The sequence below is a fragment of the Lathamus discolor genome, chromosome 18, assembly GCF_037157495.1.
Source record: "Lathamus discolor isolate bLatDis1 chromosome 18, bLatDis1.hap1, whole genome shotgun sequence".
Lineage (NCBI taxonomy): Eukaryota > Metazoa > Chordata > Aves > Psittaciformes > Psittacidae > Lathamus > Lathamus discolor.
Genome location: NC_088901.1, coordinates 3,909,223 through 4,030,612, shown reverse-complemented (window position 1 = coordinate 4,030,612; position 121,390 = coordinate 3,909,223). Strand labels below are relative to the sequence as shown.

General features: G+C 50.9%; 2 protein-coding genes and 3 non-coding genes across 11 annotated transcripts; all 5 read left to right on the top strand.

The window, feature by feature from the left end:
* Window positions 1–3,840: 3,840 nt before the first annotated feature.
* Window positions 3,841–67,574, top strand: PUM1 (pumilio RNA binding family member 1). Of its 7 annotated transcripts, none has more exons than XM_065697442.1 (22): window positions 3,841–3,962; window positions 7,910–8,283; window positions 18,890–18,958; window positions 26,325–26,430; window positions 28,539–28,717; window positions 30,672–30,838; window positions 32,059–32,329; window positions 36,235–36,328; window positions 37,643–37,759; window positions 43,342–43,493; window positions 45,309–45,447; window positions 46,951–47,094; window positions 48,418–48,714; window positions 50,653–50,889; window positions 54,402–54,669; window positions 55,208–55,337; window positions 56,460–56,588; window positions 57,896–58,033; window positions 59,623–59,748; window positions 60,747–60,868; window positions 62,776–62,968; window positions 65,713–67,574. In XM_065697442.1, exons 2-22 carry the CDS (start codon window positions 7,921–7,923, stop codon window positions 65,842–65,844), a joined length of 3,573 nt encoding a protein of 1,190 aa, XP_065553514.1. In that variant the 5' UTR covers window positions 3,841–3,962; window positions 7,910–7,920; the 3' UTR covers window positions 65,845–67,574. The 7 variants fall into 7 exon arrangements, with proteins under 7 accessions (XP_065553514.1, XP_065553509.1, XP_065553510.1 ...); XM_065697437.1 differs by having other exon boundaries at window positions 56,460–56,594; XM_065697438.1 differs by having other exon boundaries at window positions 26,322–26,430.
* LOC136023525 (small nucleolar RNA SNORD103/SNORD85) lies at window positions 41,128–41,211 on the top strand. Its single transcript, XR_010616627.1, has one exon. It is a non-coding gene; the product is annotated as a small nucleolar RNA SNORD103/SNORD85 (small nucleolar RNA).
* LOC136023527 (small nucleolar RNA SNORD103/SNORD85) lies at window positions 47,167–47,257 on the top strand. Its single transcript, XR_010616629.1, has one exon. It is a non-coding gene; the product is annotated as a small nucleolar RNA SNORD103/SNORD85 (small nucleolar RNA).
* LOC136023526 (small nucleolar RNA SNORD103/SNORD85) lies at window positions 63,267–63,343 on the top strand. The gene has a single exon (XR_010616628.1). It is a non-coding gene; the product is annotated as a small nucleolar RNA SNORD103/SNORD85 (small nucleolar RNA).
* Window positions 67,575–70,514: 2,940 nt separating the features above from the next.
* SDC3 (syndecan 3) lies at window positions 70,515–111,163 on the top strand. The gene is made up of 5 exons (XM_065697592.1): window positions 70,515–70,673; window positions 100,311–100,428; window positions 101,194–101,813; window positions 103,530–103,800; window positions 104,906–111,163. Exons 1-5 carry the CDS (start codon window positions 70,581–70,583, stop codon window positions 105,070–105,072), a joined length of 1,269 nt encoding a protein of 422 aa, XP_065553664.1. The 5' UTR covers window positions 70,515–70,580; the 3' UTR covers window positions 105,073–111,163.
* The last annotated feature ends 10,227 nt before the right edge of the window (window positions 111,164–121,390 follow it).

Genomic DNA, 121,390 nt, shown 5'->3' with positions numbered 1-121,390 from the left:
GGGCTGGGTCTACCCTGGGGCAGAGGGATGAGGGAGATGTGGATTTGAGACCCCCATGTCCCCTCCTGCACAAGCTGGAAGGAGCCTGCAGCAGATCTGGTGCTTGAAATGCTTTTGCCTTTCTTCTCTCTCACATCCTGAGTAATTTTGCCTGAATCCAGGGTGCTACAGGAGGGTTCGCTGAGCAAGAAAGGGCAAAGGGTGAGAGTGGAGCCTCACTGCTCCCACCTTGCCCCGGCAATGCAACCAAACCACCCAGAGCAAGAGGCACCAGTGCCAGGAACAACACAGGAGTCCCATGGCAACAGGGCAGGGACAGGAGCTCAGGAATGGTGTAACACATCTGGCACATGTCCCATTTGCAGGAACAAAATGGAGCTTCTGCTGCCCAGGCAGCTGCCCACAGTGGCTCCATCCCATCCTTGAGCCCTTTCTGAGGCTCTGGAGCTAAAAGGCAGCTAGCTGATTGAGAGCTGGCTCTGCTGCAGGACCAGAGCATGATGCTCTTTGCTCCAGCAAAGGCATTTCAGGGTTCCTCCAGCCGTGTCATTGGTCTGCTGCTGGGCAATGCAATTTCAGGACAGCGTCCTTTAGGGTTGCCACCACACATCCTGCCTGGCAGGGCCACTGGAGAACCATCCATCCTTGTTAAGGAAATACAACGGGGGTGGGAATAAGGCCTGGGATGTGTCCCTTAATCAATTTACAACCAAAAGCTTCTTTCCAAGCACGAAAACAGCATTGTCCCCATTCACCCACCGCATCCTACCGGCCTTGCTCTCGTTCCTGCTCCCATTCCCTTGGAACCAGCCGTATTTATGTCGGCACACCTAGGACCAGGCAGCCGGATCTATGGATCAACTTGAGTCCCTGAAAAGCGTCTCTATGCCTTTGTCTGAGGTTGTGAAAGCGGCTTTTTTACTCCTTAACATCTGTGACTCGCCAGGGTCCCTCGGCTGCGGGAGGGAGCCGGCGCTTCTGCACAGGGTAAATTAATCCTTTGTTGCTCCTCAGTCATTTCTTCGCCTGGGTTGGGATGGAAGAAAATCAACTCGTTTTTCTTCCTGCCCTTCCTGTTTACAGTGACACAGGGATTCTTCATAGGATAGCAGGGAGAGGTGCTCGGACTCTATAATGACATCGCAGCCTTGGCCAGGCAGCGGACAGTGGCTGTAAGGAGGGACCGGCCTGGTCCAGGGGATAAGGGGTTTGCAGTGAAGCCCCCAGACCTCACCATGGCTGTGGGTTGTGGTGCAATGCCCACACTCACCATGGCTGGGGCTGTTTTGGGTGTCTATCATTTTTGTTTTGAAGCATTTCCCCCACTGCTCTGAAAATAAGATGATGGGTGCAAAACCAAAGTGATGGGAGTGATGTACCCTCCATTTGCTGGGACCTGGGGGAAAGGCATGGGTTTATGTACCGAGCATCCTCCCCAAAGGATGCACCAGCTGCAAACCAAGAGGAGGAAAGAATCAGGCTTATCCTGAGGTGAGACCCAAACTCCAGCTCAGTCCCATAGCTACACGGCTGCAGGTCCCCATGTGCCATTTCCCTGTCTCTTTCTTCCTAAACTGAGTAAACTGACTCGCATACGTGGGTTTTAACCACGAACACTTCAACCACAGGAGGACTCCTTCCCTCCCCCTCTCATTATACCGGTATAAATGTAATTATCCCCGGTGTAATTAACAGGAACCCTGTTTCTGGTGTCAGCAGCAGCCTGGGTGCGTGCTGCAACCCGCTGCGGTGTAGCTGTTATCTCTGGCTCACAGCAGAGGGTCAGCACTGCTTGGGGACTCCTGTGCTACCACCAGCATGATAACTGGGGACCAGGAAGCCCCACCAGCAAGGTGGGGTGCTGAGGTTGCCAGTTTGCAAGCACAGCACTCTAAAACATGGCCAGGAGAGACAAGCAGGGACCTGCCCGTCTTCCCCTGGGCTCCGCAAGTGAAGACATGGTGTGAGAAACAGCTCCCGACCTCTCATGCTTCACAGCTGGAATATTTGTCACCGGGGAGTCCACACTGATGCCTTGTAGGAGCCTGGGATGTTCAGGGAGGAGAGGGGTGTGTGGGCAGATTTATCTGCTCCAGTGCCAAGATGACACAGTTCCACTCTTCACATCTCTGCTATGCCAAAAGGTTGGCTTTGCTCACACCGGTGGTGATTTAGGGATGTTGCGTGGTCCACCATGGCATGGCAGAGGCAGGTTTAGGGCTCTACCAGCTGGCAGGTGGAGAACTGATCCAGCCTCACATGTCTGATGGGCTGACTGCATCCCTGAAGCCATTCGCTCGGAGCGGGGCAGCGCAGCTCAGTAGAATAAGCTGCGTCTTCTTTAGGGATGCACTCTAGGAGAGCCTGCTGACGTTGTTATCCTGGTGAAGAGCCTGGAGGCAGCCAGGCCGCGCTAACAGGAGCTACTTGTTGCACAGGATCCATGCTGCAGCCATTGTGGGGTGCTCAGGGCATGGTGGGGCCGTGCCAAGGGCCACACGCCCATTTGGACAACATGGTCCCAGCAGAGCAGTTTATCACAGCGAGGTTCTGCCAGGTCAAATAAGCCACGTCAGCACTCGCTGAAGAAAGCTTTGGGTGCTGTACAAGCTATAAGCTAACTCCTTATCCTGATGGACCCCATCACGCCTGGCCTGGGGTGCTCAGCACCCCTCAGGCTGCAGCCACAAGCTGCGTGTCCTTAGGAGTTGGGAGTCGGCTGCTTCCACACAGCTTCGGTGCTGTGGGTGCCTGGAAGAGACACAGAGACACCCATCACCCTTTGGGGGAGAAGATGGATGCAAGCCACAGAGCCAGCTCTCAGCAGGATCCAGCCCTGCTTGTGCTTAGCGACTGTGATAAACCGAGGTAACTTCTTGCACCTCAAACCACAACCTGACTGCGGTGCCCACAGCAGCTCAGGATAAAGGGAAACCTCTCGCCATGTCCTGTGTGGTTTGTGGGACCCCGTTTGAAACACTGCAGCCGCGGCGCTGGGCTTGTTTTCCCTGTGTGCATGCAAGGGCATGTCCCGAGCGCTTCCCTGCACCAGCACCTTCCTCCTGTTTCCATGTGTGGGTCACTCGCCTGGCCGAGAGGGAGAGGAAGCATCGCATGTAAGCACCGAGCGCACATGTTAAGTGTCCCCCCCGACCCCAAACCACGGGAGCCCAGCACCTCTATGGAGGAGGCTGCACAAAACCAAGCGCGGCCGCTCCCGACCGAGCTGCCCCTTTAACATGGAGGTGTTAGCGCAGAAACTACGGCTCCCAGGGTGCAGCGCTGTGTTTTAGTGCCCAGGCCGGACCCGGAGCAGCGCACGCTGGGGTCTGTAGTTTCCTTACGGCCCTGGCTGTGTGGGGAAGGGGAGTGGAAGGGTTTAGGGGGGGAAGACACCCCAAAACCGTGCTTGGCTGCTGGTGCTGGGCTGGGAAAGGCGTGAGGGGAGCGCGACCCGCTCTTTGCGCCTCTGCATGGCGGGCACCCGGGGGTGCTGCTGTGTGGGGCAGGGCGCTGGACCGGGCTTGACCTCCACCCAGCGCCGGCCTAGGGGTGCGAGGTGCCCGGGAGCGGGGAGAGGGCTCCAGCGCAGCCCCGCGGGCCAGGCAGCGCGGAGCTAGGGCCGGGCTGAGCCCTACGGCCACACCGCGGCCGCGGAGGGAGCTGGGGCCGCGGAGGGAGCTGGGGCCGCGGAGCCGCGGCCTGGCCCCAACCCGCGCGGGTGAAGGGCCGCGGAGGAGGGCGCCTGTCCCGGCGCTGGGGGACCCGGGCCCGGGGTGTGCGGAGGGGCCGGCGGGCAGGGCCGGGCCGGCATCGCTTGGAGCGGCCTCGCCTTCCCGGCGTGCAGCGCGGCGCCCGTCCCCGCCGGGCCGCCATGTTGTCGGAGTGAAAGGCAGGGGGAGAGGCAGGCGGCGAGCGGCCTGGGTGGGGCCGAGATCCGTCTTCATCCTACCGCTCCGCCCGTGAGTATCGGCACCGGACCGGGCCCCCGCCGCGCCGCGCACCCCAGCGGAGCCGCCGGTGGGGCCATATTGGTGTGGGGGGGAGGCGGAGCGGCGGTAGGCCGCCCCGAAGGCGAGCGGCGGCGGGGCGCTGTGTCTGGCGCTCCCGCCCGGCTCCTTGTCGGCGCTCGGGGGCCGGGGCCTGGCCCCTATTGTTACCGGCAAAGGGGGGCGCGGCGGGCCCCTGCCTCCCGAGCTCGGCTCCCGGCCGCTCTCCGCCGCTCCCCGCTCGGCACGGACCGGGGTGTTATTGTGGGGGGGAAACACGGGCCCATGCCGGCGCCCCCCGCCTGCGTCCCCCCCCCGGGCCCGGCCCTCGGCGGGGCTCCCCTGGGGCTCCCCCTTCTGCCGGGGGGCGCTGGGCCCCGCTCGCCGGGAAAGGCCGGGGCTTTGTTACCCGGAGGCCCGGCCCGCTGGGGTGTGTGTGTGGGGGGGTGCGGTGGGTTCTCCCCTCCCCTGTCTTAATGGGGGGGTCTGCGGGGGTTGGTGTCCCTTGGGGGGGGGCGAGGGACGGTCCCTCGGGAAGAGGGGGAGAGGAGGATGCAGACAATACTTCGGGTGTGCTGATGACCCGAGGGGGGGTTGTGTTTGTGTGGGGGTTTTTTTATCCCTTCCCCTTGTTTTTATCTCGTTTTCATGTAATAACAGCGTTTGGCTCTTTTTAATTGCAGGCTTGTAATTTTAAGAGTCTGTCTCTTGCCCCAGCCTGAGAAACAATCTGGGCTTTATATATATATATCTCTATATATTTGTAGTCAGTGTTTAATAACTTTGTTCTCAGCAGAGATTTTATTAGGCAGATCGTGAGTAAGGAATTTCCTTTATTAAGACTGAGGGAGGTGGGGTATGGGGCGGGGGGGGGGAGCATTTATCACCGAAGGGTTTCATGGTGCTTTCAAGCACCTCCGTCGGTGGCTGTGTGACCAGTGTCCTGCAGCGTGTCCCCGGGCTTGGAAGGAAAACACAAGGTTTAATGCTCAAAGTTCTCTCCTAGGCCCACACAGCGCTGGAACAATGGCTCTGCTTTACCATCCAGCCCAACTTTCCCGAATAACCCACCCAGCCCCAGCTCCCTTCTCGTTCGTGATCGAACTTTTGGAAACAGGCCTCTTGTGCTGGCTTGATTTTGGGATATTGCCTTAGTTTTAGAGGGATATTGAACAGGAGCAGGGAAGAGCCGAGCGTGGAGCTGTGCTCTGCGTGGATTAAAGCTGCTTTACTTAAGGCCATGCTTCAAACTTGCTTGGAGATGGTTCCGGAGTTTTTGTTGCTTGTGGAACATCCCATAAGCTAAAGTATTTTGCCTGTAATGCTAACACAGAGCGGTTTATTTACATGCTGTGTTTTTATCGAGGGAAAAGGAAAATCGCAGTCTTGGACGCTTGGTAGCGGGGTGGAAACCTTTGTTTGGAAATACAAAACCTCCCAGCAGCTGGTTTAGGTTGGAAAAGTTTATTCTGTGTTTTGAGGAAGAGTTTGGGACTGGAAAGGCTCCTCGGAGCCATTAGCAGCTGTGGGTTAGCCAATGACTGCGTGTTGTGTAGGTGACTGTACATGCTTGTGATGCTCTGTGTGCTTTGAATGACAGGATTCAGCTGTCCGCTGCATTTACCACGGCATTTCTATAAAAACCCGGCTTGGAACTAAACTTGAACTGCCCCCAAAGCTCCTTTCCCCTTCGCTCCCTTTCAAAATGTCGCCTGTGCCAAGTTTTCCTCTCGCCTTTGGAGCTGCCTTGTCTGGATCAGACGAAAGAGGAAGTGTCTGGGAGCAGGAGGCACTGGTGCGGAGCTGCACGGTGCCTCCACTGAGCCTTTCAACGGTCTCACCCCCCCAGTCATTGTAGTAACACAGTTATTACCGATCTGAGTGTAAATGAAAGCAGAAACCACTTTGTGCTGGTGAGCAGGAGGTTCTTTGGGAGGAAAACAAGGTTGTGGTTGTGCTGCCTGCCTCTCACAACTTTATTTGCTGTGGTATTCCCCCTGGAAAAGGGGCCTTGGCACAATGTGCAGATACGTGAAACTCCTTGCGGATTCATAGTATCTTCCTATGGTTTCTAAGACTGCCCAGAGACAGCTTGCAACCTCTTTACACAGAGGCTGCTCGGGTTTCATTGTCAGCAGTTCATACACGCCCCAACCGGGTGATATGTGAATTTCTTCCCACTAATTACTTACTTGGAGTTTTTCTTCTTGCATGCAGGTGCTTTATTCCTTCATTTTGTGGTACCAGAGGGTTTTGATAATGATTATTAAAGGGAAACTAAGGGGAAAATGCCATTAAATTTGAGTATTGTGTTCTTAAAAACAGGGTTTAGTAATATCAGGTGTTGTCACAGTGGCTTATGAAGTGGTTGGGAAAGACAGGAGGAGTTAGTTCTGTTGGAGGCTGCTGGTATGTAAGTTGTGAAGGTCTTTGTATAAGAAACCTCCTGGAGTTGTATGGCAGCTGTGTGTAGGGGCACTTATATCTCATCTCTGCAGTTCTTTGAGTTGTTTTCTTGTGACTATTAACACCCTTCTCAATGTGTGGGACAAACCTGACAAAGTTTGAGCCAAGATGGGACTTGGGTTGTTGTTTCTTTTTGGTGTCGACTTTCTTTCTCCACTGTTAGAAGATTGTTCTTGGAAGTTGCCTGTAGTAGTTGAGTGTTGTTCACAACGACTCTGATGAGCAGAGAGCAAACAGAGGCGCCTTTCAAGCCATCAGGATCAGAGCCAGGGTTTGCAGCCACCAAGGTACAACGGTAATGTGTTGTGTTGTACAGAACACCCCCTTCCCCAGTGTCATCCTTAATAACTCCTGTGTGAGATCTTTGGGGTTGTGTTTTGGTGACTGAAGCCATAAACTAGTGATGATCTTAAACCAGTTCTGACTACGGCATGGCTTAGACCCAGGTTTGGTTTGTGTGTGTGTGCTCTGCGCTGCCTGGGTGTTGCATAACAGATGAAAACACTTCTCTGTTCACACGTGCAATGTCTTCATTGCTCTCAGGATCAGCTGATAACATCTTAAATAACAAAATTCCACGGTTTTGTGCTGCTGGGATGTCATCAGAATATTGGGGGGATAGTAAACTAGGGAGGTGCTGGGAGCCCACCTGTCTTCCTGCGCACAGATGATGTGGGGTGTATGCAAGGTGTTTGGGGTGATTTCAGTGTTGGAGGGTTTCTGTGACATGTCCAGCTTTCCCCTAGTGCCAGTGGAACTGGCATTGTTGGCTGCTCTGGAAGGTTCTGCAGGATCCCGGGCACTGGGAGGTTACCTGCTCTGTCTCCAGGGAATCTTGTACCAAATAGGCCGGTGTGTTTTACCGTCTCATGACCCAAGCCAGCGGCTGAGTGTGCAGGAAGGGTGCATGTTGTGCTTGGGGCTAACTGTAGAAGTAGAAATCCAGGGGTTTAAGTTTGCATTTAAAAGGCATGCCTTGATGTTTTGCGTGATTGAGCAAGCACATGGTGATATTGGGGCTCGTGTATTGACTGAGGATCTGGCCTGTAATGTGTCACATGGAAACAAACACAGCAGGCTCTGAGGGTGGGATTCGTGTTCCACCAGGGAGCCATGGCACTCTGGTGGGTGTTGTGTCCATAGCACACACTGACATTCTGATTTCAGTGTAGTGGGCACCTTACACAAACCTTGTGTGTGCTGATAAAGCTTTGGAGCACAAAATATGGGTTTTTTTTTTTTGGCTGGCTTGCATTGTTAGGTGATATTTTAGTTGCTAGGTTAATGGAGCAAAGAATATGTTACAAGGAGTTGGGTTTGGCGTCGTGATATTTCCCTGCCAGTCACGAGCTGGGTGTGTGATTGAAGCTGTAAAGCTGAAGCTGTAAGGATTTCATGTTATCTTTTCCTTCCCTCTTTCCCTCCATCTCCCCCCCATCCATCCCCTTCCATAGGTGCTGGTGGAATGAGCGTTGCGTGTGTTTTGAAGAGAAAAGCAGTACTGTGGCAGGACTCATTCAGCCCCCACCTGAAGCAGCACACTCAAGATACAGCTAATCCCAACATGCCTGTTGTACTGACATCTGGAACAGGGTCCCAGGCTCAGCCACAGCCAGCTGCAAATCAGGCCCTTGCAGCAGGGACACACTCCAGTCCTGTTCCTGGATCAATTGGAGTTGCTGGTCGCTCCCAGGACGACGCCATGGTGGATTACTTCTTCCAGAGGCAGCATGGTGAGCAGCTTGGGGGAGGAGGAAGTGGTGGAGGCGGCTATAATAACAGCAAACATCGCTGGCCTACTGGGGATAACATTCATGCAGAACATCAGGTAAAAACCAAGTTCCCTGTTTCCAAACTCAACCTGTGAATGCATCGGGCTTGTGATAGATGCTTTTAATGATGCTTAAGCTGGTTGTTGGGTGGTTGGAATGGCAACAGTTGTGCTTTTTTGTTTTCTCTTTCCAGGATTGTGGTGCCTTGGTAGCTATAAGCTGAAACATTTTGGCTTTGGAGGGTGTTGAAAGCCCAAACCACTCTGTGACAGTCAAATGCATGTTTGCAAAGTTTCTCATTCCCTTTATTGATTTGATTTTTTTTCCAATGTGTGAACCAGTGTAGCAGTGCCTGCTGCTGCTGTTCAAATCTGTTGCTGTAGTTAAATAATTCTTATGTAATGGCATTACAAAACTGCCAATGCATGGAGGTTGGGCTTTTACCATTCCCAATATTGAAAAACACAGCTCTGGAAGTCACTGGTAATGTGTTTTCCTGGGTTTCTTTGCTTGTTTGTTTTGGGTTTGGGTTTTTTCTTATTGTAATTGGAAGGGGAAGGTGCTATTCATGTGCTTAGCTGAACTGAGAACTGCCTTAGGAGTGTCAGGAAACAGCTTTTTAGGCACACAGTTACCTTCTTACAGCAACTTAATGTCTTTAAAGGGGTAGTGGGCTGGCCTGTGCCTCTGTAGTACTGTTTACTAGAAGTCTGCTTAGCAGTTGCATTGTCAGATGTGCTGTGAGTTAAATGAGTGCATGACTCACTCTGGCTTTCTGTCTGTGACCTGTGAGTAACTCCTCAGATGAGATGTGCTCCCTCTTCTAAGGGAGCACAGCTTAAGTGGAAGCACATTTTCACACGGAATCATTCCCACAAGCAGGAGAGCAGCAGACACAAAGCTGCTGCAACCTGCACATGAGTATCTCCTGCCTCTAGTATTTCAAGTAGAAGGGAACAGGCTCTCGCTCCCCTGTTGCACTGCCCGGGGGGAAGTGTTGCCATCCAGACCTTTGAAAAGCAAAGTTGCAGTGAGTTTTGCAACTTTGGTAGTGTTGGTGTGTGCATCAACAAAGAAGGAAATCCAGGTTCATTTTTGTCTGGAAGAAAAAAGCATATGAAATCCTGCAATATGAACTAAGCAGCCAGAAGAATATTGTTCTTATTCCCTCATGTGGAAACAAAGGATATAATGAAGTTATTTCAATGCAGTTATTTCCTTTAAAGTGAGGAGGTGTAATTTTCCTGTTAACTGGCCAAGTTTTCAGTCACTAAATGTGAAAGTTACTGCAAGAGAGAATGATGGAGGAGATCTAAATGTGGTACTTTCTGGTTTTCCCCCATGTGTTTTGTGATCTGAAGCTCAAAATAAATACAGTTAACAGTAGGACCTTGTTTGTTTTGCTTCCTGGTGGTTTGCACGTTGGCTGTAATGTCTTTGTCACTCAGTCCTGGTGTTTAGTTTAAAGCCAAGAGGTGAGAAAACATTATGGATGTCTGTTTGGTCTTGATTTCTGATGGATACACTTCCATTGCTGTACTCTTGATTTTAGACTTGCAAAGATAATGCAGTGAGGGCCCTTGTTGCCTTGAAGACTGGTTCAGAAACTCAGTAGCTAAAAGATAATGGGAAGTCAGAAAAAACCTAATTATAGGGTAATACAGGTTAATGTCTGCCTGGAGCTTGGGAGTTGTAATTAAAGATAGAGGGATGCTTTAGTTGTTGAATCCTAGTTTCTTCTTCGTTATAGTTGTAGACAGGCATCTCTCTGTCTGGTGATAATGCTCCAGTGAGTTTTACCAAATGATAGTATTTCATCATGTGTTACTGTATAGCTACAAGTGCTGTGAGTCAGAACTTATTTACTGTGTCCTTGATTTCATTTCTCATTGGGCTGGCTGTTCTCATTTGTACTTGGAGGAGCTGCTCTGAGGATGGAGCTGTGCATGGCTGTAATAGGGATGACTTAAGAAACTGAAGTTACTCTGCTCCCAAAGAAGTAGATTGTATCTTGTTGTGAACAGCAGAAAAATGCTCATTCTTTTTCTATTTTCCCTTTACCAGAAGGTGAGGGGAGGCAAGTTTCAATATAAAACTCAGCAATTAAAGATGCTGCTGTCACTCTGCGTCTTTAGGTATCAAAGTTACCCCATCCACACAAATAGCATACATTATAAATTCCTCTTTGTTCTTGCAGACACTGAAGTAATGGTGGAATCAGACTTTATTTTTCCCAACTGAAATCTCTGAGCTCCTAAACAAAATAACTGTAGACAGGCTGAGAGAGTGGGGCTGGTTCAGCCTGGAGAAGAGAAGGCTTCTTAAGGGGAGAACTTAGAGCAGCTCCAGTGCCTAAAGGGGCTGCAGGAAACCTGGAGAGGGGCTTTGGGCAAGGGCCTGTAGGGACAGGCCAAGGGGAATGGCTTGAACCTGCCAGAGGGGAGACTGAGCTGAGCTCTTAGGCAGAAGCTCTTCCCTGTGAGGGTGCTGAGGCGCTGGCACAGGGTGCCCAGAGAAGCTGTGGCTGCCCCATCCCTGGCAGTGTTCAAGGCCAGGTTGGACACAGGGGCTTGGAGCAAGCTGCTCTAGCGGAAGGTGTCCCTGCCTGTGGCAGGGGTTGGAGCTGGATGAGCTTTAAGGACCCTTCCAATACAAACCATTCCATGGTTCTATGATTCTGTGAAAGCTTGCATATCTCTTTCCAAATCCAAACAGCCATCTATGGCTCCTGAGGGGAAGAAAAAGCTGGTCAAGGTGTTGAGCTGGGAGAAGTTACCAACACTGAGCAGGGGTTTAGGGAAGTTGGCTGGGATTTCTGGGATAGGGCTGGTGGAGGCATGTGTGTGCTTGAATTGGAGCGAAGGGACCGTCTCTGTGGTGTGGTCCCTTCTGAATTGCAGTGAGTGGCTGTGCTCAGACTGTCTGGATTGCACTGAGAGTAGTATGGGAGCTGTTTAGTAGAAGCAAATGATTTTAGGCATTTGCTTGCTCTGAGAACATGTTTAGTAATCAGAGACAATAGAACTCCACAGGGATCATCTTGTTGAATGTGGGGAATTTTTCACATGTAGTTGGTGAAGAATAGTGAGAGCAGCAGGGCTGGGACTGGGGTTTATGCTCAGTTTTGCCTTAAGGCAGTGTGACCATGGAACTTCTTAACTGCGAACTTGAATTCAAGTGGAGACAGGAGGTAAATCTCCTGGCCTGTCTAGAGCACAGCTACTCAAACAATGCTGCTGTGGAAGTGTCTGGGTTTGATGTTTGACTGTGTTAGTGCCTGTTGGCAGGCACTGTGACTGCCTTAACGTCATGGCAAGGGCCTCTAAAAAGAACCTGGAGGCTAAGAGAGGAGGAGCTCTGGTGTTTGTGCTTGGAAGTGAAACACAGAATTGTAGAATAGAGTTGGAAAGCACCTTAAGATTATCCAGTTCCAGCCCCCTGCCATGGGCAGGGATACTTTATCCTAGACCATGTGTAATGGATGGGAACCTAGGTGAGAGTTGATTCCCTCTCATGGCTGAAAGGCAGAACAAAGGATGCTGTTTGCCACAGCGTAGGCAGAGTATATATGTTTGTGTTCATGGTGAGTGTCAGAAAGAGGCAGGAAAACATAGGTGTGCAGCTGTTCTATGACCTTTATACTTGGCTGCACTGGGGTGCCTGGCCAGTGCTCTCAGAAGTGGACAACAGTGAGATGATGAGAAACTGCACGGGCCCATGAGCAAACAGAGATCTGGCACAAAGCCGGTTGTTTTGATAAGGGTACAAAAGCAGAACCCTCTTGTGGCCATGGCAGAAGCCTCACCTATGGGTGGAGGCACCTCACAGGAGCTTTCCCAGTTACCTGAGACTCCTGGCTTTGGCTGCAGTGGGGCTTCCCAGCTGGAAGTGTGGGCCTGGAGGATGATTCAGTGGTAGCTGGTGATATATTTCTTCTTAATCTCCATTCTCTCTACACAGTAATGATTTAATGCATTGTTTACTTTCTTCCGTACTTTGCTTATATACCTGTATCTCTGATTTGCTTCATTGTACTTATTCACGATATATATAGAGATGTTTACCTAATTCACATTAGTGTGATTGCTTTAGTGTGCTTTATTGGCTTTACTGTGCTTGTTTAATAAACTCTGCATATTCTACAGCTAGTGTATGGTCACTTGGTGGTGTACCGTGTCTGTCAGCAGAACACCATGTCACCAGGATCTGTCCAGCCTGGCCTTGAACACTGCCAGGGATGGGGCAGCCACGGCTTCTCTGGGCACCCTGTGCCAGCACCTCAGCACCCTCACAGGGAAGAACTCCCTGAGATCTAACCTGAACTTGCCCTGTTTAAGTTTAAACCCATTACCCCTTGTCCTATCCTGTTTGAGTGACAGTTGACTCTTCAGGACAGAGACTTCCTGATCTGCCTCTGGGAAGCATTTGGTGTTTGAGGGCTGCTGGGATCCAGGTAACCTGGCTTGGGGTCTCCTGGAGTTGAAGGCACAGAGTCCTTCATGTACACCATGTGTTAGCACACTGGGCTCTGGAAGGCAGCTTTCTGAGGTGTGTTTCATTAAATGTCTTGAGTTCTCATGGATACTTCCTCCTATCACAGTGTCAGGGCTTTTCTTAATGCTGACACTGAAAGGGCTGTGCTAACTCAATACACAGATGATTTACAACATAACTCTCCTGAATGAAATATCTCATTTGGCTGATCTGTTTCACGGAGATTTCCCCATAGTAAAGGGGTGTCTTGGAGAAGGGGAATTGGAATATTTCATTTGGTCTTTTGCTTTATATTGCCCTTTGAAAATCCTTCCTGAGCTAGAAGGAGCATGAGTAGGTTGGTGAAGTTGGATATTTACGGTTGGGTATTGAAAAATCCTTCTAATAGTACAGAGGAGAAGAACCACCCTGAAATCTTCAGAAAGGTAGTGTAAGAACTTGCTTCCTCAGAATCCCTAGGTTTCCCTGTCTCTGACAGGCAGTGGGAAGTTACCTGGCTCTAGTTGGGATTACACAAGTGCCCTGGTGTGCTGGCTCTGGGGTGCATCTGTGGTGTATCATAGGATGAGAGTCAAGCAATCACAGAATGGTTTGGGTTGGAAGGGGCCTTAAAGCTCATCCAGTTCCAACCCCCTGCCACCAGCAGGAGCATCTTCCACTAGAGCAGCTTGCTCCAAGCCCCTGTGTCCAACCTGGCTTTGAGCTCTCGCTCCCCTCTGGGTGCTTGCTCAGGAAGAGCAAAGCTATTTTCACACTATTGAATTTACAGATTTCAGTGCTTCAAGAAGAATTCAAGTGTTTCAGTTTATACCTTGTGCCCAATTGTGTTTTGGATAGAGCTTCATTAGAACACAGCTCCTGCCTGTTATCTTCCTCTCCTCTCTCCAGCTGTGCTTTTCCCTTTTCAGCTTTTCCATGTTTTGCTGCATCGGTGTTGACCTCTCTGTGCTTCCGCAGGGCAGGTTGTGATAAAAGGAGTGTCTTTGTAAATAGGTGAAGGCACACTCCATCCAGGGTAACCTTGTCCTCAAATCTGGTCCAATTGATCTCAGCTGCTGATGGAAATCTCCTTAAGGAGCTGTTCCAGAGCACTGAATGCGGTGGTGCCTGTATCTGAGAACTTGCTTTGATGTGTTTGCTGAGACACTTTCGAATTGTCTTCTCTGACTGATGATCTCTGCTCTGTGATGAACTGCTTTTGTGTGCCAATGTCATGAGATGCTGCTCTCCCTCTGCCAAGTGATCTCCTCTCAGCTATCACGTTTCTTCTCTTCCTTTAAGGGTAACTTCTGTTCTAGGGCAGTTGATTTTCTTGGGAGCATCTGCCCATGTTACTTGCCCTGTACAGAAGTTGGGCTTCAGACCTTGATTCTGTATTGGGTGACACTTGACTATTATCAAACCCTCAAATGAGCCCTTTGCACCATTGCCAGCATGGCCTGAGGCCACTTCCATTTTCCTGTGACAGAGGTACTAAATGGGATCTGGCCTTTCCCTTCCTTACACCTTTGTTCCTCCGAATTTAAACCTTGGTAGATCAGAGTGGGGGGTGGGAGTGAAAGGAAAAGCCCTCCCAGTGGTCAGGTGAGTCAGATCTTAGTGTAGCCCTGAGTGCTTGCACAAAAACTCGATCCAGACATGCACCTGGGAAGCAGAAAGTGGCTTTCCCAAGGTATTACCAGCTCCAGCAGGACAAAACTAAGGTTGCTGCTTCCATAATCTGATATTCTGGAATTTTGCACCCCAGTACATGCCTGAGACATCTCTGGGGTACCTAAATCACACATTCATGTATCATGGATACGCAGAGTGGTTTGGGTTGAATGGGACCTTAAAGCTCATCCAGTTCAAACCCCTGCACAGGCAGAGGGACACCTTCTACTAGAGCAATTTGCTCCAAGCCCCTGTGTCCAACCTGGCCTTGAGCACTGCCAGGGATGGGGCAGCCACAGCTTCTCTGAAGCCCTTCCCTCTGTGAATAGAACCTGAGGAAACCCATAATCAATGTGAGAGGCTTCCTTGGGTTGATTCCTGTACCCTGCATCGCTCATCACCTTGGCCAGACGCCACAGCCATCATGAGCTAGGGGTAAGTTCAATAGCTTTTTGCTTCCGATGCTAATGGGAGTAGCAATTCTAATGGTGAATCTTCTGCTACAAAAATAGTAGTTAAACCACCTCATCCCATCTACTACTTGTACTTTCGCACTCTTCCTTTACCCACCATTGTTACGGGAGAAGACTAGAAATAGTGCTGTAATCAGTCAATGGAACAAAGTATCTGAACCCTGGTCTAGTCGGTGGTTCTGAGCCTGTTGTTGACAGTCTGTAATGCTTGTTTTCACTTGGTAAATACTATTTTCCTCTCCTAGATACTATATCTGTGTGTGTGTATGTGTTCTCAGATGTGTTTTAACCAAGGAGCTGTGAGCCCTTCAGAGCAGACAGGCGCCGGCAGCTCCCGTGGCTGAGTAGGAGGCATTTGTTTCCTTCTCCAGTTTGGAAACCTTTAGTTAATTGAGAAAGCTTCAAACTTGGGAGTACATCAGTCAAGTGCCACTAAATATTTAGGGTGTTCAACCAACTATATATGTATATATATGTATATAATTTTTTTCTCCCCTCCATTCTAAGCAGCCTTAGCAGCCTGAATGTTCTGGATGTTTCTTGTTCTTCCTGGATCAGTACATGACTACACCAGGATTCTTGGTGCAGTAATGGTGACTTCTGTTGAGGAATGTTTTACTCATTCAGCCTGGAGAAGAGAGGGCTCCTTAAGGGGAGACCTCAGAGCAGCTCCAGTGTCTAAAGGGGCAGGGACTCCAGGAAACGTGGAGAGGGGCTTTGGACAAGGGCCTATAGGGACAGGACAAGGGGAATGGCTTTAACCTGCCAGAGGGGAGACTGAGCTGAGCTCTTAGGCAGAAGCTCTTCCCTGTGAGGGTGCTGAGGCGCTGGCACAGGGTGCCCAGAGAAGCTGTGGCTGCCCCATCCCTGGCAGTGCTCAAGGCCAGGTTGGACACAGGGGCTTGGAGCAAGCTGCTCCAGTGGAAGGTGTTCCTGCTTGTGGCAGGGGGTTGGAATCTCTTATCTCTTGTCTTCTCACAGAAACAAATGCTGTTCTGAGATATCGTGATATTTTGATCTGTCCCGACAAGTGTCACAGTAACAGCATTTCCCTCATTACTCTGTAGGAGTAGGACGATGGCGTGGTCCCATCACTCTTGTGCAGAGCTCGGATAGTGGGAGGGCTCCAGGAGCACATCCAGCGCCAGTGAAGCCCAAGAAAGGAGCCCTTCCATGGATTGGTGCTCCCAGTACCTGGCCCTTTTGTTTGCTGGGATGGCAGATAAGTTCAGGGTGCTCAGAATTCCTTCTGGTAGGATCTGTGAGGTACCTGGAGTTGGTTTGCTTGGCTGGCAGGGTGGCAGCCTGCAGTCTGCCCTGTAATTCACTGTAGATCAAAGAAACCTTGAAAGCAGCCATCTACGTGTTCCAGCTTCCCCAGATCCTGTCTTTGCAGTGCCTGGCCCACCTTGGGTTTAGTAGATGCTGTCCTGGAGGTTTTGCCTCCTGGTCAGAAGTGGAATTGGGAGAGGGGGAGGATAAGTGCTCCAGTGGAAGGGAGAGTGGGGCTGGATAGATCCTGGCATAAGGAAGTGCTGGGGGAGGAGAGGGTCAGCCCTTGTGAGGCAGTAGGGAGAGGTGAAGCAGGGACACTGGAGAGCCAGGCCTTCCAGAAGCATCCTCTGGTTTGCTTTGCTTGCCTTCTTTAATATAAGTGGCTTTATAGCAATAGGTTAAACCCTCTTCAGTCACTGTTACCACTAATACATGCAGATGTTGGATCTGTTTAATGTTGTTCAACATTGAGAAAGAAAATAGAAATCAGAAAGCCTCAGGCTTCCCGCTGCACTTGTCAAGACATTTCCTTCCCATCAGCAGCTGGAGGATTTCTCAGCTGGTTCTTCCTCAGCTGCTTGTGCTCCAGAGCACTTTCTGGTCTGTCTGTTTGGGTTTATTCCTGTGTATTTGGCTGGGGTTTTGCTCTGTTTACTTCCACCTGTCCTTTTTCTTGCTGGGAAACATCACTTGGCATAAAGAGGAAGAGAAGATCCCTTGTGATGAAGAGTGAAGGCTGCTCTGTGATAGCTTTGCTGTGTGTCTGTGTAGGTTTATATCAATCCTGCATCAGGGAGGAGTCCTCAGTGCACAGGGCTGATGTGTGATCCCCAAAAGACCTCAAAATGTGCTATGGTATTGCACTGTGAAGTTACAGATAAAGGTCATATTAGCAACCATATTTGCTTAATATAAGGTGCAGTATTAACCTGATTGTTGACATTAATATTTACTTAAAATTACAATTCAGCTCCATTGCTGGGAGCTCTCAAGTGGGAAAAGCTGCTTGGATTATTCCAAAAGAAAGGTAAATGTACTGTTGCTCTCATGTTAGGTCCTTCACATCCCTGTTTAGTAATTGTAAGGACAGTTTGAGGCCCTGGTTGCTGTTAATGTACCTGACTGCAGGATTCCTTTTGACAAGTGCCATTCAGCCCTGTGGGCCCTGTTGGTGCCTGGGTTAAGATGAACAGAACTTTGCAGTGCCACGTGTCCCATCGGGTGCTCAGATTTGTTGCTGCTTCCTGGGGACACATGGGGGCTGTCACCAGCTTCCCTGCTCGTCCTTTGCTCTGTTACAGCTTTCGGGCACTGGGGACATCAGCCCCCAAGGGGTGGTTTGTTAAAGGGGTGTAGTTGGTCTGTATAAGTTGTTGCCTCAACTCTCACCATCTCTCATGGGTAATTCAGATCTCAGGCAGAAGCTGTTCCCTGGGAGGGTGCTGAGGCACAGGCACAGGGTGCCCAGAGAAGCTGTGGCTGCCCCATCCCTGGCAGTGCTCAAGGCCAGGTTGGACACAGGGGCTTGGAGCAAGCTGCTCCAGTGGAAGGGGTCCCTGCCCGTGGCAGAGGTTGGAGGTGGATGAGCTCTAAGCTTCCTTCCAGCACAAACCATCCTGTGATTCTATGATTCTGTGTTATTTTTTGTCTGCTTTTGATAGTGACTGGGTAAAGTATATTTGTGAAGATGGATGCAGCTCATTTCTACTGTATATTGTGTAACAGGGAGGTCAGGATGGCAATTTGCCATCAAAGGACAGCTTGTTTAAGGACAGCTTCCTTCAGACTCTGAGGAGAGGAGTGGAAATACCAGTGTTCTGTTAGGTGTGCAGTTATACAACTGAAGTGCACTTTGCTTTCATCTTTATCCTCCTTTTTGCCCTTTACCACTCTTCTTATCTCGGTCTCTCTGTCACCCCTGTAGCAATCAGTTATCTAAACCAGTTCTGGGGGGTTTTGTCCTATAAACCCACCACTGGTTGTTCCTGGGCTCCTTCATGCCATGAGTCCAGTGTTGGCAGAAGTAAACCCTGTGTACAGGTCATCATCCCCTGTGAAGGGCCTGTGAGGGGCTGCAGTGACCAGAGGTTGTGGATGCCTCATACCTAATGTTCTATAAACTATCACCCCTGCTCTAGCAGAGAGGTGCATCAGATCTGCTGGGTTGCAGGGATTGTGTAAGCATTGAGTAGGAGGTGTGTAGTATTGCTCTCTGTGTGTGGATGGTGTAGTAAGCACGGCCTCGATACGGGGGTGTTATCTGAGGAGGGCAATAGCTTGGGCTGGGTCCTGGCATGTGGTTGAACGTCTGTGCTTTGTCCTCAGGTCCGGAGTTGGGCTTTTTCCCTTTCATATCGATGTAACCTGACTAGAAATCTACCTGGTTTATACAAGAGCCTTTGTGATTTCTCACCTGAAAGGATGCTGACTTGCTTGCTTATGCTTTGACTCCCTCCCCTGAAATCTTTACTGTTCAACATTAATCTTTGCATTAAACTTTATCAAAGGCTTTAGATTTTGTGTATCTTGTAAGTAATTGCTGGTTTTTCCTTTTGTTGTGTATGTATAAATCTAACACTATATACCTTATAGCTAGGAGTCCTAAAGGTAAGTCATCTGTTAGAGCTCAATAACCTTGTCCTGTGCTGCAATATGGAATGTAACTCTTCATCTGTGTCAGAAGAATTGCTGGGAACTCTGATTATCACTGAGCCAAACCCTAAATCCAGCATTTCCTCATGGGCTTTGCTTCCCCTTCTCTAAATAGGTACGTTCCATGGATGAACTGAATCATGATTTTCAAGCGCTTGCTCTGGAAGGACGGGCTATGGGAGAGGTAAGTGAAAGGCCTATAGAAAAAAACAATGGATTTTGAGGGGGGGAAGAGGGAAATAAATCACACTTGGAGAGGCTGCTGGAATGCTGCTGAATGTGAGAGGTCTCTGTTGTGCCTGTGAAGCTCTGTGTGTGTGTGTGTGTGTGTGTGTGTGTGTGTGTGTGTGCGCTTTAACAAACAAGACCCTGCCAGGCTGGGCTGCATCTTGGGAGGAGGAACAGCTAAGCCCTCCACCTGCTGTATCATCAAACAGCAAGCCAGTGGTCGTAAGAGAACAGTTAGAAACATGGCTTGTGACGAGTGGTACAATACTTGCAGCGTGTTTATTTTGGGATGCAGTGAGCTCACACCCTATCACACTGCTGTTAGGTGGCTGCTGTTGTCTGCTGCCCTGTTTCTACTCCCAGCCACCTTTTGGCTCTTGGCACCAAGCACAGGGCTGTGTTTAACGGTGGGACACACTGAGCAACGGAATCAAGGGCTGCAGAAGTGCCAAGTGCTTTGGACAGGTCAGAGGCCTGAGCAGGAGTTGTCAGATCATGGCCTTTCAGTTCTTACTGCACAAACCCAGGCAGGGTTATTGTAACCTCCCTTTGCAATAAGGAGGTGGCAGGTCTGGGGGAGATGGCCGCTGCTTTTCTTTGAAAAGTGAGAATTTACCTGTTTTTAGGGTGACTTGAACAGCCCATTACTGCATTGGCTATGCTGTAAACTCTTTATTCCTTTTCCCTTTATAGGCAGTCCCTTTGTAGGCTTGTGGATGAGAAAGTGCTGTCTTGGAGGAGGATGTTAATGTACAGCAGGTCAGCTCGAGAGAGGCTGTGGGTTTGGACAGCCTTCCACTTTGCATTCCTGTCTGCGGAGTTCAGACCAGTTTCTCTCCCCCATATTGAGTCCATCCTATCTCTTAATTATGAGCTAAGTTAATAAAAACTAATCCCTAGAACTCCAAAATTATTGGAGAATACAGGAAACCAGGACTGTTGTGTGGTGGGATTCATAAGAAGGTGCCCTCTCTCAGGTGAAAGACCTCAGGGTGCTTGCAGCTTAGCTGCTCTCCTTTCTTCCTTCTCTGGAAGATCTTTACACTGAGCTGCATGTTAACTTGACAGTTCTTGATAGGAAAATGTGTTTCTCCAGGTTATCTTAACCTATATTGAGACACTTGACTTCAGAGTAGATGAAAGTGATTTACAGAGGAGAAAACATGCCATTAAAAACCTGTCTAAAGCTGCTGAGCGCCGAGATGCCTCCATGTGAAGCGTGCCAATGGAATGGTGGGGGTGGGAATGTTCACTCCGTGCTATTTTTTAACACCTCGCTTGGGCAAGAAGTTCATGTTCTGATATAGAGCGTCCAGGCTCTTTGAAGCCTGGTGAGGGTAAGCGCAGCACTTGTTCAAGGTTCAACGTGTTAGGTCACGTTGGCTTCACTGCCTGAAGGCACTCCAGAACATCAAATCATGGAATCAACATGGTAGGAAAAAGACCTTTAAGATCATCAAGTCCAACCTTTGGAGGATGTGAGGTTTGTCTTCCAGTGCTGATTCATCTTCCCCACCTTTTTCTTGTACCTGTGATGCAGAAGGTTTGGAGATGGCATCCTTCTGGCACGGAATGCGTGTGGTTTTCCAGGAAAGGTGACATCTCACCTTCTCGTCTTCACAACTTCTTGTTTCTCTCGTATTTCTTCCTCAGTCTCACAGTTTCCTTTCTTTATCCATTGAATTTTCTCTGTATTTCCCAAGGTATTTCACCATAGATTCAGCTGGCTGATCTTAGGAGCTGTGTAAACAGAGATTCCCACAGGATATAGACCATGTTCTTCAACTGCAGGCTTTGATTTTGTGCAGCATGCCCTGCCTGTTGTTTAGATGCTTTAGCAAGGCACTAAGGAGGTGATTTCCACCCCTTCTCCTCCTCTTCCTGGAATGTGAAGGAAACTCGTGGAGAAAGCTGCTAAGAAAACATTTAAGCCTGAAATAAATGAGGAAAAGAGGGAATTTGATTTGTTTCTTTATTTCGTGTCTTCTGAACATGTAGGAAGTGTCAGTAATTCCGTACTTTGAGGTGATAGTGGAAAACCTGGAGGGGAAAGATGAGGAAAAGAGTGCTTCATCATTTAGTGTGTCCTTTAATCTTCTCCTTTTCTTGCTTCTTAGTAGTCATTGTAGTGATATAAGGAGTCTGTGCCTCTGAAGGCATAAGAGCTTTGTTTTAAAGGGGGCTGTCAACTAAATCTCTTACCTGCAGTTCGACTGCAGGGTGGGTAATATTTGGTGATGAACAGATAGTCTAATCTGGGAAAACAAAGAATAGCTGAAACCCCCCCTTTAATCTGTGCCCTGTTTCCAGTTTCACAATCCCATCAGCCAGCGACAGACCCCCCCCCCCCCCAAATTCCTTTGTGCCTGGAAGTGTGATACTTTTAAGTGTGAGATTAAAAGAGCAGCCACAGAAACCCTTTTGCCCAGCTCTAAAATGGAAGAGATTTGGGCCACTGATAGTGGACAAGGTCAATGATGTTGAGAACAGCTTTGTGAAAGGGGTGCCTGTCCTTGTTTGTTCTCCCCTCCTTTGAGTGCTCTGTGCAGGTTGAAGCTCTAATGGAGGAAGTCATTGTGTGGCCTCACTACAAGCCACACCAGGATAATGCAGTCTGGTTCTGTTCCTTCTCAGCAGATGTTGAACTGAGAAGCAGTAAAAAGGAATGGTGTAGAGTACAGTTAGTGAAGGAGGAGGATCTTGCCTCAGAAGTTGGATTTGGGGCCTGGTTGGTTTTGCTGCTTTAGCACATGGACCAGAGTGTGTGTCCATGCTGCTTGTGGGGTCTTGGTGCTACAGTAATGATTTATCTGAGACTTACCATGGTCTGTGCAAGTTCTCTCTTTTGTGGCCTTCAAGACAGGGGAAGTGGGTATCATAGAATCCCAGACTGGTGTGGAAGCTTATACACTTCCAACCCCTGCCCCAGGCAGGGACCTCTTCCACTGGAGCAGCTTGCTCCAAGCGCCTGTGTCCAACCTGGCCTTGAACACGGCCAAGGATGGGGCAGCCACAGCTTCTCTGGGCACCCTGTGCCAGTGCCTCAGCACCCTCACAGGGAAGAGCTTGTGCCTAAGAGCTCATCTCAGTCTCCCCTCGGGCAGGTTCAAGCCATTCCCCTTGGCCTGTCCCTACAGGCCCTTGTCCCTACAGGCCCTTGTCCCAAGCCCCTCTCCAGGTTTCCTGCAGCCCCTTCAGGCACTGGAGCTGTTCTAAGGTCTCCCCTTCAGGAGCCTTCTCTTGTCCAGGCTGCCCCAGCCCAGCTCTCTCAGCCTGGCTCCAGAGCAGAGCTGCTCCAGCCCTTGCAGCATCTCCGTGGCCTATTCTGGTCTCTGGGCATCTGCTCTTCTTCACATAAATCCTTTTATCTGCATCTTTGCAACACTGAACCTTGGTGCAATATCTCTGGGGGCTCATGGCCAGTGCAGAGGCTGGGAGAGGTGTTTGTCATCAGTGAGTTACAGCATTTTGAACTGCAGCAACATTCTTGGTTTGATGGTGGCTGATGCTGTGAGATAAGCCTGGGTCTGCAATACAGGAGCAGCTGTAACTTAACCCAGGAGGGTGGGAGGAGGAGGAGAACAGAGAGACAGGAGGCAGCTGGTAGGTACTTCCCTCCAAACATGGAAGGTATTGGACCCAACATTTTGCAGTATGAATATCAGGGGTAATGGTGAACATCGCCCTGCACTTGAAATGCTGTAAGGAATATTTCCCACTTCATCTGCTGAGCATTTCTCACTCTACTGCTGTCCCCTGTGGGTTTTAGTGCACATGAGGAGGTTCTGGGCTCAAGCACACACTGAAGCTGGGTCATGGGGAGCTTCTCGTTGACCAACACCCCCAAGTCCTTCTCAGACTGCTCTATCCAGTTTCCCCAGCCTGTGTCTGTGCTGGGGATTGCCTGACCCAGGGGCAGGATGCTGCTCCTTGGTTGCTGTCAGAGCCTCCACCAGCCAGTTGAACTCCCTGAGCCGGCAGAAGCCGCCCTTGGGGTTGCCTCTCCATTGCTCATGGTGTGCTCAGCCTCCCTGTCTTGTTTTTTACATGCATGGCAGCATATTCTGGGGGGCAGATAACATCTCAGTGTTTGTTGACCTGCAGCACTGCCCAAATCTGATCTGTAAATGCATGCTCCTCCTCCTACCTATTGCTGCAAATGAATGGAGTTCTTCAGTGGCACAGATGGCTCCTCTTATCTTCATGGTTGCCTTGTCTGGAGGGGATCAGTTCACTTCATTTGTCTAATTCCTAATCCCATCACGGTGGGATCTACAAGCACAGGCTCTGTACTTGTGGGTTGTAGAATTGCCTTTGTGGATGTGCAAGTCAGCCTCTCCTCCCCACTCTGGTGTATTGAATATTGGCCTAACTCTGTAAGTCCTTTCTAAGAGGGCTCAGAAGGATTATTTTCATACTAGATAGGGTCAATTTTAATAATGACAATGAAACTGGTCCAGTTCCAAACTGCTGCATGTTCCTTTGATTTCCCACCTGAAGAACTGGAGAAGATTCACTTCAAATACCATTTTTTCCCTTCCTCTATTAGAGCTGACAACTTTCCCTGAGGAAAACTTCATCTCCTGTGCAGGAGTCAGTAATAATTCAGATGGTTGCTGCTTGCTAACCCTCTGGTTTGGGTTGGAGCAGAAGTTGACAGCATAAGGGCTCCACTGCCATCTGTTAATACTGGCATTTGGTTTTCCCCTTCCCCAGTATCTAAATACAGCTGGAACCTGTGTGGAAAAGAAACACTTCTCTTTCTGCTGATGTTACAGAGCTTCCAGTTGGGAGCTTTATGCTTCTGGGATGGAAAAGATTAAACTGGAGGCAACGGAGTTGTTGTTTGTGCAGTTCAGGGTGTGTGTGCACAGAACAGGGAGTAGTTGAGATTTTTCTAGTCCTGGTCTGTGATTCACTGCAAAACCATAGGAAGGTGTCTGGGGGCAGTTCCTCAGGATCCTGCTGGTAAGTGGATGTGTTTTCCCCCTTAAGAAAAGGGCTGGGTGAATCAAAACCAGACTGAATGAGTTTCAAGGCACCCTCCAGCTTGAGGAGATGGTCTTTTGTGGTAGTGACCTCATTTGGATGGTCAGGAAAATAGAAGAATTTATTGAAATGAGCCACCAGAATACAAAGAACAGCTCACTCTTTGTATTCCACTTCTAACACAACTTGTTGCTGTGCTTTGGATGCACATATTCAGGTGAGGTGTTGGATCTTCTTATCTCCCAGGTACTCCTCATTTGTGCAGCTTTACATGAGCTGGGTCTGAACCTGGTGCCTCCTGTCTATGGATGTCCCTTTCCACACCTTGAGTATCTAATGTAGCTATAATTGAGATTTGCAAGCGTTGTGGGAGATGCAGCACCCCTGTGTTGGCAGTCCTGGTTTAGCTATCCCTGTTCTTAGGTGGCCAGGGGTGCTTGTGGGTGTGTTGTGTCAGGTCTTGCAACTGGGAAAGCACAATCCCACAGTACAGCATAGGCTGGGATCTGCCTGGCTGCAAGCAGCAACATGTAAAGCTCAGTAAGAGTTGCCAGTGTGCAGCTGTGGTAAGGAAAGCCAACAGGATGCTGGGGAATGTCGATAAAGGCATCACCAGCAGAGAGAAAGATGTCATTGTCCTGCTTTACTTAGTGCTTGTCAGGCCACACCTGCAATACTGTGTTCAGTTTTGGTCCTGCTCTACAAAGATGTGGACAGGCTGGAGAAGGTCCAGAAAAGAGCCCCAAAGATGATCCAAGGCCAGGTCTTTGCTTCCTCCCAGCTTTTCATGCCCCTCCTCACTGCAGAGTCTGAAACTGAGAAAGCCCTTGGTTGGAGTAAATATTCCTTAACAACGTTGGTGCGTTATCAGTGTTGTTCTCAGGCTAAAGTTGAAACCACAGCACTGCACCAGCTACTAAGGAGAAAAATGGCTGCTACAGCTGAACCCAGGACAGTGGTTTTGGGGTTTTTCTGATGCTTTTAGGTTTTGAAAGGAATTCTGCTCTTCAGGCTTAGGCCTAGAATTGATGCTGCTTTCTTTGTACTGCCTGTGTTCTGTGTAACCTGGCCTTAAACCCAAACCTGAACCTCGGGTTTAATCCTGTACATACAGACCCGCTTTGTGATATGTTTCTGAGTAAACAGATCGTCCTTACATTAACAAGTATAGGGTGAGCACAACTCTCCTGATGTGTGCCTTCAACCAGAGCTCTTGGATCACATCTGCTTGCTTTGTCTTCATCCAGCAGCCTGTTTACTCTGGTTGCCGTAGCCTCAGCTGTGCAGGTGAGCTGCTGGAGGCAATGAGTCTCATTCTGTGATCATTTCAGACAGACACAAGGAGTTGTTAATCTTCCAGTTCCTTTAGTTTTAGTCCAGTGTCAGGCAAGGCTAGTTCATTTGGTTCATGTGCTGTGGCTGTGCTGCTATTCCCTGTTGGAATTGCACACATCTCATTCAGCACTTCATCTGAAGATCGTGTGCTTGACATCTGAGGTAGTTGAGGAGGGCTCGGAATTCCCTTTGCTGTATGTAGGTACCACACAGCACGTGCTGCCTCGGTGAAGCTGGTGTTTTAGAAACACATCTCAACAGGTTATGTTGTTCTTTGTGCCATCTTCTGGGGTTCAGAACCATTTTCCTTGGATTCATCCAAGCCAGAGTGACTTTGTCTTGTTCTCAGTAAGAGCATCTCCCTGTTTGCTTTACATCCCATAGGAACAGCACAGGCTGCGGCCCAGAATTGTTCATCCTTTGTGCTTACAACCAAGCTTCCCAGCATGGAGAGCTCTCAGCAGACATTGAACAGGAGAGAAGTGAGAGCTCTTGGCGCCTCTTGAGCTATTCTGTGTTCTCAGTATTTGACAGCAAGAATCAGTGCTGGAAACGTTGGCAATTGAGGCACATCCCAGCTCAGGTGGAAGGCAAAATGTCCTGGTCTTGGCCAAGATAGAATGAAGGGGGTTAAGCCACGACACATGAGAATTCTTTGATCAGAACAGGGTCTTCTTCCAGCTGATACTTGCAAGTAGCTCTCAAGTATGGGGAGTATGGACAGTGTCAATGGTATGTGTGTGCTTCCATGTGTGGGCTTCATAAAGCATTTGAGAATGCAAGAAGGATGTGGGGATGCAAGTGGTACCTCAGTGCTGGGTGGCTCCCGAGGAGGTTATCCGTGTTTTGATGCTGAAGCATGTCTCAGTTGGTGTTGAATGATTGATCCATGTTCCCAAGGGAGACGCTTATGGTTTCTGTTTGCATTTCCTACTTCTTTTAATCATGCTTTGTTTTGTTTTGTGTTCTTTTTTGTTGTGTTTCTTTAATTGCAGCAGCTGTTGCCGGGTAAAAAGTTTTGGGAATCTGATGATTCCAGCAAAGATGGACCAAAAGGGATATTTCTGGGAGATCAGTGGAGAGACAGTGCTTGGGGAACATCAGGTAGCTCCATTATTTACTTGATTTAGTTGGGGTTGAACACAGATGGGCAACTCAGCTTTCAAAGACACCTGCTTTATGTCCTAGAAACCCCCACATTGGTTTGTGATTAAAACATATCCATAGGTATTAAAAGATTGGTTCATGTGAATATGTGCACCCTGTTACCTGCTTCAAAGCTTTAGATTACCCTTAACATTTCAATTTCAACTTTCTGATGTATTTTCTGCCTTGGGATGAACTTCAAACAAAGGTGTTAGAGAACAAGATGAGTAAAAAAACTTCAAGAACAAGTAACTAGAATCCCCAAACCCCCTAATTTTGTAAATACTAAACCAACCAAACCCCCAAACCACTCGGGTTAAAGAAGTGATGCTTTGAATTAGGCGGAAGGTTTGGGGATAGTGATCAGGGTAGGGTTTATCACTTGCACTTAGATGGTCTGTGACCAGGAGGTAAAGCCTCTCACCATGTGCTCAGCTGAGGCTGATCGCAGCCTCCACACAGGCGGGTGGAGATCTGGGGGAGGTGACTCCTACACTGCCTGATCCCACATCTCCATGAGTCAAAACCTTTGGTCTCATCTCTTCCCTTGTTTATTCACAATTAATCCTGTGCACTTCAACAGCCTCCATTGCTGAGCCATGGCCCACACTGGTGAGTCGGGGAAGTCAGAGTTTCCCTTTTGGCTCATCTCAGCTGGAGAGAAGAGCCAGAAGCTCAGCAGTTCCTCAAGGTCCCTGCCCCAAAGCGAGGAGCACAACATGGAGGTGGCTGTGGAAGTGGCCCTGGCCAGAGGATGAGTTTGTTCCAGGAACAGTGGAACTAATCTTAGAACCATGGAATGGTTTGAGTTGGAAGGGACCTTAAAGCTCATCCTTCTCCAACCCCCTGCCACAGGCAGGGTTCCACTAGAGAAGGTTGCTCCAAGCCCCTGTGTCCAGCCTGGCCTTGAGCACTGCCAGGGATGCGGCAGCCACAGCTTCTCTGGGCACCCTGTGCCAGTGCCTCAGCACCCTCACAGGGAAGAGCTTCTGCCTAAGAGCTCAGCTCAGTCTCCCCTCTGGCAGGTTAAAGCCATTCCCGTTGTCCTGTCCCTACAGGCCCTTGTCCAAAGCCCCTCTCCAGGTTTCCTGTATCCCCTTTAGGCACTGGAGCTGCTCTGAGGTCTCCCCTTAAGGAGCCTTCTTTTCTCCAGACTATTGAAACCTGGGTTTTTGTAAGAAAAAAACCACTGTTCCTGGTGCTCTAAGTGGTTATACAGCAGCACAATGAAAATTGCTGGAGAACTGGCCTGTTAAAACCAGCTTTTCTCTTTTCTTGGTTAGCTTTATCCCCCAAAAGTCTCCCTTAGTCCATTTTAGATGCTTATGCTGGCTTGAGGGACAGGGCAGGGAAACGTAGCCAGGACCAATAACAGCATAGAATTACTTCTCCACAGCTTATGCCTGCTTTATAAGGCAGCTCAGTATCAATACCATTGCATGTCCCTTCCACCATCCTCTGGCAACAACTGTATCTGCTGCCTTTTATTTTTGCTTCTGAGCATTGCCAGCCCCTGCAGGCAGGAGCAGAGCTGCTCCCCTTCCTTGCTGGATGCAGGGTCCCTTCCCTTGCCCAGCCAGTTCTTCCAGAGGACTTGGAAGGGGTGCTAAATGGGGCTGATGCAGGAGGACAGGGCATGAAGAAGAAATGAAGTTCTCATCTAGGAGATATGGTCATGACATGAATAGGGTACTTCATCTGAGCAAGAGAGCTGGGGTAACAGTAGGCTGATGTTTGAAATGACAAATCAAAACTGATTGTTTTTTCATTGTACCAATACAAGAGTTGTACTAAAACTAAACCCTACAGCTTCCTGGTTTTAACTACAACCTTTACTTAGAGACTTAAGTCTCTGAAATGCTCTGATTTTAGACTCTGAATGTAGGTTTCCGGGTTCTAGTAGTTAAAAAACAACCAGTCATCCTGCTTTGTCTTACGGACATGATCAGGGTCAAAACATTGGCACTTCATAGTGCAGTTCAGACCCTAGAGAGTAATTGTTTGATGACTTGCCTCCTGTAAATAGTTGGATCTATTTATAAGTATTATCCATGTTTTTGTTCCAGATCACTCTGTTTCCCAACCAATTATGGTGCAGAGAAGACCTGGTCAGGGGTTTCATGTGAATAGTGAAGTCAACTCAGTGCTTTCACCACGGTCAGAGAGTGGAGGACTTGGAGTTAGCATGGTGGAGTATGTGTTGAGCTCATCTCCTGGAGATTCCTGCCTAAGGAAAGGAGGATTTGTAAGTGTGCTGACATCTGAGTTCCCGTTATGTTCCTTTCTCCATTTGCTGCTTGGTTTGATTGGTTGTTAATCCATCCCTAAAGGCAGATACTCCTTCTTTAATTTGCTCTTGTTTAGCTCCTTCTCTTAAACCAGGCAGGTTTTACCCATTGCTATTGACTTGAGATGCAGGGTTGGAATGGGTGAGAGGAATGTGAAGGTTCCTGATGCTCCCTGGTTCTTCGTATCACCCGACCAGCAGTGACCCCCGACCTGAGCTCATGGTGGGAGGAGTGTGCACATCTGCCTGTGGTTCTGAATGAACGTGTGGCTGCTTTGTTGCTGGTGAAGAACAAAAAGCTCCATGTAATGATGCTAGAAACATAACGTAGCTACAGAAGCCACTCCAAGTGGGAATGCTTTAAAGGGCATAATATTTCCCATGGAGAAGTGGTTGTAGTCAGTGTGCTTCATGGGGTGGGGAAAGGAGGCACAACCAGGCCCCATCCCTGTGGTGGGGAAGTAGGGGCTGCATCACCACCTCCTCTGCCACTGCTCAGTCAGGGGTTGTCACAAAGCACAAAAGCAGAGTAGGTTTGTTGCTGTTGGACTGCTCATCTCTTCAGGGAGCTGATTTGTGGTTTCCTTCATCCATCCTCTTTATCTTGTCCCTCATTACTGGGTGCTCGCTCGATAACCTTGTTGAACCCTGAGCCTAAGAGAGATGGGGTTTGAGAAATGGACAAACAGTGGAAGGAGCCAATTTATCATCGGAATTGGGGCTTAGAGAAGTGTCTGCTCCATCACACTGATGGTCAGGTCACCAGTTCTGCAACCAGGGGTCTCCCCAGGGAAATATCCCATTGTGAGGGGGAGAACTGGGCTCCACATCTGTAGTTACAATTGGCGTTGCCAAGTCTGCCCTTAAACAAGCATGGGTTGATTTTCTTTAAGAAGCATCATCAGAAAATAATAACTTTTAAACCAATCCTTTTTTTCCTAAATATTGGAGGAAAAAATGCCCCCTCCAATTTAAGAAGATGGAAAAAGGATTCAAATACAGGGTTCTGCTGCCCTGTTACATACAGAGCAGTTTGCCCTCACATGGAGGGTTTAATGTCTGTGTGACAGCACCAAAGCCATTCTGATAAATATGTTTATATGCCCCTTGCTGGTTTTTATTATAAATTATGTTCATTTTCCTCTCCCTTTTGTTTTCACAACTCTGCCCCTGGCATAATCCCCCTTGATTCTTCTCCCAAATGAAAGAAAATACAGACGTTAAGGGCAGAAGAGCTGCAGATGTAAAATCACCCATGTTCAACAGCACAGAAATCCCTTCTTATTTTCTCCTTTATTTTCCTTTCCATTCCTTTCCCCCCCTCCAACACGTGCTTTAGGGTACTACGAACCAGTGACCAACCTAATGATTGATTTGAATGCTCTTAAATCAGCCCTAACTTGGAATTCACTGTGCAAATCACAGTGCTGAGGTGATCCCATTCTGCTCCTACACATGGGCTTCTCCAGCCACTGAAACAGTAAATTTGAGAGGCTCTAGGTCCTTTTGTACCCTTTCACTACCTGCTGTCATGTTGAGAAGTCCCTGGGTTAAACTGGAAGTGCCCAAATCCCATCTAGAAAGAGGGTTTGTTGAAGTGTTCTTTAACATTCTTTTAGGGTGGGATTTTTGAACATTTAGAAGCAGACTTGCTTCTGACTTGCTAAAGTCAGGCTGACTTGCTAAATGGAAGAAACTAAATGGGTAAAACCTGAAAGAGTGAGAGCTCATTCCCTTCTTTCTTCCATTATATTGGACTATTTTGCCTTTTTCCCATTTTCATTTGTAGGAACTAGTGTTTGCAAGTGACTTGTTGGATGGTGACACGTTCTTTTGACTTGTTACAAGCTCAGAATGAAAGTAGAATTGATGTGAAAATGAAGCTTATTCAAATACTGTCTCTTTTGCCCAGGGGCCAAGGGATGCAGAGAGTGATGAGAATGACAAAGGGGATAAGAAGAACAAGGGCACATTTGATGGCGATAAATTAGGAGATCTGAAGGAGGAGGGGGATGTGATGGATAAAACCAATGGTTTGCCTGTGCAGAATGGGATCGACGCAGATGTCAAAGACTTCAGGTACGTGCACCGTTAGGTAGTAGTTAATCAGTTGTGGTTCACCCTCAACTGATAACTAAGCACCATGTAACTGCTCACTCGCTCCTCCCTGGTGAGATGGGGAGAGGATCAGAAGGGTAAAAGAGAAAACTCCTGGGTTGAGATCAAGGCAGTTTAACAGATGCACACATGCAAAGCAAAGCAAGGAATTCCTTTACTACTTCCCATCCCATGCAGGGCTTCAGCCATCTCCCGGACAGCAGGGCTCCAGCGTTAAGGTCCCTCCCAACCCAAACCGTTCCCTGGTTCTATGATTCTAACTCTGCTTCCAGCACAAATCCCAAGCAAAGCTCCATACCAGCTACTGGGAAGAAAATGAACTCTTCCCCAGCCAAACTCAGCACACACACACTTAATATTCCTTGAAAGATTTTTCCATGCTGTGGTCAAAAAGCCTTGGAGTCATTGACACAGGGTCATAAAGATGTCCTAATATGCCCAGGGAAGCACTGGGAAGGTGGAGGATAACATCTGTGAGCTCTAGTTCTGTCTGTTGTAATCTTGTTTTAGTTTCACACCTTTCCTTAATTACTGTATGTGGGATTCCTATGGAACTGTCAGCTGAAGAGGTTGACTATGCTTATGTACTAGTCCAAGTAATAGCTGAGGTTATGGCTTGTTTGTTGTAGCTCTCAAGGGGTTAAAGCCTTCTGAAATGGTGGCTCTTGCTGTAATAAGTGCATTTGTATTTCTTGCTCACTTACCCACTCACTCACATTGACATGTAGGAAAACTGTAAAAGCAGAGCAAGTGTTGCGGAGTGCAACCTGCTGGTGTCTGCCTCGGGATGAACCAGTTCCCACTGGAGCCCAAGGCTTGTGTTAGGTCATTTTGAGAGGTTTCAAATGGGATACAGCACCTGAGCGCTACATAGTTCAGAATTCCCAAAGAGCTTTGGCATTCCTGAAATCCTGTCTTGTAATGGCAGGCTCTCAAGTGAGGAGTAGAAAGAACCTGTCTGGATTTACATTTGTACTGCACCAGCTCTTGGAGCTGGGGGACTGGGGGTTTGGTTTGTTTAAAGACATAAATTCTCATGTAGAACTCATTTAGGGAACTCTTTCAGTGTCCTTTTATTTCCCCTCACCTTTATCATGCTGTCTGCAGGCAGATGTGGTGAGTGCATGTGTCTCACTGTGAATCAGTGCTGTGTGATTAAATGGATGGATCTCTCCTTGCAGCCGCACACCTGGGAATTGCCAGAACTCTGCTAGTGAGGTCGATCTGCTGGGCCCAAACCAGAACGGATCAGAGGGTTTAGCCCAGCTGGCAAGTACTAACGGTGCCAAGCCGGTGGAGGACTTCTCCAATATTGAGTCCCAGAGTGTCCCTCTGGATCCCATGGAGCACGTTGGCATGGAGCCTCTTCAGTTTGATTATTCAGGCACTCAAGTTCCTGTGGACTCAGCCGCAGCCACCGTGGGGCTCTTCGACTACAATTCCCAGCAGCAGGTAATGTGTTGGCCATTGGTCCAATCCTGCTGCAGTCCTCAGGAAAGTCAGGGAGCCATGGGATGGGTTGGGTTAGGAGGGGCCTTAAAGATCATGTAGTTCTAACCTCCCTGCCGTGGGCAGGGACACCTTCCATCGTCATGGGGTCAGCACCAGCTCAGGCTCTTCTCTTGGGGAGAGGGTGGAGGAAGATTTGGGATGGCTTCATTGTCTCTCTGCTATCTGTAGAGTGCGGCCTGTGTCCTCGTAGGGAGCACGAGACAGGAGATCTCAGCATGGCCACTGAGCTGCAGACTTCAGGACGCATAGGAAGCAGCAGTTACCAGCAGTGCTTGTCTGTGTATTAATCATTTTTACCTTGAGTAAGTTTGCCTTGGAGAAGAGCTTTAAATGAGTCAAAACTGCTTAACAAAACCCAGACCCACCCTCGAGCCCTTAAAGTGACTTAAAGGTCAAACAGCAGCTCAGGCCTGGTGTCGCAGCCCTGCTGTGGGATCTCTGCAGTACCAATCCAGAGCCAACCAAGGAGTAATGGATTTCAACTGCTCGTACTTGAGCAGGGTTTAAAACCTAAGGCCAGAGTCCAATACTACGGAGCTTTATCTCAGCCCAGTGTGTTTGACCTTTCTCCCACGCAGGCGGCCGCAGCTTCTCATCCCAGAGCAGTAACCCAAGTCCTGGCTTTGCTCTTGGCTTGGCTTGAATGCTGGGCCTAGATCCAATGATCCGCTCAATCCGCTCCTATTCCTGCTAGTATGGGCAGCAATCATCAACTTCTATTGCTTTCCTATTGTAACTCTGATATCTCTCAAAGAAGAGCAAGACCCTTTGTCACAGCTGAGGGCAGAAGGACATAACTAGCCCTGCCTTCCCTAAAATACCCAGTCCTTTTTAGCATAACAGCCTGTTGGCATTCCCTAGTGAGGAAAGCCCGTTGCCAAGTGTGTGCTGAAGGCCCAGCTCAGAGTAATCAGAGCCTTTAAAACAATGGGAATACCTATGTTAGAGCCTGGTGGGTTGGTTTATTATCCAGCATATTTAGGAGGGGAATGGTGGACATTATTTGAATGATTAAACTAAATAGCTGCTGAAGAGTTCATAAAGAGCTGATTCTAAGGCTTTGTCTTCCTTTGGTGTGGGACCTTGTGAGAATTAACACCCAACAATGATACATGGGTAGTTATTTCTATGTTAGAGCTCAACAAGGGAACTTCTTTGGAAAGAACTGTTAGATATGGGAAAGGAACTGCAGGACTGGGAAGCCTGAAATGTGCGTTTTGTCCATAGTTTTTAGTTCCGTGAAGGCTCATTGACAACTTCAAGTGGGTTTTATTTGTTCCTTCCAGCTTTATAAAGTTAGGATTTAAAATCAGAACATCTTGCACATAGCTGGTGGGAATAGAAACTGTCAGAGGAAGGCTGGCCTGGGAAGTGGGCCCATGTGTCCGGAGGGATTGCAGGATGGAGCTCTGGGTCTGGTGGGGTTTGGTTTTCTTTGCATGAAGAAGACGGCAGTAGCCACATAGAGCTGATGTGACCTCCATGTAATCATGGAATCACAAAGTGGTTTGAGTCAGAAGGGACCTGCCATGGGCAGGGACACCTTCCACTGGAGCAGCTTGCTCCAAGCCCCTGTGTCCAACCTGGCCTTGAGCACTGCCAGGGATGGGGCAGCCACAGCTTCTCTGGGCACCCTGTGCCAGCGCCTCAGCACCCTCACAGGGAAGAGCTTCTGCCTAAGAGCTCAGCTCAGTCTCCCCTCGGGCAGGTTCAAGCCATTCCCCTTGGCCTGTCCCTACAGGCCCTTGTCCAAAGCCCCCCTCCAGGTTTCCTGCAGCCCCTTCAGGCACTGGAGCTGCTCTAAGGTCTCCCCTTCAGGAGCCTTCTCTTCTCCAGGCTGACCCAGCCCAGCTCTCTCAGCCTGTCCTCCTGAGAAGTAAAATCCAACTTTCTGCTGGGTGGAGCTGAAGTTCTCTCTGGTCTCTTTGAATGGTGAGGTTTGGTTCAGTGGAGGTCTATGCTGTGGGCACAGCACCCTGCCCACCCCATCCCTGTGTTGTGCTAAGCTCCTCCCCACGTCACGTTGGCAATAAGCAGGCTGGGCTATTTCAGAGCTGTTCTTTTGAAGTCTCAGCCTTGTTGCAATAGCTCCTTACACCTACAGTAACTGCACTCAACAGGCTGTTGTAAGCATAAGCGCTGTAGTAAAGAGAAGGCTTCATCGTTCTGCCTGATGTGACCTCCCAGTGCACATCTGTGTAAACCTGGTGTATCTTGGCTCCTAGATGTGCCCATTTTCTTCGTACACGACATCCAATATGCTGCCAGTTACAGCCTGGATGACAGCAATCTCTCTCTTTCGGCAGTCCAGGTTTTTCGTATGCAGATGTCAGAAGGAAATACGTCCTGAACAAAAGGATCTCCTCTGTAGAAGTGCCTTTCCCAGGCTGTTGGGAAGTGTCACACGCTTTGAAGGGATTACACGCAAGTGCAGCTAAAAGCAATAGTAAGAAGGGAAGGTCTTAACCATGTGTAATCTGATTAGAGATGTCAGATGTCCCTATTTCAGGAGAAACTGGCTTACAGAAGTGTCATCCACAAATGTTCCCATAACTATAACACAGTCTCCGTGTTCTGGTTTTTTGGAATTCCCTGGATTGACCCCCCCATGTGCTGTAAGTGATGCTTTGTTTGCAGTGTCCCAGCCTGGTTTGTGTTGGAAGGGACCTTAAAGCTCATCCAGTTCCAACCCCTGCCACGGGCAGGGACACCTTCCGCTAGAGCAGCTTGCTCCAAGCCCCTGTGTCCAACCTGGCCTTGAACACTGCCAGGGATGGGGCAGCCACAGCTGAGTGGGGAGAAACATTGCTTCTGGATAGCTCTGGAGTAGTTATTCCACTTGTGGGTCCTTAATGTTTGAATTAGAGTTGAGCCATCCTCTGCTGATGGATTAAATTGGGCAGTGTTCCCTTTGGTAGAAGGAAAGCTGGGAAGCGAGTTTGTAGTAAGGACCTGGATGAATGAAGAACACAAAAAATCCAAACCTAAGCAAAAATGCTTGGAAGACTGATGTAATCCTCTCCTTTTGTTCTTGGGAATGACTGTTCTCAGGAACACTGCCCATTGCAGAGAGCTGTGGGCTGGCAAACTTGGGTATCCTTTGGATGACTTACCCACAAACTCCGCAGGTCTGGTTTCTGTCTGTGCTCAGATAATTTACACTCCTTGCATGGAAGGCTACCAGGAAAAGGAGCATTCTGGCCAAGGGGTTGTGAGCTCCCGAGGCTGTTGTCCCACCCAATGGCTCTGTGGGTGGCTCTGGATTCATCATGAGTGTATCATCTCCCACACTTTGCTCTGATGGCTTCTTCATGTTCAAGGCCAGGTTGGACGGGGCTTAGAGCAACAGTCTCTAGTGAAAGGTGTCCCTGCCCGTGGCAGGGATTGGAGCTGGATGAGCTTTAAGGTCCATTCCAGCCCAAACCAGTCTGGGATTCTGAGTCCCACCATCTGGAAGAGTCAACCAGGTTGTCTGCTGCTGTGACTGTGATTTCACTGTGCTTGGTGTTCATCAAGATCTCGTGGTCTACTAGTGGCAGCTACAAGTGATCCATAGGCTGCAGTTAGGGGTTGCGTGTTTTAATTGGGGAATAAAAGGGTTTTCAGGCAATGTTCGGAGAACAGCAGAGAAAACCCTGGCTGGGGTTTAGCTGTACTTCAGAAGTACATTGTTTTCCAGGGGGACTATCATGGGCAATTGATCGCAAGTGTTTGGTGTTTTTCAGTTCCTACTGAAATGTTTTCCTTTCAAGAGGAGTGTCTGTAGTTATGAAAACAAATTGAGTGTAAAGGAGTTGCTTTAAAAGGAAGAGTAAAGGACCATATTTGTGCTTCTGTCCCTTCAGTTGTTCCAAAGACCGAACGCACTTGCTGTTCAGCAGCTGACAGCAGCGCAGCAGCAGCAGTATGCCTTGGCAGCTGCCCATCAGCCTCACATAGGTAAGTCTTGCATGTAATACATTTTACTTGCATGTAATTTACTTGCATGTAATGCATTTTACTGGGCTTTAATCAGCAGAACGCATTGGGAAAAGACCAGGGAAAAAGGATGGGTGGGTTTTGGACAGTCCTCACTATGTTTTGTGACTGGCAATCGACGCACAAGCAGAAGTGCATTGTTTGAAGCTCCACTTGAAGAGTTCTGGAGGTAGTTCTTACCTGCTTTAAAAGCTCCAGAGTATTTGTGTCTGGCAGGAGTGACACTTACCCTTGTTGAAGGGGCTGCTCAGGAAGGAGGGTGCTCTGAAATCCGTCCCGTGAGTAAGAGATGAGTTGGGGTGAGCACAGCAATGCACAACTCCATGTGCATCTGTACGCACATCCTGTGGCTCAGCAGCCTGGGCCGTGTTTAACTTAAAGATGTAATTCATGCAAAACACATGGTTGATATTACTAAAGGAGTATAGATTAGGAATAAAGCACATAACCCTGTAGTAGGGCTATTCCTGGATGATTAAACTATCGTAGGGTTAAATGTTTTTAGCACAATAAGCAGTTCAAGTTGTTGTTCTTTCTACTCAAAAGCCCAGTACAAATGGGTTGGGGCTCTCCCACTCTGCACAGTGTACTTGTTTGCTTTTCAGGGGTAGACCTGAATCAAACTGGTTTAGCTTTTTACCTTGCTCCCCTTCACCTTCACCTCCCCTCCACGCCCTCCTCCCGCCCCACTGGGATTTCTCTAATGATTAAACTGTTGCCTTGCAGGGGAAGGTAATGCCTACACTGCAGGGATCTTTCCCTGCCATGCCTGTATGATCCTGAGCTCCTTTCCAGCTATTTCATTGAAGTATTGGGATTGTGAAGTCCATTCTCCCTCTTGTCCTCTCCCTACAGGCCCTTGTCCAAAGCCCCTCTCCAGGTTTCCTGGAGCCCCTTTAGGCACTGGAGCTGCTCTCAGGTCTCCCCTTCAGGAGCCTTCTCTTGTCCAGGCTGCCCCAGCCCAGCTCTCTCAGCCTGGCTCCAGAGCAGAGCTGCTCCAGCCCTCGCAGCATCTCCATGGCCTCCTTTGGACTCACTTGAATTTTACCACTTCAGCTTTCCTGAATGGCCATTGCATCACTGGAATTGGGTTTCTTTAATGTAAATGGTACCCTCCACAGATTGCTCTATTCAGGCTCTGGTGTTGCTCATTCACTATAGAAATCAACCTGTAACAAACACTTAACATCCTAAAGCAACCCAGGGTTCTGTGTTCACCGGGCAGAGGTGTTTTGGCAGGGCTGCACTTCTAGTGAAGTTTGTTTCCACTGACAGGTATGTTTTCAGCAGGTTTAGCTCCTGCTGCCTTTGTCCCCAACCCGTACATCATCAGCGCCGCGCCGCCGGGAACTGACCCCTATGCCGCTGGACTCGCAGCCGCTGCCACGTTAGGTGAGATGCTCCCAATTGTCCATTTATTCCTTGCCTGTGCCAGAGCTGCTCTGGAGTGCGTGGTTGTGAAATGAACTATTAGTACATTGTCATTTCCATGGAGAGATAATGGTTTATCAGTGAGTTGAAACAGGATTTGTCTTGGAAACGCTGGTTTCTGTCGCTTACATGTGGTAATTGTTGTATAACACTTGCTGTGGGCTCTATCTCTGCTGAGGATAAACAACCAGAGCAAAGCCAGAATGAAGCACTGTGCAGACATCAATGTTGCTGCATGTTTGGGGTTTTTCGGTGACTGACAGGACTGAGAGATACCTTTGCAAACAGATTTATTAAACACTAGAAAGATGAGGATGTGTTTTCCTGCCAGGGAGGTTGTATCTCATTGCTGTTTAACTTGATTTACTGCATTGCATCCTGCAAATGGGATCTTTTCCCTTTTGCAAGAGGCTGTCAAAAATTCATGGGGTTTAGGTCCTCAAGGTAAAAACATCCTGTATCCACTGCAAGGCTCACACTATGAATATGCAGTTTGCCAGATGCAAGCAGCGATGGTGGCTCTTGTCTTCATGCAAGATCTTTCTCCCCAGCATTCATATATCAGTTTCCAAACTCTTTCCAACTGTGAGAGCCAAAATCCTTGTATCTTGAGATGACAGCTCAGGAAAACAGCTTATCAGGCAGTGTGAAGAACACACTGTACATTGAACTTGTGCTGCGGATCCCATAAAGTTCTTGCCTGAGCCTTGAGGACAAAGGAAGAGTGTGCTTTCAGAAGACCAGCTTTATCACCACACTTTGCTGTCCTGGAGCCACTGGGGAGGAAAACTGCACCTGAAGTGAAACCTGTTTAGTTCCAAGCAGAGGTGGTTTCCAGCAAAGCCTGCATGTTGTTGGCCACATTCCATTTGCAACTCCTAGACTCACTGTGGGGTGGGTTGTACCAAATCAAAGCCATAAACCATTGGATGTCGCTCTGCAAATGAGCACTGGGGTTTGATACATGAGTTTTTGGGGTGTTGAAGAGCAGCTGCTCTTCACTACTGAGCTCTTAAGCTTTGAGCCAGCATCAGGTCAAGCTCCGAAATGGGATTTCAGCAACTGTTACCCACTTGGATGGCTTTTTTAATGCATCATATGGATGGATGTAAAGAATGAAGATTATAATTGAAAGCTGTGGGATTTGGACTTTTTGGCTGCTGTGAGCTCTGTGTGCTGATTGCATAATAACAATGCAGGATTAACGTTAGGTAACAACATGTTGTTGGCAAACAAATGACACTGTGATTAAATGGAGGAAAGCCAAGAGCTAGAGTACAAGGATATTGCTAACAGTCCAGGAGTTGATAAACTAGCATGTGATGATGAATGTGTGGTAGTGAATGAATGACCTGAACTCTCAATGGCAAATATGAGTAGGAGCTTCAGCCAGGATTTAGCAGGGGAGAGGTGCTGGAGCACAAGCAGTTCCAGTCCCTGTCAGAAGAGGGGCTGTGTAAGTGCTTACTATAGAAGGAGGATTCTGGTTGGCCTCTTTGCATCAGCTCAGTGCTTCTAAAGGCAGTGCTCATTCGGAAGCAGTGCTGGAGTTCAGCAGAGCAGGAGGTCAGTGTCTTGATTTCATAGAAAGACATGTGGAACTGTTGCCAGATTTCCAGGAAACAGGAAGTCTGTTTGCCACAGCCTGTTTTCTTCTCCTTTTTCTCAGCAGTATTGAAGCTGCAGCTGCCTGAGTATCTGCAACTAGGAAATAACGCACCCCAGGATACCTAAAGCATCCCAAAATTTGGCATCAGGGTCTCTATTTGAACCGTTTCTAGACTTTATGACTCCAGAAAGCCAAACAAAAGGATGTGTAACACACTGCAGTGTACTTACAGTGTTACACCATGGAGAAATAGGAGTTACTTCATCCATCTCACTGGGCTTTGGACCCTGACAGCTCGAAATGGCAACGTAACAGAGTCGGGGTTGATGTTTGCTTTAGGATAAGCATCTTTTCTGTCTGAACTTGAGCAGTTCGAAAAGTCTTCATCTGTGATGAGTGCAACACTGAAGTGACAGGGGACAATTCAGATGGTGAGAATTATGTATGGAGTCAAATGCCTCCCTGATGTGTATGGGAGGGTAAAATTGGGAAGACCTGGAGAAGTTTATGAGATGGAAGGAATGAGTTTAGAGTTGTTGGTAGTTTATTGCTCCACTCTTAGAGCAGAGGGGAAACTTGTGTGTGTTTTATGGCAGAGATAATTCTGTCGTTAAGATTCTGCCATTACAGCAGCTTTTTCATGACTCTTGAGTGTCAGCCCTGTGACAATGTGACAGTGCTCTTTTTCTTCCAACAATAGTAGCATTTTAAAGAAGGGATCTTAATGCAGAGGGAAGGGGTCCCTAGGCTCAAGAAGAAATCACTTGTGAGTTTAAAGCATGAGGAAGATGACTGCTGCCTTCAGAAAGTGGTGTGGAATTGCCTTCTATCAGTTGAGAGAGATGTCACTCAGATAAAGAAAGCCTGGCTTTTGTAAGACAAGCTGGAGATGCTGGTTTCCTCTGAGATATGGGACAGGTAGCAAAGTATTTCTGTGCTTTGTGGAGATGCTGGATTAAGCTGCATGCAGGAAAAAGCAGTGCTCATGGACTCAGGGGAATGGGTTTGGATGCATCTGTGCTGTGGTTCTCAGCCTAGGGCTCTGAGGAGCCTCTTCCACTCTGCTGACCTAGTTCAGAGCTGGGGACCAGTATGGATGCCTGCACACATCACTGGGGGCTGGGGTTTGGGACAGCAGATCCAGCTGGCTTTTCCCCATTGCCTTGGGCACAGCATTGTGCAAAGGTACCTGTGCTCTGCATCGGCGCTGGACACAGGGCTTGCTTGCATGAGGCTGCATTGGAGCCATTGGAGATGGGCTGGTCCTCATCCCCATCCCTAAAAATCCACTACTCCATTAGTACCCTCTGATGCTGTACTGGTAATTCTGAAGCAGTCACAAGTCACTAATAGTAGATACAGTTTGAAGCTGTGTGTTTTCAGACGCGAGGTTCTCAAAGCTCTTTGACATGGTGGTCCCCAACCCCTGAGTGTTGGCTGGAGGGGCAGGTATGGCTTGAGCTTAGAGACTTGAGTGCCAAAGCTGAGATGAAAAGCAGAGGATTTGTTACAAACACACTTACCCATGGATTTGCTAATGTTTCTCGCAAGGACTATTTGTGGGTGTCTGTGCCTGATGCGTGAGACGTAGTAGTGGGAATCTTTGATTTCAAAGGCACCAAAAAGGCTTTTATTTGCTCATGTGTGCCTGTCTTTACTAAGTGTAAAAGCAGGTGCAAGATCTCCTGAAGTCAAGCAACACTCTGGGTGTTTGGGTAAGTCTGGCAATGATGACACACTTGCCCTCACTGAGAACACTGTTCAATAATGAGCCTCTCCATGTGCGCAAATGAGCTGAGCCAGACTTACAGCTCTTTTAAGCCCAGCTGCCTGCAGACTTCAAAGCCTCTGTGTCTTTTCTTCTTTCAAGCACACCTAAGGCTTTTGCAGATCCGAGCAGCAGCCTCTTACTAGGGGAAAAAAAAATCCCATTCAGACTGTGCTTGTTTGATAATTAGAACTGAGATTAAAATAAGCCAGAGAGATGCCCGAATTTTGCCCAGATAAAGGTTGTTGCAGCAACATCCTGGCAGCCTGAGGGCAAACACAGGGTTATTACTTGCATAAAATGGAGCAGTTGCAACGAGTGCAGAAGCACCTGAGCAGTTGGTGTCTGATCTGCATTGACTAACTCTAAACAGGTTCCATGCCACCCATGAGCCATGTGGCTGTAGGTGCTCAGGTCAGGTTAGGCACTGCCATGGTGGGGATGGTTCATTTCCTGCAGCTTTTATCCATTTTAGCTGCATAATTCCCAGGTTGGAAGGTAAGAAACAAGTGGCTGTTGCTGCAAGACAAATCTGAGTGGGACAGGCAAGTTGCTGGCTGTTCCTGATGGTGCCCAGTAAACCCAGCCAGGGTGGGTGCTGTGTCAGAGATTTAGTGTGAGATACAAATCCAGCTGCTCAGAGGTATTGCTGAAGTGCCTGCAGTTAGGCAAGGGGCTACTTGTGGCATCTCCCACATCACTGTGTGTACATGGAGCTGGGCATGGTCAGCGATGATGCTTACAAAATCCTAAATACGAGGGAAGTATAATGGATAAAAACGACTCTCCTTTTATTATTTTGTTATTACACTTTTGAAATGGGAATTTAACAGGGTCCCAGCCTGGTTTGGGTTGGAAGGGACCTTGAAGCTCATCCAGCTCCAACCCCTGCCACGGGCAGGGACCCCTTCCACTGGAGCAGCTTTCTCCAAGCCCCTGTGTCCAACCTGGCCTTGAGCACTGCCAGGGATGGGGCAGCCACAGCTTCTGTGGGCACCCTGTGCCAGCGCCTCAGCACCCTCGCAGGGAAGAACTTGTGCCTGCGAGCTCATCTCAGTCTTGCCTCTGTCAGTTTTAAGCCTCTTGTCTTACTGCTATGGGCCTTTGCAGTGTCTCTGAGACACAGCAGTACTGAAATGGCTCTGTTAGAACTCAAATACCAACTGTCTCTCTTAAAATAAAAGCTATTTTTATTCCATATATGAACAAGTCTGTGGTTTGAATCCACTGAAGTCCTGTTTATTCTTCAGTGTGAAATATGACTATGGCACTCTGCCTTAAACACGATGTGGTGTAAGTTACTGCTGCTGTGGGGAAGGAGCCCATGGGTTGGTTTGAAAAGCCAAGGAAATACTTCTCCATTTCTGCTGCCCATTCCCAGTGATACAGAACAGACATATTAAAAGAATGTTGTTGGATTCACATATGTGTTATCTGGGGGGGAGGGACTCCACCACTGAGCACAGAGTGCTCACTGCTTCCTCCAGCTAGAATTACTCCAGGCTGCTATGAGGGTGTGTGCTGTGCTGAGACATGATGAAAAGCACTGAATCTTCAATGGTTCAGGCTTTTCCTGGTGCTCTCTGGGATGATTTCCTTTTTTCTAAGCCTCTGAAGTTTGAGGATGGATGTGAAAAGACGCAGGATCACACAGCCTCCTTGATGGTGGCTTGCAGATGCCAAGTGGGTCTGAGTGGCTGGAGAAACAACGTTTTAAACACTTGGAACTGATGCTCTCCAGGGGCGTTCTTAATTTATTGGGGAGTTAAATGATGGATGTTACTGAGCTGTGTATGGCAGCTGAGATAGAAGAGACTTGAGTATCTCTGTACTTTCCTCCCTCTTTGCTTAGAGAGGGTTGTTCTTCCACTATAAAACTAGGGCTCAACAACAAACGCAGGGTTCTACAAGATCGCTACTACCAGAATCTGACCTCATCCAAAAAGGTAAAGGCATGTAAAGATGGAATTTCAGGTCTGACTTCTGAGCTCTTCAAAAATGAAGATTACAATTGCCAGAATCCCTCTGTGTGTGCCAAGGGTTTAAGGCAGATCGCCTGGAAATGGGCTTTGTTAAACCAGACATGAGGAGCAGGTATCTTGGTGACTGTTTGCTGTGTAACTCCTGTCACGCTGCAGAAGCTCACCTGTGTCCTTGGTGTTTCAGGCCCAGCAGTTGTTCCTCACCAGTACTATGGAGTTACTCCCTGGGGAGTGTATCCTGCCAGCCTCTTCCAGCAGCAAGCAGCTGCTGCCGCTGCTGCCACCAACTCAGCCAGCCAGCAAACAACCCAGCAAACCCAGCAGGGCCAGCAGCAGGTAAGGGCCAGTGTGCTTGGAACATCACATCATGAACACAGCAGTTGGAAAGAGCCCTCATCTTTCAGTGACAGCTCCTGACCCTCAGTTCATAGAGTCACAGAGTGAGTGAGGTTGAAGGGAGCTTAAAGCTCATCCAGCTCCAACCCCTGCCATGGGCAGGGACCCCTTCCACTGGAGCAGCTTGCTCCAAGCCCCTGTGTCCAACCTGGCCTTGAGCACTGCCAGGAATGGGGCAGCCACAGCTTCTCTGGGCACCCTGTGCCAGCGCCTCAGCACCCTCACAGGGAAGAGCTTGTGCCTAAGAGCTCATCTCAGTCTCCCCTCGGGCAGGTTCAAGCCATTCCCCTTGGCCTGTCCCTACAGGCCCTTGTCCAAAGCCCCTCTCCATGTTTCCAGGTTTAAAAGAAAACAAATCCAAGCTCTCAGACTAAACTAATGGTTGCTAAACCAAGTGATTAAGTGCTGGAAGGATGAGAGGTGTCCCACTGCCCTTGCTTTGGTTATGAATCCCTTGGACACACAATGGGACATGCTTTGCTTTTCTCCTTTCAGAAAAAGCGGGACCTATAGGATGGGTGTCAGGAGCCAAACTCAGGCTCCTCTTTCCCAGCCAGCTCTGACATGGCCCCAGCTTGTCTGGTATTTTTAAGCTCTGGTCCTTGCCTGACATTGGTTTTCGGCAGTTTTGCTGGCCTCTGTCCCACAGTACTTCCTGCTTAGAGACCAAATGGGTTCGTTACCCTTCCGAAGAGCGAGGTGGCTCCTTTCCCATAGTAACACAGACCGTCCATCCTGGTCCTTGTAGTACAGTTATAGAAGAGAGCACTTGGCAGCGGAATTTTATTAGCTTCTGCTTCAAAAACTAAAGCCAAACCCAGGGTTGGGTTGTATTATGAGGCCTTTTTGGATCGTACAAGCAGTGATGTTTCACACCAACAATTGTGGACCACGGATCAGGAGGAGAACACTTTGCTCCTGACAGTGTAATCATACATCTCCCCGTGTGGCAGGTCACAGACAGGAGTGTGTGGCACAGAGCTCCTGCACACAGGTGAACCAGCACTGAGAGTGTACGACCGGCACTTAGGCTTTGACATTCAGATGGGAACCTCTCCCCATGAGGAGGGTGTGTGCTAAGAGAGCTTCTGCAAAGCAGCAGCAGACTCTTGCATCACCACTTTGAGCCAAAGGCTTTTGCGAGCCCAGCCTGTCACAGGTAATTACAGGAAAGGTCACTTTGCCATCTTCCCCTCAGAGCAGCCTGTGCTTACACCCCAAGAGCTGCATATAAAAGTCAGTGTGTGATCTTTGGTCATTATTTCCAGTGATGAGCAAGTTCATGTCACTGAGTCGCTATTTTCTATGGGGACTGGCAGCTTGGAACAACCCCTGTCACCAGCCCCAGTTCCCACACTGGGCTTCTTGAGGGTTCTGCTCAAATGGGGGTTTCAGTGGCAGAGACCAGCCATTACTGGGGATGGGGCTGATGGCTTGGTTTCTAACAGGGATGAGTATTGAAGATGGATTAAGAAATGATGCAGCAGATGATGAAGCATGTCCAGATTACATGCAGTAAGCCTGAGGGGGGTCTGTTACTTCGACTGGGTCTTAGCACTTACCATGGTGGTAGTGTCAAGGCTGGTGGTGGCAAAGGCAGCTCTGCCCTGAGTAAAGGGAGGGCTTGTCAGGCACTCATTGTTCAAGAACTTCAGCTGCATCCCTGCTCACACTCCTGCAAGTCTCTGGTGGTTGCAGCTTGCTCCTGGGTCCCAAAGCAACCACATTGATGTGATGTTCCTCTGTCTCCTGCAGGTTCTCCGTGGAGGAGCCAGTCAGCGCCCACTGACCCCTAACCAGAACCAGCAGGGACAGCAGACTGACCCACTGGTGGCTGCTGCAGCCGTCAACTCTGCCCTTGCCTTTGGGCAGGGGCTGGCAGCAGGGATGCCAGGTAGGGCTCTGGGGAGCTGCATGTCACCAGTGCCAGGGCAGGGCTGAGGAAGCTGTGTCTTTGTCTCTGGGGGTGTCCCATTCACCTGGCATTCAGCAGCATCCTGGGTTTATTAGGATTTGGTATTAATTTCTGGCTTTACAAAGCATTTTCAAGAGGCTTTTAAATGTAAACCCCACAGTCTGGCAGTAAAGGTAAATCAGGGTTTGGGTGTCTGGGTTACAGATGTTATCAGCTGCATTGCTGGAGGTGCATTTGTAGTTTGTGTACTCAGTTGCCTATGGAAAACTGCCTTCAAGTTTTCTTGTGGGTCATGTTAGCTTATGGGATCTTTAGTTTAAAACCTCAGAGCTATCTTAGTCCTGTTCATTAGCCTCCTTTTTCCATCCCTGCCAAGTGTTTGACTTTAGCAGGATAGGGCCTTTCCCTGCATGATTTCTTCAAGGCAAATACTGGTGGCTTAAACACAAAGAAAGAAAACAAAGAAAAGGAAGGAGGGTTTATTCTCATTTATAATTCTGTAAGAGAAAAGCTGCTGTGTGACTTCTGCCTCTGCTCCATGGGGCATACTTTTGACATTCCTTTATATGGAATATTATTGTAATGGCAAAGGGTACAGGCAAGTATGTCCAGCTGGTCAGATGGGACAGAACAGGATTATTTTGACCTCAGGAAGGGTCCCAAGGTTGTTACATGGGGGGGTTTTATGGTTTAAGGAGGATGTTGCTGTATTAGGTTATGAAGTGAAATGTCAGACTCTAGACATGTTTCCAGGCAATCTGCAGAGCTCCTTAAAGCTTCATTACTGGGGTTTAGGGGGGTTTATTTGCAAAGCAAATATTCACAGAGAGCATTCTCTTTGTGGCCTCACCTTAGAGAAGCACTTTACTTCATTCTGAAGGATTTATTTAGCTGTAGAATCATGATAGAATCCCAGACTGGTTTGAGTTGGAAGGGACCTTATAGATCATTCCAGTTCTGACCCCCTTCCATGGGCAGGGAGAATTAGATGGCAAGGTACCTAAATACCTGTATGCTGCTGAAAGTCTGTTGTTTTGTGTACAACCAGCACATTTGATTTAGGAGGTTATATTTATCTATATTAATGTGGTACACACCTTCAGGAATCCCTAACTTGTGTGTACACTGAACAGCTTCACTGGGAGAGCTGGAAGTGCAGCCTGTTGATGTACGTGAGGAGTTCCAGTGCTTTGGTATTATAAGACATTTTCTTACGTGTATGACTGAATTGACACTGAGGGTAATGCTAGTGTAGTAGGTTTAAGGAGAAAAAAACCCTCTTTTCTACCTGAAAATCTTACTAATATGAAGTTGTAGACTGTTAATACAGTTCATTCCTCTGCAGGAGAAGTGGAGCTGCCTTTTTCCAGGCAGATTTTCCTTTCACAGTCCTGTTGCAGCACGCTCATCTGAAGGTGATGGATCTGCCCTGAGCTGTGTTGCTTGTCACCTTACCTCTGCCCCTGTAATTTGCTTCTTCAGGTTACCCAGTGCTGGCTCCTGCTGCTTACTATGACCAAACGGGTGCTCTGGTGGTGAATGCAGGGGCCAGGAATGGGCTGGGGGCCCCCGTCCGCCTGGTGGCCCCCGCGCCTGTCATCATCAGCTCCTCTGCAGCTCAGGCAGGTGAGTCCCAGTTCTAGCAGCTGGAATTCTGCTCCATCCCTGGTGGAGGGGGACCTGAACCCTTTGGGCTCTGCTGGCGATGATGACACACTTGCCCTCACTGAGATCCCTTGTGGGGATCGTTGGTGAGAACATCTCTGTGCTCACTCTGGGCTGAGCCTCCAGAGCAGCCTCACACGGGCAGCATCACATAACACTTTTGTTTTGCAGTTTCATGACAGCTCTTTCATCAAATCACAGCCTGGTTTGGGTTGGAAAGGGCTGTAGAGCTCATCCAGCTCCAACCCCTGCCATGGGCTTGCTCCAAGCTCCTGTGTCCAACCTGACCTTGAACACTGCCAAGGATAGGGCAGCCACAGCTTCTCTGGGCACCCTGTGCCAGTGCCTCAGCACCCTCACAGGGAACAGCTTCTGCCTAAGAGCTCATCTCAGTCTCCCCTCGGGCAGGTTCAAGCCATTCCCCTTGTCCTGTCCCTACAGGCCCTTGTCCCAAGCCCCTCTCCAGGTTTCCTGTAGCCCCTTTAGGCACTGGAGCTGCTCTAAGGTCTCCCCTTAAGGAGCCTTCTCTTCTCCAGGCTGACCCAGCCCACCTCTCTCAGCCTGGCTCCATAGGACTTTGTCTGCTGGCATCTAGTTTCCCACGTAATAAAAGCTTTTAGCCTCTGTAGAGCTCCCAAATGACCACCTTGCGTAAGATGTTACAAGCCTGGCCTTTGCCAGGAGCTGGGTCGGGTTTTATTAGGGTTCTTTGGGAGTTCAAGGCTTTAAAAGGCTTTTTTTCAGGCAGAATCTGTACGTGTAAGCAGTCTTTGCCAGGGTTAGTAACAGATTATGAAATGGGCCTTTTAATTGTTTCCTTGTAGCTCTTGTTTATTTTGCTTTTTCTTTTACTTTAGAACTGGCTGAAACCCAAAAGTCCTGGAGTTTGATGTTCCTGGCCCTGCAGGGTTGTGTTTCAGGCACTAAAGGGCAATTTTGCTTCTTTCAAAACTTGTGTTTCTTAACTGGATATTGCCCAGTGTGTGCCTGTGTTGATTTGTACCTTAGATCTTGGGAGAGAGGGAATGGTTTTGTGTCGTTCATTCACGCAGCTCTAATAATACAGGCAATTATAATAAGGAGGCACTATTGGTATTCAGTAGCTCTGTGCAAGACTTGTGCAGCTCAGGTATGAAGTGAAGACACTTTGTGCAGAGTTTGTAAAAGGGACATTTTCATCCGGAAAGGAAAAGGTTTCTAGTAAATACAAGGAAACTGCTGTGTTTTAACTGCTAAAACTGGTGTGGAAATGCATTTCTACAGTCTCTGCTTCTTCCTTTGCAGCGGTTGCAGCAGCTGCAGCTTCAGCCAACGGGGCAGCGGGCGGCCTGGCAGGAACCACAAACGGACCATTCCGCCCTCTGGGAACTCAGCAGCCCCAACCCCAGCCCCAGCAGCAGCCCACCAACAACCTGGCATCCAGCTCCTTCTATGGCAACAACTCGCTGAGCAGCAATTCCCAGAGCAGCTCGCTCTTTTCTCAGGGCTCTGCCCAACCTGCCAACACTTCCCTGGGCTTCGGCAGCAGCAGCTCTCTTGGTGCCACTTTGGGCTCTGCGCTGGGAGGATTTGGGACAGCAGGTAAGAGCAGAGGGGTCTTCTTGGGGAAGAAAGAGGTGTAGATAGCTTTACATGCAGTGAGGGGCTGTGCAAGCTGCTCAGCCATTCATAGAACTCCAGACTGGTTTGTGTTGGAAGGGACCTTAAAGCTCATCCAGCTCGGGCAGGGACCCCTTCCACTAAGAGCAGCTTGCTCCAAGCCCCTTTGTCCAACCTGGCCTTGAACACTGCCAGGGTTAGGGCAGCCACAGCTTCTCTGGGCACCCTGTGCCAGCGCCTCAGCACCCTCACAGGGAAGAGCTTCTGCCTAAGAGCTCATCTCAGTCTCCCCTCGGGCAGGTTCAAGCCATTCCCCTTGGCCTGTCCCTACAGGCCCTTGTTCCAAGCCCCTCTCCAGGTTTCCTGGAGCTCCTTTAGGCACTGGTGCTGCTCTAAGGTCTCCGCTTAAGGAGCCTTCTCGTGTCCAGGCTGACCCAGCCCAGCTCTCTCAACCTGGAGGTTAAATGGAAATGGAGGTTAAATCCATGTAGGTTAAATGGTGATTTTCCCTTGGCAATACTTTGGCTTTCAAAATGTGCAGCGCTTGCTGGTGAAACTGCTTTTAGTAGATGATACAATCCGAAGTACCAAACTTGTTTGGTTATACACGTGATCAGTCATCCCCTTGTTGCTACAGATTAAGTTTTAAAACAGGTTTGGATGTCCTTGCCTTTACCTGCTGTGCTTGGTGGAGGCACTGGGCTAACAGGCATTGGCTCGGGAGCAGTATCCACCTATGTGCAAACTCTTCTTACCTCAGGATAATGGCTGAGTATCTTCTCATGACTTCAAAAAAGCTGACCTGAGGTGCTTTCCATGCTTTATTCTGGGTTTTTTTTATCATACACCAAGTAAAGGTCATTTACTGTGGTTGCAAGAAATGCTCCACACATTTTCTTTTGATTCCTTTGTTATAGGCAGTTGGAGACAAAGATTTTTCTCAGAATAAAGCCAAAGCAGAAAGATGTCTGTGGGTTGGGTATTTTTTATTCCTTAGGTTTGTGTTTTCTGAAGTACAACAATTGTTTTAATTACTGCTTAGGCTCAGAGGTAGTAATTATCCTGAACTTTCCTGCTTTCATCAGTGTAAGGGCAAGTTAAAACATGCCTTTTGAGCTTGCTCCATTCAAAAAGGCTGAGGCACATCCTGTCACTGCATCAAATCCCAGTGTTAAACACAAGTTAGTCTGGATATTTGTTTTAAGCCTGAGATTTGGAGCCATCTTAGCTTCAGGGAAACAGGATTCACCTTTCCTGTTTCAGTTTAACTCATTGAATTCAGTTACGAGTTTGCTCAATGGCAAGATGCACAAACGTGTTTTCCCTCAATCAGTGAATAGAAATGTGAGGTTCTGGCTTCTAAAGCTTGTGTGCAGCTGTGAAAGATGCTTGCTTCATTAAAGGTAACAGTGTCACTATTTATTAAGCAAGACTTTAATGCAAAATTGATTTTTTTCTCCTCAATTTGACAGCACATTTAAAGAGTTTGTATTTGAGTATTGAGACAACTCTTCAAAACCCATTGGGTTTGTGTGTTCAATCGACTTCCGATTCCCGTCTCAATGAAGCTGGTGCAAACAGGAGCTGGTCTCTGATGTAGTGAATATGAGGATTCCAAGCAAACATACATGAAGCTGTACATGGTCTTGAATAAATAGGAATAGATCAAATCTCATTTTGGATTTGGTTTAGCTCTAATGGCCAAAGAGTAAAGCCGGGATTCAGACTGATTTTTAACTCAGTGATTTCTGCTTGGTCATAAACTGTGGATTTAATGAATGCATTTCACTGAGGCACATGCAGCACCTGTAGGAAAACAGCCTGGTGCTATATGGCTGCTCATGGGTGCCCTTGTTGGGCTCTCTGGCTGTCTCAGCAGCTTGTTGACATCACCCAACTTGACTCTTTTCCTCTTTCCAGTTGCTAACTCCAACACGGGCAGTGGCTCCCGCCGAGACTCCCTTACAGGGAGCAGTGACCTGTACAAGAGGACATCCAGCAGTTTGACACCTATAGGACACAGTTTTTATAATGGCCTTGGGTTTTCCTCCTCTCCTGGACCTGTGGGAATGCCTCTGCCCAGCCAAGGACCTGGCCACTCGCAGACTCCACCACCTTCCTTATCCTCACATGGATCATCTTCAAGTTTAAACCTGGGTAAGAGCCACAGTGCAGCACTGCAGGTTGCTGCTGTGCTCTAGGTGTGACCACCCCTACACTGCTCTGTAGGTGAGATACCTGCTGCAGAGGGGCTGCTCCTACTCCTGTAGCAGGGTCTCTGCTTGTGTAGGAGGAGGTGAAACACTGAAGCAGGAGCTGTAGCATCCGTGGTATAGAATCATAAATCATTTAAGCTGGGAAAGGCACTTAATATCATCAAGTTACATTTTTGACTCTTGCAGCAGTTCAGCTGTAGACAGGAAGGTTTCATAAAATCACAGAGTGGTTTAGGTTGAAAGCGACCCTAAAGCTTATCCAGTTCCAGCCCTCTTGTCCTGTCCCTACAGGCCCTTGTCCAAAGTCCCTCTCCAGGTTTCTTGTAGCCCCTTTAGGCTGCTCTAAAGTCACCCCGTAAGGAGCCTTCTCTTTTCCAGGCTGAACAAGCCCAGCTCTCTCAGCCTATCTTTAGGCTTCATGAGGTTTGCATGGTCTCACCTCTCTTTTAGTTCCCTGTTTGCTCATCCCTAAATTACAGGTAACATTCCGAAGTGTTTGAATACCAGACTTTTTCTTGCACAGATCTTGGTAACAGCACTTACTGTGTGTTGCCCTGGATTAAAATAGAGAATAGATACAGAATAAAATAAGGCTGATCCTTAAACTTGTCAGATGGTTTAAAATGTCCGTTAAGTTTTAAATAAGGAATGAACTTAGAAGGCAGATTCTTCTTCTGACCACAAGATGCAATCTTATTTGGAGCAGCACAGAGCTCTTGGCTGAGGATTTTGTGTGGTTGTGTTTGAAGATCTCCCATCAATGGGGCCTTATCAAAAAGCACATTAGTACATGGGAGAGACTTCCTTAAGTCTGGCAAGATGCATTGTTGTATGCAGGCTGCATCTTCTGGAAGAGCTTCTAGTTGACCCAGAGCTCTTACCTGTAATAAAACAGATAAAGCAGATGTTAAAGAACAAAGTAGTGCTCACCTGAACTTCCTCAAGTGTTCATTTCCAGGCATTGTAAGCAAATGAGGTAGGTTATTCCTTGGTCTGCACCAGTACTTCCTCAGAAATCTCTTTGGTTTTATCATGTATATGTCTGGATTTAACAAAACTTGGTTATCAGAATAGTGTTCCATGCATGTGTGCACTCGTAAAGTGCTGTTTATCATGTTTATTACATGCCTGTGTGATAAATTGAATGCTGGCTAAAGGTTAGCATGGAGCAGTAATAAATATGATCTTAAGATCAAGTTTAGATTTACCATCTCCCCTTGTTCAGAACTTTAATGGAATTGGAAGGGGTTTGGCTTTATTTATGCAGCTGTACAGGCCTGAAGCTGACAGTTAAATAGCTGCAATAAATTAATGCTGAAGGCTAAGCAGACTCCAAATCAGGCCCTAGAAAGAGTTTGTTGCCCCTGCAGGCAGATAGAAGAATGAATCTTCAAAAGTGCTCAGGGAAGGGACAGATCTGTTTGAGAACAAACTGGAAGGAGAGAGTTCCCATTGACATGGATGGGTTGTGCCCCAGAAGTCATTGTGGGCCTTCCCATTGTGAGCTGCTCTGAGGTTTCTGGCCTTTGGTGCTTAACTGGTGGGTTTCAGAAGAGCTTGATTTGGGAAACCCGTCCCCATTGCGGTCCCTTCATTCCCAGGATGATGTTCAGCATCTCCACTGGGAGACGTGGGAAGAAAACTGGAGTAATTTGTGGTTTGCTTTGAATCTCCAAAAAGATCAGAAGGTATTTCTTGGAAAACGTCTGATGGAGACGTTTTCTGTACAAACTGTGCTTTCCCTCTCAACTCCGAGATAATTCATGGGTGACAGCAGTGTGAGGGCTGAACTCCTTCCTCTTGACAGCTCTTTGCTGGTGATCGGGGACTCGTTTTCCATTGCTGTGACTCTGACTTGCTCCAGGCTTGCAAAAAACAAGTAGTAATTCTGATCTCCTGGAATGCCATGGATAACATAGGTACACCATTGCTCAGCTTGTCCCTGTTGGTTTTCTTCTACCTGTGCAGTGATTTACTGTTCCTTTGCATATCCTTGTGAGGAATATCACTTGGTCACTTTCTGGAGTTCTTGCTCAGTCAGGTAGATAGAGAAGGTGATGGCCACACCACTGGTAAGGCAGTGTGAGACAGATGTGAACAAGGAGCTCTCAAGTCTCCTTCTCCTTGAGAAGAAAGGGCAGGTTTGGCACCAGCCCCATAGAAGTCAGAACATGCTCACCCAACTCAGAGGCAGTAGAACATAATTAGGCTGTTATCAGATACTTAATTCTCAGGTAGTGTTACCTGCATGGGAGCTTCCTCCAGGTGCTGCTGGAGCTGCAGAGTGCAGCTCACTCAGCTTTTCCTTTCTGTAGTAGTGATTTCAGGCACGGTTGTGTGTGCAGCTGCAGGAGAAGGTCGGTTCCCTTTCAGACATCCCCACCAACATTTGCCCTGAAGGTCTCCCCTCCTTTGCCAGGACTTCCCAGCTTTGCCCTTTGTTCCAGTTGGCCTCTCAGCTGGCAGATTCCCATGGGATAACAGCAGTTTCCTTGGGAGGACTTTGTCCCACCTAGAACATTCGTACTCGCTGGAGGCACCTTGTGGTCTCTGACCAGCAGAGGGATCCCGAGCCCTGCAGGAAAGGAAGAGTCCTCTGCTATAGCTTGGAATTCTGAAAGCTGATATGCAAGGAAGTGGTGTTTCGGGGTTTAAGCTGGTTCCTATCAGTGCACACAATGCGCTGACTACATTGTGAATCATTGCCTGTTCCCGCATCCCTGCTGTTGGGTAACCGGGTGGATTTTTAATGGGGTGAACATCTTCAGGCCATTTGTGAAAGCACAGATTTAAAAAGTATTTATTTATTGCTTTTAGGTCATTGTTATTTGCCTGTATTTAATAATGATTTGGGGGTTTATTGCCTTCTTGCAGCCTTTTTTTTGCCTAATTTCATCTTAATTCTGACTCCTATCCCCAGAGTGCTTCTTATACTAGAATCACAGACTGATTTGGATTGGAAAGGACCTTAAGATGATCCAGTTCCAACTCCGTGCCATGGGCAGGGACACCTCACACTAGACCATGCCACCCAAAGCACTGTTAAGCCTGGCCTTGAACATTGCCAGGGATGGGGCAGCCACAGCTTCTCTGGGCACCCTGTGCCAGTGCCTCAGCACCCTCACAGGGAAGAACTTCCTCATATCCAACCTGAATTTCCCGTTTCAGTTTAAACCTGTTCCCCCTTGTCCTGTCACTACAGTCCCTGATGAAGAGATATCAGTCCTTGGCACAGCAGCAGGGTAGGTGTGGAAAAACCTGAGGATGAAGGAAAAGGGAACTGGAAACAAGAAGTGAGGGAAAGCTGCCAGCACTGGCCTTGACATTTGTCTGGTTTAGACACCAGAAGCCGTTCCAGTCTGTTCCTTACTGAAACCTGTAGCTGTTCCTAACTGAACACTGAGGATCAGTGCTGGACCACATCCCCATCCAATTGATGTGGTTTCCTTGCAGGAGGGCTCACAAACGGCAGCGGCCGCTACATCTCAGCTGCTCCTGGAGCTGAAGCCAAGTACCGCAGCGCCAGCAGTGCCTCCAGCCTCTTCAGCCCCAGCAGCACGCTCTTCCCTTCCTCCCGCCTGCGCTATGGGATGTCGGATGTGATGCCCTCTGGCCGGAGCAGGCTCCTTGAGGACTTCCGCAATAACCGCTACCCAAACTTACAGCTGAGGGAGATCGCCGGGCACATCATGGAGTTCTCCCAAGATCAGCACGGATCCAGGTGGGCTTAAAAACCTCATGCTGTGGGGGAGGCTTTTGGGAAAGCTGCTCTTTGAGTCAGCATCGTTTGCAGTTTGCATCCCGTCCTGAAGGAATGAGGCAGAACGGGGAAAAGGAGGTGTGAAGAGCCAAGTGGTGGAACACTCTGAGCCTTCTTTAGAAAGACTGCCTGGGTACCAGTGGTGATAGTAGGAGTTCCTCCTCTGAAGAGGAGCTTGCTTGCTGTGCAGTTTGCTAGCTAGTCCCACTGGCGTAGCTTAACTTATTAGGAAGAGCTTTCTGGACACAAGACCTTGAGGCACTACTCTATTGAGATCCGCTTTGCTTGGAGTGAGGAGTTTTTTGGGGTACCAGCAATGACGTGTGGCCACAGACCTTATGGCTGCCACCACGCTCAGGTCTCAGATTGCTGGATAAGGTGACTGCGTCTAAGATTTGCTTTGCAGGAGCTTAGTGTGTGAGGCTCTTGGAAGGCTTTGGATTAATGGCTGTGTTGAGAGTGTATGTGCCAGCAGCATCACACCAGCCCTGTTTTCCAGGTTTATTCAGCTGAAACTGGAGCGTGCAACCCCAGCAGAACGTCAGCTCGTGTTCAATGAGATCCTCCAGGCAGCCTATCAGTTGATGGTCGATGTGTTTGGGAATTATGTCATCCAGAAGTTCTTTGAAGTAAGTCCGTGTTCCCTTACAAGTCTTACTCTGCCGCATGTTGTCCCGAGGTATTGGATGAGCTCATAGAAACCCTGATTTTTGGCTAAATCAGTGGGTATCTGTCAGCACTGCTGTCATCTCCTCCCCCTGGGCTGTTGCATCATTCCTGTTGGGGACTGAGATGTGGGACTTGCAGAGGTTCAGCTGAAAAGAAACACTTTGCTTTGAGATGCAGGAGGTGTAGGAAGAAATAGCCACATACCCAGGAGATATAGGTCCACCAAAGCATTCACGGATGCTGTGCTGAGCTGTCAGTATTCGTGTTTAGGAGCGAAAGAGAAACTTTCCCAGTGAACAGCATCCGCTGGAATGAAGCGTGGTGCTGTCACACCAGGAGGTTGGGCAGACACACATCTCTCCTCCTTCAAACAGGGCTGTTCCTTCCCCACCAAACCCTTGTAGTTCTTCTGTACAGTAGTTTTGTATCGACCCTGTCAAGGGTTAGAGCGCTGGCACTTGTCACCCCCGTGGCTCCAGCACCTTTGACTCTGGAGTTCATTTCACATGTTGGTCATGTCTGACAGACATAGAACAGACACCTGGCTTGTGTCTCTTCACATCAATTGAGGTGTCGTGGGTGTTCTCCTTCTTTTCCATAGGCACAGTGTTTCTAGTTTATCACTGCAGTGTGACAGCAGGGGAGGGCTGCTGTGACACTTGGCCACTTCAGGGTTTTCATACACTCACAGGTTTGGGTTGAAGGGACCTTAAAGCTCATCCAGCTCCAACCACTGCCACGGGCAGGGACCCCTTCCACTGGAGCAGCTTGCTCCAAGCCCCTGTGTCCAACCTGGCCTTGAGCACTGCCAGGGATGGGGCAGCCACAGCTTCTCTGGGCACCCTGTGCCAGCACCTCAGCACCCTCCCAGGGAAGAGCTTCTGCCTAAGAGCTCATCTCTGCCTCCCCTCTGGCAGGTTCAAGCCATTCCCCTTGGCCTGTCCCTATAGGCCCTTGTCCAAAGCCCCTCTCCAGGTTTCCTGTAGCCCCTTAAGGCACTGGAGCTGCTCCAAGGTCTCCCCTTAAGGAGCCTTCTCGTCTCCAAGTTCTGTGCTTGTAGTGATTGGTTTTCATCTCCCCAGTTTGGCAGCCTGGAACAGAAGTTAGCTTTGGCAGAACGTATCCGTGGGCATGTTCTGTCCCTGGCTCTGCAGATGTACGGCTGTAGGGTGATCCAGAAGGCCCTGGAGTTTATTCCGCCAGACCAGCAGGTAATTGTAAGTCTCAATTTTAACTTTCTTCTTGATGTTTAACGTTCCTTGCCCTTTGGTACCTGACCTGCAACCTCCTGTTTCCTCTTGTGGCTGGTGTTCTTTTGGTTTGGTTTATGGCATGGTTGTCCTGTTCCCTGTGCATGAGAAGTACGTGACACCACTCTTGGGTCTTGTTGCCATCTCCTTGTTCTGCTTAACTGGCAGTGGTGTTGGTTGTCTGTTAATTCCCTGCAATCAGATTATGTATGTAGGGGAAACTGAGAATGACAGTGAATTAAAGGATATTTTTAAATCCCTTGATGGAAGAAGCAGTGCCAGGGTTTTGCCTTTAATATACACTGAGATATCACTGCTTTGATATGTGGGTCAATACTCTGCTTTCCTGCAGTGAGTAATTCCTCCTCATACAGGGGTTCCTGTGGAGCCTGGCCTGGTGTTACAGAGATGTGGGTGATAGCCAGAGTCCCACTCATAGCTCATTAATAAAGCAGTTCCTCAAGGGTTTTATGAGCAATGAATTAAGATGAGAAACACACAGGGCAAGCCAGCTAATAAAGGTGTTGGGAATCATGATGCAGGAATCTCAATGTAGGTTATTACACTGAAAACTGAACGAGGCTTCAGGAACGCTCATTCCCTGTAGGCTGAGCCGGAGCGAAGCTGCTGCTGCAGCAGCAGGGTGGTGGCCAGGGTTTGCCATTGGCTTCCTCCAGAATGGTGGTTTTGAGGCCTCCGTGTTCCTGGGTTTGTGCCAGCTGCAAACCTGAACTCAGCCGTTTTTGAACTACCCAAAGCTGTCATTCTCTGTTTTCTGATGGTGAAGGTTTTGGCCTGCACGTGTGGTCCATTGGTCACAGCTAAACTTCATCTGCTCATTCCTTCATTAACTCGCAGTACTAACTGGCTGTGTAAAATACTAGCAAGTTCTTACCCATTGTAATTACACATGAAGCTGACACACAAAGAAGTTCATGAAGTTTGGACATTTGAGAGCTTTCTCCTGGAGGGGAGCAGAGGAGGGAATGGGGAATGAACAGTAGCATTGTGGATCATGAGATTTGGATGCTTGTAAGAGGACACTCATGTTTAGTGAAAGAAGGGCTTTATCTTCCCATTCATCATAGTCTTGATGGTTTCTGGAGCACAGCGGGCTTCACCTCAACACCTGGAGAACTTCCAGTTGGAAATCCATGGTGCATCTTTCATCCCTTTCATATTCATGACCCCATTCAGCAGTGCAAACTTTGCATTTCTCAGCCATGAGCCCTGCTGGTGCTTTCTGTTTGTCTTTCTCTCCCCAATAGAACGAGATGGTTCGGGAGTTGGATGGCCACGTCCTCAAGTGTGTGAAGGACCAGAACGGTAATCACGTGGTGCAGAAGTGTATTGAGTGTGTGCAGCCTCAGTCCCTGCAGTTCATCATCGACGCCTTTAAGGGACAGGTAAGGCCTTGACCTCTCATCTTTGTATCCTTATGTGTTGCTTTGAATAGTGTGAGAGTGGCTGTAGGTTGTTCAACCCTTATGCATTTCAGCAGGTATCAGTCGGAAGGTTAATGCAGCAGCATTAGGGAACCTGAAATCTCTTGGTTGCGTCTCTGTTACCATTTTTGTGCAGGTATATCACAGGAAAGCATCCTTGCAAAACCCTGATTGCCTGGAAAATCAGGTATTTCTGACTGATGGAGGGGAAAGCAAATCTCTTGCTAATCCATCTTCATAGTGAAGGTGGTGAGCAGGGTTTAGTGATAGGAATAGCTGACTCCCAGCATGATCGCCGGCTGTGAGGATGCCTTAGAGGGCTGCTGCTTCCCGAGGGTCTGTGCTGAGAGGAGAAACAGGAATTGCATCTAGAAAGGGCAGTTTCTTGCACTTCATTTTCATGTTTTTTCTTGTATCCTCTCCTGAATTGATGTCCTGGCTCTTAGTTGTGCAGCTGGCTTTATTCTGCTCATAGTCAGCTTCTCTTCCATTACAAAAGCACTGGTTTGGGTGTTTCCAACTTCAGCTTAATTGGCTTTGGAGGGGCATTTTGAAGTATTGAGGGTTTTGCCCCTGGGATGTGAGGATAGCCCAGGGTTATTATAGCAGGAACCAGCTTTATTCATTTGGCTGCTGCTGAAACAGCAGGGAAAGTGGGGACTTGCTTGGCTGTGTCAGAACAAGCAGGATTCCAGCTGGAAACTTGCTCAGCAGATTTGCTGGTTAAGAGTTTAGCTTTGCACCTTCCACTAGGGAACTGGGCAAAGCCAAAATACCTCTGGGAGCTTGGCTGGTGGCACTGGTGCTTCTTTGACCAGTTGTCCCAGTTTCATCTGAACTTGCATATAGGAGGTTAAACCCATCACCTCAAGACTCTTCCTGCAGTTTAATTGCACAAGTCCTGTTTTCCTGCACAGTTTACTCAATAGTTATTAAACATGTGTAGGATGTCAATTTAACTTCAGTGCTTGGATTTGCTGCTTTCAGTCATTTTAAGCAGCCAAATGGGACTTCGTGCAGCAGTAATAAAATGTGTCATGTTCTTAGCAACAGCTTTGGTAATCCGTTAGAAATGAGAACGAAGGCTCTTTGTTGTCTCTTCTCTAAGCACAGTTAAAGCTTTTAAACAAATCCACAGAGTTGAGGGAAATCCTTTGCCGAGCATCTTTAACTTGTCTGGTTCAGACCATTTCTTGCACAGCTTCAGCTACGTCGCTGGCAAAGTGTGCTGGGTTTACTCTTCTGAAGCGGTGTTTAATAAGGCCTGGTTATCCTGGTGTTCCTTGTATTAATAAGGAGGCTTTAGCACTTGTTTTCCTCTTTGATGAAAGGACAAGCTGCAGCACAGGTAGGGATGTGATCACCAGGTAGCCCTGTGGCAGTGGGGCTTAGATGCTTCCAGTTAATGCTATCCAGAGCTGCAAACTGGCATTACCTCCAATTCCTGGGAAAACCTGCCATGTGTTCACTTAATTCCAGAAGGTTTCTAGGATTCCCAAAGACTAACAGCAGTCTTGCTGCCTGTGCTTGCCTGTCCTTGTTGAACACAGGTTTTTGCCTTGTCGACACATCCATATGGCTGCCGTGTGATCCAGAGGATCCTCGAGCACTGTCTTCCTGAGCAGACCCTTCCCATCCTGGAGGAACTTCACCAACACACCGAGCAGCTCGTTCAGGTCAGTGTGGGAAAGGGGAATGCAGGTGCTGTGAGGTGTTTCTCAGGTACTGCTTTGTATTAGGAAAGCTCCCTGGCAGCCTGTTTTGGGACTGGTGCTGGACACACTGGTGGGAACACAGGGATGGTGTCCCTGAGGAGGAATGGGAAGGAAGAGCCAGACAAGAAATGCATCATTGTTAATTGTTTTGGCTAAGTGCAAGTATCCAACAGGTATCAAAGTTGTAGTTACTTTCCTTATTGAAAAGGAGCTCAAGTACTGAGTGGGTGCCTGTCCTAATGCTTCACTCCAGGCATTACCGTGCAGGTAAGATCAAAGAGGAGTAAGAGAAGAAAGTGCCTTAAATTATGGGGGCTCTTAAATTATGTTGGTTTTATGCAGACCCCCTTCCTGTCTGTCTTTCCTCTTCTGAGGACTTGTTTTGCACAGATCCAGGTATTGGGGCACAGTGGATATAACAGCAAATGAGCCTGTCCCATATGCAACCTGTGTATTTAGCACATGGAAACCTGTGTATTTAGCAGATGCAAAATGGGAAGAGGTTGGGCATGGAGGGGAAGCATCAGGTCATGCCTCTGGTACTGTCAACTGGGAAAACACTTTGTGATCTGAATACGCACACATTCACAATGTGAACATGCATGAGAACAATCCCCCATAGCTAGAACCATGGCACAGGCCTCCAAGGATGTGTGATTTGATGTGTCTGAGCCTGGAGAAAGCAAAGAAACTTGCAATAAGCAGAGTATTGACATTTCATGCTGAAGGACATTGTTTTGATGCTGTGATTTGTACACAGATGTAGCCTTTTACCCCCTGCTGAAGCTCTAGCATGCACATTGCTGTAGAAGTAGAAAGTATTGACGTGATTTGTACAGTAGATACTTAAAAGTAGTGTTTAGTTCAAGCTTGTAAGTCTTAATGCACAGTGGGAACTAGTTTGATATTAATGGTTCCTGTCCACGTTTTGTCACACGCTTCTGCTGTCTCCCAAACAGGATCAGTATGGGAACTATGTTATCCAGCATGTACTAGAACATGGTCGGCCCGAGGATAAGAGCAAGATTGTAGCAGAAATTAGAGGCAACGTGCTGGTGTTGAGTCAACATAAATTTGCTAGGTATGAATTTGTTCCTTAATGTCTCCACGCCCTGTGGGAGCATGGACACATGCTGGAGTTGCCCAAGAGTTAGGGGTGGGGTGCAGGGAGGTGAAAGGAGGTGAAAAGAGCTTTTTGCTCAACAACAGAATGCTATTTATAACCGCTTATAAAGCGGGATGGGTGACCAGCGAGGTAAGTTTTCCTTGTCGTGAAGGAGGATGGAGACGTGGAGGAGCAGCTCTAATCCAGTCCCGGAATGTGACCATGACTTTTGCTGTGTGTTGGCTTAATTTTGGTTTGATGGTTTTGAAGTGGTCATTATCCCTTGGTTAGTAACATGCCATAAGAGCATTTCACTGCTCCTGGGATGCTTGATCAAGCCACATGGAAATTCAGGAAATCCATGTAGCCACAATTCTCTTTTCACCTCACTTTTCATGGAAGAAGCTGGGCTTTTTTACTTGCCAAGTCTTGCAGTCCCTTTGGAAACACATGCAATGTGATGCCCTCGTAGGGAAGCTGCAGCAGTCTGGGTTTGTTGGTCCAGATACTACAGAGCTACATGTGGGGAGAAGCAAAATCCACCTTAGTGGATGTCAAGGCAAAGTTGTACTTCCCACCTTCGTAAATTCCTTTCGTCTGTGTTTCTGGCCTTTGGACCGTGAAGGCTGAGCTTCTCAAAGGCTCAGCATTCCCCCCTTTTTATGATTAGTGAAATAGAGCTTTAATACTTGCAGACACAAGGGAAGTGTGACATTAAGAATTAGAAGAGAGTGCTCTTAATGTTGTTGTTCAGATTCCTCTCTTCCTGACTTGCCTTGCTCTTTTAATTCCTAAACTTCTTTCCACGTGGAGCATTAACCTAGTGTAAGGTGTCCCCTGAGCTGAGCACTAGCTGAGGCAAACGACTTGGTGATTTTGTGATTCCAGGAATGTGGAAGATAAGACTAGAAAACTCCTCATCCTCTTTCATGTATCCTGTTTAACCTGGCTCCCTGGAGAGCAGAGTCCAGTCATCTAATATATTAAGGAATTTTGGGAGTTCTCTGCCTTTGCTAAGATCTTAAGTTCCTGAATAAGCATTTCCCTGTTGTTTTGACCTTGGGACTCTGTTCCTGTTGAGGTCCAGCACTGAGAAAACCAAACAAAGAACAGCTCATCCGCTTCTCTGATGGGTGTGTTGAGAACAGACGCTGATCTCAAACATAGCATCACTCAGAGTTGTACAAATTAGGGTGAAATAAAACCTGAACCAGTCCTTTATCCAAATTCCCACTTGGATCCCAAGCTCCTTGGACTGCTTTTCTGTTCCACGTTGCTGAACTACTGTGCCAGCACATAGAATCATAGAATCAGCCAGGTTGGAAAAGACCTTTAAACTCATCAAGTCCAACCATTGCCCAGCACTGCCAAGGCCACCACTAACCCATGGCACTGAGGCCTCATCTCCATGGTGTGTGAGCACTTGCAGGGACGGTGGCTCCAGCCCTGCCCTGGGCAGCCTGTTCCAATGCCTGAGCACCCTCTGGGGCAGGAATTGTTCCTCAGCTCCATCTAAACCTGCCCTGGTGCAGCTTGAGGCCGTTTCCTCTTGTCCCATCCCTTGTTCCTTGGGAGCAGAGCCCAGCCCCCTTCCTGGCTCCATCCTCCTGTCAGGCAGTTGTAGGGAGCAATAAGGTACCCCTGAGCCTTCTCTGCTCCAGACTAAACCCCCCTAAGGTCCCTCAGCCGTTCCCCATCACACTTGTGCTCCAGGCCCTGCACCAGCTCCACTGCCCTTCTCTGGACCTGTTCTAGCATCACTCTCTTGTAGTGAGGAGTCCCAAATTGTCTGCCCTTGCTAGTAGGAAGAGATCTCTTTGGGGTTGGAGGAGAAGCCCAGTGGAGACATTGCATGCCCACAGATTGTCCTTCTTCTGTTACAGCAATGTGGTGGAGAAGTGCGTCACTCACGCCTCCCGCACGGAGCGTGCCATGTTGATCGATGAGGTGTGCACTATGAACGACGGCCCTCACAGTGCCTTATACACCATGATGAAAGATCAGTACGCCAACTACGTGGTGCAGAAGATGATTGATGTGGCAGAGCCAGCTCAGCGGAAGATTGTCATGCACAAGGTAAGCAGCTGCCATCAATGGAGAAGGATGTAGAGGGCTCCTCAGGATTGCTTTTGCCATTAGCATTTCCTAACGATGGCTGTTTCAAAGCTGGATATGTATGATCTATATACTTTGGGTAGGAGCTGAAAGATGAAAATGTGAAATAATGAGATGCCATTTGGACTTAAAACAAGCTGGTTGCTTCTAGCAGTCTCTGCTGACCTAGTAACCTACTTCCGCACTAGCAAATGCTGCTAAAAACCATCAGTATTCACTGCAGCAGCACTGTTGGAGCCTGGCAAGGGGCCTCCAAAGGTCTGGTGATGGCAACATGCTTGTCCTCACTGAGGACAGTGTTCATGGATGAGAGCAGCTCGGTGCAGCTGAGCCAGACCTGTGCACACCCACAGCACGAGCCTTCTCCCTTCATGTCCTTGTCGTTCGGCCCTGTTAGGGTGGTTGGGTAGCTGTGACACTGCGCTGCTGTGCTGCTGCTGTGCCTGCAGCCCCTGATCAAATCCTTATTGCTCAGGTTTGAATATGGTTCTGATGAGAGACTTCATAGGATCCCAGACTGGTCTAGTTCCAACCCCTGCCACAGACAGGACATCTTCCACTAGAGCAGGTTGTTCCAAGCTCCTGTGTCTAACCTGGCCTTGAACACATCCACATGCTACAAGGTTTGAAGCATGATAGTTTCAGGGTTTCATACTTGTCAAAGAAGAAGACATTTTGGACTGAAACAGGCATTGCTGCTGGTCCTGCCTCCCAGGGCTGTTCTCCTGCTGCCCCGGGGCAAGAAGTGCTAGAAATCAGGTGATAGCTTCATTTTCCTGCTTTTAAGGGTCACATTTGTGGGTCTTTGTGCTTGTAATGAATGGGAGAAGCCAGGCTTTTGGATGGGAGAAGCCAGGCTTTTGGATGTGCGGTGGAACTGAGCTGATTTTCTGCAGTCATGTGTTTGGGTGTGTTACTCTGTACAGAACAGCAGCTACAGCCAGACCTCTTGTTAGAAATGAAACACTAACCCTGGCTTGGGAAACCCACATTTATGTATTTATCAAAGGAACAACCGTGAGAAGTGTCAGGTATTCGCATCCCGGTGAAATCAAGTGTGTTTAAGAATCCTTGAGGAAAACAGAGCAAGTGATTTCCGTATAAAGAAGTGGGTATTATCTGCGTGAGGGAGCTGATTTTTCCCTGCGCAAGGCAGTTAATCAGTGGATAAACACCACACTTGCAGCTAAAACAATCTTCAGGGAGGTTAATTCTTCAGTTTAGGAATCATTCAGAGTCGTTCTTTGAAACCAAAATCTGTGTTAGTCCAAAAGAAATTATAATGAAAATACGTGGCAAGAATGACCTGTGGCTTTGGTGATCTATATATAGAGGTGTGTATATTAAAAGAGTAACATAGAGATGATCTTTACTGACATGTTCTTCCCTGTCAAGCAAAGTCTTTTGAATAAAATGCTAATCAGATTATCAGTGTGGCTGTCAGAAATAGAACTGGGATGACAGCTGAATAGGACTGAGTGCAAATGAAGAGCTCAGCCACGAGCTGAGTGGAAACCTAGGAAAAGTGAGTGTACCCCGGAATCCCAGCCTGGGTTGGGTTGGAAAGGACCTTAAAGCTCATCCAGTTCCACCCCCATCAGCTGTTGCTTTTGGGTGGTGAAAATGTCTGCTTGCACAAAGCAGGAGTTTGTGGTGGTGTTAAAGACATCTCTTAAAGTGTAAAAGTCATTTTAACAGTTCTGTCAGTTAAAAAAAGTCTCAGAAATGAAGAGGAACAAAGAAGGAATGATCTGACCTGGGGAGCTTTCCTCTTTCTGACCTCAGAGCAGCAGTCAGACCTTGGAAATGGGATGTGGCAGTGGCCAGAGCATCAATTTCTGACTGTTACAAGGTGGATCCTTAGAGTGAAATAGGAATTTAAACAGCTAGAAGCTGAGTCAGTGAAATAGGCTGAAGTTGGGGGGGGATCTGCTGGGGGGAGTGTTCTGTTTGGTCCTGGCTTAGGCAGGTAATGGCGCTGTGCTGCCCGAGGAGCGCATCCTGTTCCGGCTGTTTCCTCATCATCCCATCTGCAGCTGTGAAGCGGAGCTGGTACGGGGCAGAGTGAAAACTCCCCTGTAAATGTATTCCTGAGGGACAAGCTGGTGGTGTGTGGTATTTCTCATCTAGTGAGGAAAATGAATTGTTCTGATGTCTCGTTCCTCTGAAACTGTCCAGGAGAACCTCAGCAGCATGATAAAGGGAGAGCTTACAGCAGTTCCAGTGCCTAAAGGGGCTCCAGAAAACCTGGAGAGGGGCTTTGGACAAGGGCCTGTAGGGACAGGCCAAGGGGAATGGCTTGAACCTGCCCGAGGGGAGACTGAGATGAGCTCTTAGGCAGAAGCTCTTCCCTGTGAGGGTGCTGAGGCGCTGGCACAGGGTGCCCAGAGAAGCTGTGGCTGCCCCATCCCTGGCAGTGTTCAAGGCCAGGCTGGACACAGGGGCTTGGAGCAAGCTGCTCCAGTGGAAGGGGTCCCTGCCCGTGGCAGGGGTTGGAGCTGGAGGAGCTTTAAGGTCCTGTCCAACACAAACCAGGCTGGGATTTTATGACTTTAGTTAATGTGATTACAGCAAACAGCACGTTAGTATTGCAGGCACTGTGGTCTGTTGGTCGCTTGACCAAGCAGCACCCGGAGCTCACCCAGGATTTCCATGACCATAATTCAGGTCCTTTAAGCTTCACTCTTTCTTCTTTTACCTCCCAGATCCGGCCTCACATCGCCACCCTGCGCAAGTACACCTATGGCAAACACATCCTGGCCAAGCTGGAGAAATACTACATGAAGAACGGGGTGGACCTGGGGCCTATTTGTGGTCCCCCAAACGGCATCATCTGAGGTGGTGCATCGGGGAGCAGCACCCTGAGCCCCGCCAACCAGCAACCGCCGCGATTCCAGTCCACAGGCAGAAAAGGTTTAAAATGGTTGCTACAAACAAAAAAACAGAGAAGAAAAAAACACAAAAAAAAAAAAACATGAAAAGCCTTTGTAAATTTCTTTAATTTTATTATGCATAACATGTACTAATTATTTTTTTTAATTAACTAATTGCCCTGCTGTTTTACCAGTGTATAGAATACTTGTACATAGGGATCCAATGTACATGGAAGGCCGCGTTTTTGTTCACTGTTGTATCTATATTCCAATTGTGGAAACTTTCAGGGTGGTTGGTTTGAAGAAAAACAAAGAGAAAAAAACCCAGGTTTTAATTGACCTGCCCTTGAGGCAGCTTTGTGCAAAACCCCTCTTGGGTTGGTTTCCTTCTCTTTTTAGTCCAAACTTGAGCCGACACAAAAAAAGGTTGAATCTTAGTCCAAGGGCGCCTTGGATGCTGTTAATAAACGTGTGGAAAGAAATCAACTCGCTGAAGTTTTAAACAAAGAATGAAGTTTTTGAAACTTTTTAATTGCTTTTTTTTTTTGTTGTTGTTGTTGTTGTTGGTTTTTTGGTTGGTTTTTCCTCTTCTTTTGTGGAGTAGAACACGCTGAAGGAGGGAGTTTAGCTGGTGGCCGGGGGACAAGGAGATGCGCGCCCCACCAGGTTTTAACGCAAGGGCAGGTGTACCTGGTCCTGTTAACGGTGAGAGACACCATTTGATTACTTAGCATGAGGAAAACAAAATCCAACTCAGCTTTGGTCTTGCTTCTATAAATATATAGTGTATACTTGGTGTAGACTTTACATATATAAAAATTTGTAGTATTTTCTTGTTTTGATGTCTGATCTGTATCTATAATGTACCCTAGTAGTGGAACATACTTCTGACTGTACAATTGTACATTTGTAAACCTCTGTAATGTAAATGTGGAGAAGTTTGACTCGACATCAAACCCGTTTTTTGGTAAGAAAACAAGAAAACAAAAAGAGAATTAGCCAAACCTGTGCATTTCAGTGTATATTCACACCTTTTATGGTCGTAGCATATAGTGTTGTATATTGTAAATTGTAATTTCAACCAGAAGTAAATTTTTTTCTTTGGAAGGAAATGTTCTCTTTATACAGCCTAGTTCATGTGGACAAGCAAAAAGAGTGAAAAGAGATGCTTGGTTTTCTTTGTCACCTCGTTGGACGGTAGCGACCCTTTCTAAATGTTCTACATCCCCCCCCCCCCCGATTCAGTTCCAAATAGTGGTTTTTTTGACTCTTACAAAGTAATGGTTTTTGCTTCTTTTTGTGACAGTAAGAAACAAGAAGTGCAGAAGTTCCGGCTCCCCCTGGTTTTTTCCTTACAATCAGAGCCCCTTTTCACCTTGTAAAGTGTGAATCACCTCCCCTTTTTGTACAGAAGATGAACTGTATTTTGCATTTTGTCTACTTGTAAGTGAATGTAACATACTGTCAATTTTCCTTGTTTGAATATAGACTTGTAACACTACACGGTGTACATTTACAGAGCCTTGTGTATATTTCCAATGAACTTTTTTGCAAGCACACTTGTAACCATATGTGTATAATTAACAAACCTGTGTATGCTTATGCCTGGGCGCCTATTTTTTGTAACTCTTGTGTAGATTGTCTCTAAACAACGTGTGATCTTTATTTTGAAAAATACAGAACTTTGGAATCTGGCTCCGTGGTTGCTTCCGACAGCGACGTTCCCGCATCCGTTCCCGGTTTGAGGAGCAGCCGTCCCGTGGCAGCCGCCCTCGGCACCGGGTGCGTGTTGGAAATGAAGAGCAAAGTGACCCCGTGTCCGTGCCTCCTCCCTGAGCCCCTGGGGTTCTGCACTCTCAGACACAAGCTCTTCCCTGTGAGGGTGCTGAGGCGCTGGCACAAGGTGCCCAGAGAAGCTGTGGCTGCCCCATCCCTGGCAGTGCTCAAGGCCAGGTTGGACACAGGGGCTTGGAGCAAGCTGCTCCAGTGGAAGGGGTCCCTGCCCATGGGTGGAACCAGATGAGCTTTAAGGTCCCTTCAACCCATTCCATGATCCTGTTTTGGCTGTTTGCATCCCCCTTGCTCTGGGCAGGTCTCTCCTCAGGGCCTGTATTAACCTGTAGCTCCTGCAGCCTCCATCCTCTAAGCTGGAGATGAGCAACCGGCTCTTGGCTGCTTTGAGTGCAGCGCAGAGCAGGGTAAGGAAAGGATCCTCTGCTCTCATCTGCTCATGGTGTGCTCTGAGTTGCTGCTCTGGCTGCAGCTGGGTCAGGGCCCTGCAGAGCTGTTCTTTCCTCATCCTCTGCTTCACCTTCAGGGTGTGGGGAGCAGGGAGCTGCTCCGCTCAGGCATGGAGGGGATCCCCACCAGCACCCAGTGATGGTTCCTGGGTCAGGGGAGGCCTGAGGAAAGCAAAGCAAGCACCGAGCTCGTGTTCCTGAGGACTTTGCTCTGGGCCCAGGAGCAGTGTTGGGCTCGGGGCTGTCCTCACCTGTTGTCATGTCCCTTTGTGCCCTCATTCCCTGTCTCAGTGCAGCCCTAGCTCTGTTTCATCCCTGTGCCATTGCCCAGGACTCGGGATGTGGGGAGAAAGCAGCCTCCAGCAGTGGGTCCTCACCTTCCTCACCCATTATTCGCTGTAAAAAGGAGCTCACCGGGGCTTTGAGCCCTTTCCCCTGTGTTGGAAGGTCCTTCCCATCAGCCGGGGTCCCTCCTGACACCCAGGATCCATCACCTCATTCGGGACCCATCGCACTCACCCTGCCCTGACAGAACCGGATCCCCCGCTCCCAGCATGGGGTGGAACCGACCCGGTGGCAGCAACCCCCCTGAGCCCCGATTCTCATCTCCAGGTCCCCCCCATTGCCCACACTTGGCCTCGGGTACCCCCCGCTCGGTGGGGACACGGAGGGCTCCGGGCTCCATCCTCCGGGCTCCATCCTCCGGGCTCCATCCGGCCCCTGCAGCGGTGGCCGCGGCCACGGCGGGGCGGTGCAGCCCCGGCAACGGCAACAGCACCGGCAACGGGGACCCTGAGGACCCGCTCCCCGCTGCCTTTCTGCACCCCCGAAGCCTCTCCCCGGTTCTGCTCCCCCCCTTCCCGCTGATGCTATTGATGCGCTTTGGCGTTTAATGCTTGTTAATTTGGCTCCTGCTAATTACAGCGCAGTTAAAATGGAGAGAAATGACTCAGGGGGGGCCCCCGAGGCAGAGCCCCCCCAAAGGGGAGGCTGCTCCCAGTTTCCCAGCAAGCAGGGAGCAGGAGGATGCGCGTGTGGGAAGTGGCCGGGTGCTCCCTATCCAAGGGCTCTGGTTTCAGCTGAATCTCATCGAATCCCAGCCTGGGTTGGGTTGAAGGGACCTTAAAGCTCGCCCAGCTCCAACCCCTGCCCCGGGCAGGGACCCCTTCCACTGGAGCAGCTTGCTCCAAGCCCCTGTGTCCAACCTGGCCTTGAGCACTGCCAGGGATGGGGCAGCCACAGCTTCTCTGGGCACCCTGTGCCAGCGCCTCAGCACCCTCACAGGGCATTCAGCCCCTGGGGGGCCCTGCTCCCCCTTGCCCCCCCCGGGGTATATTTTCCGTTCAGATGAGGGGTGTTCTGACAATCCCAGTGCATTTTTAGGCCTTCGCAGCGAGCGTGTGAGCACCCTCAGGAGCACTTGCATGATGAGAAGCGACCCGTTCACGTCCCATCCCGTCTGTCCCCAGCTCCCCCACAGCTACGGCCTCCTGCACCCATCGGGGTGGCTGAAGGCCCCGATCTGCCCCGGGCACTGCCCCCACTGCGTTCCCTCTGGTTCTGGAAGGGGAAACTGAGGCAGGGGCTGTGGCGCTGCTTGGCCCCGCGCTGGCAGCTGGTCCTAGGGGATCTGTGGTACCCCAGGGGTGGCCCTGGCCCCAGCGAGGGGTGACCGAGGGGCCCTGGAGCAGACCAGGGGGGGCCCCACCACTGAGCTGGATCCCAGGGGGTTCCTCTCCCCCATCTGCCCTGGGGTGATGCCCCCGACACCCCCATCTGCCTGTTGAGCCCCCCAGATCCTCCTGCATCCCCCCATTGCCTCAGCATCACTCCATCAACCAGCCTGCCCCAGTCCCCTCCTTTACTTCCCCCAGTGCACCCCATCTACCCCTGGGTCCCCCAATACGCCCTAGATCCCCCCTTTTATATACCCCAGGCTCCCCCACACTTACTCCTGGCCCCCCCAACTGCCCCTGAGTCCCCCCATTCCCTCAGCACCACCCCATCTACCCCAGCCCCCTCCAGTCTGCCCCAGTCCCCTTTTCTCCACCCGGTGCATCCCATCCACCCCAGGTTCCCCCCATAGGTACCCCACGGTTCCCCCCATCCACTCCTTCTCCTGTCTCCTCCTGGATCCCTCAATCCTCCCCTCTATGCCCCCAGCGTGTCCCCCATCCACTCCTATCCCTGAGCCCCCCCCATTTCCTCAGCCCCCCCCCCATCTGCCCGAGGTCCCCCCCATCCCGCTCCCCCCTCGTTGGGTCCAGTCCCGGCGCTTCCTGCTGCTGGGGGGGGGGGGGGGAGGCGGCGCGTCCCAACCCCCCCCCCCCCATCCTCCTCCTCCTCCTCCCCCCCCCCAACCCCCCCCCCGCCTCCCGCGGGCGGCGGCAACAAAGGCTCGTCCCCGCCCCCCGCCGCTCCCGCCGCTGCAGCCGCCGGCAGCGTCCTTGCGGCACGAAGATGCCCGCGGAGGAGCCGCCGCCGGCGCCCCGGGGGCTGCGGAGCCCCGCGGTGCTGCTGCTGCTGCTGCTGCTGAGCGCCCGCGCCGCGCTGGTGAGCGCCGGGGGCCCCGGCACCGGGATCGGGATCGGGATCGGGCGCTACCGGGAGGGTGGGATCGGCATCGGGAGCGCAGCGGCACCGGGCACCGCGACGCGATCGCGTTACGAGCGGTACCGGTAGCGGTAGCGGGGAGGGTGCGCTGAGGAGGGTGGGAGCGGCAGCGGTGCCGTGCGTGGGCTCGCCCCGGCCGGGGGTATCGAGGCACCGGTAGCGGGCGGAGGGATGCGGCTCGCACAGGCACCGTGCGGGGCGAGGCGGGGGGGGGGTCTGAAGGGACCGGCACCGGGTTAGGGGCGGTGGGGACCGGTACCGGCAGCGGGAGGGGTGGCTGAAGGGGGCGGCGGGCCCCGTGGAGCGGGCCCGGCGCTGGGACCGGCCCGTGGTGCCGAGACCGGTGTCGGCGTCGTGCGCGCACCCGGCGGGGTCTGGCAGCGGCAGCGTGCGGGGAGCGGGGGCCCTGCGCTGGGACCCGCACCCGGCGCTGGGGCGGGGGGGAGATCCCGGAGCCGCCACCGCGTTGTGTGCCCGAGGGGGGCTCAGAACCCCCCCGCACCCCCCGCCCCCCCCCGCCCCTCCCGGGGGTGCCCCCCTCTGCCCCGCACGCTGCTGCCCGCAGAGCACCCCAAAACCGCCCCCCCCCCCCGCAGCGCTGGGGCAGGGGCTCAAGGGGCAGGCGGGGTCCCCCTGAAGGTCGTAGGGGTGCGCCTTAGGAATAACCCTGGGAGAAGGGAGAGAGGGAGCATCCCGCTCCTGAGCAAGAAACTTGGGAGGGGGTTTCCACCCCCCCATTCCTGCCTTCGGGAATCTCTCTCCAAGCTCCAGCCGGGGATGGGCAGGGGTAGGCGCCAGCCCTGCTGCCGCTCCCTTTGCCCGCACGGCGTTTGCTCCTCTCTGCTCGGGCTCTTCCCGGTTTTCCCGGCCCTGCTCATGGATGAGGATTCCCGTGTCCCAAGGAGGAAAACGTCTGCGGCTTCTCGTGGCGCTTCCAGAACTGTTGCTCCCCATCGCGGGCACAATGGGGAAACCCTCCATGGGAGCCCCCTGCCTGCACCCTGCCTGCCCCTTGCCTGCCCTCACTGTCCATGGAAGCCTTTGGGGTGCCCAGGGTGGCTTTGCAGGGCGCTGGGTGATGCTCTATGGGAAGGATCCCATAGGAGGAGGAAAAGAAGACGCCTTCACCATGCAATCAGAAGGGAATGGGAGAGCTCGGGGTGGGGAGAGGCCGGCTGCCCCCTCCTCTGCTCCTCATGAGGAGGAGAAGACCCCAGGGCCTGGCTGCTCACCAGTGACCGGCTGCACCCGATGACCCAAAGCTCTTCCTCACCCTCCTGGAGGTCTGGTTTGGGGGTGCTATGGGCTGGTACCTGTGGGGTGATCCTGGCTTTCCCAGCAGCCAAAGTCCCTTCCCAAAGAGGCAGATGCAGCTTCCGTGCTTCCAAGGATGCTGCTGAGGTGCTGTGGACCATGAGGTGTGTGAATCACTCGCCTGAGCAGTGATGGATACCGGGGCTCCCGGTGATGCTGCTCGCACAGGGTGGTTTATGCAGCCCAATATTCCAATGTTCCTCCTTGCTATCGATCCAGGGAAGCCCGAGCTCCATTGGCAGCTCTCCCGCATCCCTGGGTGAGAGATGAGTGGGGCCGTGCCGGTGTCCCCAGCACCCATGGTGGGCATGGGGTCGGCTGTGTAGATGCTCGCTCCCCCCATTTTCCCCCTTCCCCATTTGAGGAATTCTAGTTGCTGGTTGGTGGATGGTGCCACAGGCGGAGGCAGATGTTCAGGATCATCAGGCAGGAAAGGTTTATGGGCTTGTTAAATGCCAGGGTGGGACGTGGTGGGATGCTGGGATGCTCCTGGGGACCACAGGGACCTGAGGGAGAGGAGAGGCTGCTTTCCCCCAGGAGGGATGCTCCATGGGACATTGGGCATCCCCATCCGGAGCGGACCAAGGCCTCTCCCCCCCTCCTCACTGGAGCTTTTAGATCACTCGGTCTCATTGGACACAGTTTTGGCTTCTCCCTGCGGTCATCTGGGTGGGAAGCAGCGACTTGGCACCGATCTGGTGCATCCCAGCTGGCTGCTGTGTGATGGGAATGCCCAAATGGGACAGCGGATGGATCTGGGGACCCCCTGGAGCAGTTGCACCTGGGTAGCGCACACCCCGGTCCTGCCAGGGAGACCTTCCCTGGAGCAGCACCCGGAGCATCGCTCTCTGCCCTGCAGGGACTGGACACTGTGTTCCCGGCCTCGGTGCAGGGACCGGCATTGCTGGAGTGTTTGGGAACAAGTCTCCGGGAACTCAGCGCTTCCCTTTCATCTCCGGTGGCTGCGATCCCTCTTGGCCTTGGTTTGGGGAAGCTGGAACTGGTCCCACGGGAATGGTTGCCTTTAACCCTTGGGTGTCCCGTGGGACAGGAGCTGCCTCTCCCGCTCCTGGCAATGGATTTTCCCAACAGTGTCCTGGACACATGGGCTTGGTTTTGTCTGGCAACAGCAAGGAGCTCACCCTGCCCATCCCTGCTGTCCCCATCTCCTGCCTCATCGCTTTGGAGCCGGCTGTGGACCGCTCTGAGAAGGATGAGGTCCGGTCCTGCTTGGGGATGCAGGCAGCTCGGTGGAGAGGAGCCGCTGCATCAGTTCTCATGGGTGAGGGGGGTGAGCTCAACCCCTTATTAGACACCTGAGAATCCAAGAGCGGGCAGTGTCCTGTGCAGCTCGGAGGGCCGGCTGCTCCCCACCCCACAGGCCAGCGGGGTCACTCCTTCATCCTCCTCTTCCTCCTTCACGCAGGGCCTCAGTGGGGACGCTGGTGGCCAAGTGGTGTCTGGGGTCTGTTTGGGGCCAGCACAGGCAGAGCAGGCAGCGCTGCTCATGTTAATTAGGTGCTTACTCATTAAGTGCAGGGGGCTGACGAGCTTTAACCCTTGAGATCGGCCTGTGCCCTGGGCCATGATGAGGTGCCTGGGGAGTGGCTGCATCCCTCGGGATGCTGGGGATGGACACATCGCCTTAGCTCTGGCTGCTGGTCGAGCTGTGACCTTAATTAGGGATCAACTCATCACCTTAATTACTGAGAGCATCGATTAGCTGTAACCTTTCCATGGGTCCTGGCTGCTCATGTCCCTGTTCCTGTTCCTGTCCCTGCTGGGCTGCTGCCCAGCCTCATCTTGCTCCTCTTGGTAGGGAGTTGGGAGGTGATTCTGATGCACTCCTAGATTTCTTTCCATGGGGTGAGGGTGGATGTGGTCTGGCATCCGCTGCTCCTTGCAACCCCTCAAAACCCACCCTCGGCTCAACCCATTGGGATGAAGGGGAATGCGGGACCCACAGATGCCCCATGGTGCCGCAGAGGTTTGGATTGGAGCATCCCCCTGCGGAGGAGTTGGGGTTTCAGCATCCCGGTGCTTTGGGGGCTGCTGTTGCATCACGTGCTGTGTAATGAGCTTGCCAGGACTCAGCCTGGCTCCCCAGGTGGTTGCATGTAATGACCCAGCCCTGTCTATAGGTACATCCTGGCTCTCCTCATCCAGCCGTGCTCAGCACCAGCTCCTTCCCCTTACAAGCAAGCAGTGAGCGGTCCCAGAGCATCTCAAGGGGTGCAGGGTCCTCTGGCCCCTGGGGTGGGCAAAGGGGAGGTTAAATCCCCAAGTCTCCCTAAAGCTCCTTTTCCCCTTGGAAGAGCATCCGGGAGACGCGCGGCAGCCCTGGGATACAGCAGCCAGGCCGGGGGAATGCCCGTCCCGGCACAACGTGAGCCGGGTACAAAACGGGGCCTCCCAATGCAGGGCTGTGCTCCGGGAGATGGGAGCCTTCAAAAGGCTTTAGAAGAGTTTTAGGTCAGGGTGTTAGACCTGGGGTCCTCATCCCGCTGAGCCTTCCCTGTGCTTGGAGCAGGGCAGGGATGCCAGGTCCGAGCACATCCTGTGTGGCTCTGGGTGTGCTCTTTGCTTTTCTTCTGCTCCCTGATGTGTGAACCCATCACTCAGCACCTCTGCAAACCCAGCCTCAGCGCTCAGGAGATGGGGAGCAAAACCCCCTTCAGCACACGGCCTGGCATCCCCTGTGTGCAGGGGGGGGTACCTTTGCTGGAGCTGTGGCCCTCAGCATCCTCCCTGCTCTGCTTAACGCCTGCACAAGGCTCCCTTGGCTCAGGAGCTGCTGCAGAAGGATTGATCCTGCGGAACGGGGGATGCCATTGAGCCTCTCATGGGCAGAAAGGGGCCGTGCTGCTGGTTTCCACCCCAGCCCCGGTGGAAGATGCTCGTCCCTCCCCATCCATGTCCCTGGAGACACAACACGTGTGCATGGAGGCAGGAGCAGCGGCTGCTGGGGAGGATTTCCCAGCTTTTCCATCCTTACTTTGTGCTTTTCCATGTTCCCTTGATGCAATGCATTAAGATGGGGGCAATAATTCCCTTAGGAAGCACCCAGTGGTCCTTCCCCTCCCTGGGCCTTTCACAAGCAGAGGTGGCAAGGAGGGAGCAGGGATCTTTTGTGGCATCCTTCCCAGTTAATTCACTTATTTATGCCGGGTTTCTCGTGCAAAGCTCCTGAGCATTCCGTAACCTTCATAAGCAAAGCACAGGGCAAAGGCCCCCTCTTTGTGCCCAGCCCTGCTGGGCAGGATGGGAGCTGCTGGAAGTCAAGGCAGGGGGATGGATGTGGCCAGATCCAGGCAGAGGAGCTGAGCCTGGCTGCAGCATCTGCCCTCTCCAAATCGCGCTTGTCTGGGGCCTTGTTGCGGTTGGGAAGGAATGGGATGGAGCCTGGTGTTGTGCGGGTGACACAAGGGATGCTCCTGTTTCCTCTGGGAAAGTGAAAGCATCTTCAGAGCTGGTTCTTTCAAGGCTTCTTGCTGAAAATGACTCCAAAAGTTCATTCTGGTCCTGGCTAAACCAGCGCTGAGCCCCTCTGGGGCAGCGCACGCGATGCATTGAGCAGATGGGAAGGGATGGCATCGATCTGGGGGTGAACCGCGATGGGTACCACCGTGCTCCCCAGCCTGGGAGTGATGCTTCTTGAACCTCGCATCCCCCTTTTCCACTCCAGCATCCCAGAACAGGCGAGTTCAGCTCTCTTGGGCCTGCCTCTGTTTGTTCTGCTCCTGCCCAGGCGTGTGTTTACATCTCTGCGGCCACGATGCAAAGCATCTCCCTCCCTCGGAGCAGCTTGGCCGCGGCTCAAACTATTCATTTCGAGATAAAAATAACAGCAACAACCTCAGGGCTGCTGCTTGGGCTCGGCCAGAGGCGAAACAGGGGCTGTTGGAGCAAGAAGGGGGCAAAACAACTCTATATAGGGACAGGCACATGTCCCCACGGCTGCAGCCCCAGTGTGGGGCAGAGGAGGCTGGGGCCAGGGGGGAAGCGTCCCGTCGCAGGAGCACAATTGTTGGCAAAACAGTTCCTTTGCCAAAAAACGCTGTTTTCCAGAGGAGGAGGGGGGGTGGGATGGGAATGAAGCTGCTCCGTGAACGGCGTTGGGCAGGCTCCATAGCTGCTGAGCAAGGGCGTGTGGTCCCGAGCACGGGTTTGGCGCGGTGTGGAAGTGATGCTCGTGTTAGAGATGTTGAAAGTCCGTTCCCGGGCTGTGTTTTGGGGAAAGGGAGTGGGAGTTTGGGTCCAAAATGAGCTCCTTTTTTTGATAAAAATCTGATTTATTTCGTATTTTCTGCAAGGGAAGCTGGAACTGAACAGAGGCTCCTGTGTTCCTCTCCCACCCCAGAGCAGTTTTCCCTGCAGAGGCAGTGAGTAATGCTGGCAGAGAGCATGCGAAGGGCTTTACTACCCCAACCTAGGTGTCAAGTCCACCATGCCCAGTTCATTTAAGGCAATTTTGGGTCCAGTGGGCTCCTGATAACTTTTCCAGGTGGTTTCTGTCCTGGGGATGTCTGTTGTGTCCAGTGCTGCCACTGGGAAAGCTCTCCATGAAGACTAATCAGAGGAAGCTGGAATAATGCATTTTTCCTCCCAGTTTGGAAGCTTTGTGTCAAGTAGCATCATGCAGCCTTTAATGCTCCTTCTCCATGCATGGTTCCATGTGTGTTTGCTCCATGTGAGGTGAGGGTGTCGTGGGTATCTCCTGCTATTGGTGACAGTGTTTAAGAGCCAGAGCTGAGTGTCACAGGAGGAGGTGCCTATGGAGAGCATGGGGAGGAGGAAGGGATGGGCACTTCAACCTCCCCAAGCCCTGGCTCCGGCCCAGTGGAAAAACCCGGAGCTGCCAGGTATTTGCTGATGAACCGGGATGGTTTTCATGCAGCTCTGGTGGGAGCTGCTCCTATTGAGAGCTTCCCTTTTTTGGAGGTGCTGGAACACATCTGCGTGTCCCCATCCATGGCTTTGGGGGGCTTCGGTCCTCAGCTGGCATCACCGCTCCCTTTGGCACCATCTCCTCCAGGATAAATCACAGTATCCCAGCCTGGTTTGGGCTGGAAAGGACCTTAAAGCTCATCCAGTCCTAACCCCCTCCCATGGGCAGGGACACCTTCCAATAGAGCAAATGGGAGATCCTGGTGTTAGGGAGTGTGTTGATATGTATTTGCTAATCAGGGTGTTGAGTGAGGGTCTGGCCATCAGAGGCATCAAGTGGAATGAGCTGGGATGAAATAGGGTCCTGTGCTGGGTTTAGTGGCTGTGGGGCATCATCACCCCAGCGGGCTTCTTGGGTACCCACTGGAGATGCTGGAGCTGCCCCAGGCTGGGATGCTCTGGTGAGTGGAGCCGCCTGGATGCAGCTCCCAGCATCTGTGATGGGTTGTTTCCATTCACCAAAGTTTGGGCTCACTTTGCAGACAACCAACCTCAAGCTGTGTCTGTAGCATCCAAAACAAGACCCACAAACAGGCTGCTATATGGGGACTTCAATTGGTATGAGGAGAAGAGGAATAAAGAAGCCTGGCCAGGCTCTGCATGCAGCAATCCAGCTCCAAATGAGCCCCAGTCCGAGAGGAAATTGGAATTACACCAGCTGTAGAGAGAAGGCAACAGGCAGGGTCTGAAGGAAGCAATAGCTTTGGGTCCTGCCTCCCTCCCACCAGAGCTGAAAGAGGGTTTGGGTCTAAACAGTGACTTTTTGGGGCTGTCTCCTCAGGATGCTCCCTTCCAGCCTTTGTGCACTTGGGTTTTGAGCTGGGCTAAAAGCAGCGGGATAGGGACTGGGGGGGATGAACCCCGTGGGGTCCTCCTGTGTCTGGTACAAAGAGCGTTTCTGGCTTGGTTTTGTGTTGGTTTCCTCCCAAGGGTTTTTTTCCTGCTGGTGCCACCAGCCTGGTGCGATGCTGAGGATGCGGCTGGAGCCATCCTGGCTGTAAAGCACCCACTGGTACAGGAGAGGGTCCCAGGGACCCAAATGTGGGCTTTTCCTTGTGACCCAGCTCCAAATTCCCCGTTTCTTTCGCCAGCTCCAGTGGGAGCAAAGAATGCATCTGCAGCAATTCCCGAGGGCTGCGCATCCCAGCGCTGTAACCCCTGCAGGAAAAGCAGGACTGAATCCATGTTGGGCAGCTTCATAATGCTGGTGAGGCTGGGACAAGGAAAGGACCAGTTGCTTTCCATGGGGCAGGATTAGGGGGCAAAGCCCCCATGCTCCCAACCTGCCCCTCATCCCATCCTCATGCCGGTGGGGTTTTGCATCCCTGGTTCAGGAAATGGTGGCCGCATCCCCCTCCCCATCCCTCTCCCTTATTTTCCCTCCTCTGGCCGGAGCATTCAGCCTGATGGGCTGCATTAAAGTCAGGCCGTGAGCAGGACAAGCTGCTAGCAATTAGGCTGGGCCCTCCCCCAGCAGTGTGAGGGGAGCAGGGCTGGGGCCAGGCTTTGGGGAGAAGGGGCCATTTCCTCCCTCCTGCTCCACTTTGGATGCTCAGAGCAGGTGAGGGGCAGCGTGGGGTGAGTTCCCCTTCCCATGGGAAATGCTGTCGGTAAAACGGGTTGGGTTCAGTGCCTGGGTGTTTGAATGGGAGCCTCTCAGCTCTGTGTCCTCTTTGCTGCAGATTTGGCCAAAAACCTCCCGGTTGGATGCTGAAGATGGACTCTGCATCAGGGCCTGCAGGGACAGGCCAAGGGGAATGGCTTGAACCTGCCCGAGGGGAGACTGAGCTGAGCTCTTAGGCAGAAGCTCTTCCCTGTGAGGGTGCTGAGGCGCTGGCACAGGGTGCCCAGAGAAGCTGTGGCTGCCCCATCCCTGGCAGTGCTCAAGGCCAGGTTGGACACAGGGGCTTGGTGCAAGCTGCTCCAGTGGAAGGGGTCCCTGCCCGTGGCAGGGGTTGGAGCTGGAGGAGCTTTAAGATCCCTTCCAAACCAGGCTGACATTCAATGATTCTACATCTCTCCCCAGCAGTTGAGCATCCTGCATCATCTCTCCCACAACAGTGCAAGGAACCAGTGGTTTTGGGACTTATTGGATGCCCACCCAGCGCCCACTCCCCTGCATCAGGCATGGGCTGGATCTCACCTCTCCCGATGCAATTCCAGCTGCTGCCAGTGAGTGCAATCAGTTTGCTTCCAGCTATAAATATCTCAGAGAGCAGCAAAGCTCCCAAAGGCTTTAGGCACTATCTATAGTTGTCTGCAGTGGAAAGACATCTTCTCTTGCATGGGTGGTGGGATTCCCTTCTAGGAGTGGGGGGGAAGGAGATGACACTATGGGGAAGGATGATGACTTTCCATGTGGATACCAGGCTGGATCTTCTCCCTGAGGCCAGTGTCCAGGTCCTTTTACTCCCTGGCAGCACTGCGTTGCTCCACTCCGGGTCTTGCTTATGCCAAGCATCAGTCAAAGTTGCTGTCTGAGTGCAGAGGAAAGGAACATAAAACATTTATAGCCCTTGAAAATTGCCAAGGAAATGTCTGTCTGTTAAAACAGCGGAGCAATTAGAGGGGAAAACAAGATCACCAACCCAACAACGCGCTTTGTGTTATTCCAGCTCTTTTCTGAGTGCTCCCCATCCTCAGCTGGGGCTGTGGGCTCCGTGCCTCCTCCTCTCCCACCGCCATGGCTCTGGAGGATGGGACAAGCTCTAACCCCCCTCCCATAACCCAACCTCATCCAGCTCCAACCCCTGCCCCGGGCAGGGACCCCTTCCACTGGAGCAGCTTGCTCCAAGCCCCTGTGTCCAACCTGGCCTTGAGCACTGCCAGGGATGGGGCAGCCACAGCTTCTCTGGGCACCCTGTGCCAGCGCCTCAGCACCCTCACAGGGAAGAGCTTCTGCCTAAGAGCTCATCTCAGTCTCCCCTCGGGCAGGTTCAAGCCATTCCCCTTGGCCTGTCCCTACAGGCCCTTGTCCAAAGCCTTGACTTAAAGGGCACCAAGAAGTTAACTGGGTTCCTTCTTGTTCCTGGTGTTTGCAGCGGTGCCGGGGCAGGGTTGGTGCCGCCTGAATGTCTCTGGATGTTGTTAATTAGGGAAGCTCTGAGTGCAGAGGGATTTATGGTGTGTGAATGACCCCTTCCTGCGGTGAGGATGGGGCAGGAGGTGAGGGGAAACAGCCGCTCTGCAGAAACAGGCCAAATCCTGCCCTAAGGGGAATTTCGATGCTACTTTGCTTGACCCAGTGGTTTCCAGGGGAAAATGATCCCCATTTTCCCAGCGGGCAGCGGGGTCAAGCTCCTTTGCTCAAGCCTTGCACTTCCCTGCCTACAAATCAGTGCTTTGGTGGCTTTGTATGGCTCCTCCTTTCCTTCTGCCAAGGCTTTAACCTGGCTGAGGACCGGAGCTGCTGCTTTGAGTCAGGAAGATAGAGGTTGAGGGCCCACTGTGGTTGTGGTGCTCCCAGGGTTTGCCCATCCCGGATGGGTGGCTCTGGGCACAGCATGGCTTGAACCTTGCTCATATGAGAAAGAGGAAGGAAAAGCCCAGGAGGGGGAATGTGAGGAGGAAGAGCAGGTCTGGGTGACCTGGGCAGGATGGTGCTGGGGCACAGCGGGCTCTGCTGCAGAAAAACTCCTTTTCCTGGGGCTGATGGTTCCACTGAGTGTAGGAAAGTGGGATAACAGGAAGAACCTGTTGTGAGGAGAAGCCGGCCTGGGTTGACCTAAAACCCAAGGGTCAGTTGGTGTTTCAGGCTGATAAATGGCTTGATTTTCTGGTTGCTGTAGCAGGGATGTGCCTTTCCAATGCCATCACCCCAGCAGCGAAACCTAGGACAAAACATCTTCCTCTTTAGTGAACCTGAAACTTTGGGTCTGTTTCCTTCCCCCTCTGGGCTGTGAGAGCTTCCCAGGGTGTCGTTTTCCAGCTTTCCTGCTTGTTTAAGGCTGGAAATGCTTTTCCAAGCACAAGGAATCCCTCGACTTCTGGAGCTGAGGCTTGGAGGAAAACACGGTGTGTGGTGGGAGACGGTCACTGTGTGGAGAGGTTCTTCCTTGCTCTGTACAGGGGCCAGAAATATCTCCATAGGGGAGAAGCTGGGCATGGGGTGGAACAATCCTCACAGCTTCTCCTGCTGAAATCATCTGGGATGGAGCTTTCCCTGCTTTATTTTGCCTCCTGGTCTGATGGCTTTCGGGTTGTGGGTGAGAAGTTGCAGGGTTTGAAAGGGTAAGGGTGGGTCCTGGGTGTCATTGGGTGGTTTGCTATGGGATGCTGGTACATTTGACAGTACCCGTCCCCGTGCAGGGATGCTGGTACCCGTCCCCGTGCAGGGATGCTGGTACTCGTCCCTGCGCAGGGATGCTGGTACCCGTCCCCGTGCAGGGATGCTGGTACCCGTCCCCGCGCAGGGATGCTGGTACCCGTTCGTGCATAGGGATGCTGGTACCCGTTCGTGCATAGGGATGCTGGTACCCGTTCGTGCATAGGGATGCTGGTACCCGTTCGTGCATAGGGATGCTGGTACCCGTTTGTGCATAGGGGTGCTGGTACCCGTTTGTGCACAGGGATGCTGCTACCCGTCCCCGTGCAGGAATGCTGGTGCATTTGACCATCGTGCTCTGGGGATCCTGGTAAATTTGACAGTGCATTGACTAATCACTGAGTGAGGTTGTTCCTCACTTGCTTCCAGGACTATAACCGAGAGCTGGTTGAGGTGGATTTTATTTTCACTCTACAATACTAAGTCATTCTCCAGTGGCAGAGACTGGAAGCCCTGAATAGCTCTGAACAAATAGAACGTGTCAGGCAGGGTTATTTCCACCAGAAAGCTAAAGCTGCTTTTAATCTTTACTACTATAGGAAACATGGAGCAGAACCCTCCTTCCTGCCTGGATATTCGCTGAGTGCTGCCCAGGCTGGGGGCAACAACAGGCTGTGAAATAAGTATCGGCATTCCTCCCCTTGGGAACTCCCGGTTGCCATCCTCAATTCCAAGCTGCAGGCAAACCCTGCGAGTGGGAAGATGCTCAGCAGCAATGGATTATGTTTGGGTTTTCTTGTGTTAACTTGATGGAAAAGGCCGTGTTTGTACAGAAACCAATTAGTTTGTGCAGTCCTTAAGGGAAGGAGCATCCCAGAGGCACTGGTAAAAGCTGCTTGTGTTATGTTCAGTGGTGCAAAAAGGCTTATAAACTCAACAATAGCGTGTGCAGGGTGCGTGGGGGTCTCTGTACCGTGTGCTCGGTGCTGGAAGAGCCTTGTGCTGGTGGGCTTTGGAATGGTAACGAGGAGCAGGAGACGGAGATGTGAGGAGCTGAGCCCCAGCACGTGGCACGTGTGGGAAGCGGGGCCTGAGCTTGCTCAGGGTCCAAAGCAAGTTGCAATGAGCCTGTGATTAAACCCACCAGCAGCTCCGAGCCCGTCAGCCCCTTCCCATATAGATCCCACTGCCGGCAGCGCTCCGGAGGCGCCGGCAGCCATCGCATCCCCCGGGAGCTGCCGGTTTGGGTGTGAAACCCGGGTTTTGCGTCAAAAGCGGGACTCCCAGCCTATTTCTGCTCTTGCCGAGGGGGTGGGCTCCTCTGCCGGGGGGGGGCGGGTGCTGAGCCGAGCCTGCCGCAGCCATGGAATGCACCCACATCCCACCGGGATGCGGGAAAGTAGGTCGTGGCCACGCTGGCGTTGCGGGCTCCGTCCTACATATGGAAATAGGGTCTATTTCTGGCTGCTTGCATGACTGTGGGCTCAGGCGGCTCCGAGCAACTTCTCACCATCCATCGGGCACATCCCAGTGGTGCTGGGGCCCTGTGCCTGTGTCCGGTCCTGTTTCCACCTCTGGAGTGAACAGCGGATGCTCGTGGGGCTGCAGTTTTGGGATGAAGCTTTGGGATTGCCTCCCGCTCCAATCGGCACATCCCCCAGTTACTGGGATGGGTGCTGAGCTCCATCCCTGCTTGCAGCGGGCGCTTGAGCAGCAGTGCCTGGAGGATCCCAACCCAGCTCCCTGCTTCCCAATGTTCTGGGGGTTTTTAGTTCCTTTTAGTGATAAGGCAGGAAAATCCCATTGAAGCTGCATTTGTGAAGCATGAAGCTTGGCTGGGATGAGATGAGGCCCCTCTCTTCTCTCTCCATCCCCATCAAGCGGCTGGGTGTCCCTCCAATGCTTCCCCTTTAACCCGGCTCTGGATGACTCCTCCAGGCTGGAGTCCCTCTGGAGATTGCGGCACGTTTGCATTTGGCAAGCGCAGCATCTTAATCGGCATCCATTCCAATTTCCATGACAACTCCGGGGAAGGTGGGCAGCGACTCCTTCCACTGAGCACACACCAGCTTGCAACCACCCCAGCCTGGCGGTCAGCGCCGCATCCCCCCTCGGTTCGTTATTCCCAATTAAAGGCCATAAGGAAAAGGGCTGTGTGGGAAAAGGGGTCCTTCGTTTTCTCATCAGTGGTTCGGGGGGTGTGCTGGTGGAGAAGAGGAGTCGATATTAATCTCCAGCTGCCCGCAAGAGGCTTTAATCTATTCCCAATTCATCATTATTAGGAGGTTCATTAGCTGTGGCTCAACGTGAGAAGGGATTGGGAGGGGCAACAGGGCTCCAGGAACTGAACTGCAGCAGTTGTAGGGGCAGGGAGGTGATGGGTTTCATGGCATCAGGGTAGCGATAGTTTTTCTCCTTCCCGTGCCACCTAAACATGGCAGGAATGAAGCATCCCCACAACCTCCCTGTGTTTTCGTGCATTTACTGCCATTTCCATTGCTTCCAGCATCCCTAAAATGATGCTGTGAATAGGGAAACTGAGGCAGCAAATGGGAGGGAAAGGAGGTGGGAAAAGGAGGATAGTTTGTAGGGCTGGAGAATCCTCCCTTTAAGAGCAAAGGGGCTGAGATCTGCCCCTACAGCAATCCTCTTCTCACCCCAGCCCATCCTCAGAGGCTCAGTGTTCCCCTCACCACCATAATGACCACAATTTAACCAATCCTGGGAAATGAAGGGGCATTGAAAACACAAAATAAGGTTAAAAGAAATCCCACAGTTGCTTTTTGTGGTCATTAAAAGGCTTTTTCCTCCAGCAGCTGCTTCTCCTGTGGTTTCAATGGAGCATCCCCTGGCACGGAGACAGCACCCTGGCTCACCAAAGCCATCCCATGCTCCCCAAGGGGCTGTTTGAGGGAGTCCAGGTTTCTCCTTTATCTCTTCAGCGGTGGGAGAAAATAGTTGTGGTGCATCTGACCTGTGCCAGTATCACCTACAAGTGGCAGGAGTCACTCCATGGTGCTCTCCATGGAGGGAGTAACACGATGGTGGCCTCGGATAAGGGGGATTTCTGCCTCCTGAGTCACTCTGGCTGGGACAGAGCATCACGTGCCTGAAAGCAGAAGAGGTTTTCAGCCTGGATCATGGTCCTGGGCTCTATCCCCATGTCCCCAAATAACCGTGCTGAGCTCATCCCATCTCTGCTGCTCCTGGGGAGGGCTGAGCCCGGCTGCTCCCCATGGGAATCCTCATGGAAAAGAGATTTGAGGTGTGGTGTGCCCGGTTCCAGTGTTCCGCCTCCGTCTGTGGGTGATTTCTCTTGGCACAGAGGCATTTCTAGACCAAACCTTTCCTTCCACAAGCAGCTCTGAGATCATTTTCTTCCTCCCATAGCACAATTGAGCATTGTCCTCCCTGTTCCACTGAAAATTAAGGAGGGGACATGAGCTAAAACACTGTGGTCCCCTTCTTTCCATGGATGCGGCTGCACAAGCATCCCAAAGCCTTTTCCCGTCTGCAGGGAAGGGTTTTTCCCTGGTAAAGGAGGGGATCTACAGGTCATAGGGACCAAATCCACGCTGCTGGTCCCTGCCTGTATCTCAGTGCTAGGACCAGCCCAGCCTGGTGGATGGGCGGGAGGGCTGGGGCTGCGCTTGGCTGGCTTTTGAAAAGGGTAATTGCTCTTTTCCTTGCCTTTTCATTGTTAGCAAAGGACTGTTATCTGAGCAGGCAGGGAACAAGCTGCCGCTTGGCTGGAGGGAGCCTTTCAACCCGGCTGAAATGAGGCTTCAGGGCTGAGAACTGGGGCACAAAGAAATAACAGCCCCATTTCTGTATATGAGCTATTTATTTCTTTGAGCCGTTTCTTCGCTTGAGCTAAGCGAAGCTCCCCAAAGTGGGAGCCGGAGCTGGCCTTGTATTGCTTGGGAAGGGTGAGGAAGGGTGTAAAGAGGCTCCTGTGAACTCAAATGCTGCTCCTGGGAGCCCATCTGGGTGCATAAAGAGGGTTGTGAAGGGTCCTGGTGTTGCACTATGAAGCCTATGATTAACTCCCTGTGTGATGCTGGTGGGAGCAGAGGCTCCCTCTGCTCCAGCCGATGGGTATTTATGTGCTGCTGAGGAGAGCATCTCACTCACCCACCCACTTCAGCACAGCACCCACTGCTCGCTCTGTGCTTCTCCTCCTCTATACACAAAGACACCCCAAATACCCCATTATCCCCAGCTGGGACTCCTATGGCATCACCCATGGAGCCAGCAGAGATGGGGACGTGCCATTAACGCATCTTTAGAGCCCATCTGCTTGGTGTCCTGGTGCTGGTTGTGCTTTGCCAAGTGCCCATGAGTCACCCGTGCCGGGTATTTTTACCTCCATCGCTCCAGGCTCCCGTGTTGCACATCTCCCTCCACAGATTCCCTTTTCCCCCTCCTTAATTAATGGAAACCATCCAGGTGTGTAATAATAGCGCCGGGTGACCTGTATTTTGCACACTCTGCATTGTAATTAGGAGCTGGAACGCAGAGACTGTGTGGAAACCTTTCCTGGCTATAATTAGGGAGAGAAAACCAGGGACCTTTTTAATCCATGGGGGCACATGTAGCAGGAGAGGGCCTGGATCTGGCCCCGCTGCCTCCCACCCATTCCAGCAGCTTCCATCTGCCCTGCATCATCCTAAGACGCGGATATACCTCGGTTGGTAGGTTTTGTATATATATAATGGATATACCTTGGGATATACCTGGGTTGGTAGGGTTTGTATATATATAATGGATATACCTTGGGATATACCTGGGTTGGTAGGTTTTGCATATATGTAATGGATATACCTTTGGATATACCTGGGTTGGTAGGGTTTGTATATATATAATGGATATACCTTGGGATATACCTGGGTTGGTAGGTTTTGTATACATATAATGGATATACCTTGGGATATACCTGGGTTGGTAGGTTTTGCATACATATAATGGATATACCTTTGGATATACCTGGGTTGGTAGGTTTTGCATATATGTAATGGATATACCTTTGGATATACCTGGGTTGGTAGGTTTTGCATATATGTAATGGATATACCTTTGGATATACCTGGGTTGGTAGGTTTTGCATATATATAATGGATATACCTTGGTTGGTAAGTTTTAAGCCTAGAAAGGACCGTGTAATCAAGTCAGAAGGGTTTATACGGCTCCTTCAGGCTTGTTCCAACAGCTCTACGTCCTCCTTATGAGGGAAAACAGCCCATGGGCATCTCCTACCTGTGTTCAGGGAAGGTTCGGACCAGACCTGCCAAGGTTAGGAGCAAGAAGGAGAATGACGGGACCCATCTCCCAGCAGGGAGCCCTGGGGAGGATGCTCTTGGTTGGGGACCACTCTCAGATTGCACCTTGACTCCTGCCTTGCTCTGGCTGGTTAAGCAGTGGCTGTAATTCCCTTTAATGCTCACAGACAGGCTCCTGCCACTGCTTCACCTGCACCATGGACCTTCACCACGGGCGGCCCCGCACCGGCAGCAGCGCCGGCAATCGGCTTATGGAGATAAAGCCATGGGGACAGGAGGGACAAAGGGAGGTGGTGGGGTTTTGGGGGGTTCAGCGTCCAGCCCAATAGGCTCAGCTTGGTGCTGGTGGGGTTTGGGGGCCAGGGAGAGCAGAGCTGTTCCGCTTCCCGCACCCAGGGTTGGATCTGACCCCAAACCCACATTGTGAGGGCAGCTGGAGGGTGTAAACCTCTTCATTTCCTATGGGGAGAGGAGGGGACACCCTCTTCACACCAGCCACGTTCAGGTGTATCCCCTGGTTTTTGTTCTGGCTGATGTTAACGCGCCTTCCCCATCCCGGGGTTTGATGCCTCAATCTGAAACCTTGTCCTTGGGGATGCCAGCGCGTAGTAGCGAGTCCCAGAGGTTCATGATACCAAGTGCTAAAAATAGGGCTTTTTATCTACAGACGCGTGTCCTTGTGCCTTTCGGGAAGCAGGCACGAGGAAAGGCAGAACTGGAACCGGGATGAGCGGGAGCTCCAGGCTGCTGGGGGCAATGTGGGCATTGGGGTGCTCTTTGGGGTGCTGATGTTTGTGGCTGTAAGGAAGAACAAGGCAGATTCCTGCCCCTTTCAGAGGTTATGGTGTGAGGTTGATGGAGCGCTGGCTTCCAGCCATGCTGGGGATGTGCTCTGTGACTCAGTGTCCTTATGGGTGAAAAGGGGGTGCAGGTGCTTGGATAAGACTGGCAGAGGGATAGAAATCCCTGACCCCTTTGGCCAGATGAGGGTTGCTCACCCATTGCAGCGTTGCAATGGGTGCCCCTTGCTTCTGCCACCTCCCTGCTGTCATTTTCGCATTGAAGCCTCCCCAGGTAAATCCTTCATTTGATTACACCATAAAACCCCATCAGATGCAAAGGTTTTATGCTGCCCTCCCCCCACGGCACCAGCAATCCGTCGGGATCCGAGTGCCCAGCGAGGGCTCCGGGTAATCCCTTCGCTATCGCATCCTTAATCCTCACCCTGTCCCTCGCTGAACCGGCCGTGGGGCAGAGGAAGGAGCCTGGGTTTGCTTCTGAGAGCTGGGTGAGGGTGGTGCCATGGCCAAACCTGCTGCTGGGGTTGTGTTGCAGCAAGGAGAGTGGGAACACGTTCCTCTGCCCATCCCCTGTGCTGCACCCCAGCGATTCCTAGAATCATGGAATGGGTTGGGTTGGAAGGGTCCTTAAAGTTCATCCAGCCCCAACCCCTGCCACAGGCAGGGACACCTTCCATAGAGCAGCTTGCTCCAAGCCCCATCCAGCCTGTCCTATCGTTACAGTGCCCCATCCCCAGTCTGAGCATCCAGACGTGCTCTCAGCACTGAGCTGGGGCTCCTGCTCTCCCCATCCACAGCTAAATAGCCGAGGGGACCTGGACACAGCCAGGCATCTGCCTCCATCCAAGGCTCTGGCCTCTCTTTCCCACCTTGCTTGCACCCAAGCCTGGCTGCTTCCTTTGCATGCAAACCGTGTCCCATGGTTGGAGCATCATTTCTGGCACTGGGGGGGCACCCAGGCTTTGAGCCCTGTGCAGGGCCGGGAATGTGGGGGGAAGATCACCAGCAGCCATGAAAACAAACAGGGAGAAGGCAGCAGGGTTTTTAACCGAAACCCTTGCCTTTTGAAGGGTTTTGTGGTGGAGTTCGCAGCAGCCAGGCGAGTCGTAACCTTGTCGCTGCTCTGCTGAGCAATAGCAGTGGGGGACCTGGCCGCTTGCTCCAGTCAGAGGAGGAATCAATGGAAGTGGTAGTTGGAGGGGTGGAAGCGTGACAGTGGAAGGGATGTGAGTGCGAGGAGGCTGGCAGGGAGAGGCTGAAGCTTTTATTAGAGCAACTGATATGGTTGGGGGAAAAAAAGCTCCAAAGCAGATAAGCTTTTGCGCTCGCGAGTCTTTATTCAGGTCCTAAATAGAAACAGCTCAGTCAGATCACTGGGTTTATTTTAATCAATTTTAGATCTGGATAAAAAAAAAAAAAAAAGGAAAAGAAAAAGGCTGGAGAGCTGGAAATAGCTTTTTCCTGGTGGTTTTTCCTCCCTTTTTTTTGCTTCCTGGGGAGCCCCATCACTGCAGCAGGGCTGGACAGTGCTGTGAGTGCATTGGGAACGCTGCTGGACCAGGTCATGACCCTATCACCTTCAGACACAGCAGTTTTTGGCTTTCTGCATCCCCTGAGGATAAGGTTGTGTGAGATGGAGGCCAGGACTCCTTGATCCTTTACTAGGCTTGTGGGGAGATGCTGCATTTTGGTTTGTGACTCAGTTTCCCCACCTGAACGTCAGGGAGGATGCTGGCCCTACAGCTTACAGTCAGGGAGGTCTGTGTCACACCGGGACGCTGCTGTATCCATGGGATGAAGAGTGGTCCCTTTGCATGGCTCCTTCCGCTCTGCTAATCCCCTTGAGGGGTGATGCAGCAGCCTCCAGCTGGGCTGTGGGGTCTGTCCCCACTCCAGCATTGGCCTGTTGTAAGTGCACAACAGTGATTGTCCCCTGGGTCATTGCAGCCCCACTCTGACCCCGCGGGTGGGATGCTTTGAGGTGCCCAGGCTGGGGATGCTTTGCTCTGTAGGCACCAGGGAATTACCTTCAGCCATTCCCAGGATTCCTCCATCCATGGTGGACATCAGCTTCCAGCTGCTGGAGACCTCCTTTCCTTGGCAAACGCAACATTTCCTCCCTTAAAGAGAAGGGAATTGATGCTGGGTGTCTGTCCTTGCTGGTGCACCCTGGGCTCAGCATCCAGCACCTATGGGGCACGGTACCCAGCACCCAGCCTGTTTTCTCTGCTGGTGGCATGGTGTTGCCCTGGGGTCTTGCAAGTGCTGGGGTGCAGGGTAGCTGTTGCCTTAAGGCCACTGGTTTTCATCCCCATGGGGATGCTGAAACACTGCCACCCCACTCACTGTATCAGCCACAATTGTCCTCGGAAAGGCTGCATGGAAAGGACTTGTTTAGTTACACTGCATTAGGAGGACTTCATCTGGGGGCAGGAAACAAGGAGGCTCAGGCTGTATAAATATTTGAACAACTCCTCCCAGTCACGTAACCCCCTTTCACACATCCACCCATCACATGCAGGCACGATACCTTGAAACGCTTCCCACCTCATGCAAAAAGCCTTCACATCCCCCATTCCCAGTGTAAGGACAGCGAGAACACGGAGTGGTTTTGTCCATTGGCAGGAGCTTTGCTCCTTTACAAGGCTTGAAACCTTCAGCTCTTTTATTTTCTTGGTAAGCTGAGCCCTGCAGTGTTTCCTGGGCAAGGACCGGTAACCAGAGATAGGCAACGCTGAGGTCAAGGTTCTGGTCTGCAGCAGATCTGAAGCATTTGCTTTCATTTGGAAACCTTACCTTCAGTGGCACGGTGCAGAGCCTAAGCTATTCCAGATGGGACACATCAGGAACCGGGTCCTGGTGTCCTGAAGTGGCTGCTTTTGGGACGACCGCATTGCTGCTGCCTGCCCCATTGCTCCTGCAGCCGGTGGGTCCTTTGGGACCACGTCTCCTGCCTTTGCACAAAGCAGAGTTTGAACAGATGCAGGTGCTCTCCTGCGCAGGGAAAGTTGTGCTTTCAAAGCTGTGTATTTGTTGTCTTAGTTACACACCAGGTTTCATTGCTGAACGCCTCTGGATGCGGAGGGGAGCGCAGCCACTGAGCTGAAGGGGCTGGTGCTGTTGGAAGGGAGATTGATTACATTTCCAGACGAATAACTGCAGCAGATAAAGTTCAGGGTGGATAAATATAGGCTGAGGGCTCTTTGTGTGTGGATTAGAAAGAGGAAATACCTTTTTTTTCTCCCTCAATTGAGTTGCTCCAGTGGTGATCTGCTGCGGGTGGGAAACGTCAACCTGCTCCTGAGCACTTCTGGAGGGAGAGAGGTTCACGTTGCAGCTGGAAAATGAAGTGAATTGGATGGATGCTCTCCTGCCCAGAGGGGCTGGATAGAGCCAGGATGCAGCCCCAGACTGGGTATTGGCCTTTCCCTGCTTTGTGGCATCACCTCTCCTCTCTAGCCATGGCAGCGAGGGCAGGGAGTCCGGTGTGAGCTCCCCATCCTGCTCTAATTCTCATAGGAGAGCTGAGTGATGAGACAAGACAGCAGGAATTGGGTTACTCTTGGTGGTGAGAAGCTCTTCCACGTGCACTGGGAACCATTCACTGTTTGCAAGGAGCCTGAGCTGGGGTTTTCACACGCCTTTTGCAGTGCTAATACCTGGTCGCTCTGAATCTAATCATGCATTGATCTATTTTTAAGGTGCGAAAAAAAGTGAGTATTTAAGTGTCGAGCAAGAAACACTTGGTATTTGCACGTCTTTCAAGTGCTGGTTGATTAACTCTCTCAACACCCCCGAAATCAGGTGCATTCCCCCAGTGACAGTGGCACATCCGTCCTAGGAAATCACTGCACCTCACCAGGAACCTGATGTCCCCAGTGTTATCCCTGTACCTCAGTTAATCCAGGTGCTCTTCCCCCATCCCTTCTGAGTTTTGCTTGGGGGTCTTTTCCTCTTGGATGGTCTTGATAAGGATTAACCCCCCCCCCCCCCATTGCCAGGGTCTATTCTGGTTTAGGAGCTTGGAATAAACGAAGGAGTCAGGAGCGCAGCACATGCAAACCTTGCTCCATCCCAGCCTTGCTTGTAATGCACTGGGCGTTAAATCCTTGTGTCTCAAGGGCTGACGCCACCATCGTGTTTTGTTAGTGCTGCTGCTGCTGCTGCCTCCTCAGTGCTTGAACACAGAAAAGCTGAGAAACCCGAGCAGGGAGGGAGCAGGGATTAGGTTTCCCCCGCTCCAGCCTTGCAGCGTGGCTGGTGGGGAACAAGGAGGCCAGTGTCCGAGGCGCTGTGCATCCAACCATCCCCACACCTATTTGCTTCCACTCTTTCTGCTTGTTGTGGATTAAAACTGAACCTGGTGATGCCCAAACACTCCTTGAAGCTCATGGCATCGGGTGCACGGTGGTGGCTTTTCTCTGTCTGCTGTATCCGTCCTTCCCTGGGAGTGAAGAAGGGAAGCGAATGGGCTCCCACTGGCAGCAAATAGGGTGGAAAGGGGGGGGGGGAAAGCTCTTTCCCTATCTGAGGCTCCTCACTGGGAGCTGGTGGGCCTGTGGAGATGCTGGTGTTGCCCTCGGGTGACCTGGGAAGCGTGTAATCAACCCAACCATCTGGCCGAGGAGATTTGGGTGTGTGGAGGAGCTCAAGCTATTGCCAACCTCCCCCCGGCCCCGGCTCTCAGCAGGGCTCGTGCTCAGCTGTGGCCGTGGCTGATGGGGGCTTTGACTCTCTAGTGAGCCCCCAAAAGGAACAGGACAGTCCTTGGGAATGGAGAAACCCCCTTATGAGGCCGGAATAGCCTCATTTTCATCATTTATTTTCAGAGACATTCATTTTCATTTCCCCTTGACGGCCAATAGCCAGGAAGGTGATGAAGGTGTTAAGTGGGAATAATTAGTTCAGGTCCCCACCAAAAGCCTCTCAGGTGTAATTAGGAGAGTAATTCCGAGAGGAGGCTGCTCTCCAGCAAGGTGCAGCACCCAGCACATCCTTACCCATGTGGCCCCACAGCTCCTTATCATCGAGACTAAGAGGAGCGAGCTCTGAAAGGAGCCTTTGTGGAAGGTGAGAAAAGCTCCAGACAGTTTTGCATGTTAAGCTGCAATAGGATTACGGAGCAGAGCAAATTGAATCAATTCTGTAATGACTGGGAGGAATTCCTGCTGATGGCAGCAGCTCCCGAGCCCCGGGAAGGAGATTGTGGAGGGAGCCCACCATGAGCATCCATGGATGGTGGTCTGGGGGCTGTGGGCATCGTGCTGGGTTGCCTAGGTCGCTATGGCAATGTGCAATCCCATGGGAATTAATGAGTCTGGAGCACACTGTGAATCCTTCGGTGTGGAAAAGGGATCAGCCTGGCCAGGCACAGTGGGAGGTGGAGGAGGCAGAGCTGGGGGTGCAGGTACCCTGGCTGCCCAAGACCATCCCTGCCCTCCAGCCTGGCCTGGTTCTGCTCCATCCCATGCAGGCGGTCTCTCTTTCCCCCCCCCCCCAGGTTAGCAGGATGCTCCGAGTATGAGGATGGATGGCCCCGGTGGTTTGGGATGTGAGTGAGCTGGATATCACGGTCCTTCAGGCTGTGCCATGGGACTCTCCCCTCTCCAGGGGTCTGCAGGGCCTGGCTTTGGCTTTTCCCTATGCTGGCTCATCCAGGCTTGGGGAACCTCCTGCTCCACTCCTGCGCCTGCCGACAGCACCATTCCCAGCCAAGTGCTCCATCAGCTCTGGCCAAACCCACAGCTGTGGGGCGAAGGGCCACACTTCAACCCACTGAGGATGCAGCAGGAGCCAAACACGGTGATCCCAGGGGTGCTTGGGGGGACCCCAAGAAGCCACCTCGTTGCCTGATGCAATCCCAGCTGATGCGTGGCTCCTTTGTGCCTCTTCCCCAGGGTTTTACGTGCAGCAGGAGGTGGGGGCTTGTGCTTTGTGATTGGCTTTGTTTTCTCCTCCATGTCCCCGGAGGTAAGAGCGCTGCGTGCTGGGAGATGAGGTGTTAGCAGCAATCCACCTTGTCGGGAGGTGTGCTGCTTTTCATTGCCAGCCCTGGCTCGGGGATATTTACTCTGTAATGGGTAGGATCTGGCACTAATCCATTGAAGAATTGGGATAAAGAATGACAGTGGAGACAGACGATCCCAAGGAGGAGGGGAAGAGCTGAGCCTGGTTTAGGGTACCCAGGCCTGGCAGTTCATTATGTGATGATTAAACACTCGCAAGTGTATGTGTCCGAAGGCAGGTTTTGGGATGTGGCTGCTCCCAGCGTGGCTCCTCGCAGCGTCGCCTGCGCTGGCAGTGGAGAATCGATACAAAGCCAGAATAATTGCTGCTCCTTGCTAAATGTTAATGATTGTTTTACTTGCATAAAATAACGGGCTTATTAAATCAGAATGCGCTGGGGTTTAGGCAGCTGTTGTGCAGGGGCTTCATTAATCACAGAAAGAATGAAGTTACACAAGCGACCTGGCTGCTGCTTGTGCGAGCTCACACCACACTTTGCAAGTTGCCTGTGAGCATCACCCGCTCTCTGCTTTCCGTCAGCATCCTGCACCCCAAACTGCCTCCTAGCCCGGGCTTTACCACAGGCATCTCCATCTCAAGCATCAATCCATGAGCAAAACATTGGCTGGGGCTGACCATGCTGGGACATGGAGGTCTTTTCCCAAAGCAGCAGGTCCCTGTGCCACTGAGATGCCGTCTGGAGCAGCTTTCCGACAGGTTTATTTTTAACTCGCAGCCTTGGATCCAAGAGTGGAAATTCAGTGATTTTTTTTTCTTGCCTGTAGTGGGAAAAGAATTGTGGAGTCTTTAAGGCTCAGAAACAATGTTTTCATTCCAGCTTTATGTGCAAGTGAATATTATTTCAACTGTTTATAGTATCACTAAATCACATGTTGTGACGAGCTATTGAGGTTTGCTATATAAAACACCAGAAAAGCGCTTTCGAAGGGTGATTAATTGAAAATATCCTGCGGAAAATAGCAAAGAAATAATCGACGCTTTTCCTGCGGTATGGTCTCAGTTTTTCCTGAACAAAACGGTTTTCAGCCCCCAATGGATTTCTGACCCTGGGTGCGTCCTTCCGAGCTCTCCAGCATGGCCAGTCAGCATCTCTCTTGGATGACACAGCCCAGCATTCCCATTGCTGTTTGAGCTCTCCATCCTGGCCAAAGCCAGTCTCCTGCCCACCTTGTCCTCTCCCCTTGCCCTTGCAGCATGCAGGGCAGTGGGTCTGCTGCTGGGACCAGGGGGTTTGGGATTCCCAAAGCTGTCTCAATGGGTTGAAATGCAAACAGAACGTTGGGACTTCGCCTGTCTGGTTTTGCTCTTTGCTTTGCAAGCAGGGTAGGCAGGCGACTGGGTGCAGAGGCAAGAACCTGTGCTTGGCACCAGGGGACAGGGAGGGATGGGATGCAAGCCAGTCCTTGTGCTTCCCTTTACAGCCCTGTCCTGTTCTCTAGGCTGCCTTCACACTGGTTCAATATTCCTTCTCCTCTTTGCCCACTTGTTGGGATGTGGAGCAGGCTGGTCCCTGCATCCCTGCTGATGCTCTCCATATGCATCCTTTCCCCTGCCTTGGCCCCATCTCATGCCCTGGAGTTGTGCTGGAGGCCTCTGGATGGCCGTGGACACCCATACCTTTGGATAAAATCACCTTCATCCCCAGCTTGCCATGCCAGCTCTCCCCACAGCAGCAGCCTTCTCATTTCAAACCCCACGTGTGGTGCTGGGAACTGCAGCTGGACCGATGGGAGGATGCACATGGGCTCCTCAGGCTGCGATGCTTTCCTGGGGTTCGCTTTGCCTCTAGAGTTGCTCGGCTCTGCTCTCCATGCACACTGCCCATGAGCCAAGGGAAGGGACCTTGCACCTTGCTTTATCCCCCATCACCACCCGCCTAACCTCCGGACATGAACCAAGCCTGCATCCCAGCTGCCTTAGAAACCACCGCATTCCAGCTCTTTTTATGTCCTTTCCGATTCATTCAGGGAAAACTCTTGCTTCTCACAGCCAGGAGAGTTAGAAACATCCACAGCCTTCAATCACACCCAGACTGGGTCAGAGAATTCCAGCCAGGGCTGCTGCAGTGGGGTGATGCTCTGAACCCCTGCAAGTCTCACAGGCAGTGGATGCTGGGAATCGAGTCGGGATTTCTCCCCCCACCAGGACCACTCCCCAGGACCTCCTCCATGGTTTTGGAGGCAACTTTCCCCCCCATCCTGCTGCCCACCCCATCAGGTCATTCAATTCCTCCTTCCCCATGACCCCCAGTAGGGAACAGACCCCAGACCCGGATCGTGTGGATGCACTGGAAGACATCACCCATCGCCCCGCACCAGCCATGGATGCGTCGCTATGGAGGAGGTGGTTTCCATGGCTACCGTTGCTATGCTGATGGCTACTGGTGAAGGGCCTGAGAACATCCCAGGGAGGTTCACCAACCAGCCTCTCCCTGTGGTTAAAGATTAATTGATTTATAAGGTTCCGTTCCTCCTGGTGCGAAACCCAGACACTCAGCAGCGAATGTCGCTTTTGCAATGGCAGCACATTTTGGGTTTGATGTTTAGGGCAGGTTTAGGGTTTTAGCCTTGTCATGGAGTGGGAACACCCTAAAAATTGTAACACCCTAATGATGCTGTGAGGGCTAGAGCAGCTCTGCTCTGAGTCAGGCTGAGAGAGCTGGGCTGGGTCAGCCTGGAGAAGAGAAGGCTCCTGAAGGGGAGACCTGAGAGCAGCTCCAGTGCCTAAAGGGGCTGAAGGAAACCTGGAGAGGGGCTTGGGACAAGGGCCTGTAGGGACAGGGCAAGGGGAATGGCTTGAACCTGCCCGAGGGGAGACTGAGATGAGCTCTTAGGCAGAAGCTCTTCCCTGTGAGGGTGCTGAGGCGCTGGCACAGGGTGCCCAGAGAAGCTGTGGCTGCCCCATCCCTGGCAGTGCTCAAGGCCAGGTTGGACACAGGGGCTTGGAGCAAGCTGCTCCAGTGGAAGGGGTCCCTGCCCGTGGCAGGGGTTGGAGCTGTATGAGCTTTAAGGGGCTGTGCTGCGTGGGTGAGATGGGCATAGAGGATGGAGAGAGACTGAAGCTTCTTTAATCTCCCTGCTCAGCTCCAGCAGTCCCAGGCCAAAGGGTCAGAGCTCTCACTTGCTTTCCAAGGCTCTTAGCATAGGATATGGGTGTGATTTGCACTGCTCCAGCCCCTTGGCTGCTGTTCCTGGCCGGTCCAGCCAAGCTGCAGAGCAGAGGCATCAAAGAGGCTGTGTGGGCATCATCTCCTGCCCATCTTGCTCAGCCTCGTGGAGGCTATGGGACCAGAAGGGTCCTTTGGGATCAAGTGGAGGATGTTCTTGTTGTCCATGCTTGGTGTAGTGGCCATGTCATCTCCAGAGCATCCTTTGGGTCTAGCACTTATTTTGGGTCATTTAGAGCACTGGAAGGATGTTTATTGAAATCTGACTGCCTGGTCCATGGTCTTTGGAGACCGCTTTGCACCAGGACTTCCTTCTATAGCAGATCTGTGACCTTTCTGGATGTTGGAGGCCTGGAAAAAGGGCAAGTGATTGGGGTCTGGAGGATGCCAGAGCTGGATCCTGGCCCAGGCTGTCTCCGTGGCTGGCATGGGCTGAGCCACAGGGATGTGGCTCCCTTTCCGGGAGGAACAGAGCCATGTGGAGCAGTTCCCTTTCTGCAGGACAGTCCTGAGCATGGCCTGGTGGAGAGCCTGCACCTCGCAGGGTGATTTAAACCTTCCCACTCCTTTTTGCCTCCCATGGATTTAGACATTGCCAAAGGTGATGCAACCCCCAGGCCCGGCTGGAGTCTTGGGCTCCAGTGCCTCCAGCAGCTTTGCCTTGACTGGTTTAATTTCCCTAATGAAGCCTGGCTGGGGCAAGCAGTGTTGAGCTGTTGAGTGCCCCCCTCCAAGAGCCATTGACTGGGAAGCTGTAATTGCAGGGATGGAGCTGCTGTCCCTTGGCGTGAGCTGGGGCTGGTGCGGGGCAAGGAGCACTGGGGCCAGGATCAGCAACACACTGGGGTCTCCTCATGCTTTGGTCTCCCCATGCTGGGGTTTTGCCCTGCTCTGAGGAGCCTCTCTCTGCCTGGCCCAGCTTTTCATTGGGCGCCCAGAAAGGGCTACACAGAGGATGTGGGAGTCCTGTGAGCATGGCCCCCCTATCCCAACCATGGGCAAGGGGTGGATGTGGCTTGCATCACCCCCAGTCCTAGGCAGGCAGGAAACCCATGGAAACCCCTCTTTTGGTGCTTGCAGTGCTCACTGGGGCAGCAGCACCAGCATGCAGTGCAGTCAGGACAGTCCTTGACACAGTTCCCCAAGGAACAAGGGATGGGACAAGAGGAACCGGCCTCAAGCTGCACCAGGGCAGGTTTAGGTGGAGCTGAGGAGCAATTCCTGCCCCAGAGGGTGCTCAGGCATTGGAACAGGCTGCCCAGGGCAGGGCTGCAGGCACCGGCCCTGCAAGTGCTCACACACCGTGGAGACGAGGCCTCAGCGCCATGGGGCAGTGGTGGCCTTGGCAGTGCTGGGAATGGTTGGACTGGATGAGCTTAAAGGGCTTTTCCAACCCGGTTGATTCTGTGACCCTATCCCAGGGAGCAGGGGCAGCCAGGGATGGATCCAGCACACCCAGGAATCGCTCCGACCTGGAGCCTGCAGGATCTGGGATAAACTCTGGATGCGGTTTCTCTTTTGGGACACATCCAGCCAGCTGCGCCTTTGATGCGATGGGGGCTGTGAGGGGTGGGAGGCAGCCGCAGGCTGGGAGCTGCCGTTCTGTGTGATTTGTGATTTCCTGGGCTGGCAAAAGCACCGCTCCTCTCGCCTTCATCCTATGGGGCAAGGGGGGAGCAGCCCCCCCCTTGCAGGGGGGCTGTGTGGGGCTGGGGGCATGCGGAGCATTAGGGATCTAAGCAGCAGTAAATCCAAATAAACACCGACTGTTCCCAAGATTTATTGCACGAGCCTGACCTAATACCATCGGGGCTGCAGCTGGGGCAGCCTGGCTGGGAGGAGGGTTATGTCAGTACCGCGTGGGGGCTTGTGTTGGGAACAGCCGTGTCCCAGACACCCCCATTCTGCACCGGGAACGCCTGGAGATGTCTCACAAGGCTTCATCAGTAAATCTTTGTGAGGCTGGATGAGCTGGGGCTGTGCTTGCTGCAGTCAGAGGGTGCCCCATGCCTGGTCCTGGCTGTGCTGTTCTTTAGGGGTAGGATGGAGGATGCCGGAGTAAAGGGTTGCCCAGCATCCGTCGCTGCTCACCATGGTTTTGTATCACCAGCTCCCCCTGCACGCAGGAGCAGCTCAGGAGCAGCCTCCAGAGACTTGCAGACAAGGAAGAGAAGGGAAACCCTCTTCCATCCCACAGTAGGTCCCATTTCACCTCTCCTGAGCAGCAGGAGCACTGCAGCTTCATGAACATGTGTTGAGGCGCTGGCACGGGGTACCCACAGAAGCAGTGGCTGCCCCATCCCTGGCAGTGCTCTGTGTATAAACAGCACTGATTGATGCCGATCCTCTGGAATCCACTTAGGACAAAACCTGGCTGAGAATCTCTCTGCTCTGCTGCCGGCTGGTGTGTGAGGGGCAGGCGTGCGAGAGACGTCTCTCACATCAGGGGAGCTGTCTCCACAGAGCCAGTTTTGGCCCTGCGAGGTGTTTTATTGCTGTGAAGTTGTTCCTGCTGCAGTCAGCTCCAACAGGGGATGGATCCGTGCAGGGCTGGGGCAGGGATCCTGCTCCCTCAGCCTGGAGCGGGTGAAGGGGTTTGCGCAGGGCAGGTTTGGGGTTGACGCAGAGGAAAGGCTCCCAGCTCCAAGCATCTGCATCCTGTTTGGGAGCCGCGTGCTGCGGGTTGGAGCCTGGAGCCTTCCCAGCCTGGAGAAGAGAAGGCTCCTGAAGGGGAGACCATGGAACAGCTCCAGTGCCTAAAGGGGCTGCAGGAAACCTGGAGAGGGGCTTTGGATGACACAGGGGCACATCTGCAGCACCCAGTGACTCTCCTTGGCTTGGGCACCAGGGCTGTGATCACCTCACAGCCCCTGGGAAGTGTCTTCCAGCCCCAATGCATCTTGCGCCAGCCAAGGGTTTTCTCTCCCTTGTGAGCTGCCGGGCTCCAGGAGGAGAGATGTGGGGACACGACACGAGTTAAGAGCCCATTTTCTATGTCATGGAACCTTCTGACTCCTCAAGATTGCTTTTTGTTCCAATCTGGAATGAAAACAAAGAAACCCCAGCCTTCTGTCGAGAGGTAAAACGCTCCAAGAGGTGATGGGGACCCTTCAACCCCTTCATTTCCAATTTAAGCACCAACCTGCCTCGTTACATCTTGGAACATCCGATGCTATCTTGCAGATCAAAGACTCCTTGTTTGGCTTGTAATGAAGTGTCAAACTGTTTCCTTGCAACACAACCAGCAGACACTTTGATCTGCAAAACAAGATGTTTAAGAGCCCTACTAGCAAGGGCTCTTCAAGTTTTAGCACTGTAAAGCAGGGGAATATGTGAAGTCTGATATTGTTTCATATGGAGACTTCCTAAGCCACGGCAGCTGGGAAGCGTGTGTTACTGTCACATCTGTGCCAGGAATCACACAAAAATCACCTAAACCCAACAATAATGAGCTGGAGAAACTGATTATTTCCCCATTAGTTTCCAACAGCAGTTGTTGGGCTTTCTCCTCCCCTTTTCCAGAGGGCTTGTTTCCATTGGAAATGTCATTGGTGTCAATGAGAGCTCCCCGCACACCAGCTTCTCTGCAGGATTTGCAGCAGTGAATTGTTTTGGGGGCAAACCCACACGATTTGGGTGTTTGAGCTGCCTCTGATCCCGTGGTCTGGCTCTTCCCTGGCCTGTTAAATCCATGCGTTATCCCTCGAGGGCTGTCTGGGGGTGTCTGTGCGAGCACTGCTGGGGCTGGATCTGCTCACACGTGTCCCCATTCGGCTGCAGGCTCAGCGCTGGCGCAATGAGAACTACGAGAGGCCCGTGGACCTGGAGGGCTCCGGGGACGATGACCCCTTTGGGGATGATGAACTGGACGATGTCTACTCGGGCTCGGGCTCAGGGTGTAAGTAGCTGTGGGGAAGGGTCCTTGGTGGGACTGGAGAGGGGCTTGCCATGGAATGTGAGGGAGGGATTGCCCTTATCCACCTCCTGCCCTTTCCTAGGCAAAAGCAAAGGGAACTGTCCCAAAGCCGGGCTCAGGTGATTCCATTTCCTGCTTTAGTCTCTGGTGCTATGGGGCAGGATTAGTCCTTCTCCGGCACAATGGCACATGCCGTGTTATAGAGGTCTCATTGACCTCAGACAGAGAATTTGGCCAGCACATGGGAATCTCATAGAATCACAGAACCACAGCCTGGGTTGGGTTGGGTTGGAAGGGACCTTAAAGCTCATCCAGCTCCAACCCCTGCCACGGGCAGGGACCCCTTCCACTGGAGCAGCTTGCTCCAAGCCCCTGTGTCCAACCTGGCCTTGAGCACTGCCAGGGATGGGGCAGCCACAGCTTCTCTGGGCACCCTGTGCCAGCGCCTCAGCACCCTCACAGGGAAGAGCTTGTGCCTTATCTCTAACCTAAATCTCCCCTGTTTAAGGTTAAACCCATCACCCTTTGTCCTATTGCCAGAGTCCCTGATGAAGGGTCCCTCTTCAGCACCATTGTAAGCCCCTTTCAGATAGTGGAATGCTGCAGATTTGCTTGGTTTCAGCTGAGCCTGGAACCAATCCCTGCTCTCATTGCTGGGGGGTGAGGCCAGGTACATTCCAGGTACATTCCAGGTACATTCCAGCCCTTGGAAATGTTTCACCCTTCATTCTTCTCCCCATGTTTCAGATTTTGAGAGAGAGTCGGGGCTCGAGACGGCCGTGAGCGTCCCCACGGACACATCCATCGCTCTGACCACCACGGCAGCCGTGCTGCCCATCACCATGGTGCAGCCCGTGGCTACCCCCTTTGAGCCCTTCCCTGCAGAGGACACCACCCCCGAGCAGTCCACCAGCGTCCTGTACATCCCCAGGATGACAGAGACACCAGTGATCCCCAGCTGGAAAGCAAGCACCACCAGTACCACTGCCGGCATCTCCCCTACCACCATGACCACCACCACCACCACGACCATGACCACAGCCAGCACGACCACCACCACCGCGGCCACCACCACCACCACCAGCACCACCGTGGCCGCTGCCAAGCCCACCACTATCAGGAGGTTCCTGCTCCCCTTTGTCACCAAGGCAGCCACCACCCGGGCCACCACCCTGGAGACCCCCAGCACGTCCAGCCTCGCAACCAGCACCCCAACAGAGGTGGCTACGACGCGGCTTGTCCCCACCAGCACGGCCAAACCCAGGTCACTGCCAAAAGCAACCACGTCCAGGACTGCAGAGCCCACAGACAAAAGCACTGCCTTGCCTTCCAGTCCTGCCACGCTGCCACCCACAGAAGCCCCCCAGGTAGGAGGCAGGAGCCCTTCTCACCTGCTAAAGGGCTCGTGGGCCATGTTGGAAGCCAAGCAATGGTGATGGGAAGCCTCTGGTGTTGATCCGTCCTTTGCCTGTTGCTCAGAGTGAGGTTAAAGCCATGATGGGGTCTTCCAATCACTGCAGATTGGAAGATTTGGAGGGCTGGAGATGGGAGACTAAAGGTGGGGGGGGGGGGGTTAGCACAGGCAGAGCATGGTGATGGGGCTGGCATAAGAGACGATGGGTGGCACACAGGGTATGCCACGCATTCCTGGTGCCCCCAGCCCTGCCTTGCCAGGGTTTGGTGCTTTGGGTTTGGTGTTTGGGCTCATTGCACCATTTCCCACCTTGCAGCCTGTCACTGGGAGGCCCAAATGCTTCACAATTCCAGCTTGACGGAACGTTTCCAGCCCGTTGGGTGTCCTGAGCAGGGGGTTTAATGTGCTGCTCCATCTCTCGTTCAGAACCCCCCAGGGGCCCTTTCAAAACTGCTTTGACTGAAAGGCGGAGTGATTTGTCTAAACCAGTCCCTCTTGTCTGTATGTAGATGTACGTACAGTGCTGGGGGCTCTCGCTGACCTTCCATTAATCCCTGTCACAAAACCGCCTGCTTGCGGGAAGCACTGAGCCATGTGTTCATGCCAGGGGCAGTGTGATATGGAGAGGGCTCCTGCTCGCCTGCCCCAGCTTCGGCCCATTGAGCTTTGTAACATCCCGAGGCAGATGTGGAGGGAGCTGTTTGCTCCAGGAAGCAGGGATCCCAGGGAGGTTTTGCTCAGGGATGCTCAGCGTGGTCCAGCGCAGCGTGTGGACATGCAGCGGGTCAGGCTGCTGCGACAAGGGAGAATGTAAAGGGGGATTTGGCCCTGAGTGAGCTGCGGGTGTGGGGATGAGCAGGAGGCAATGAATAGGTCACGGTTGGGCTGGAGCAGCTCTGCTCTGGAGCCAGGCTGAGAGAGCTGGGCTGGGGCAGCCTGGACAAGAGAAGGCTCCTGAAGGGGAGACCTGAGAGCAGCTCCAGTGCCTGAAGGGGCTGCAGGAAACCTGGAGAGGGGCTTGGGACAAGGGCCTGTAGGGACAGGCCAAGGGGAATGGCTTGAACCTGCCCGAGGGGAGACTGAGATGAGCTCTTAGGCTAAAGTTGAACCCATCTTCCCAGCTGTGCTGTGTGCCTCAGGGCTGCAACCACAGAAGCAGGCTGAAGGGAGAAAAAGGAGAAGGAAGGGACCTCCCTGGGACTCATCTGATGGCATCAATCTTTACACTTGCTATGTTGCTGTAGCACAAAGAGTTGCATCACTTCATGCCCAGCAAGGAGGCATCTGCGAGGTGTTTCAGCCATCCATCCGTCTACACTGGGGACAGAGAGCCCAAATGAGGGTCTGGGATGTGGGGCTCTCTTCAGGGGGAGCTACAGGGAGCAGGTGAGAGTTTGTGCATCTCAGGGTACCCAGGATGGAAAGAATGGTCCAGCTCAGCCACAGTGGCCTCAGCCTTTGGTGACCATCAAGATGTGGGGTTGTGTTGCTTGATGTAATGTAATCATCCCCATCAGTGACATGGGGAAGGGACACCCCAGCGTTATCCCCCATGTTCCCTGCTGTCATCAGCACTGTGATGTCTTTCCCCTGGACACATCAGAGCTGCTGTAGGCAGGAACCACTCCTTGGTCCTTGTCCCCTTGCTCCATCTTGTCCTTTCTCCCAGATGGAGCCAGGGGAGGTGACGACAGCCCTCGACAACGAGCTGGAGGTCCCGGTCAGCAGCGGCCCCAGCGGGGACTTTGAGATCCGGGAGGAGGAAGAGACGACTCGTCCTGAGCTCGGCAATGAGGTGATGGCAGTGGTGACCCCCCCATCGGGACCTGGGCTGGGCAAGAACGCAGAGCCGGGGCTGATGGACAACACGATAGACTCTGGCAACTCGGCCGCTCAGCTCCCCCAGAAGAACATCCTGGAGAGGAAAGAAGTGTTGATAGGTGAGAGCTTATGGGGAAGAGCTGGGCGCTTTAGGGATGGGGCAGAGAGCTGGGATGGCCATGCCCCAGGATTGGGGCTGGGCTTTGGAAGGACATCGAGGTAGTGTCAAATGTGGGGTAGCCCACAACAGGCACTCCAGGGCCTCTGCTGGGGGGTTCCCAAGGGTCTTCATGTCTTTGCAAGGAGAGTACAGAGCTGTGCACAGCTTGCTTTTGCCAAGATGGTTTTCCAGGGAAAACATAGGATGTTAGTGGAAGGATTGCTCCTTACAACTGCCTGACAGGAGGATGGAGCCAGGAGGGGCTGGGCTCTGCTCCCAAGGAACAAGGGATGGGACAAGAGGAACCGGCCTCAAGCTGCACCAGGGCAGGTTTAGATGGGGCTGAGGAACAATTCCTGCCCCAGAGGGTGCTCAGCATTGGAACAGGCTGCCCAGGGCAGGGCTGCAGGCACCGGTCCTGCGAGTGCTCACACACCGTGGAGACGAGGCCTCAGTGCCATGGGTTAGTGGTGGCCTTGGCAGTGCTGGGAATGGTTGGACTGGATGAGCTTAAAGGGCTTTTCCAACCTAAATGATTCTATGGTTCTGTGATGCTATGTGCTATGGTACTGGCTGAAAACCAGCTGGCCACCTCTGACTGCAAGGGATGTTAGTGATGGGGCAGAAGTGTGATGTGGTGTCCCATCACCAGCTAAAGAGAGCTGGAGGCAATGGCAGAGCAAAGCAGCTATTGTTCTGGTGGTCTTCAGCATGGCAGATGCTGGGAGGCTTCCAAATGAGCAGCTCTTTGGGGGTACTTTCTTCACCCTCCTTGCACGAGGGACCTCTCTCTGTGCCTGGGCTGCTTCGGGCCAGTCATTCACTTTCAGGTCCCACCTGCCCTTCAGGATCACCGCACTTGGGGAGCTTGTTGAAGCTCCTTGAACCACATCATTGCATCCGCCCCTCACTTTAATGTTCAGTTTTCTTAACCATAGATTTGAGGAGGAAAGTTGCAAAGCACAAAACCAAGCTGGAATCCAAAATTATCCCCCCCCCCCCTTTTTGCTCTGAAAGCCTTTCCAAGGCAGCACTGATGGATGTGCTACTTGTCTGTGTTGCAGCGGTGATAGTGGGAGGCGTGGTGGGAGCTCTCTTCGCTGCCTTCCTTGTCATGCTGCTCATCTACCGGATGAAGAAGAAGGATGAGGGCAGTTACACGCTGGAGGAGCCCAAGCAAGCCAACGTGACGTACCAGAAGCCTGACAAGCAGGAGGAGTTTTACGCGTAGAAGGAGAGCCTGGCGTGCCTCACGCTCCCTCCCTCCCCGCTCCAAACTCTCCCTCCTCCTCTACTTCATCCAGTCTCTCTCTTTCTCTCTTTCTTTCTCTCTTCTTTGGATCAGACTGTGAATTTAAAGAGCAAAACCTGCAACAGCTAAAGGAGAAAACACATCTTCAGCAGGATGGAAAACCAAGTGCCCAGAGCATCGCTGAGTTCAGACCGAGTACCACTGGCCTTTCGCAGTGGGAGGCATGGGGCATGGAGCCGACACCAAGGAACCCGTGTCCAGGGGGCACCCTGGTGAGCATGGGACAGGGTGTTCAGGCTGCCAACAACGGCTGGAGGTCACTGGGCTTTTCCCACCAACACAACGGACGCTGGGATCCAGACACCTTCTACCAGCCCTGGGGCGCAGGGGGGTTGGTTTGGATTGATCTTCCTTTATTTTTCCCTTTGGAAAGGAGGGAGGTTTCTTTCCCTCTCTCTTGTTTTTAATTCTTCTTTTCTTTTTGAACGGGGTTGGTTGCTTTGCAGGAATTTCCTTGCTCCCTGCTTCTGTTTGAAGAGAGGACACGACTCTCAAATACGCTTCGAACCTTGAAAACAAGCACAAGGGGCTGGAATACCTGATGCCCCAGGGTTTGCTCTTGGAGTGAGGAAAGGCAAAAATACACACACACACGTGGCCAGTACGCTGGGAATGATCTTTTTAGATCAACTCTTTGGAGAGTTTGTGGAGCAGCAAGAAGCTGCACCGGGGTATCTCCTGCTGCTCTCCTCCTGCCACCCCCTCGCTTCACTGCATCGCTGTGCACAGCCAGAGACCTTAAACCTATAGAAGCCGCGTGTCGCCGGCCACTGAGGGGTTTGGTGGAGAAGGGACCTTGCTTTTGCTGGGTTTTCACTGTGACCAATAAAACTCGGCTTGCGCAGTCCGACCGACAGCACTGGTTTTACAACAGAGCGGGACGTTGCTTGGTGGGGAGCTGGCAGGGAGAGGAGTTGGAAATGGAGAAGCTGAATCCTCTCCCCTGTTACTCCAGAGGGGTTAAGAAAGCCCTACAAGGTGTCAGACACAACATAACAAATGCAAAGCCAAGGCAATACCGTGTCCCCTTTGGGGTTTGTCAAGGGTCCCCGCCAGGCCACTTGCACCCAGAAGATGAGGAAGGTGAGGCAAAGCAGTGGCTTCCCACCAGTCCACCCCAGGGCAGGTTGGCTGCTACATATCATTTACAAGACCCAGGACTGATGGTTTGTGTTTCTTTTGTTGTTGCTTAAATTCCAGTATAACCCACAGGGCACCCAGGAGCCTGAGAGCAATAGATCCTGGAAGCCATCACCACCCAAGTGCAGTGGTTTCCCCCCCTGAGGCTACCTAAGGTGCAGAGCAGCAGGGCCTGATCCAAAGCCCAACCGTGCCTTCTAGAAAGGCTAGATTTTCTTGGAGCAAGCTCTCTGCACAGAAAAGTCAATTAGCTATTTCAATGAGTTGGCTTTTTAATTAGCTGAAGCACTGTTTGTGATGCAGTCAAGGAGCTTTGTTTTCATGACGGTTGTGATCTCAGTGGTGTCCCATGGAGACCTTGGCTTTGCTCTTAGAGCAATTTAAACAGGAAAATGGAGAAGAATCAGTTGCTTTGACTCCGTTGCATCGTGAATTAACCTGCACAGACACAGTGACACTTTGTCCCCTCAGGGTGTTAGTGGATATAGGGATTTATGACCCTGATGGAGTCTACAAGACAGCAGTGCTTCTTTATGTTAGGAATTTGAGAGGCCAAACACATATTTTAGATATATATATATATATATACTCACATACATACACAGTTATATATATATATGAAATGAAATCCCTGTAAATTTTCATTGCACTGCTTAAAATGGCTGGATGGGACTTTGTGGTTGTGAAGATGTGAGGTTTGGGCTACATGTTTGGGGTGCCCAATGCAGAGACTGCAACCCAAAACGCTGACCTGGTTTTACTTCAGGGTAAGGAGCAGAGCCCCTGTGTACAGGCCAGCTCTGAAATCCCCATTTTAGAGATGTCAGCCTCAAAATGGTCAACGTTTTGGTTCTTTTAGTTTGGGAAAGATGGTCCTGTTGGATGCCTTGGATGGTGATGCTGAAAGGTAAATGGTGTTCATGTGTGTGTGAGCGTGTGTGTACCCATTTCTTGGGTCCATCCTGCCTGTGGAGGATGAGGATGCTGTGAAGAGGGGACCCCACATCTGAAGAAGGCTGGTGCCAACCTGGCTCCAAGAGCCATTTTCTCCAACCTGCTTGAAGGGGAGAGTTTCAACTCATGGATTTGAAGGCTTTGGGGTTTTGGGGGACTACACAAAGGGCCCTAGCTGTTGGGGAGTGGCAGAACTTGAGCCTCTTCATGGTATAATGAGTTGGACATGGCAAGTATCGAGGCCACTCAAAATCACCATCTTTTGGAAAAACATGGACTTAATCTTTGAGCTTGCATTAAAGAAAACCCCTCCCAGCTTAATCTTTTAAATGCTGCTTTTCTTAGCTGCTTCCCTAATCTTCTTCATGCCATTTTTCCCCTCATTTAATAGTCTGACGTTCCATAATACAATTTTTTATTCACTCAAGCTTAACCTCGGCTCACTCAGCTGGTGTTAAATTGTAATCCCGGCACTTAAATCCATCACTGTTTCGGAAGTGAGGAAGGCTGGAAGTGAGATGGCAAGAAGAGGCTGGGCAGCGCTTTCTCTTGCAGTAATTAGAAGTACAAGACAACCACAGGCAAAATAAGGTGAAAGCAATTGAACTGGTGATCAGAATTGTCCAAAGTCTTAGTTCGTCCTATATCTGCTGCTTCCATGCTTTTGCTGTATTGCTCTCTGCTTGGAGAGGGGATGGGAGCTCAACTTAGGTCTTACGTTCTTGGAGCCCACCTTCTTCTGCTGATAAATTGATGGAGCCTTTCCTGTTGCCTCAGCTCCCCAGGAGCACTGGGTTAGTGGTTGGAGTTGATGCTTGGAAGAACAAAAGCCTTGTCTTGCTGGAGGATGTCTGATCTTGGGCCTCCCTTGTAGTGGTGATGGTGAGATGAAGCTGAACGTGGGCTGATCTTTTTGGGGGAAGCCCATCTCCAAACCAAATTGCAAATACCGTCAGCTCTTTATTGCCAGTGCGATGGGGATGGGTAAAAACCCAATGAACTCCAGCTAAGAGATGCTGATAGGGTTTGTAACATGGAGGTGGTGGTGGTGGGCTGCAGTGTGGCCATCCCTGAGGCTGTGTATGGTACTCACATGAACAGGATGTGTTGTGGCTCATGGTCCCAAGCCGGTGGCAGTGGAGCACAACTGCTCCCTCCAGCAGGCACTTCTGCATAGACACACATCTCTGGGGCTTTTGAGGGATTCCTGGTGCGAAGATGGATGGGGAATAAGCGAGAAAGCACAGGGAGGAGGAGCAAAAGCTCTTTTCTTAGCTGTCAATTTGGCCACAGAGCAAGTTATTAGGAAAATCAACTCCAATGGCAGCATTTCCCACATCATCCCCTCCCAAAGCCTGATGGATTTGTCATCATCGCCCTCTGCACAAACTCAGCCTGTGCACATCCCTTGTAATGACATCCCCGTGAACAGCTGTGGTCTCCCAGTTGGGGTAATGCCCAGATGTATTCGTCCTTCCAGCTGTGCATCCAAGGATATGAGCAGCCACATGGGCATGGAGTAGGGCTTTCCCACTTCCTTTTCCATTCCCTTCCTGCATGCTTGTGTGTGTGTGATACACCAGAGCTGAAGGAAGCCTCTTTGCCGTGCCAGTTCTGTAGTCTTAGGGAAGCTGCAGTTGTAAGGGGTGGAATAGTGGCAGTTGCTCCTCTCCCGGCTCTGCTGGGTTTCAGTTTCTCTCTGCTGTGATTTGCAGCAGCTGATGCCTTGGAGAATGATGAAGTGACCAATGACTCCTGGGCTGCATAAATAAGGAGAGGGGCAAAGAGAAGGGAGGATCAGAAACCATGCACAAGAGCCCAAATGAGGACCTGAAAGAGGGAGGATAGGACAGGCAGGGATGGAGGTGGCCCGAGCCAGCAGCAGGACCCAGCCCCACACAGGTTTTGCAGGGCTGAGAGGGAGCTGCACCTTTTTCTCCAGAAATCTCTGATTTTGGACCTTTCAAAACTAAAGCAGCGGATCCCTGTACTGGGGGGATCCTGCTGCAGGGCAGATGATGGCACTGAGCTGGATGTGTGCTGCGGTGTGCTGCTTTACCTCTACAGTTCCCATTCCCTCCCTATTTTGCCTGGTGGGTGCCAAAGATCCCTGGCTAGGAGCTGCTTTGCTCCCTGTGAACCTTGGCTCCTGCTCCCCAGACTCATAACTCAGAGCTACCCGACCCCTGCCATGAGTCACCAGCACGGAGGCTTTAACGGGAACAAAACCATCAGCTGAAAGAATGGATTTCTTTTATCATCATTATTATTCCCCCCTTAGCTCCCCCCAAACACCCTTTTTATGAGTGTTTCTGGGCTCGGAGGGTTTCTGCAAGGCTCTGGCAGCTCCTAAAGTGACATTGAGCTTTCAGCACTGAAAGGTTTATTGGAGTAACCGGCGTCTCACCAGGCACCTCGCCAGCTTGCTCGGCTGGGCTGGAGCCTGCGGCGACAGGGATGGGTGTGTTGTGTATGTATGTATATATATGTGTATGTAATTAATATGTATGTATATATGTATATACGTGTGTGTGCAAAGCACGCACGCGTGCACAGGTTCAATGTAAACTCTGCACCTATTGAGGAGGAGGAGGGTTTATCAACCAGCATCGTGTGCTGGATGCTGCAGCCCTTGTGCTCTGCTGTGGGGTGCAGGATTTGACCCCATGATGCCAGCTCCGTCCTTTGCCCCATCATAGCAGTGGCCTGACCCTGGTCACCTCAGCGCTGGGTTGGGGTGTGCCAGGATTGGGGATAAGGAGCCTTTTTCCAATGGCTGCATCCCCATCTGGAGCTGAAGCGGAACTGGGATGCTGGTGAAGCAGCCAAAGCCCCTCCGTGCTCGCTCTGGTCTGTCCCACATACCTTGTGCCTGCAGCTCCGCGGACATATCCACACCCAGTCTCTATAGAGAAGTCTCAGTCTGGAGTGTACAAACCTTTTTTGGGTTCCCTTTTGAGGTATTTTTTTTAATGCTTTATTTTTATTTCTGGGAAAAAGACACCCCTGGAGATGCTCCTGTGATGCCCAGATGGGTTTTTTTCACCCCACGTTCCAGACAGCTCATCCACCGCATCTCCAAAGACCTCAAGGGTACCAGTGACTTTAAGTGCATAAGCTACCCCTGTTCTGGGTCCCCCTGGTCTAAGTCATAAGAGTACAGCTGACAATCAAACCAGACAGAACTGCTGACTTTAGGGAAATGTATATCCATTGCAGTTTGATAGAACTCCTTTTTAAAATCACATGCTTTTCTCTCAACGCTCACCACCAGGATCAATCACCACCCATTGGTTCTCCTGTAAATAAACATGAAACGTTCTTGTAGAAATCAGAAAAAGGAAAAAAAAAAAAACCCACAAAAAAAGAAAAATCCATTGATATAAATCCCCCCCCCAAAAAAAAAAAAATCCCTTTCCAGAAAATTCCAAGAAATCAAAGGAAAAGCCCAACAAGCGAGCCCCACGTCACTGTTCCTTTGGAGCTAATTTAAATTCCCAATAAAAGAACAACAAATGAGAAGAAACCGCAAACGTTTTACCTTGCAAGGAATAGGGGAGGGGGTGACAAAACAATGCATGTAAATATTTTTAATAGGAAACATATCTTAAACCGAACATTTTTGGTATGTACATAACTCTCCTAGAGTTTAGTACTGAAACTGCTTCATAGTGTCTGTTAAAAACGAAACAAAGCAAAAAGGAAAGAAAATGTTTGTCAATTGTTTTTTGTTCTTACTCAATGGCCAAAACTTTAAAAATAATAATAATAAGAAGAAAAAAGACTCTAAAAAATAATCTTTTGCCAATGGATCGAGCACTGTTAATGGTACTGTCTATTTTTTTTAATTCTTTCTGTGCTGTGCCCATTTATAAAAGGAGAAAAGGAATAAAAATAAAGTCATTTAAACATTGTCTGCCCAGGGCTTTGCCTGCTTTCTTGCTGCAGTCTGCCTGGCCCCAGCTTTCCTTGTGCCAACCTGCAATGAAGGTGAAGGGAAAAGGTTTCACTTGTTCTCAGGGCTTGATACGGAGGGATGATGGTTAATTAATGGTCTCCATGGCAACTCTGCAGAGATGCTTAGGAGCCAGCGCAGCGAGGACCACCCCAGCATACCCCATTGTGCCTGTGCTGGACCACGGGGGAGGTTGGGATGCGGAGGGATGCTGCAAGTGATACAGATGTGTCTAACAGCACGGAGCATTCCAGCCAAGCCAGTGTCCCCATGTCCTGCAAGTGTCACCAGCAAGCAGGAGATCTCCGAGCTGTGAGAGCCATCCCCTCCCCAGGCAGGAGGTGGAAGCAGCCTGGGCTGTTGGCCTGGGGTCCCGTTCTCACAGTTCTCCTTTCCAAAGTGATTCCTGGAAGCGAACGTGGTGAGAGACTTGGCAGCGATGCTCTTGGCCTCCACAAGGAGATACTTGGATGTGTTTAACCGGCTCCTGTGTTGCAGAGGCCAGACCTCCATGGATGCATCCCAGCTTGCAGCAGAAGGCATGTTTTGTATGGCTTCGTGCTGTCTCGAGACTCAGCTTCAGCCAAGGGCCAATGCCAAGACCCAGGACGTTAGCAGCCCCATGAGCTGGATGTGCTCCATGTTCCAAATGTGCCCCCAGCCCCGGTTCTGCTGTACTGCTGGCATGAGTTTCAGGGAACATCACTTTCTTTGGCTTTGGGGTATGGTTTTTGAAGTGCTGCTGGTTTTTCCTACCAGCCTGGACCCTGCTTACCTTATAGGCCTCTGGCTGAAGGTTCTCATGCCCCATCACGAACTGCTTCATCCAGCACAAAGACAGTTAAACTGCTGTTCTATATAACCTGTAGCAAGGGTCCCAGACTGCTGTGTTGGACAAACCCCATTTTTCCTTTGAGGTCAGGCAGCTCAGAAGTTCTCCATTGGATTGTGGTAGCAGATAGAGCCCCACATCCAGAGCACAAGGATGATGGGGAATGGCTGACAGACCTGGGGGTTCAGATGGAGAAGAGAAGGCTCAGGGGGGACCTGATGGCTCCCTACAAGTGCCTGACAGGAGGATGGAGCCAGGAGGGGCTGGGCTCTGCTCCCAAGGAACAAGGGATGGGACAAGAGGAACCGGCCTCAAGCTGCACCAGGGCAGGTTTAGATGGAGCTGAGGACCAATTCCTGCCCCAGAGGGTGCTCAGGCATTGGAACAGGCTGCCCAGGGCAGGGCTGCAGGCACCGGCCCTGCAAGTGCTCACACACCGTGGAGACGAGGCCTCAGTGCCATGGGTTAGTGGTGGCCTTGGCAGTGCTGGGAATGGTTGGACTGGAGGAGCTTAAAGGGCTTTTCCAACCTGGCTGATTTTGTGATTCTATAAAATCACCTCCCTTTCACTCCAACCATTGACTCCCAGAGCCAGGTAAAACACATCCAGGTATCTGGTATCTCCAGTCTCCCCCAGCCCCTATGCGTCCTCTGTCTGCTCCCCACAGCAACTCCCACTGCCTCCAGAAGTGTCTCAGATGTACCAGGGCCACCCATTCAGGTTTCCGAGGCTGTCCCCAGCCCCAGCAATAATGATTTCTCTGTGCTGGTGGTCAGCCCCTGCACCCTTGGCAGCAGCCGCAGCCGGCTGCCAGTACGAGTGAAGTGAATAACTGCTTGCACTGAGGTGTTGGTATTCAGGCTGAAGGCTTGGAACAGCCTCTAATTATATCCCCATCCCCATGTCTTGTATATTCCCCCACCCCGCAATGGTTGTTATGGGAATGTTCCCTTCCCACAGCACCGCTGCGGACCCCAAGGATTTGGTAGGATAACCCCAAATAGCCCAAAGCTGGGTTTATTTTGCAGCAAAAGGGGCTCCCTGTGACTCAGACATCATAAATCTCTGTGACGTGAGCAGAATGTCCAAAACCAACACTGTAATTGAGATTTTTCCATGCAAACGAATGGGCCAAAGGCACTAACCCCTTCCTTGCTTCACAAATGGCTCTTTGCAGTTGCGTGAGGACCTCCATGATGCACACTTGAGTGTCCCAGTGGGAAAGATCTTCAGATACCAACCCTGAGCTGAAAAGAGCATGGAGGGAAACAGAATTGTTACTGCTACCCTGGGTAAACTGTCCCCAAAGCCTTCAAGAGCCAACAGATGGAGAAACCAGCGTGTCTATGCTCTAAAGAGCTGCATTGCAAAAGATGCCCACTTTAGAGGTAAAAGTAGGACTACAGCTTAACCCAAGCTTAGGGAAGGGAAGTTCGGGGTTGTTTATAAACTAGAAAACACTGGATGAGTCACACTGCTTGTAAGCACCCTGAAGATGACATCAGACTTGATGGACTTGTCAAGAACCGATGTGTCAAATCAATCTGATGCCCTTTTGTGACCCGGAACTTTGCTCCATGCTCAGACAAGGACCTGTCTGTGTCAGACACGGCCAGGGCAGTGAGGTTTTGTCACTGTCTCACAGGGGACTCTCATCTACACGCAGTTGCTGTAGGACGGGTGAGAAACCTGTTTGTAAGGTACCAGGGGAGTGGTTGTCAGCTGCTCCCTGTCAAAACAGACAGATGGATTGAGCGGGCATCCACACAGGGTCTCTCCTGGGGCAGGTTTATTCAATGTTTTCATTAACAGTTGAATGATGGCGTAACACGGATGATTATTAGATTTGCAGGCAATGTCTTGCTGGAAGGGACAGCGAGTGCATCCAAGGACAGGGCTGGAATTCCAAGTGATCCCAGTTAATTGAGAAGGTACGGTAAAAAACCCCAAATATCTCCTTTATCAGTGGAATCTTCATGGTCTATCCAAGTATCCAATACAGAAGCCTTGAGAAGGCAGCTTGTCCCAGGAGCCCAGGATGTGTCTGCGGCAAAGACATGGCTGCTATGGCAGCTCAAGTTGAGCCCATTGGGTAACCACCACCCAAAGGCACCCTACTGGTGGCTTTTGCTTCCTGTGTGAAGCCTAGAATTAGGCTCAAAGCTCCTGAGTGCCCCTCACCATGGCATCAGTCCATTGGGCCATGCCACATCCCTGTCAGGGTTCAAGGCCAAGTTGGACAGGGCTTGGAGCAAGCTGCTGTAGTGGAAGGTGTCCCTGCCCATGGCAGGGGTTGGAGCTGGATGAGCTTTAAGGTCCCTTCCAACCCAAACCAGTCTGTAATGATGGATGTAATCAGCTTCTGGGTTCCAGAGATGTTGGCACCACACCGTGCCATATAATGAATATCCCTGCAGTCCCCAGAGCCAGAGCAGTCTCTCCACAGTGCCCACATGCTATAGGATACTTGGGTGCAATGGGAAGATGTTACTACGGTCTTGTATGTTGGATGGAGACCTCCTACATGAGCCTTGGTGTGTGGTGGAAAGGAGTCAGGACAGGAAGGAATGGTGTTTGCCAGGACCAGACATCCACCTAAACATTCAGGTACTGAAGAATGAGATGAGGCTCAAATGCTTTTATGGCTGCACCCCATGCCCAGACCTCACATGGCACCACCATTCAAGCAGTGACCACGACAAATCCTTCATGAACTTTTCTGCTTACACCATATAATGAGCATTTACCAACTGCGTGGCTAATGCTGACTTACTGCTCCCAAGGCAGCTTTGCTGAAGGCAGTGATGGGTTGTCCTGCCTCATCCCAGAGTGCAGGCAACTGCTGCTCTGCTCCCACCTCAGTACATGGATATGGTGGGTCATCTCCTGCTTCCCTTTCCTCCAGCTCCCTGGCAGGCCTTGTTCTTTATGCATAAAGTCCTATTTTGGAGCCCTCTGCCCTGCTGTGAGTTATCTCCACATCTTCATTCCCATCTTTTCGCATCTCTTCTGAGGTCCTGAAGACACAGCCCATCTCACCTACGTATCCTCCCTGTGTTTCTCCCTGCCTTTTGGGGCTCCTGGACCCTTTTCCCTGCTTTCCAACAACAGGAAGCCCTTTAAAAAAATAATGTATATACAAACAGATAAAATCCTAACAGAGAATAGCCGGATAAAACTCCTTGTCCTGGTCTGCAAGACAGGGCTGCCTGATGGGAGTGATGGATATCTGGGCATGGCTGACGCCAGTGGCTCCAGAATGCCGCCCCCGAGTATTTTTGGTCTATTGTACAGGATTTGAGGCAAAGAGCAGCCCATTCCTGCTCTGCATGACAGCATTTCCTGAGCATCAGCAGATATTATTAGCAGCTACTACAGCAGTCAAACATTTCCCATTATTTACCTGCTACAAGACAATTGGCATTTGTGCTGCTAAGGACACCTTTGGGATTTGCACGTGTCCCTCACCTATTCCCAGCCCTGCTCACAAGTATTTCCTCCCCTCTGCAGACCAGGGACTGTTCTTCCTGAGGCTGTGTCCATCCCCATGGTGGGAGGACAGGACAACTCGCCCTGTATCCTATGTCTGAGAGTCCAGAGAATTCCCTGGTGGGATATTTCCCCCTCTATAGAAAGGCCCAGAATAAAATAGCAGCATTTGTTCAGGCCTGTTGGAGCCTGGACATTTGGTGCCTGGATTTGTATTCAATGAGGAATTCTGCTGGTTGACAAGCTGTGTTCAATCTAATGAGGAACAAAGCCAATTAAAAATAATAGGGACCCTGTGCTACTGCCTGTAACAAAACAATAATAATAAAGGCTAAATCCATTTAAGTGTTCCATTTAGATAAAATCCAAACATTCCAGTCTGATTCTGCCTTTCTCATTATTCCCTGTAATCCACTCTCATCAACACCAAGTCATTGGAAATGGAGCACTGGAACAGCTGGTTCTGATAAAGCTCAGACTAAACTGCATCCCCGTCAATGACTTCCAGAGGCAAACACAAGCAGCCCCACACTCCCACCATAGGCAATGCTTCCTGACATGGGATTTCTCTCTGCATTTGGCCCATTGAGTTGCAGGAGGCCTCTTCATCTTCCACAGCTTAAATTTTAGGGAAGGGATTGTGTCAAGGGTAGACATCATCATCATCATCCTCCTCTTACAGCATAGGTTGGGGAGCATTTCTGTAGGTCTGATCTAAGTAAACTTACCTGGTGAGAGGAACTGCTGGGTAATTCTGCTTGCATCCTCCCACTTCAATTATTAACATTCCATTTAAAACCCAAAGCTGCACAAGCTGGAAATACTTGGGAAGAGTTGGCTGAGCCTCATAACCACCATACCCCATCCAGCTGGATGTCAGCTCTTCATTCAGCTCTTTAAATATCAGGACAGAAACCCATTTAATGGACGTGAGAGGTGGTCTCTATAAGCACATGATCCATACAGCTGCAAATCGTTGCCTTAAATTGTAGCCTATTTGCTACATAAGGTAGGGCATTGCTGGCAAGCAGCATCATTGTGGCTTTGCATTCCATGCCTGTGGTGAGGAGGGTAAGTTGGAGATCTGCCCCTTCTCTGCAATGCTGGGGTGGAGATGGCAGATTGAAGACCCTTTGGGTGGCACCCTCTGGGTGACAAATGTGTCCCCACCATCTCCCTGGCAATAAAAGGGACATTCTGAGGCCAGAGAATTCTCATCATCTCTTCTGGAAAGGTCTAGAGCAGAGGCTGGGTTACAGAGGGAGGCTGCTCTGATTTGAACTTGTTGAGGCTATGCAAAATGTGCTTTTCTCTTTATTCCCTCACCTCTGCCTCCTACAAACATCCCTGGCTCTATTGTCTGGTTTTGGATGCTGGGAATTAACACCTTTATTTGCATTTTACTTCAATTTGGCTGGAGTTAAAAGCACAGGGACTGGATAATGACAAGGCTTTCATCAGCCAGGGCTGTGGCAGGTCTCCATAGCTGGGCCTCAGGAGAGGGTATAATAAGTGCTCCAGCACCCAGGGATGCTCTCCAGACAGCAGCAGTGTCCCCTGAGGAGCTGCTGTGGGTTTGGGAGAGGAGGGACTGGGGAAAACAAGGAGTTTTCTGGTAAGATCTCAAAATCCGTGTGTGTGAACCTGGAGGGTTTCTCAGTTTTAGGCTGTTTGGCTGAGCTGCTTTGTTAATCTCCTCTTGGCTACATACCAGGGAAACTGAGGCACAGGCAGTGATTTATCTCCTATGCCTCTAACCCAATAGTTTCTCTTATAGCATCAGGCTGGGGATGGAAATGGCTCCTTCTGCTGCTCTCTGAACCGCAGCTGAATGTTTCTTCCCAGCTGTGATCAGTAAGGGGTTAATTCCTGCTCAGAAACATTAGGTCTTGTGCCCAGTCTGGGGCTCAAGTTTCAGTCTGAATCCATGTTATTGTACCCCAGGGCATTTCCCTCTGTAATAGCCCAACATTCTGAATCCAAAACCACTCAAGGCAATGAGTTCAACAGCCCCAACCTGAAAAAGCTTTAAAAGAAGGCTGGTTTTTAGGCACTTCTTGCCTGTTTTGTGTGAAGAGTGGTGCCCTGGGAAGGGACATCTGAAACTTGATGTTACAAGGTCTCTGTGGGTTAATGTGAGAAGCTGGAGGATGGTTTGGGTAGACGGAGCAGTGAACATGAATGTGGCCATGCACACAAAGCCCTGATCCTGGCTGGTGTGGGGTAACAATACATGGAGCACGTGCTCTGTGTCTCTTCCACTAAAGAGATTTTGAACCACAACCTTCCCATCTCCCCTGGCTTTCTACTTCTGCTCTGAAATACCACTACTCGCATCCTTAAGCTGCTCTCTACGCTGCTGCCATCTCTCCTGTAAGACACCATAGACTGTTATGCTGCTCGGGCAGGAAACTTAATATATATGGCAGTCCTAGGCTGTTATTTCTAATGGAGGCATCTGAAGAATCCCTCTACCTTCTTCTTTTCCCCCCATTCATTGTCACTTCAGTGCATGGCTTGGAGCAGGGCTATAACAAGATCATCTGTCCTCATGGCAGGCTCCTGCCATCTGCAACTGCAGCCCCACCAGCTGGAGCTGAGCAGGATGTCAGCAGTTAATAATTATAATAAATTAATAATAGGCTAATTAATAACTTTTCATTATTGCAGCCTCCTCAAGAGCTCCCGGAGGCCCGGATGCATTCGCTGGAACGTTTTGTACTGTGAGTTCCAATCAGCACAAACTGTTTGGGAGGCTGAACAGTGGCTTTCCTCTGAGCTTGGGTGTTTGATGGGGGAAAGAGGAGGAATCTTCTCTTGCCGGGCTGTGATGGTTTGTGTGTGTTTTCATTTGTACCCCATGATATATGGTCAAGGGTTGTCCTTTCTAAAAGCCACCTGAGAGGCTATAGCAGTACGAGAGCAGTGTCTGATCAAGGAAGTGACCAGCTCCTCCTCAGGGCAGTTCAACCATCCTTCAGTGGCTGGTTGCATCTCTCTCAGCCCTGAGTCTTGAGCAGCTTGGGCCAAGCCCCTGATCATGAGACGTGTTCCGGCATCTGCCTTCTGTGTGCGATTTGCATCCCTGCAAAGACGATGCGCGGCTTGAGGAGGAGCCAAGAGATGTTCTTGGGGTGCTTGGGGAGCCCCTGGACTGAAGAGGAAAATGGATGTTGCAAACACAACCTCTATCCCGAACCACCTCTGGAACACCTCAAATGTCACCTTGTTTTGCTCATTTTGGGCAAGGTGAAAGGCAGGGAGCTGAGGTGTCAGAGGGAATCCTCTCCTTTGCAGCCAAAGGATGCTGCTCCCAATAAATCAACTCCTGCAGCAGATGGTGAGGGCAAACAGGCAAAAGGCCATTTGATATTTACTATTTATCATGTTAAAAAATAAAGCCAGAGGGTTCATTTACGCCCCTTTAATGCAGTGGATGCTTCCTTGCCTCCATCAGCCTGTGAGAAGACAAAAGCAGATGGTGCTGCAAAAAGGGGAAAAGAAAGATTTTGGCGTCCTTCATGGTGTCTCACCAGGCACTCAGCAGCCACAATTACTGAGCCTGTAATGAAGACAGAGCAGAAACACTGATTTGCTGCTTGTGGGGAGCAAAAGAGATTGCCTTTTTGGGTTCTCTTCTCCATAGATCAGGGCAAACAAACAGCTTCTTTAATAATGAAATCTGCCTTGATGTGCCCAAGATAGGATGTCTCCTGCCGGGATGAGCTGGTCAGCTGATAACAGGCAGTTTTCTTCATCACTAGCCCCAAATGGGGAAGATTATCTCCCATGGTAAATGTATTAGGGGCTGTCAGAATAAATACTTTACAAAGATATAGGGAGGTTGAGGGGAAGCAAGATGTTTAAAGCTGCTTCTTCCTCATAATTTGTGCATCTCGGAGCCCATTGACTATGCTAGGATGCGACTTTGTCCTTCCTGGGGGGAGCTGGGGAGAGGATGGAGCAGAAATAAACTGAAAGAGCAGAGATTCAGATTAGATATAAGGAAGAAATTCTTTGTGAGGGTGGTGAGGCGCTGGCACAGGGTGCTCAGAGAAGCTGTGAAAGGAAGAAAAGAGAACTCTAGATTCTTACTGCATTTGAGGGAGCTTTTAAGGAGCAGCATAAGCAAAGCCTGGGGGCTCATGCGTGGTTTTGGTAGGAACCTGCTGCTCCAGGCCCCTCAGGACACCTCTAGAAGCCTGTAGGTTGGTTTTCCTTCATTGAGTCCCACAGATCGTTCACTTGGAGAAGAACCTCAGGATGGAAATTGAACTGAAAGGAGGAGCTGTGGCTGGCGGAGGGGAAGTGAGCCGCTGAGGTTTCAGGCTGGCCAGACAGGAGAGTAATTTAGTGGGAGGTGATGCATACAAGTTTCTGGCTGGCAGAGAGAAGGGTAATTTAGTGGGAGTTGATCCCTTGAGGTTTCTGCTGGATAGAGGAAAACTTGCAGGAGGAGGCTCATGGGCTGGTTCTCCTTAGTTTCAGGCTCCATAATAAGTTCCTTTTCTAACTTTAGGGCAGCCTTCCCCGAATGACTCTTTGATATTTCAGATGCCTGATTAAAGAGCAGCTCTTGGATGCTGAATGGCTCAGGGCCATGGGAAGGGGGAACATGGGTTTTCTCCATGGTGCTGGTGACCCCTTGCTGGTGTGTATCAGAAGGGGCTCATGGTCCTCCTCCTTTAGGCTCCGCTGCTGTAAAACCCCACCAGTGTAACTGCCCCAGCAAAGATGTGAGGCTGGACCATTTGATCACCACATCCTGATCTCCTTATGGAAAAGGTTGTCTCTGGGTACCTCTCCATGTCTGATGCTTTGCTCCACTGGAGCAAGAATTCCAGCCTTGCCAGGCAGCTCTGAGCATTTCAGCTGTGCTAAAGGACAGCAGGAGCACAGAGAAAAGGCATCCATTTCCTAGAGATCTCGTGGATCAATCCTCTGGTCTAACCAGAGGAAGGAAGATTTCCTTGTGGCTGGGACTTTAATAGCCTTTTCCATGTGTGTGAATAGGCAGGGGCCTAAGAAAGGCTAAATCTATAGGGCAGCTTTCCCCTCAGCATTCTCTTATGACCTATTTCCTCTAAACTGGTAAAGAAATTATTTCCCTGAGACATCTTTCCCCATCTCAAATGGTGCTGGAGTCAGCAGGTTTGCAAGTTACTCAGGACACCTGGCTGCAGTAGTAGATGGTAGTGCAATCATCCTTCTTTCCAGCAGGGAGAAGACTCAGTGGATGCTTTGGGCTTCAGCATCCCATCTCCCAGCCTCAGTTCAACACATGCATGGACAATCCTTTGGGCAGAGACCAATTCCTGTAGTCTCAGGTCCAACTCGTGTTTAATTTAATAGCTTGAGAGGTTTCAAGATGCTCCTGTCATATTTAGGTTAAACCCCTCTTTTGCTAGGTGACAATATCGCTCAAACTTCATTTCAGAACACCCCATCGGAGCCTGTTTTTGCAACAGTCTCTCTTGCTTTAGCAAAGAGCTCCTGTCTATTTATATACATCTCCTCCACACCTAACAACCATGAGAATAACTAATAGGAAGTGCTTGAAGCATGTCTTAATTAGTCTGACATTAGCAAGCTCCAATGTCTTCAGTTAATTGATAGATCTTAGCAGGACTGAATCTCAGAAATTGAGTGAGGGTTTCATCTACCTTCATCAGAGGCTGAACCAACTGCCTGTATCTCCTGGGGCAGGGATATTTGACACAGCAGCAGTTGATTGAATGGAGAGGAGCCACCTCTAAGAGCAGCTGAAGGAGCACCCAGAAGTGCCTCCCATTTAGTCTGCATTAGGAGTGACTAAATGTAAAAGACATTTTTCATGCTTAGCTAATAGCTAGATGATCTCTAGAGT

Excerpts from the sequence above, each read along its gene's own strand:
- SDC3 (XM_065697592.1), top strand. The coding sequence starts at position 70,581 with ATGCCCGCGGAGGAGCCGCCGCCGGCGCCCCGGGGGCTGCGGAGCCCC. Across the intron at positions 101,814-103,529 it reads CACCCACAGAAGCCCCCCAG|ATGGAGCCAGGGGAGGTGAC; the intron begins GTAGGAGGCAGG and ends CCTTTCTCCCAG. Across the intron at positions 103,801-104,905 it reads GAGGAAAGAAGTGTTGATAG|CGGTGATAGTGGGAGGCGTG; the intron begins GTGAGAGCTTAT and ends TCTGTGTTGCAG.
- PUM1 (XM_065697436.1), top strand. The coding sequence starts at position 7,921 with ATGAGCGTTGCGTGTGTTTTGAAGAGAAAAGCAGTACTGTGGCAGGAC. Across the intron at positions 8,284-18,889 it reads ACATTCATGCAGAACATCAG|GTACGTTCCATGGATGAACT; the intron begins GTAAAAACCAAG and ends TTCTCTAAATAG. Across the intron at positions 59,749-60,746 it reads ACACCGAGCAGCTCGTTCAG|GATCAGTATGGGAACTATGT; the intron begins GTCAGTGTGGGA and ends TCTCCCAAACAG.